At 42.1% G+C, this 111,558-nt stretch overlaps 3 protein-coding genes across 7 annotated transcripts; 2 read left to right on the top strand and 1 right to left on the bottom strand.

The window, feature by feature from the left end:
• Positions 1-16,462: 16,462 nt before the first annotated feature.
• On the bottom strand, positions 16,463-16,807 carry LOC137852536 (microtubule nucleation factor SSNA1-like). The gene has a single exon (XM_068674351.1). It carries the CDS (start codon positions 16,805-16,807, stop codon positions 16,463-16,465), a length of 345 nt encoding a protein of 114 aa, XP_068530452.1.
• Positions 16,808-17,381: 574 nt separating this feature from the next.
• Positions 17,382-76,067, top strand: WAC (WW domain containing adaptor with coiled-coil). Of its 5 annotated transcripts, none has more exons than XM_068673637.1 (14): positions 17,382-18,196; positions 18,357-18,393; positions 19,840-20,035; positions 42,859-42,965; positions 43,564-43,679; positions 44,069-44,181; positions 45,623-45,931; positions 55,607-55,852; positions 57,725-57,847; positions 58,823-58,971; positions 63,086-63,204; positions 70,025-70,208; positions 72,974-73,101; positions 75,830-76,067. In XM_068673637.1, exons 1-14 carry the CDS (start codon positions 18,156-18,158, stop codon positions 75,897-75,899), a joined length of 1,938 nt encoding a protein of 645 aa, XP_068529738.1. In that variant the 5' UTR covers positions 17,382-18,155; the 3' UTR covers positions 75,900-76,067. The 5 variants fall into 5 exon arrangements, with proteins under 5 accessions (XP_068529738.1, XP_068529736.1, XP_068529737.1 ...); XM_068673635.1 differs by having other exon boundaries at positions 70,022-70,208; XM_068673636.1 differs by having other exon boundaries at positions 58,823-58,974.
• Positions 76,068-102,098: 26,031 nt separating this feature from the next.
• Positions 102,099-106,311, top strand: BAMBI (BMP and activin membrane bound inhibitor). The gene is made up of 3 exons (XM_068673633.1): positions 102,099-102,314; positions 104,818-105,105; positions 105,522-106,311. The coding sequence occupies exons 1-3, from the start codon at positions 102,239-102,241 to the stop codon at positions 105,935-105,937; spliced, it is 780 nt and encodes a 259-aa protein (XP_068529734.1). The 5' UTR covers positions 102,099-102,238; the 3' UTR covers positions 105,938-106,311.
• Positions 106,312-111,558: the final 5,247 nt, after the last annotated feature.

Here is a 111,558-nt window from a genome sequence, read left to right as displayed (position 1 = left end):
CAGATTACACAGGGCTCGCGCTCGCTGTTACAGATGTACGTTGTGTAAATTACATGCTGGAGGCAGCAGAAACATATTGCAAGTGACAAGATGAATTGTTTAATCTCCTTGCTTGATTGCAGATAAACTATAAATCAGATTTTATCTCTTCTTAGTGAAGGAGAAATGTTGGGGATGAGCGAGCTCCTAAAAATAACAGAATAGCTGAAATCGCTGCTTTCTTTAGAGCAAATGTAGCCCTTTGGGAAAGTGCAAGAAATCCCATCTGTGTTTCTGAAACTGAAGTAAATTTATTGCAGACATCTCTGTATTTACTGTAAATGGACATATTTTGTGTTGCAAAACAACATGTTGCAGGGAGGAGAGATTTCTTTCATTCAGCTGACTCCACGAGGTTTTCTACCTGGAAAAGCTCCGTTTAAAAGATGATTTTGCTTCACATCAGACACCAAACCCCAGTGCCTGTTTGTTTCAGTTCCCCCCACACACTGACAGGTGCTGACAGAGGGAGCTGAGGCAGGAGGCTGTGAAGGAGCTGTGGCTTTTATGAGACAAGGCAACTTTTCTGGTTATCAGACAAGCCGAGGGTTTTACAAATAGCTGCTGCATTGGTGACAGGTTTCTTCATGACTGCCATCTCTCTGGGCTTTCCTGACACACTTTTCACTGTACCTGCTAAGTGCTGTCACGTCTTTCAGTCCCTGTTAAATGAAAGGTGGGATTACAGAAAATAAGCTTTCTAATCAAAGTGTTTAATCGGAACTGAAAAAGAATCCAGAATGTAATTCTGAGGTGATAACAACGAATGTTTGGTTTAATATAGCGCACCCCATGGGAAGGCAGGGAGCTCAGTGCTTGGATTCAGCTGACAGCACCAAAGTATCTTTGATTTACACTGTGGCTGGAGGTGAGCCATGAAATATAGATGAACGTGCATCCAAATTTCCCCTGAAGTTCAGCGTGCCACATGTGTCCACTACAAAGATACGTTTGGAGCTAGATTTTAATCTGAATTTTTCCGAGGGGTGGAGAGATTTCAGCCAAAAGTTACCCTGTAAAAAGGAGAAAAGGAGGCAGCGCGCACAGGGCTGAGGCACTGCGACACTGTCGTTTTACATTAGACTGCAGAGATATAATACGTCTGGTTTTTCTTGTAATGCTTGGCCCTGTAATTGAATGACTGCGAGCTTATCCAGACATCAACTGCTCTTGTGGCAGCACAAATCCCCTTGCAGAGTTGTTATCTCCGATTGCTCCCAAATCCAGACAACAACTGGCTTATGAGAATGCCAAAAATGCAGAGGCATTCAGGCAATTGCTGCGAAAACAAAGCAGCGAGCCACGGATGGCGAAGAGGGGACGATGAAGCAGGGCACTGTCGCTGCTGTGAGGAGTTCAGCACAGAAAAATGTTCCTGGACTGGGTCTGCGATCAGTCCCCCGGCGCGTGGCCCAGCAGCTGGGATCAATACCGCTGCAGCCAGGGTTCCCAGCGAGCTGAAGCACAACAAAACGCGCTCACGGGGGCACTGCCTCTCGAGAGCACGCATTTCCCAGTTAAAATGAAGGTCAGTCATAAATTACATCTCTGATTCCCTCGGGATTTCTCCCTCTCGCTCTGTTTTGGCAGTTTAAGGCCTCTTTGATATTTGAGCAAGGCCTTTCCCTTAGCACATCTGATCTTGATTACGGTTTATGGCAATGGTAATTCTGTACCTCCCCAAGGCAGCAATTTTGAGAGGAGAGAGGGAAAGCAAGTACAGTATGATTGTTTAGGAGAGGGGCATGCTGTGGAGTATTTTAACCATTTCTCCGTTTTATGGCTGTGGCTCTTCCACGCCGATCAACAGCGTTAATACTGAGCCCTTCCTATGGCAGTGCCTCGCGGCCACCAGCAAAATCACTGTGTCTGGAGGCAGAAAAGTCCAGGCTGTGAATTTATGCATCTAAACACCAAGCTCTGAACAATGAAGCTGTGGCTTGGGTGTATTTTTTGATGCTTTGTTTCCTGGTGAATACAGAATGGGATGGGTGCAACCCAGCCCAGCTCTGCCTCTCCGTACGTGTGGAAGGCAGAGGGAGATGCTCCATCCGGGGACACGGCACTGGGAGCATTTGAGGGAACGTGGAGGTGGCAGAAACGTTGGTGCTGATTTGTTTTTGTGACACGTTAGGGCCATGGGTGGTACACGGTGTTTTGGCACACAGCTGCAATTGCAGTGAGGGTTTTTGAGAGATGGTCTGTAACATATGCTTAATTCCCTTACTGCTTTCACTTCTCTGCCTTGGTTACATCGTAAGCTCTCCGAGTTCGCTGAGGCTTTTCAGAGGGCTTGCAGTGGCTTTTACAATGTGGAGGGCTCTTGAATTTGAATAACTACTCTTGAAACTCTGGCACCACCGGCCTGCCCCCAAACAAAAAATATTCTTGCAGACTAGAAGTGCGATTCACAAAATGGTTCAATTGCCCTTCAGGCACTACAAATGCCATCCAGTTAGCAAAAGCATGCGATGGGTATGGTTTCTTTTGAATAGGTGACCATAAACATCTCCCTGGGAAGTGCAGGCAGCCGGGACTGCCAGGCTGGTCGCTGTTTGATTGGGGTGCCTGCAGAAACACAGCGCCAGAATTGCCAGTCGTCTTTTTTTTTTTTTTTTTGAGGGTTTTGGGTGGGAGTGGTGTTGTGTTGTTGTTTTTTGTTTGTTTGAAGTTTGCTTGTATAAAACTTTTTTTATAACATGCTGTAGTGAACCTGCTCAAGGAGGCTTTTACAAGCCAAAATTTCCATTCCGTTAATGCTAAGGAAGGGCCCAACAGCAGAGTTTTCCTCTTCCTTTAGTATTTAAATTAGATCCTCGGTATTACCTTGGGATGAACAACTTGCAAGGAATGCCACATGAAGGAAAAAAGGCTTTCTGCTGTACCTCTCTTGCATTATAACTGTGAGGAACGAAGCAGAGGTTTGAGAGCCCAGGCAGGCAGCAGGGAGCGGGAACCCAGGCTCAAGTGGGAAACGCTGGAGCCAAAGAGCCTCGCTGCGTCTTGCTCTCATAAATCAGCCCAATTATTCTAACGAGGAGAGCTGGGTCCCTCTGCTTCAAGCCCTGCTGGTTTACAGAGAGAGGGAAGTAAATAAAAGAGAACAATGGTGGCTTCTGCTGCAGGAGGGACAAAAGGATAGAGGACAATAGGACGATGCTCCTTGCCACTACTGCATCAGGAGGGAAACAGGGTGGCTTTGCACAAGCCCGAGGAGTTATTCCACATCGGAACCAAAGTGAGAATCTGGCCTCAGCAGCATCTCCTGAAGGAAAAAGCAAGTAAAATAGGGAGCAAAGGTACGTTGCTTTCAAGGCTCTAAAAAGTTGTCCCACGGGCAGAAAAAGATGGGGACACAAGACTTTGCAATGTCTGTTTAAAAAAAGGCACTTTAAATGCAGCCCTGACTGGAGCTGTAATGGCAGGACCAAGGTTTAGCTCTCTGTCTTTGGGTTCTTACAGTAAAAGATATATTTTTTGGTTCTGAGTTAAAACTCTTGCAAACTTGTCTCTTTGAAGATGTATTTTGGTTCCTTTTTGTGCTCTGCATTAATTTAAGTGTTCTTGCAATTGTGAAAATTAGAAACTTGTTTTTCTGTGATGGCAACTCAGGTTCTTATTTACTAAATGAATCTGGGAGCCGAAGCTCTAAGCAAACCACAAACTACCATGAGATTTATTAATAAAATATGAGAGTCAAAATTATGTACAGCCTTATTGTTTTCTATATTTTCATCTTGTTCCCTCTTATTGTCCCCTCTCTGCGATGACTGAAACAAATCATTCAGGTCTAGATCTCTGATTATGACACCCACAAAGCCTCCTTGCTATTGTTTTGGCCAAATTAAAAACATTTGTCAAGAGTAATTGTGGAATGGCATAAAAATTCATCTTTAGGATGAGGACTTAATCACTTCTATTGTGATAAATGATTCTTTATGTTAGGTAATAAGTTTATATACATATATATTTAATAAAGAAATGTTTAAAGATTGACAGTTTTGGTGATCTTTGTGACATTCTCCTCTCACGAAAATTTTTCCTGATCTCCCAGGATGTTCTCAGAAGCTTATTCTCTCTTTTCCCATGTCAGTTTTCCTAAAATGTCTTCATCCTGCCCTTTACTTGGCACGAGCATGGCACACTTACTTCTATCTTTAGCTGCAGTCTGATAAATTATTCCATTTCTCAGGCCCATCTTCAGTCTCCAGCTAGGTGCTGTGATCATATTTTCGGCCTTTCAGACTCCAAAGAAAGCTCTGTAACTATCAGAAAAACCTCCGCTTCAGTCGTCATCCCATTTATGTTCCCTATATTGATTTTGGTGAGCTAAACGTATTGTGATGTTCAGAGATGCCCTAGACCCTCCTTCAGCCCCAAAATGTGGGCTCCTCCAGTACTCCTGAGGTGAAACCTTGCTTCTTTTGTGATGGGAACACAACACGGGGGGGAATTTTTGGTAGGACTTTTGAGCATGACCAGCACACAGCATTCAAAACAACGCACATGAGGCCAAACACCAAGTATGAGACAGTCTTTAAGTCATTAAAAAGATCCAGAATGATTCATACCTGCCTTTTATTCCCAAGCCTTTCATATTTACTTGTTTTTGCCTTTTCAACCTTTCCTTTACTAGGAGGAGAAATGGAACTTCAAAGCGGGGAGGAGGAACAAAGAAAATGCCAGGATTTCAGGAGCTGGGCCTCTCAGACATGCACCGAGAATCCTGAATCATAAAGTGCAGAGATACAGCAGAGCACGAGACCCATGAACTTTCGGTAAGCCTTGCGGTGTAAAAAAAGCTTTGGTAAACTATTAAATTCTTAGTGTTATCTTCAAACTCATCACTGAATTTTAAAATTATCTTCGTTACCCTCTTTGCACCATAGTTGTTTCAGTACTGCTGCCATACAGGAAACAGCACCAGAATCAGAAGTTACAGATGGCGAAACTCAGCCTTTTGAAAATCAGTAGCACTGCACAGCTACTTTGCTCTGCTGGCTCTGAGTGCTTTTGTAAGTGAGCCTATTTTAACTACAGATTAAATCAGAGCTTCCTGATGTAGCAGAATCAAACGGCACAGACAGCGTCACATAGCTCAGGCAGCGCACATGGCCACTTCTATTTGCACTTCACACAGAGCAGAAGCAGAGCAGAGACCTCCAGCTCCTCGTGTCTGGCTGGGGGCTTCATGGGGCTCTGCTGCCTCCCCTCGTAGCAGCTCATCCCACTGTCCCTGCAGAGCTGCTGGCTGCCTGGTAGGAATAAAGGGTTTGGGAAATGGAGGCTGTGCTGTGCTGAGAGCTCCTGGCTCAGAACAAACACCATGCTTAAAGCAGCTTCTGGCAGGTGAATCCAGATAGAACTTGGAAAAATGGGAGAAACTGTGGTCTGTTGTGTTTTTTTTGTGTCCAAATGCAGCGATCCGTTCGTGGCTTGTGCAGCCCTGGCTGCCTCAGAGCTCCCTTCAGAACGATAAAGCTGGGGAGAAGATAACAAGCAGTCATCTGCTGCCGTACGTAGATCCAAATATTTTTTCTCTTAAAGCTTTCCTTTCAGATCTGGGGCCAAACCATGGGCATGGGCCGTGCTGATGCCAGGAGAAGCTTGGAGTGACCGGAGCTGGAGGAGGCAGGAACCAGAAGCGCTTAATGCAGGACGTAAGTCAGCTAAAACCAATGGTCTCTGAGACCTCTTTAAAATATTTCCCAGCAAATACCCAAATGTAGAAGTTGTTTAAAGCAAAAATGTTCATGCGAGGCAATAAGGGAAGATTTAATTTAAGTCCACAGAAGCCAAGTCACACCTCATTGTGTTTGCTTGCTGACGACTTCACTAACAGCTGAAACTATAAAATACGCACTGGTAAAATCTAAGTTAAAATGTTCAGCTTAATGATCAGAGCTGAGCTTCATTCCAACTACTGCAGCATAGTAACACATGGTTTATGAACAGTTATAAATTAATTTCATATCCATATAAGCACCAATAATTGTACTGTATTATCCAGCTCATCTAAAATAATAATAATAAAAAAAATTGATTTGAAAATAAACAGGCCCAAGACCAAAAATCCACATTTTGGACAGGCAATACTTGTCACCAAGAAGCTGCACACACAAAGGCAGCTATTGGAAGAATAATTGGCCCACAATTACATGCAAACGCAGCATTTTGTTGTTTCCCCTTCCCCTGCAATGGCTGCTGGCTTTTAGCATTTGCATGATGACTTTTTTTTTTTCTGAAGGAAAAAAATAGAGCTCCCATGGGGGAGCTCTACCCGCCTCCCATGTGGAATTGGCTTTTTGTGGAGCAGATTATCCCATTTATTATTATTCATACCTTTAAAGAGAAAGAAAATTCTTTCCCTGCTCAGCCCAATAATGATGTAGGAGGGAGGGAATTAAAAAAAAAAAAAGAATAAAAAGAAAGAAGCAAACCTCTCACTTGCTACTTCTGCCAGCAAGCCTGCTCAATTCACATCGAGGCCAGCAATTCTGTCCTTTTGTGCTTCTCCTCCTGTTTGTTGGAGGCCAGCACCAGACACTGCTCTGGCCTGTATTCTTTCACTGCATTATCAGAAGCCTGCCCTTCCCTTGTGAGAGCTGAGATGATGCATGCCAATAAAAGAAAAGCAAATTTTCTCTGGTCTGGAGGAGCCAGTTTGTCACTGAGACTTCACTATTAGTTAATAAAAGTGCAAACTATGTGCAAACGTACAGGATTTCAGTTAGCGTGACAATTCTTGAGCTACCATCCTCTTTCTGTCTGCTTTCCATCACCCCATACAGCAGGAAAAACAATTGTTCCTTAAAACATTAAAAGATTATATGCAAAAATGCTGGTACCCAGCGATTTCACAGCACGCAGACCGTTAATTGCCTCTCCTTCCACCCGGCAGTGAAGGCATCTGGAGCATTTATCTCTAGTGCAGCGTACTGGGGGATGTATTGGTTTGTAAAATAGAGCAGGGCTACAAAGAAAAGTGCTGAATGCACACGGTGTCATTTTGTAAGCAGCCTTACTGTGAGCGCACTCCACTCTAGCACAGCACACGTTTGTTATTCTGCAATATAGGTCACAGTCAGAGCTTATGGGTCATATTCAGTGCTGGAAGAACTACACAGCTTTCTCAATGAGATCACTGATCTGCAAGCTCTCCCATCATAATCCTTTTTCCTCTTTTTATTTTCAAATTATGGCCTTTTCTCAAACACAGTGCAATCATTTCTGGAGCAAATTCAAGTCACTCTGCATACGGCAGTACTACTGACTAAATTACAGCATCCCGTATTTATTTCTGTATTTGCTGATGACCTTAAATAAAGTCTGAATTTGCTGGCACAAGGACATTCTCTTTTACATACAGATAATAAACTTTTCTTTAGTCTCCACAGCACATCAGGAAGATGGAGTGTAATGCTCCATCCACCCATCACTTCAGCCCAAAAGTCAGCCTTGTTAGGATGTGTTTTTTCATAGGATGCAAATCCTTTCAGATCAGATGTCTGTTATTTCTCTACAGTACAAAGTTCTTACCCTGTCCAGCCCTAACTGATGTAACACTACCAAACTGAGTGAAATCTGTTTATCTTTGCAAACTTTTTTTTTTTAAACAAATGTGCCAGAACATCTCTGGACAGTATGAAGATAATGAAAGCATCTCCGGCCCACCACGTGGCAGAAGAACAGCGTGTTTCTTGTTGGCAGCTTGGGAAAACAACAAACATGGCCATGAAGGGGCTACGAAATAGGATAACTGCAGGCTACAAAGTGAGTTTGTACGTAGCAAGGGTGTGAGGGTTATTGGAAGCAGAAGATAAACAACCTAATGCATGTCTCTAATGACCTAAGTTGTCTTTTTTAATATTGAAGTATCAGATAAGTATGGAATGATCTCAGCAGAAACCTACTAAAAATTTTGCACATTTTAATATAGTTTAAAAAACATAAATATTTATTGCAATGTGTGAAATAAGAGAATACTGCTGTCAGATGTCCCCTATCTTACAATAAAGAGGTTTAGAACCGGCTTCTTTTCCTTGTCGGAGAGCCCTGTCCATCCACATCACTAGTTCTTTACTTGCCAGGCTACTCCAATTCTATTAACCCAAAGTAAGAGCCACAATAGAAAAAGCTTGGTGTACCTTTGTCTACACCTGCAGAAGTCTGTTGCTTTTACATCACAGATTTATAGAATGGTTTGGGTTGGAAAGGACCTGAAAGCCCACCCAGTCCCAACCCCCTGCCATGGGCAGGGACACCTCCCACCAGCCCAGGTTGCCCAAAGCCCCATCCAGCCTGGCCTTGAACGCCTCCAGGCATGGGGCATCCATAGCTTCTCTGAGCAAATGTATGGTCATGGACTGTTGTAAGGACTATATATGGGCTAGAATTCAGATCCTGAACCTCAATGCCTAGAAATCCCTTAAAGGATGTTGGTAAAAATGCCTGGTGGTCTCAAATAGACTAATATAAGGTAGTAAGTAGCCTGCTGAAAACAGGCAAACGGGAGGATCTGTGAAGACAAAGTATTGGAACAAGGTTAGACTTGTGAAAGTAATTTATCATCAACCACCAGCACGGTTCTGTTCCTGTGACCCATCTCCTACAGTCAGCTCCCAAACATCTTTGAGCAGGGGCTTGGAGAAAACAGGTCTGGAAAGTGGGAGCAGCTGTCCTGGAGTAGGGATAGTTTGCCACGCTGGGTGTATCCATGGAGAAATGGAAAGATACTTCTCCATATCATTGCAACACTGCATATGATGTGAAGTATGCATTTATTAAGTTATTTCCATCCCTCCCCGTAACACACAGGTTGAGAACATATAATCCCATTATTGCACACCAAACACCAAGCAAGATGTGGGACCCAGGAAAGTGGTAGAGTCAGAGCGTTCAGTTGAGGCTGAAAAAGTAAAGCCTCTGCTTCCAGATCTGTCCCCAGCTTTGGGCAACTTACCAGCAAGCGTCAGGGTCTATCAAACAGGATAAAGGTGTTAACAATGTTAACATATATACACAGACTCGTATGCATATCTGTATACACAATTGTGTATATTTATGTATATACACACAAATACTTGGCATTTGTGAACACTTTCTAAAACAAAAACAGAACAGCATGAACTCAAATCTTGTTTCGGTTAAATATACATATTTTCCTTCTGATTTCCTTCTGATGGTGGACTGCAGGGTGCCAAAAACATCACCATGTGAGGCCTCAGCAGAACGCTTCATTAAAAAACAAAAACAAAAAAGCAAAAGTACACTCCAAATTGAACAAGCAACGCTTGTTGCAAATCGTTTGAAGAACAAAGGGGATCAACAGAATTTGCAACACAACTGAAGAATGAGACAGCATTTGACCAGGAACTTGGAGTACTAACTGATGAACACCAACCACTTCCAGGCATGCAGGCTTCTGTGGAGCTTGGGCAGCCACCCGGATTTTCCCCTGTAGCCACGGGTTTTTTGAACTGGAACAACTTGAAGCAAGAACACTCAGGTCTTCAAAGAAAAGCCCCAGAAGGTAATAGGATTTTAAACAAACATCCTTCATGTGGAGCTGCGTGGGGAAGACAGAACTTCCCCAGTGTGAAGGAAAGAAGCAGATTACACTTTTTTAGCAAGTTCAATGAATCCTGTGTGCACTCATGAGCCTCCACATCCCTGGTCACTTTTTGGCAGGGTAAATTAACCCTTGCTGCAGGACTGCATCACATGTGCTGCACTAGACCTGAGCTTCTACCTTTAGAGCTAACGACTTTGACTTCGGATCACCAGGTATCCCTTGTGACTGACAGTACGGACTAGGCTTTCTTTTTTCCCAGCTTGCTTCATGAAACCTGCTTTAGACTTGTCTCATAACCCTTTACGATGAGCTGGACTAAGAAAGATGCTCCTCTCTTCCCTTAGGTGGCCGTTCTCTGCTGCACAGGCAGCTCCCCTTTTGTCCCATGCCCCGAAGGATGAAGTACCTATTCCCTTCAAGCTAGCACCAATTCTCCATGAGGGACCAACATTTAATGAACAGCACCTTGGGTTTGTCTGCTACAGCAAACAATCCTGCTTAATATTGCACAGGAAGCAGCACAGATCTCTGACAGGATTTCTGTTACTGAACAACTGCATAAACATACGAAGAATTACTGCTGCCCTTCTGTATTTTAAACATCTTAAAATACAGTTCAGATGTGAGCACTATATAAAAACACATCATCAGTGCCTAACAATCATGCTGATTTTCAAGCCAAGGGTTCTTACTGTACAAGAACAGAGGCTTTAAAAATGCAAAGCTTGCAGAACACAAAAAAGATTTTGTCTCTGGAACTGAGACTGATAATCATGCCTGATCAGTACAGGTGTCTATCAATGTTATATCAACTTGATAATAGAACAACAAAAAGAGAATGATAGAATAATAATTAAAATCTAACTCTGAATATGGATAGGTAGGTTTGAAAGCACTAGGAAATAAAATTGCCTTTTTTTTTTAAAAAAAAAACCTACATGTACGTTCAATTGAATCAACTATATGAAGTGGGAAAAAAATAATACAAGTTGCAGATCCATCATGGACTATGATGGAAATAATTTTTAAGCGTTCCTATATACCAGATACCTATGTTAGGAGAAAGAAATCGTCAAGCTCACTACAAAAGCATTCTCATTTTAAAAACAAACAAGCACGGTGCTCTGGAGCATGAGAACCTATGCATATGAAACTCAAATAAAATAACACCCGTGATGATTAAAATTTAAAGTGATCTATTTTTTACCATACTTTGAAAGAAATGTTTAAAATCAAGTGTTAAAAAATGCTGAGCCTCTTCCTTTGCTTTATAGCCACTAGGTAACACTTCCACCTTCTTGATTTAAGCTGGCCACTGCAGGAAGCTGTGTGCTTGTCTCTAGAAAGATACAAATGAAAAAAATCAACACTATCGTAAATACTTCGGAGACAAGTGCAAGTATTCTATAAAGCAGGAGTGGAGGTAAGCAGAGGGGAGAAATCATCCCATATAACTTCAGGTGCCTTGGAGTGAGATGTGTGCCAGGGACACCGAAGCTCCCATTCCAGTCAGAGGAACCACGACCGGTCCCACCTCCAGAGGGCGATTGATCCAACTTCTCTCCCAGGCCTCATGCTGAACGTGATGGATCTGTGCTACAGATGCCCATTTTGCTCAGGACGGAAGAATCCTATTCCAAGCACTTTACTTTCCCCTTTCTGATGTGCAGATCAGGCATACTGACAAATAGTGCTGGCTTTGAACGGCGTAGCAAGACAGAGGCTTGCGACAATCACGGTGCAAAGATTCGACACCATCATTCTCAGTCCTGCAGCTCAGAAAGACATCCAAGCCTGCACTAAAATTGGCTGTCTAATCTACTCTACCGGCAACTGTGGTGCATCTGTAGCCTCATCTTGCAGAAGTAGACAAAAGATGCAGATTTTATTGCTCTACAAGATCTTGTGAAACTATTTCCCAAACTACTACAAAACAAAACTGCTTCTTATTAGCCCTACCTCTTCTAAAAATCACATTTTCATAAAACCAAACTACAACACTTCACTCCTTTTCACACTAATTCCATAAGCTAAAGCCATGAAATAATATGTAACACTCCTGCAAGCCTGAACCTCTCCGTAATGTCATATCAATAGCTAACATGCACGTAAATTGTGTCACCTACACACATCTGTGTGTTTTTTTTTGTTGTTGTTTTTTGTTTTTTTAAAAGGCTGGATATTGAATGAGACTTGATCTGTAAAACAACCGAGAAATACAACAATCAAGGGAAACACAGGGACAACTGAAATGAAAGGCAGATTTATAAAGTATTAAGGGGCAAAGAGCAAAGTAACAACAACTCTCAGTTTTAAGAGGTGTAGAGCACTCATCTGAGAGGCAGATGCAGTGCCGTACCCCTACCCACACAATTACAGTGACTGACAAAGCAAGTAGAGCACAAACTGAACCTAAGGCTAATCTGTCCTTCTCCTGATAAGGAAAATGATATAAATATCTGTATTTAAACACATACATACATTAAAAAAAAGCTTAATAAACTCTCTGATTTTATGAAAGCTTCCACATCCATACATATCTTTAAAAAAGCAACCAAATCAATATTAAAGCATCTATTTACTCTCACTCACAACTAAGAAGATGGGAGGGAACCTTGTAAAAGGAATAAACTGTTTTACCTAATTCATACATAACCCAGCAGTCCAGGAACCTCTCAAGCTGAGCGATAACTTCAGCAACTGCTGCAAACTCCAAGTTAAGGATAACTTCAGCACCTGCCATGAGCTACATCTCCTAATTCAATTTTCTCCTAACAAGTAAAACCACCTAAGGAGTATTAGGTACCAGTCTTCTGTTCAGGACTCACCTAGATGGTGAATTAACCGTAGACATTCAATCCTTTTTCTCATTGTCTTTGAATGTTCTTGTTCCAGAATAAGGGTGTCTTGTTCCAATTTCACTTAATCCGTTTGGAATAAATCTCACTCACACCACAAGCTCTAGATGGACCTGAGATACTGAATTCTGGAATTGCATTTTAAGACTCAGTCGTCTGGTTAATTATAACTTGCTTCATCATTTGAACGAGCAATTCTTTGGGCATCTGAAATTCTGTCTAGTCTTGGGAAACAAATCTATTGCACTCACCAAGTTCAAAGTTTAAAAAAAAAAAAAAAAGCAACATACATTCCTCAAGATCAGTGTGACATCCATTCCAAGGGCATCAAATACACTGACAGACTCTGGGTTCTCTGTAAAACCCAGCAGTTCACTGATCGCTCTTCCTAAAAGAGCTGCCAGGATCAGAAATAAAGGAACGTGTCTGGTGTTGGGCTGGCAGTACACTTACCCAAGGAGCTGGAAGCTCGGACGGACGGACTCTCTCACATCTGGGGGATTTGAAGCGTCACCTTGCTCAAGTGGCTGCTGGTTGGATCCTGTGCTATTCTGGAGAGTTCACTCTGCAGCCTCCTGTTGGAAACAGCCACTGAGTGGCTGAACGTGCCAGTTTGGCCAGAAAGAAGTAAAGAGCCAGAAAGGAAGAAAAAGGCAGGTTGTCCTCCTTGTGGTCAACCTCAGTTGATTACCAAGTTTCCATGGAAGAGGAAATGCAGGCTGTAACTCAGTACGAGCACAGTTAAAGCTGAAACAGAAATTAAGAGGTCAGCCTCCATTTCTGTCAGACACCCTTAACCTTCTGGCTTTGCAAGCACTCCACATCCACCTTTGCTCTTTACTTACCACCCCAAAAATTAGCACTCATCCCTTTTCCTGGTAATGTGGTTAGCAAAAGCTGCGTGTGTGGAGGAACCTGAATAGGGAGCATCCCCACAGACCTACGGATTGAGTGACTGCTTGTACCTGGGGCTTCCGCCAGTGGTTTGTGTAACCACCTCCACACAGAGAATTCCTTTCTGCATACCACCCAAAAGCAGTTTCTCTGGTAACCACCAAACACCATCGTAAATAATAAACTCTGTTTACTTGTCAGAAGTCAATACTTGAATGGTTTGAAAAGCCTGTTGATCACTAGAGCTTTACGTGGTGAGTACACACTGCAGTGTGGTTATAAAAGCTGGGAGTCATCACCTCTCCTCCAGCTAAGTACTGTTATTGGGAAGCCAGGTGGAAGAGCCACTGCCTTCATTCGGGAAATGAGCCCAGAGCTCTGCCTGCATTTCACAGGAGCTCTGAATCAAGCACAGATATGAGTTTCATAAACCATGTCTCCTCACAAACCAAATAAGCTGCAAGACACCCTGAGCAGCACTTCAGACCCAGCACTACTGTTTGCTGACCTGAACTTTGTCATTAAAGCCCCTAGCTTGCAACAGTCAAGTAACTTATGGAATCTAATCCTGAAGGCCATGCAAAATCAACATACAAAAGTAAGTTAGGAACACATATGATGCTTCAGATTTATAACCGGTCTTACTTCAGGTAGTGTCTTTCACAAGCCAGCCCCACAGAGCTGCTGTGATCTCCAGATTATCATTTCTCTTCTAGAAGTGTCTTAATTCACATCTTCTGAACAAACTGAAGCTGTTTAAGAAAATTTGTCAAGATTTGTAAGTATACCAGACAATCGATAAAAATACAGACCTACACACCTGAAAAAGGTTTATGACTTCAATAAGAAGATACACTGCATTCCTTTGGGTTAGTACAGAACATAACGGCAGGAGCCATCCTTATGCACCATTCTGCAGGTTCACTTCACAATGACTGCCTCACTTGGGAGTTATTCTACGATGAACAAGCCCTGGAGATAGGCTATTATTGCTCTCCATTTGCGAATCTGAGTTTAAACAGAAAATTTACAGTTTGGGACTACAGAAAGAGATTTAACAACAGCTTAACTTCTTATCTGAAATTCAAGAGGCGCAATGGAAGTAAATATTAGCTAACAGTTATATTCCCCCTTGATTTTTGTAACTTTAAAAAAACACATCTCAAGTTGCAATTGCAGTTGAGCTACGCTTTGTGGTAATAAAGGTTGTGAGGTAGATATCTTTAAAGACTTCCAATGCTTCCCCCAAAGGTTTTAACATCCTGAATAAAGTAATAAGAGACATTAGTTATAGTATAGGATTACTTGGAAAGAAACCAGTAATTACTGAATTACTGTCTGAGATGGATAACACAAGAAATTAACATTACTGCTCTTTGTAAACTTTCCCCGGTAAAAGCTGTTTTTAAAGTAGACAATTTCAAGCTCCCTTTCAGTTAATGAAGTGAACCCATTTACACGTGCAACTTTAAAAAAACAAGTCCTTGCTATTTAGTTAGTGCTTTTCAGAGACATCCTATTGCAATGTAATTACTACCATGACCAGACCAAGGGGAAAGAGAATGCCAAGATACATCCAGTCAAATCACCTTCAGCTACTAAAAGAAAAACATTTTTGCTTTTATGCTTCAGTTCAGTATAAACAAGGGTGCCATGAATAGGGTGGTACTACAACAGTAACAGTACTCCTGAGGTTATCTCATTTTACCACCTCAGCGCTACTCAGGGGAAGCCAGTGGAAATGCTACGCAGTTGTTGATTAGCTCCCTCACGCTAATCCCTGCTGCAGAAGATGGAGCATAGCAATCAGAAGGATATAAAATTTGCTTATAATTATTGGTGAAGAGCCGTTACCGAAACCATTCACATCTGCATACCCTTTATACTCGCACCTGAGAGACACATGGTTATCAAGTAGGGAAATTGCAATTGCACTTGTTTCAATTCAGTGAATTGTTACAGAATGAAGATTTGACTTACAAAACAGGTTAAAGTTGACGCTATACGTGAACAAGCAGGACAAAATTCATGTGCTTACACAGAGAGACTTTGTGACTTCTAGATACAGGAAACAGGACTGAGATCTCTGCCAGTTTGGAGTCCTCATCCCAAGGCTCTGAACTACGTGCCTCATCCATAAGAATGGATAACAGCTGCCCATCTACCTCCAATCTCTTTTTTTCTTAAAAGTTCCATTTTTATTTATTTCTCTAAATTCCACGTTGTTCACTCTTCTTTACAATCTCTTTTTTAGTTAGCCCCAGTATACATGGTGTATATATAGCTGCTTGTAGTGCTGTGCCTTGCAAGCAGAGAGCACGTACTTGTACCTAAACCTTTCACCAGCGTGACTCCTTTCTATACAAGGTTTTCGAGTATAGCTTCAGAAAATGCACGAACCATGTGGATTCTTACAGTTTAACCTTCCATACCCTGCACTATGCATGTTTTCTTACCTTAACTGAATTCCAGGTAGGAGATGACTGTAAACACTGTCTGTCTTTGTGCATGCAACAGAAAGAAACCTCCGAACCCCTTAAAAGGAGGGAGCTAAGTAGCTGGTTCCTAAGTATTTGGCCCCTAAGTATTCAGAAAGTGAAAAGAAGTATTATCTGATTTACTTGCATCCATTAGTTTTACAATGGCTTTCTCCTAGCTGGGGAAGTAGGGAAAAGAAAAAAAGGGCAGGGGAAGGCAGGTGGGGGTAAGAGATCTGTCCAGATTTAAAGTAATATTCAGGCATTCAGCAGCAACCACCTGAAGCTCAAAAATAAGATGTTTTTTTCCTGTATTTCAGAACAGCCTTGAAACATCACCACATGAAAAACTGACAGCCTCAAATCTGCCTCAACTATGTATTTGCAATAACTTTGCAGTGATTTAAGTGACTATATAGATTTTGTTAATAACAAAACAGCAACTTTATTTCATCTATTTAATCTACATTTTTTCTAATGCATTTAAAAACCATGGGAATTGTATAGGAAGGCTGAAGGGAAAGTCCCTCTCTATTTGCACTGCTGAGGTAGAGTTCTGCGGCTAGCCATGTCTCACCTAGCAGAATTTTAGTACTTTGGAATCCAAACACTTGACAGTTTCACGTTACATTACTTTTCAGTTCTGGGGTATGCTTTAAGTCTCCCACCTCCTTCTTCAGGACATTAAGCAAAGTTCTAGAACTATCCAAAATCTTCATGTAAGCAGTTTCAGCTTCGTTAAGAATTTTGCTAAGATCATTCCGCAAAGCTATCTTCTGGTCCAGGTTTTCAGACACATGCTCCAATTGTTCATTCAGGGCTTGAATTTCATGCTGGAGCTTACTTTTTTCCTCTTCTGCTTGCTGGATTTGTTTGTTCAGCTCCTCTTTTTGCATACACAAGTCTTCAATGTATTTTACCAGCTCATTATTGTAACCTTGAAGAATAGCTCCCGGCTGAGTCATCCTCCACTCCTATGCCCGAGCTCTGCCACGGCTTCCTGAGGTCCCCTTCTTGGCAACAGCCTTCTGCACCCTAACAAAGGGAAACAAGGAGAAAATAGAAAGTTCTGTAACAGTTAGCGTGTATAATGTGATGATAACGCTGAGACAAGGTGAGGATACGCTGTTCAATGTTTATACACTGTTTTTGAGGAGGGCCATGCTGTGTCCCTTGATGGAATGGGGGCAAGACAGAAGGCAGAGAGGGCTGAGCAGGGGGGCTCAACAAGCACAACCAACAGCACCCACCAGGTTTTAAGCAAAATAAGGGGAATAAGGCATCTCCCCTCACCCCCAGAGCCCAAATTTACCACAACTCACCCAATCTGACCCCCCCCAGCCCCACCACCCCCCTCCCGAGCCTCCAGCGCCCCTCTCCCCATCCCCCTGAGGGGGGATGCTGAAGCAGCGCAGCCCCCCAGGGACATCTTACAACCACCTCCTCCCCGCCGGCCGCCTCCTGGCCGCGGCCGCGCCGCGCACAAAATGGCTCCTGCCTATACATCAAGTCCCCGGGCGGAAGGGGAGGCGAGCCGGGACCTTCCCTTTCCTACCTCGCAGCCGGAGCCGGTCCTTTACGGGCGCCCCATCGCTGCCCCCCGCCGCCTCTTGCGGTCCCCTCAGCGCCGGGCTCGCCCCCTCAGCGCCGCCAACGGCCGCGCCGAGCGGGGTGGCGGAAAGAGCCGAGCGCTTCCGAAGGGTGAGGGGGGGGGTGGAAAATAACCCGAGCCCTCGCTCCGGAAACGGCCGATGTTTTCCGAAGACAGGTAGCGCTCGGCAGAGGAGGGCGGGGGGAGGGAGCGGCGGAAAGAGACGATGTTTGCCGAAGGGCGGGGAGCGGGGGGCGTGGGGCTGGGCGAAGGCAGCCGATGTTTGCCGAAGGCAGAGTCGCCCGAGAGCAAAGGGGACAGCGGGGACGGCGCGCGGCGGAAAGAGCCGAAAAGAGCCGACGTTGCCCGAGCGCGGCGGCGCCCGCGTTTCCCGGATGTAGTTGGAGGAGCGGCGGCGGCGGCGGCGGGCGGCGCAGCGGGGGGAGGAGGCGGCCGCGGCGGCTCCCACAGCGGCGGCCTCGGCGCTCCGGGGGCGTCTGAGCGGGCACGGGGCCGAGCTGCCGGCGTCTGGAGGAGGAGGAGATGGGCCCGTGAGCGCTGCTCGCAGCCCAGCCGCCCCCCCCCGCCGTGCTCTGCCTGCCTGCCCCCGGTGAGGCGGAGCGCTGCCTCCCCCTCCTCCTCCTCCCCCCTCGGCGCCCGTGGCCCGGCCGCGGCCGTCGCCTGCTGGTGCCCTCACACTCACGCACACAGGCCGGGCATTGATGGTAATGTATGCGAGGAAACAGCAGAGACTCAGTGATGGGTAAATCCCTTCCTCCTCCTCCTCCTCCTCCTCAGGCCCCCGGCCCCTCCGCCATGTTGTGGGGCCCCCCCCACCCCCCCCCCCCCCTTTGCCCCGGGGCCGCCTCCTCCTAACGCCTCTCTCTTTTCTCTCTCTTTTCTCTCTCCATTTCTCTCTCCAGCTGTCACGACCGCAGGGGGGACTCGCAGCCCTACCAGGTACCTGCAGCGCCGGCCGCTAGGCCCGGGAGGAGGAGCAGGGGAGGGGAAGGAGGGGAAGGGGGGGGGGGGGGGGAGCTACTCCAGCCCAGGCTTCGGCCGCCGCCGCAGGCCGCGCCGCCCCCCGGCAGCCCTGAGGGGGCCCCGGAGCGCTGAGGGGGTGGTGAGGAGCCGGGGGGAGGCTGCCCGAGGAGGGGACGGGGCTGTGGAGCTGCTGCGAGGCCGCCGGGGCCGGGCCGAGGAGGAGAGGCCTAGTGCGGGCCGGGCCGGGCTCGGGCCTAGAGGCGGGGAGGGGCGGGAGAGCGGCTCGGGGTCGGCGGCGGAGGAGCGGAGCCCCCGGGGGGAGGTGAGTGGGGGCCTCCCAAAAACAAAAGGAGGCTTGTTCCACCCCCCCGCCCCCCCTTCTTTAGCCCTTTCTTCGCCCCAAAACTGCGGCTGTGGGTTGAAACCTGAGCAGGGCTCGATTGGAGACCCTGAGTAACTTGAAGGGGGGGGGGTGGAATGAGGGTTAATTTCGACGGTTGCCAGCTGCTGGGCTCCTTCGCCGAACATCAGAGCCTTGAGCTGCTGGCAATAACCTGGATTTCCGTCAGGCAGGTGCTGTATTCCTCAGTCTTGGCTATGGGGAAAAAAAAAAAATCGGTTCTCAGGGTGTGAATGTGGGGAATGCTGCGTGTGGTGATATTGCTCTCCTTAGGGCACATAATGGAAGTGTTTTATTACATTTCTGGGTATTTGTGCCACCATGAAGAGCAATCTGACAGTCCAGGGCAGCTGTCAGTGACAGTTCATGTAAATGTAAACACTTGCCCCTCAGAAGCTCAAGCTGCAAAATCAAGCACGTCAGAGAGAGGCAGAATATGTCATTTTTGGTAAACGTTTTAAAATTAATTTGTCAAGTTACATGTTCCCCAAATTGTCAAGTTACACGCTCCCCAAACTAGATTTTTATTACATCTGTTACCAGGTTGCTAGTACTGAAATCCACCTCACAAAAGTTTAAGGTGAAACTGAGCACCCTCGATTACAGTCTGGAGGACATATTCAAAGTTTACACTGATTCAATGCAACTTTCTGTTTATTCTCTTAATATCAGCAGAACTTGTGCTTTTCCCAGAAGTGTCAGAAGTACTGCAGCCTATGTACTGCTGAAAGCATGCAGTCCATCACTGGAAAGATAAAGAAATTAGGTCCATCCTAACGGCAGTTGTTAACTTTGGATCATGGTGGGAGCAAATGGTTTGAGTTCTAATTACAGAACTTGTTGCTTTAATGTAGGTAATTAAAATTAGAAAGGCTAATGTTGATTAATAAATGGGAAATGAAAAATTAATTACCTTTAAAAGTATTTTGGAAAGAGGTCTAAAACTTAGATCTGATGTTAATTTTTTTCTGTGACTTTCTGTCTAATGTCAATGCCTGCTCTCTTGCGATCTTCTGTTACAGGCTCTTAAGTACTCATCCAAGAGTCACCCCGGTGGTGGTGATCACCGTCATGACAAGATGCGAGACACCACAGATCCTTCACCACCAAATAAAATGTTGCGGCGCTCTGATAGCCCTGAAAACAAATACGGTGACAACACAGGGCACAGTAAAGCAAAAAGTGTGCATACTCACAGAGTTAGAGAGAGGGATGGTGGTGAGTTATCTTTAACCTTTATTTAAGCAATTACTAATCCTCATAAGTATCAAAATTGAGCAGTTACCACTCAGGTGAAGGGAACATTGCACTAAATGGTATACCTTGATGCTTGGAAAACTACAGAGAAACCAAAATGCACGTTTCGTTGGAAGCAGTCATTTTGGCAGTATAATATCTATTGATTTTCTTATTTTTACAGGTGTAGGAGTTTCTGTTTGGATCATAAAGCTTATATAAACTTTCCTTTTTTAAATTAGTATGTCTGACTTATTTTAGACATGCAGCAACATTCAATAACGTGAAATGGTATTCTAGATTACTTTTCACTAGTGTTGCTGTCTTAGAGACTATAACATTGCTGTTTTAACATAATTTTGTGTATTGTAACGCTCTACTATGGCGTTTATCCTCTGAAACACATAACTACATAAAAAGGAAGAAAAGCTTCATATTTAGATGCTGTGTAGAATTCTTAACAATCTTAGAATGATAATCAAAGATAGTACTTAGAATCCCTCTTGGCAGAAGCTTAGAGTCAGCTCACCTGTGTTTTTACAGGACACGATAGATAGTAATAACATGCCCAGATATTTCTTAACTGATACTATTTTCTATCCCTACCACCTAGAAACAGGAAAGAATAGGATTTTCCTTTTAATAAAAGATGTAACAGCTATAGTTTAGCAAATTGTGTTTACTGACTGAATTTGGAAGCCTGTTCCCAGTTTTGTAAGTATTCTAACTTGATATGAAGAACAAATATAAAGTATTCCAGTAGAGAACTTGGAACAAAGAAGCATTGATTCAAAGTTCCATATAAAGTTAACAATCTGTGATGTACGGATATATTTATGCTGCAGGATTGTTCCTTCTTGTAATAGTTTAAGTAAAATGTCTGGAAGTCCCGTTTAGAATATACTAGTTCACTACCACAAGGATATTTATGATACCCAAGTGTTCTTATAGTTCCTAATTTTTCTCCTTTTTTGGATTAATACAGAGGCTCTGTAGACCACTGATAATGTGATACGGTTCTGTAGAAGAATTACAAAAACATACATCTTGTGTTAGTATGCTGGTTTTCATTATATTTGATCATACTTGAAGGCGTAGGAATCTCACAATCAAATGCATGTGTAAAACTGGTAGGCTGCTGTTCTGTGCTACTTTCCAAGACACAAATCGGCCTTCTCTTTCCTGTTCACCTGTCTGAAGATATTCGTCCTACATACTCTTGTAATTCTGCTGAGTTTTGCTACAATCAGTAATTTTTTTGTTTCAGTGCAGCTACGTTTGGTGGAGTTACGCATATATGAAAACATCTGGAGGCTCTATATGGGGAGCACATTTGCTTATTTGAGTACTGAAACTGTTCTTAAGGATAGGAAAGATATTCTGAAGTTCTCACTGAGTCTGGCTGGATTGAGTAGCTGGTAAATGACCTGACGTGCAGGTGTTCACAGTAATGATGGAGGAAAATGAAATATTTGTAGTTCTGTAAGTGTAAGGAACACTTAGAAACTTACTGCCCCTTCTCCTTACTAAGGCTGCAAACACAATTAAAAAAAATCCTTTATTCTGATCTGAAAGTGCTTCTGTCTACATCGTATGTTAGTAGACTAGGAGAAGGAAGTAGTCTTAAACAGTTTGAGGGAAGTTAGTAATTTTGAAACATAAGCATCTGTAATGGAATGGCTAAGTGATTTGTGTGTGTGTGTGCTGTTAATAAGGTTAGTTTGGTGCCAGTTTAAGGGTTTCAGAACATAATCAAAACAACCAAAGTTGTGTTAAGCACTACGCGTTGTATATAGTAAAACAAAGTTGAGCAGGTATGAGCAGGAGGATGTTAACTTTGTCTTCCAGAGTAACTACATACAGGTTTGCACTTGTTGGATCTTTTTTTCTGTCCCACTATGACTTACTGAATCTTTCTGTCATTATGAATTGAAGGTAGGTGTTAGAATGTAGGTAAATGTGGACGTTTGCACGTTGCTAATATCCAAAAGACATCATCTAATAATTTACCATGCCCTCTGTCTGCTGAAGTGCACTGAGGTACTGTTTGTTGTAATATTAACACAGTTTTGCAGGTGCAGACATACAAGGGAGAAAAAGGAAAAGTCTGTCTTTGTTTAAATGAGCTGGTAAAAAAAAAATTGAAAAAAGCTAAAAATTTTCTTCAAAGTCCTAATATGACTTTTTTACTTCATGAGTGTAAAATAGGCTTGGTTGTGTTTTTTTTTGTAGTTGCCCTGCGTTATTTTAAAATGAGAGGTGCTTGATTTGTAACTACTACAAAGGTATTACTGCCTTCCTATCATTCAGCTGAACTTATCAAAACAAATGACATTGAAAAATCTCCAGTATTTATTTCCCCAAACTGCATTAAAGCCCCAAACAAACCATCTGTTTTTCTCTCATCCCTTAGAAAATAAAACAAAAATGTGGAGTGTTATTGCTGAACAGAAAGCTGAATTAACCGAACCTGCTCCCTTTCAAGTTAGTCTTTGAGAAGTCATTCCTGTATACCCTTACTAAGTTTTGCTGTCAAGTGATAAAAAAGATACACCAGGACAGCATGCTGATTGGTATTTCAGACTCATTTAGTCATGACTGGTTCACTTTTTTGTGGTAAATACAGAACTGGCTAAGTGTAATTTAAAGATTTGAGTGGACGCATATAAAATGTAAGAGCTATAATTAAATTGATTTCAAATGAATACCTCAGAAATGGTAGAACCTCCCACTGCAAACAGCTTTGGTACCTGTGTAAAGGTATTTGTCATCATCCCTTATTTCTGTAGTATTTGTAGCAGAATCTTTTGTGTTTGTAGAACTGTATCCATGGTGAGAAATTTAACTGCTTACAATTAAGGCTTTAAAACTTGGGTTGGGGTAGGCCCTCCATACTGATACAGTGCAAACAAAGCATTTTTCAGAGTTGCTTACAGCATGGTTTCTGTGGAAAGAGACTACGTACAGAGACAGGAGGTTCTCTGGAGAGGGACTTCGAAGTGTACCTTGTACTAATCCTAAAACTTGCAAGTTTTTGTCACATCCCTGCTTTCCAAAGAGAACTGGTAAGTCTAGCATGTAAAAGTGCTGGATTAACTTTGGTTTTGCCTTCAGGTCCCTGTGCATGGGGATATTGTCCCTGTGTGCAGGGGTTTGAAACATAATGAACAGCTCCCCCCTTCTCTGTATCTCTTATTTCTAGGTCAGCTGCTATAGGCAAGTGTGGAGTTTGAAGAGATTAGGAGTCCTGTGAGACCAACTCAAGTGTGAAGTTCCTTAACAGTAACAAATAGGGAATTACAGCTGGCATTGTTTACAGGGAATAGAAGTATGAAGGGCCTTGCAGAAGGGGAAGAGTGTTTCCATTAAAAAGAAAAGGGAAATACAAAGATTTTAGCATTCCCGTGCCCAAGGATGGTGGATGATCCTTGTAGGCCTTTTCAAAGCTATAAAGGAAGTGATAATATCAGTATAAAAGTACAGGAAAGAAAGCAAAGAGGTCAGATGTGTAGGGTAGCTTTGGGAATGCTGTGAGGGGGAAGGGTGTGTGTATGTGTGTGTGTATACACGTTATTTAGGAGTAAGAATTGCAAGATGTGGCCTTCACGTTGTTTTGTTTTGTTTTCCTTCTGAAGTTTCTTCCTACTGAAATATATGTGCCAGAAAGACCAACTAATGATAGAAAAGATACTTAGCAAAACTTCTTGAGGGGGAAAAAAAAAAAAAAGAGTTCAATTTAACTACATGTACACAGTTGTTTATTATAGTGAAGAAAACGCTGAGTATTTCACTACGTTTATATTTGAGACGTTGGAAATGTATGTTTACTTCATGTTATGATCATAATAAATTGTTTAACATCAATGGAGAACATTAGTATGCACAGCATGATTTTTTTTAGCTGGATTGTATGCTGTGTATGCTATTTTCATAAAATTTGATTGTAACTTGTGATACTGAAGTTCCAAAATATCACTGAACTTTAGTGAATATTTCTTTTGCATGCTTTTTTTAATTGTCAAGAGCACTCTCAGTAACAACTCCCTCTGCTCTGTGATACAGTTCTAACATTCAAAATGCTACTGCTAGCAGGGCCTGAATGGAATATTTTATGAGTCCCTAGTTTTATGGAATTGCTGCTGGGAGCTTCTGTCATGAATTGTTTTCGTGCTTTGTTTCCAGTGGTTCCTGAAGGAGTTCAGAATGCTCATTGCAAAAGGAACACGGAACAGCTGGAAGCAGGAAGCTAGCTTTTCTTTCCTGTGTAAGCAATGCTCACAGGAGAGGAGGACAAGAAGCTGGCATTTGAAAAATAAACTATAAATAATAAATAAATCAATAAATTAGCACGATCGTTGACCACCAGTCAGAAACGAACAGGGCATTAGGGCAGGTGCAAGAGTCAAGTGCTACCTGTGCAGCACTTGCTGCAGAGAGGAAATTACAGGACTGCTGGAAAGAGGGAAGTCTGAGAATAGTGAATCATAGTGAAGGGTTGAGTCACTGTTAGCTGCTGTTGAAGTTATTATTCATTACTATGAAAACAGTTCTCTCACAGTAACCGTGAGATAGCTGGGATGAGAGAAGTCTGTGATCCAAATGAGCATGGATCATCCCTGAAACATGCTTTGAAAGCTGCATCCCACCCCAACATAAAAGTGTTTTTTAAAATAAATAACAAAATAAAAAGAAACTCTGCTACTTACTGCTAGTAGTTTGGATGGCTCTGATGGAAGTGGGATTTTTTTCCCCGTTTTTATTATTATTGTTATTTATTATTATTATTATTATTATTATTATTATTATTATTATTATTTAAAAAATTTGTTTCCAGAACCTGTTAGTACTTCAGCTTTTCTCTGAATTATAGACAAATGCGCACACACAAAAGACAGAAAAAGTCGATTCCTGTGGCTTCCTAGTTTTGGATAAAAGCTTGCTTTTTTTCACTAATATTAGTACCTTCAATTGGTTGCAATTAATTTTAAGAGTTTGTTTCAAAACTTGGAAATTGTAGATAGAAGATAACTTCACTCCATATGTTTGGCAACATTTCTGATTTTTTTCTGTATTTTTGGCTGGATTTGCTGGATTTTGTTTTCTTTTTTTCTTCTTCTGTGAGAATCTCTAATAGAAAAATGGAAAGTGTGATAATGGAGTCACAGTGAGTGATATAACTTCTGTATGCACTTCCTTTAGTTTTGAAGTGCAAAATGTCAATGACAAATTGCTTTTAGTTTTTAATATGTATCATTGATACATAAGAAGTGTTCCTTTGTGTTGAGTTTACTTACGGTCCTGCTTTCTGAAGGTATGCTCCTAGCCTTAGCCTGTATATTCCACTTCTGCAAACTGTTGCCTGGGCTTTTTGAACTTGTACTTTTGGCTTGCTTTTCTGAAAATGAGAAGCAGCAACGAAAACTGGTAGATTCTGATGAGTTGCCTGCTGCCAGGCAGTAGTAAAGATAGCAATTTGTAAATTATGTTTGTTTTTTCTTTAATTTTTTTTTCTGGAATCACTCTGTACTGTGCAATGGCCCCTGCTTAAAGTTAGTTCCTGAACTGCTGGTTGTGACAGTGCTGTTTTCTGTGAGAGGAAATAATGTTTATTCACAATTTACGTTTGTTTTTCATGCTCTTTTAGTTAATCCATACAACTATCAGTAAGCCAAGTATCATTAAATTATGCAGAACTTGCAGGGAAAGGCCTGTCTGGTTTGGCTGAGAGAAGAGGTGCTTTCATTGCAGTGTCGTTTGCCCTCTGCAAGGTGTCTTCTAGTTCAACATGCTGTAATAACTTTCTGGTGGAAAACAGTAGTGTAATGGCACCAAACTTGCAGCATGAATTACATTTAAGCTTCATATAGGCACTTTCTAGGAATATCTTTACTCTGGGTGTACAGAGAAATCGTTCTTTACGTAAGTTCTTCAGTAAGGCAAAAAAAAAAAAAGTGTTCTGTCATTGAAAAACAGTTCTTGACAGTGATGCTTTTAGGCCCTTGCATTGCCAATACATGGTTGTAATGCAAAAATGAACTTCTGGACTTTAACATCTGAAGAGAGAAGCGTTTATACATGTTGAGCAAGATTGATCTCCTGTTAGTGTTTTCTCTTGAATTCTGAAGGGTCCCAGAACATTTTTGTATTTAACGGCAGGTGTTTCTGCTGTAACTTCAGCACTCGATGGTTCTGTTTCTGTTCTTCAAGGACTTTAAAAGATTTCTTATCTTTTCACAATAAAACTATCCTAGAAAACGTTCTTAAGTTCACTACCTCACTAGCAGTTCCTTTATCCCAATATTATAATAGACAGCGTTCATAAAAGAGCACTGTTTATCTACTACCAGGTTTATTCTCCTTATTTGTTTTGCACAGGTTTCATTTTTTTTCTTTTAGTGAAGTAGTGTTTTTTATCCCTTGGAAAGACTAGCCTAATGATGCAGGGGTTTTTGGAATAAACCTGTATTCCTTTGGTGCTACTAAAAATACTAACCAATAATAATTGTGGCTTAACAGATTTTTGCTGAACGTTGTATTTCTGTCTGCAGTTTTATGCACATGGAAGAATATTAGAATTTTACCACACGCCAGTTACCAATTGATTGAAATTTTTGTCCCAAGTGTTGCTTTGTGGAACAGTACTTCAAAATTCATTCAAAATTCATTCATCTGCAGTGACTGACAAATCTATGGTAATATATAAGGGACAAAATTTTGTCAATTCCTGAGGTGTGAGCTTGTAAAAACAAATAGTTGATCCTGTAAATTTTAACAGTGTTTTAAATTATTCCAAAGACATCTCTTGACCCTGACATTCACTTCAAATATTTTCCTGCTGCAGATAGTTTTTCTCAGGCCTTCAATGAAAACAAAAATAAAACCCTTGAATGTTGATTTTCAGTTCAGCTCTTCAGAAAATTTGGTTATCAGCAAAACAGCCTGGAGTTGTCCCGCATAGCTCGGAGAAATATGAGTGTCTCGTGAGAAATTCTGTTGAGGGAGGAGAATCTCCTGCAAATCAGAGTTTGGTGGATGAATACTGGCAGACTCCCATCATCTTGCCACAGGTTAATAGGTCTGAAAGAAGGAGATGCTTGTGTATCCATCCTTTTTCTCTTTGGACAGCACTTGATTCTTCTCAGTGCTTTCAAGCTTGTGAGGTTAAGATGCATGTTTTAAGACAAATTATACTTGGTTCTGACTAGAAACTGATGAAAAGGAGACTCTTGGAGCACTACTCAAAAATAACATCCAGTTGGACATTCTGACTTCCAAGTTATTGGAAAGGGAGATGCATTTTTGAGTGGATGACTGACAAGAGACCTCATTATTCACTTTCTCTTTATGAGAAATCTGCTAAACGTTTGTGGCCTTGACTTCTGACTCTGTGCATGCAGCAGCATTAACGGTGTGTTTGAAGGGAATGGAAAACAAGATACCTAAATGCCTTTCTTGATTAGACCCCATGCTACTTTGGAATAATTTGTTTCTTGCTGTGCCTGTTACAACGAGAAGTGTTGAAAGGGAGTAGTATGTCAAAGTTTGATGCTGTAATTTTTCTGTTTTGCTTTTAAGACACACCTAATTTTGTTTCTACAACAGTGATACGATAAAATAATTTCCTGCTTTTGTCATCGCTCAAAAAAGGCATGTAATGCAGTATTGATCCAAGTAGCAAAGGCTAGGTGCTCAAAAATGAACTAGATTCTTCTGTGAGGAAGAAATCTTAGGATTCTTCACAATTTGTCAATAATTTGTCACTGAATGACAAATAATAAAAACTGTTTTAATTGTACAGAGCTGGCAAAGCTACGTAAAAGTGCAAATGCTAACTTATCTGCAGGTAAAAAGTGGTCTGCTGTGTGAAATGTTACAGGAAGGAGTGGAAGTATTAAGAGAAGGAAGATGACTGCAGATAGCGATGACTTTTAAAACAGATGTGAAACTCCTGACGCAATTAAGAGCATAAATACTGAGTGCAGTGTTAGCCAGAAAGGCTTTATAATCAGAGGATATCAAGTAGGACCTGAGAGAGGTTACCTCTTAAAGCTAATGTGACAGCTATTGGAATACAGTCTCTGCTTTGATTTTCACAGTTTAGGAAGGATGCAAACACGGAGACTTTCAGAGAAGAGGCAAAAAAAAAAAGGCTGTAACTGATATTTGGGCCTTAGAAGGAGAGACGTGATAAACTCTTGGCTTAGTTGCAATGGAAGCATTAAGGGTTTAATTCAGTTAATAACTACAATGAAAAGAAATGTCATACTTTAATATTCATTCATATTAAAGAATTGTAATGAGTTCTTCAGCAAACAAAGGTGCAGCAAGATCCAGTTAGCTTAACTGAAGTATTCAGAAAATAGAAATTAAGCACAATTTTTGCTGTTGTCAGTAACAATTGGGGAAGCTTACTGTGACAACTTTTGCAGAGCTAGATGTTTTCAAACAGAATTACTTAAAGACAGTTCTCAGAGGCATCTTCAGTGCAGAAAGTTGAACTAGCTGTTCAGAGATCCACTGGCAGATAAAACAATAATGTGAATATTTGTTATTCAAATGATCTAGATTAGTGGCCTCTTCAAAATGGAACAGATTAAAAATTGTTAGTTAACTTTGTAAGTAATACTCCTGTGATAACTTTTTTTTCCCGAGTGGTTGAACTTAGCTCATGGCACACGAAGGTTATCATAGAATAGAATCACAGTCATACAGGTTGGAAAAGACCTCTTAAGATCATCAAGTCCAAGAGTTACAAACCTGTGAACATAGTTTCTATTGCATTGTAGGATTTTTGGTCATGGAGAGTATGTTCTTCTGAGTGCTGTTTTGAGGTCAAGTGAAACTATGACAGATCTATTGGCAGCATATATGCTTTGATTTGCTTGACTGGTTGTTATATTTGCCAGATTGGCTTTTAGTATGAGTTGGCCGTAACTACAGAGCTTCATCTATTTGGACAGTATCTGAGTATCATGAAATTGCTTTACTGTTTCAGGTTTGCAGAATTTGCATATGCCAAAACAAATGTAAAGTTCTTGAGTTTCTTGTTTTCTTTGCCAGGACTTGTTACAGAAAGGTTGACATGCTTGCCTGGGTGGCTTTTTACAGAATTATTTATAAGGCCCTTCTACTTCCCCTCCCCCCAGCATACATATGCATTATTTCAAAATTAAATTCACTGATTTGAAAGAGAGTAATTGATACGCTCTGTAGGTAAAGATTTCTGTTTGGATTAGAGAAGCGTTGTATTCATTAAACTTGTCAATTGTAGATCATGTTTTTGTGGAATAATGTGAATTTAGGGAATAATTTGACTTAAATAATCTTTCAAGTTGGTTTTAGGTTTATCAAACTGTTGTTTTTTTTTCCTGATGTTTCCAATTTCATTTTCTTGTTTGTTACAGTTAACTTTGGTTTAAGTATACTGAGAATTAAAATGTAGAATCTTTTTTTTTTTCTGAATTGTGATACATATGTTTTCACTCAATAGAAAGGATTAGTGTGTCTTGCAGAATTCCTTGAGGAGGCATGGTATAAGCTGAAAGAACTTGTAACTCATAAGAACTTATGAAATCTTTGCTTTAAATAAAATTTCCTTTTCTTATGTATAAGATGATGAAGTCAAGATACATGATCAATTATCCAAATGAAACTGCTGTCAGTTTTTCTCCTCTCCATGCCAGAGTCTGCTGACTTATCTATTTGGATACTTTCCTTGTAATTCATTGTGACTCTAAAGGAAGCAGGCAAAGTAGTTGGACATAGGAGGGTGACAGCTTGATAGTGACATCTGGCTCCTTGCTATCTATGTTTCTGATTCCCTTCCTCAACTTCAGCTTCGACTGAATGTGAGAAACGGATCTGGGTGTAGAGACTGAGATTGCTACAGGATGAGACGAGAAGCAGGATCAACTAGGTTACTTCTGTTTATATTAAGATCAAATCCGTTTTATTTAAGTATTAAATAAGGCAATATTGAATGGAAATTGCTCACACATCATTTTCTGCAGTAATTTCACTAACGTTTAAAATAATAAAAGTCTGTGGTTAAGATAGTAAAGCTTCTTATTGTAAAAAAAAAAAAAAAAAGAAATTTTAAAGAAATCTTCTGTAAAATTACATTTTCCTCTTTTTTGAAGCTATTTGTGATATTTCTTTAAAAACATGCAAAAAAAAGTGTGTTATACAGCAGTACAAAGTGACAGTATTTTGATCTGAGGCACATGTTTTTTGTGGCTCAGGAAGTTCTTGCAGTACAATCTGTGTAGGTGTTCTTGTGAGTCCAATTCATTTGATAAAGTGAAATTCGTTCTTAACGTTTTCCTAACTTCAGAGAGTTGAGAGAGCTACCTGAAGTGTAAATAAAAATAGCTCGTCTGTGCCTCCTCATGGGCAGTTGACTAAAACCCAAAATGCTGCCATGTTTAGGAGTGGAAGAACAGAGATTCATCTCTCTCCATGTGTGTAGAGTTGAGTTAATAGAAGTTCCTATGTGGTGCATCCTGAACAGGGAATGATGTGGAATCATTTTGATAAATAAGGAGGAAGGAGGTGTGTTTATCTGGGATGTGTTCGTTTGTGCGTTTAAATCCCCAGTATGAGCAATTTGCTTTTATTTTAAAACCAAAAAGTTTGGCCATTACTGGGGTAAAGTAACATCTTTAATTTTCTGTTTTATCATGAAGAGCTGTGCACGCAGAACTGGTGCTGTCATTACCCCGTGCAGTTGTTCTGTCAGAGAAGCTGCCTACCATAGAAAAGCTTGTGAGAAGGGAAGCTGTGAACATGCTGACTAATTTTGGCCTAAGCAAAAGGCAGTGAGATAATAAATACTTGGAAATTTTTGTTTAAAAAAAAAAAATCTTGAAGAAAAAATATAAACCATTTCTGGTCTGTTATTAGTGATGTGAGAGCTTTACATTTTTTCCTGTAACTGTACCGAAGGATTTGAGGTTTCAGTGATTCTGCTTTTGCCACTAGTTATCTTACATCGGCTTATTGCAGGATTCTGAGGATCAGCCTTTTTGTTGAAGGAAAAAAATCATCATTTGAAAAAGAACCATAGTAATAGGTGTGTTAGCATTATATTTTACTGGTTTCAAACTAAGTAAATATGTTAAATTGTCTTTTTTGGAGCTTTACCACAAAAAAAAAAAAAAAAAACTCAACCTAGTTAAACCTTCCAATAAAAAAAAATCTCCCCCACGCACCGCTTTTTCAAACCTGTTACATCTGTTACTAGAAGTAAGTTCCAGTATCCCTGGAAAGATGTTTTTTTTCTTCAAACTTGTTTTTGTGGAAGAGAATATTACTGTAGAAATCTGATCTGTTTCAGAAAATACAGGGCATGGCAGTCTTCTGAAACATTTTTAAGCAGCAGTATTTACAGCTCTGTCGCAGTTACACAGATCAGTTGCTTTCCCTTGGTTTCCTGTATTTCTTAAATATCCTGCTGTTTTATGTCCTCCAAAAGCGACAGTCTTCTTCAACACTTCTCTGGGTGCGTTTGTTACTGAGCTTGTCAGAGTAGCTGAGCTGTAAATTATTCATACCTATCGGTAACAAAAACATGGAAGGAAATCTATGATCTGCCCTACTGTTGTGTTTCAAACATACCTGTTCACTTGAGAATGTAGAGGCAAAAACGTCTTGTGTTTTGTTTGTTTTTTTAGTCAAGGCAAATAATTATTGCCCAAAGCCCCATCCAGCCTGGCCTTGAGCACCTCCAGGGATGGGGCATCCACAGCTTCTCTGGGCAGCCTGGGCCAGGGCCTCACCACCCTGTAGAGAATTTCCTCCTAACCTCTAATCTAAATCTCCCCTCTTTTAATTTAAAACCATTCCCCTTTGTCCTGTCACTGTCTGCCCACGTAAAAAGTTGCTCTCTATCTTTCCTAGTAGCCCTCTTTAAGTACTGAAAAGCCATGATGAGGTCTCCCTGGAGCCTTCTCTTCTCCAGCTCTCTGGCTGTGGCCAACCAGCCAATTCCTTATCCACTGAATATTCTACCTTTCAAATCCATTTCTTCTGAAGTTATTGAGTGCCTCAGCCCTCCCAGTGTCAGTTGTTAGCATTTCTCCCTTCTCATTTATTGGAGGAGGAATGCTCTCCTTGGCCTTCCTTTCCTGAGCAGTAGACCTCTAGAATCCTTTCTTGTTACTCTTTGCAGCCCTTGCCAGGTTCAGTTCCACCTCTGCTTTGGCTTTCCTGGTCCCGTCCCTACACATCTGGATGGCATCCCTGTACTCTTCCCAGGCCGCGTCCTTGCTTCCCTTACCTGTGCATTTCCTTCTTGCGCCTCAGTTTGATGTGTAGGTCCTTGCTTAGCTGTGCTGTTTTCCTGCCTTGCCTTCCTGATTTCTTACACAGGGGGATGAAGAGATGTTGTGCTGTAAGAAAAGTGTCCTTAAAGATTTGCAGGCTCTGATTCTGTCCCTAAGGACAGTTTCCTAGGGGATCCCATCCACTAATTCTTCAAGGAGCTGCAGGTTCATTCTTCTGAAGTTCAGGGTCCTGGCTTTGCTCTTTGCCATGGAACGCACGTTTATGCGTTGGTTCCTCTATACAAATTAGGTAATGCACTTAAACACAGGAGGAACAAATGAGGTAATTTCATGTAATTACATTCTTCTGGCTGATGGTGATTTCATGTCAGCTGTCACCCTTGACATCAGCGGGCATTCACGCACCTCCTGCTTAAGTGCTTTGCTTATTCAGACACCTGCAGCTGACAGGTTAACGCAGACTTAATTTTCAAATCTTCTCACTTCTTCTGAAAGAATACTATATTTACCTGATGTAATATGAGGAATAATATGATCATTTTCTAATTCAAGTGATGTCAAGTTCACCTTTCTTACTGGCAAAACGCTGTCTGTGCTAATGATTGCAATCTCTCTCCACTCATTTGTGAGTGTTTACTTAGCTAGGGAAATAAATGAGACACTTCAGCAACCAGGGAATCGTAAAATGTATTTCCAGTGTGTAAACTTCAGCTTTTGTGGAGAGTAAGGATTTCCTGGGATTTCTTCTAGTAAGGAAATTCCAGGAAAGATCAGTTGAATTTTTCTATGTATTTTTAAGAATTATTAATTTGGAGGAGGGAATAATTATCATCTGGTGTGCTTTCCATGTTGGAGAATTGTATTGCACAGCACCTTCGTTAAGCTGTGCTGAACTCCCAGCCTGACACTGGCTGGGAATCCATGATGTTAAAAGCCCAGTGCTTTTATTTGTATGTGTAATATCTACATGCATGTGTATACATAAGTGTATGCATAAAAATAATCTCTTTAGGTGTATCCTTGCTATAAATGAGTGGTTTTTTGTAACTGTACTGCGTGCATACGAAAAAGACCTAGTGTAGTATATATTCAACTAGATTTTATGTTGAATGGCACAAGGAGATCCATTTCTGTGTGCTTGCACTTCTTTGGAGGCAACTTTGTTCATGCATTTTTAGTCTCAAGAGAGTACTCTGACCGTTTAAATGGTCTGGTCATCTCTGAAATTAACATCTGAAGTTTGATGCAAAGAAGAATGTAAGTCTTGCAAGAGGCATGTGACCAGAATCTGTGTGTGCCTGTGGGGATGGATAATGCAGTTTTATGATAGGGTAAAATAAAAGAAGTCTATATTCTTGCTGATTTTTATAAAAGTTAGCTTTCTTTGCTTTCTTCTTTGAGGAGAATGTTAGCAACATGATAAACAGCAGAAATGAAGGTGAACAAATGCTTCTGTTGTTGTTTTTTTTTTTTTTTTAAGAAACCTTTTCATTAATGACTGTTGCTTAAACTTTAAAGAAAGTTCCCTTTAGGCAAATCGTGACATGGAATGTGCATTTTTTTAAAGAATTTAAGCATGAAAATGTCACCAGTAGTTCACTACACAATCTTTTTTTCTGAGTGAAGGTGTTTTATAGCTTTAACATGATAACAGTGTGCTCAGTATTGAGGCAAGGTTGTTAGTTCCACACAGTATTGATCAAACAGAATTTTTGCCTTTGTGTATTGAGGGTTTAAATACAAAAAAAATTGAGCACTAGCTTCCTTTAAATGTTTTTTTGTTGTTGTTGTTGTTTTTTTCCCTCTCCTTGCTGTTTTGATCTCTCTTGCTGGTGTGGAATGAATATCGTTGCCTGGCACAGGGAAGCCCGTGGTGGAGGTGCTGTTGGACTTCTATCACCAAACTTCATCTCTTTATGCTGTATTACAGCATTGTCGTGGCAGGGCTGTTCACTAGGGTTTTGTGGCAAGGCCTCAGAAGGGGGAAATTCAGCCTATTGCCCTTACGCTGTGCAGATCCAGTTGGAGTTGAGATAACATCATTTTAAGTTTGTGGTAAGAGTTCTGGCTATCAATTTGACGCTCTTGTTTTGCATGTCATAATTGAACCCCGAAATAATGAAAAAGCATTTGCTCAAGGACGAAAAAAGTCTCTTCCTCACTTTCTTGTTCTGTATCAGAGAGATGAGTGTTTTCTGAGCTATAGTCAGGAACTAAAGCATGGTTTTGCTTTACTCTCAACTACATCTAATTACTTCTTAGGGTAATGTTCCACTCTAATGCAGGGGGAATAACGTTAGCAAGTGGTGCAAGACTAAAAAGACGTAATAGTGGGAAGGTTGGTGCTTTGTGTTTTTTTTCTATTTTTTTAGAGGGTCAGGAATATGACCGTGAGTTGCTGAAGTTCACAGTACCTTTTCACACTTCCCATGTGTAAAATTGTTAAAGCTGTTTTTTCAAGCAGATTGATCTCAAGTAAGATCATAGAATGTCTCGAGTTGGAAGGGGACACGCAAGGATCACGGAGTCCAACTCCTATAGGAGTTAAGCAGCTTAGGTATGCCGGGACAGGCATTTTAGGCATGCTAAGCAGTGTTGAGGATGTTGCTAGCAATGTTCTCTATTAGCTGCCCTAATCCAAGGGGAGGAAATAGCAAATGGAAATACGAGGAATTGGGTGTCCGTTTACAGTTCTTAATTTCCTTTAAACTCAACGTGTACTTTTCAACTTGTCTAAATGGGTCTGCTTTAGAATCTATATAGTCTTTCTAAGGTGTTCTAGCTTTTCCTGGTAAGAAGTTGACTGTCTGCTGCCTTATTTTAGGAGAAACAGGAAATTCATTCGAATAATACTGCTTACTGATCCTCAGAAATGAAATAATACCAATGTAAATTTTTACAGGTGTTTTAGATATCTTCAATCTTTTTTGCCTGTTTTTATTTTGATAGTTGAGATATCAAGAAAGCTGCCAGTATGTTTTTTTTTTTTTAAAAAAAAAAAAAGAACAACAAACAACTGGTAGGGATTTGTGAGGGGAGAGAGACTTCTGTGGTAGCTTCACATACTATGTTAGAAGTGTTTTACGTTTACGTGCCTATGTAAGGAAGCACCACCTGTGGAAATACGGTATATTTATTTATATATATTTATATTTTTTTTAAGAAGGTAAACCTTTATGCAAAGCACTTGGAGTTTTTGAGTTGGTAGAAAGTCATTTTGTGTAGCTTGGTTGAAGTTTCTGTCGTCTAACCAACTCCTTATCTTGAGTTAACATATATATTAACTCAGTTAAAGAGAAAAATCTTTGAAATGTGTAACCTACCTGGGAGGAGACTTGGATCTGTTGTTTGCAGTAATCGGTGTAGTGATATGAAGGTGCGTCAAAAAATCACCTCTGGAAAATGGAAATGATACACATTTGTCTTTGCCAGCTGCTCTCTTGCCCTGCTTATTCATGCATCTTATTTCTGTTTCTTTGCTCTATACTATGAATTCCTGGATAGCCTCGTAATTGTTGTGAAAGGACTCATGGAAGGCAACCTGCACTTGTTTATCCTCTTGTTCTCTATGCCAAGGTAGACAGGGAGTTCCCTGATTTTTGGTAAAACACCTGAATAAAACTGTTCTGTATGTGAACCAAAGCGTAATTCAAGAGATAAAAATAGGAAGGGAACAACAACAAAAAAAGCAATAGTGAGATGGCTTGGCTGCCAACTTGTTTGTAGTTGTAGTAGTGCTCCAAATCTTACTCTTTTCAGGTGCTTGTTTGTATTTTTTCTGGAGTGCAGTGGAAACATGTTTTTCATCCCCTAGCCTTTTTACAAGGAATGCCTTGGGACATGAAATGTTTCAGCAGCTCACTAGATTCAGTCAACTTTGTTCATTGAACCTGATAGTTCTCAGCAGTGTGTGCAGGTTAAAAAATGATTTCTCACTGTTAACTGGGGATGGGCTGGGGGTTAAGGGAAGGAAGAAAACAGCCCCAAAAATCTTTAATTATTTTGCTGTAGCTATAGCAAGGAAGAAAACGGATTAGAAGGGGATGATATACAGCACCTGAGCTGTTAGGTCCATTCAGACCAAAGTGCAGCTCTAGGAAAACAGCCTGCCTGCTAGCTGTTGGAGTAGTAAATCCCTCGATACTGATATGTGAGAGCTCAGGGTGAATTTAATTTGAGCTGTTTTATTATTGCCTTTGCTTTTGTTTCTGATGGGCAGATAACTGCTGTTCTTTCTAGAGGGGTTTGTGCTGTTCGGCTCAAAATTAAACTGCAGTTTCTGAAATAATATTGGACGTACCTAATTAAAATAGAGATGTAAACAGAAGATAGCAAACTTGTGTTCTGTAATGTGTAAGAGAAAATTAGAAGCTAATATTTCATTTTAATGATCAGTAGTATCTTGGAGTTCCTTGGCTATTTTATTAGTTAAACAGTGCAAGCCCTTGGCTTTAACTGGTTTTTTATTGCTCCTGCCTTTTCCTTCTGGAGGTGTTCCTTAGCATTTTAGAAAGACAGACCTACTTTTATGTTGTTTTTCTGAAGTAAACATATGCATGTAGTATCCTTTTCATCCTTTATTAGTAACGTGTCCCCCTCCATGTTATGTATGACTGTTACACTAAGGTCTTGGACTGATTTCCACAGAAGCTTCTGCAAATGCTAACTTGGAGAAAAAGATGAAAACTTCTTTCCAAAGGGAGGATTGTCCTGAAAACCAGCTGTTAGAGAACAGCACAGGCTTCTCTGTTCCAGATAAGGGACAGGGCATGAGAGGAGGAAGGGCAGGAGAGGAAGTGAGGCTCTGTAAGTTATTTTGCTCACAGTGTAAAACATTTGCTTCTGGGGGCATAATGAGTATTTAATCGGGTAGTAGAGCGATCAGGCTAGTGTTTTCTTTCTTTGGCAGAGCACTCTGCATTCAACTTAGTATGTTATGAATTTCTGGAAAATGTTACTGCACAGTCGGTATATTCTCTGAGGCCATTGCTCTGCTAGAAAAATGCAATTTTTTATGATTTTAGTTGCCTATGGAAGACAGCCATATTTTATTTCAATACAGCAGGCCACATAAAAAAGTACTGAAGAAAATCATGTTTTGTCTTCTTATTTTTACATTTGGCAAATAAAAATGGCTGTGATAAGCTGTTCAGTTACTGCTGAGACTTGGGTATTGTGTTTCCATTAAGTTATTTTATTTCCTCCCCTATGTAGAACTGTAGAAAGTGTTCTGCACAAAGATTTTCATGGAATTAACGTTAGCTGAAATACACTTCAGACATCTTAATTTAAGCACGCCAAGGCTGTATCATTTTCACTCTTTAAACAAGTCTTAATTAGTTATCTCCATAAAGTGTCACTACCATAAACTATCGTGCTGTTAAACTTTCTGTTAACAAATAATGTCTGTGCTGTTGAGAAGGGTCAGATTCTAGCAGCGTCTCCAGTTGAACAAATTGGGTTGTATGTTAGCCAAGAGATGGAAAGGGGAGTCACAGAACACTATCTGTGGAGTATAAATAAGTTGAATAAACTTCCTTGCTTTTCTGCTGCCCAGTGCTTCTTTCCATATGCCTGGTTTCTGAGCACAGGAGACTGTCCTAAAACCCTTCATAAATCCCTTTTGACGCTGGAGGGAGTGAAGGGGAAGGACAGGCTTTGAGTTACAGCACTGATTATTGCCAGGGGGTGTTTTTTGTGCTCTCTGCCTGGCTGGTGGGCATTTGTAAACTTTGTATTATCTGCACTGAGACTTTTTATTACGGACAAAAGTGAGGATATTAACAAGGTATATATATCTTACAACAACAAAAAAGGGATCATAAGTGCTCTGTGTGTATGTTAGTATAAAATTAACTAACATACAGTACAGTACTGTTCAATGGTACATTGCTGCAATTACCATAAACTTACTCTTTGTGCTTGGCCAAAATCTTGGATGTCAGGGGAGGTGTGTGATTGTGTTTACTGCCTAATTTCTCAATGTTAGTTTTTTGGAAAGGATGTAAACTGGCATTTTCCTATCGTTTGCTGGTGTGGATCGTAGATTATCTTTTGAAGATAACTTCAGTGTGTCTCAGTGTTCTGATACTGCTGTTTCAGTTGGAGGTTTGTTGATACTGCATGATATGAGACAGAAGTCGTTTTAATTAGGCTGTGACACCTGGATGCCAGAGGAAAGGGTTGACTGCGTGGCGGTATGTTTGAGTCTTTTAATCAGGCAGTGAGCAAATTGGTTTAAGGTGGTTACAAATTGATGCTGTAGTTGCTAGTAGAGGTTTGTGAAAGTGTTTCAGCTTGTTAATGAAAGATGGGAGGGAAGGAAAGAAATGAGGTGCTTTATTACTCTCTGATGCTTACCTAACTCAGAATTTCAACTTTTCTTAAATGTGAGAACTACTGAAAAAGTTGACTATACTGCAGGATGAGGCATTTTCTTCACCCTATGTTATGTCTGGTTCCAAGTCCAGCATAGTGCTGAAGCCTCATTGCAGATCAAAATGTCATTGATTCAGCAGTTTGGATCAGGAGAGTACTTTAAAAAAAAAAAAAAAAAAAGAGAAAGTGAGACTTGGCATGGCAGAACCTCCAATGTGTAGCAGGCATAAAGTCACAGCCAGTGTGTTGAATTGGTTCCCAGAACCACGCTTTTTGTACTTCCTGCTGATTTTCATGCATGAGTGAGGAGGATGTTTTTTTTTTTGTTGTTGTTTGAAAGACTTGAAGATAATTATGATAATTTAACCTTAACCTGTCCTATGACCTGTTCATAACGAGCGATAGTGTTAGTGACGGCTTGCTGTCACCGTTGCACTGCTGCAGTTCTGTACAACCCTAGTGCTGTGCCATTTTTGGCAACCTGCAGTTAGAAATAACTCTCCCCAGACTTAATCCTTCCCAAAAAATGATTGAGCTGAGCAAAGTCACGGTGACGGTGCTGTGGACATATCCATAGGGAGTTCTGGAATTGCTACATCCTAACATAAGCTAATACATATTTTAAAAAACAGAAGGCTCTTTATCCCTCTCTTTTAAGAAAGTTAGAGCCTTGCTAGCTTTAACTAGGAGGTTCCAACTGTTGGGAAGAAATAATAGGAAATGCTATGAGGGAACATCTCCAGGGGCAGTGAGCGCTGCCTGCCTTACCAGGCCTGTTTCTGGGCCATGGGGTAATCTCAGCGATCCCGTCCTTGTGATCTGCTTCTCGTCAGCAGCTTGCTGTGCGTGCAGCTTGGAAATAAATGCAGAGCTGATTGCAACAGTCACAGCCGTGTAAAAGGACTTGGGGTTAGGCGTTGTGAAACCAGCATATGAGGGGAACTCCCCCTCTTGGTTAGAGGCAGACCTCCACAGGGGGGTCGCTCTTTGAGTACCTTTCTACCTTGGTGAGCTCCTGAAGATCCTGAGCAGCTTTCCCTGGGGACCTGAGCTGGCAGTGCTTGCAGAGCTGGGTTGTCAGAACTCAGAGAACTAAGATCAGAGTTTTAGCACGTGGTTAACTTGGCGATGTGTATTTTTGCTGTTTACATCTGATCTGTAAGCCGTTACCTCGTATGAAGTGCCTAAAGCCCTTGTTCTTCAGAGCCTCGGCTGCTTCTGAGATGGAAGCTTCCTCACAGCAAAGCACTGTGTCAGCAGCTCCCTCCCTGCTCGTTCCCTTGAGATTCTGGGCCTGATCCAAACGTAGAGCGGCATTAACCAGAAAACTAAACGGAGGTTTGTGGGGAAAAGCTGCACCTCTAATTGCACGCTGTAATTGCCCCAGACACCACCAGGTATGTAATTACAAGTGGCCTTTCGAAAAGCCCAAGGAGCTTGGCCTGGCAACCCGAGGCCGTCAGCATTGCAGAGAGGCCACGACGGGTTTTCGTGCAGCTGGGGCCAGCTCAGATCACTGATTTAGGGCAAGTCCAAGTGCGTGCAGCCTGGCGGTCCTGCAAGGAGCACTGCAGCTGGGCTGAGAGGCCTGGGGGGCTCCTTGGGCAGGAACTGCAGCAGAGCAGAGCAGGCGTTGCCATTATCAGGGCCAGCTGTAGGTGGGTGTGACTGCAGCGCTCTGATACTCGCTCAGAGGTGCTTTGTGACTCAGCCCTGGCTGGAAAAAAGCCCTCGAGGGAACAGTGAGAAGTGGGGGGATGCTGCTGAGCCCTTACACCAAGTGGGGGCTGAAGGGCTCTTCAGTGAGTTTGAGGGATTTGTTTACAGAAGGGATAGAATTGGCATTAAAGGATTGTATTGATTTTAATACATACGTTGTTGGCTCATACTCTTGTTTGGAAAACGCTTATTAGATTATTCAGTGTGGCTGTTTATTTAGACCACGATAGGACTTAAAACTCACCAAACACATATTGAGTATGCTGAATATAGCGTAATGGAACTGCAGCTACAGTAGAGGATCACAAATAAACTATATTCATGTTTTCTGAAGTATTAAAGGGACTGATACCTACAATTTGTTTAGACAAACCGTCTGATAAATTTCCATCTTTTTTTTTTTCCTTTGAAAATGGGGATGAATTTACCTCAGTAGAAATTAATGTGTCTGTGGTAAGCAACCTACAGAAATATGTGAAGATATTTAGTAACTGTATCTTAGTAGAGTCTGGAAAGGGTACAGTAAATAGATAAAGACTATTAACAGGATGATTAATACAAAAATAATAAGTATCTATCTCATTCTGTAATCAGTCTATGAAAAAGATCAAGCCTCTGTTGATATGGCTGATGGCAGAGCACAGCCTTGTAATTATAATGTTCTTACGTGCATTTAAGGGAATTAGTCTTTCTATAAATGCATATTAAAGTCTAAATTCTGGAATATTCTAACTTACAGTGAACGAGGTGACTTTATATGTTATGCAAGTTCAATTTTTTGTTATTCATACGTTTGCAATGCACATGAGTATGGCTCTGACAAGATAGACACCCCCCCCCATCCTAAGTGTCATTCCACCTGGCTCTGAGCACACCAGGTAGTGTTGGTGTAGCCCTAATTGTCTTGCTTTAGCTAGGAGACATTTCAGAAGACTTCCTTTTTCCTCTCCCTACCACCAGTCTTTAAAGTGAATGTCATATATTTGCTAGCCAAAATAGTGCTGGAAAAGGTTTGGAATTACTGATGCTTCGGGTTGCCAGTACTGTGTATGCACAACTCGATCTTTATCCTTTGTAGGGGACTAAACGTGTGAGTCATGGTGTACCTCTTTTGTGATTGTTTTTCTAACCTGCGTGTGGGGGCACAGGTTTGAAATAGTAATTCTGTCAATGCTTGCATAGTCAGAAATCAGAATTTGTATTATAATCTCTCCTGTGCTGTACGTGGTATACTCCTGGTCATCATCTGTGTGTGTGGCTTTCAGAAGACTTGTAACAACTTCTCGTAATGGCTTCGTTCATTCCTACCTATTACTCCAGTATTGGTGGGGCTGTTTATTGGTGTTTATTGGTGGATGTTTATTGTAGTTGCTCATAAGACTTAGTCTTTGCTATTTACAAAGCTCTTTGACTTCATATTTAGCTTGCTCTACAGTATGTGAAGCTGCTAATTCCTATTGAATTCCTATTGTAGTATTCCTGGGTATTTAAAAACTCGGTAGAGGAAAAGACAAAAAGAATATAAAAGGTTTTTCTTAGTTTGGTGTGATTTATGTGAACACTTAAAAATCAGGAAGAATAGAAAAACTGAACAGTTTGTACTTAGAATTTCACTACAGCCTCCTACTCCTTCAAAGAGCAGGATGTTTATAATAAGATCACAAAGGGTAAATGGATGAGATTGTTTAACTGGAAATTAGAACCGTTCAGGTTGAATTGGTGACTTGAGCGTAGGCACAAATGTGGTTGTAAAAAGTGCTTAAAACTGTCTCCCTTCTCATATCCCAGCTATTCCTTTGTGTTCGAGTGTTATCATGGCAGGGAAGAAAACTAGGTTATCTCAAGAAGCAGTTGTTAGAAGGCCAGAAGCATGTGGCCCTCTGGGAAAGGTTGTTTTTAGTATTCTAGATGTTGGCACCTGTACTGCAGGAAAATTAATCTATATGCATAAATAGAAATAGTTACAAGGAGTCTCAAAAGGGTTAAGTAAACAGCATTGCTCCAGTGAACTTAAAAACGGTCCTTCTGCATGTAACGCTGTGCTAATGATAAACCCATTTGAACTTTCTAGCTTAATGTTGAGGAGAAAATATTTCTTAATTTTGGAGTTGACACGTTAGCATTTTTTCAGCCTACTGAAAAATAAAAGGCAAATAAACAAGCTGCATGTTTTGTAGTGGAGTGAGATTTGAGAGTAAAAACAGTGCAAGGACAACCTATGTTATTGTAACAGGAAAAACAAAGTGAGCTTTACCCTTTATGCAACAGAAAAAATATGTGTATGTGTCTCCTGAAATACTTCTGCGTTTGACCTATGTCATGCTCCAGGCTGTGGATGATGTGCCCCCTTCCCACCTCCTTAGAGTGCAGATGCTTAATTTCTTTGCAAACAAACGTGGTAAATGTCTTTCTTTTTTCTTTTAGGGACCAGTTACTCTCCACAAGAAAATTCACATAACCACAGTGCTCTTCATAGTTCAAATTCACATTCTTCTAATCCCAGCAATAATCCGAGCAAAACTTCTGATGCAGTGAGTATTTTTGATTGGTATTTGTCCTTGCATCAATCACCCCATTCAAACAGACTTTTCAATAGCGTTTTGTCTAAAATGGGGGGAGGGGGTTGTACATTACTTGCTTTATTGAATTATCCAACATCAGGCTTTATTTTATAAACGCTCTGCGTGCACAAGCTCCGATTGTTATATGTTGTAAAACTATTCTAATTGATAATCATTAGAGGTTTGAGGTATATATCTTGAATTTAAAATATGACTTGATTAAATGAAGTAGATACAGAAATAAATATTTCTATGAACTTTGTGGGTAAAATTGTATTGTCTAGTCTAAGTTTAATTATTTATAAGACAAAGTACATGTTATTGTATCTCAATAAGCATAGTGTTATATTGGGGGGGGGCTGGTGAGAATAAAAGAGAAGAAACTACTATAGAATGCAACAGGAATATAGCGGTCATGTCTTTAAACTATCAAAAATGAAACAGGCATTTAGAGATGGTCTAAGTAGGAAACACTGATACGGGTACATGTGAGAACACCACATAGTTTTAAATGTGTATGTTAAAACTCTGGGGTAGCCTTTTGTCCAACACTGTTTGTATTTTAAAGGCTTATGATTCTGCGGATGATTGGTCTGAACACATCAGCTCTTCAGGCAAAAAGTACTATTACAACTGCCGAACAGAAGTTTCACAGTGGGAAAAACCAAAAGAATGGCTGGAAAGGTATTTGCGTGTGTCTACTCTCGATCTATAAAGAACATACAACTCCTGTGGTCATGTAGAGAGTGGTTGAGTTTATGTGGTAGATTACTGCTATAATAGATTGGGTCTGAGTCTAGTCTTTCTGCACTGTACATGGCCTCTTGCACCTGTTTTCTCCCTTGATGATCCCAGAGGCAGGGAAGGGGAAATGCACATTTTCTTTGCTATCTTAGCAAGCCAAAACAGGGCTTCAACAAGTGCTGGTGTCAGGAAGCAATAGATAGTTTGCCAACCCCATCTGCAGCAGTGACCTATTTGAATGATTTAATTCATCTTTATGTAACTTAACTGGTAGAAAGTATTACTAGGTGATGTACATTTTGACTTAACTTGTGCTTTCTTTTCTTCAGAGAGCAGAGGCAAAAAGAAGCAAGCAAAATGTCAGTTAACAGTTTCCCAAAAGATAGGGATTACAGAAGAGAGGTGATGCAGGCGACAGCTGCCAGTGGGTTTGCCAGTGGAAGTATGTGGTTGCTTTTTTGTTTTGTTTTGTTTTTACAGTAATATATTCTTGTCTTGCTTGCCTTACTGTTTTCTTTTCCGAACTTACAGAATAAGACTTTTCCTTAACTGTTTTTCTCTCCTCTTTATATAAAAAAGCCAAATCTGATGGTGCGGACAGCTCTCCCAAATGTTGTTCCTTAAAATAACCCTGAGCATTTATTAGTACAACAGTTGCTTAATGCTTTTCGTGGTACTCCTTTCTGCAGCTTTCACTGTGTAACTTAATCTCTCCATGGGTAGTTATAGAAGCTTGCATGGTTTATGGTATACTTGAAGTGTTGCAGTTATTGAGACTTGTCAATTCTGAGCATGAAATTAGAAATAAATAAGTCTGTCCTAAAACCTTGATTTAACACCTGAAAATAGTAAAAATAACTTGATGGATTATGATATTGGGGTTTTCAGAAGCCTGTACATGTTATTGAAAGGGTATTTGTACTGAGCCCATACAATTAGCAAAGCCTTTCTCAGACTGTGAATTTCTATTTGGAATTTTCTTTTTCCTCATACCTAGCTTTAATCTTTGCCAAGTTTTTCTAGGAAATGTGTGACCGTTTCCTAGAAACGTGTTAGATTTCTTCTGTATGCAGATTTAGTTTTGTTAACTTCATAGCATATGTCTCAAGATGGTTTAAAAGGAGAAACCAAAGTTTATTTTTCTAAAGTATCTTTTTTCTTTGTATTGCAAGGGACTTGACAAAGCAGAGGTGTGTAAAGGACTGTTTTTCTGTGTACGTTGAAACACATTGCAGTGCTAAAACGAAAAGCATAATTACATATGTCAGTAACAACTTGGTTTGTGACACATGAAAGTCTAGGAATTGAGGGGAAAAAAAAGTTCAGGACTTGCATTAGCATGTGACAGATGCAGATTAGTTGCCCACTTCGTGTGTGGTTGTCTTGAACTAATTAAACTAAGAAATAATTCTTTGTGGTAGTACTGAAGTAACTGGAAATGGAATTCTTTGAAGGCTATGATTTGAAACTATTAAATTATACTTGGTGCTCAGTATTTTTAATGAACAAAAGAAAAATGGTGCAAATTATCTTCTAACACTAAATATAAGATGGATATAATAGATTTTGATTTAGATTCTTTTAGGAGACTTCAAAAGGTAACTTTGACTGTAACGCTCGTTATAAGCAGCCTTTCATCAAAACACAGTGCTTAACCGGAACTCTAAATCAAGGACAGGTCAGAGAAAATGCAGTTTGTCAGTGAGTAAAATGAATTTTGCCTTTTTTGATGCTAATCTGCTTGATATTTTTTAAATCATAACAAGTTCAGTCAGTTCTAGTTATTGATGTGCAACTGTATTAATCGCAGTATAATCTTAGACGAGTTTCTAATCTATTTTTTTTCCTTTTTGCAACATTACTTGGGGAATCCTGAAAAAAAGTGGAAGACAAGCATTCCAGTGACGCCAGTAGTATGCTCCCACAGAATATTTTATCTCAAACAAGCAGGCACAATGACAGAGACTACAGACTGCCAAGAGCAGAGACTCACAGTAGTTCTACTCCAGTACAGCATCCCATCAAACCAGTGGTTCATCCAACTGCTACCCCAAGCACTGTTCCTCCTAGTCCATTTTCTCTACAATCTGATCACCAGCCAAAGAAATCCTTTGATGCTAATGGAGCATCTACTTTATCAAAACTGCCTACATCCACATCTTCCATCCCTTCACAGAAAACAGAGAGAAAAGGTACGTCTAATGCAATTCCTTGTAGTATTTAAAATGATGCAGTGCCTTTGCTTTGCTTTGTTGGTTCAAATATGTTGCTTCTGGAACTGAGATACTTCTGGTGTTGTCTGTTTGTAACCCAGTTAGTATTTTGATGTGTTTACTTAAACCACATTTGCTCTATCTTACACAATTTTAAATTGACACTGTAGTGTTTACTGGCTTATTCTGCAAATTATAATTTCAGATGATCTCTTAGTAATGCATTTTAGTTTTTTTCCTCCCTCATGTTCTTTTGGATCTTTGCCATTTTTTGAGTTCTTAACATAGATGTAACTACACTGTTTGAAAGTCATTTTGGACCATTACATTTTCTGAACTGCTGTTACGGTTTGGAAAGCTAGTGTCAAACTGCAAGTGCCATTTTTACAGAAAGCAACAAAGTTTTCTACATATCTTTAATAGCTGCTCTTCTGTTATGATCTGTGTTTCATGATATACTGGATCTTCAGGTCCAAGGCTGCTGAAGTTTGTATTTCTTTGTAATATACCTTAAACATTTAGAATAATCAAACAAAGATCATGACTCTCTGTGTGTTGTGAACTTTTAAAAATCTACAAATTAATTGGATTTACTTCCTTGCTAGGGAAGAAGTGCTAAAGAAGATCGTGGGACTGGAGAAGTGTATTATTAGTGATGTTTGGGTATAGTTGAGTTCCTAGGGAATAACATTGTCAGATGATGATGTTTTGGGGGAATTGGGAGAGGAAAAAAAATCGATAATCTGTTTTTAATATAAAGAGCTACCTAACTAGGATGACACTGGATTAATTTTTGAACAGCCTGTTGCCCTGTTGAAATTTGTGAGTCTGTCTAGGAAGAATGATAAGTCCTAAAAAGCACACCAAGACGACTCAGGTCTGATGTTGGTCTTAGGCTCTGCGTTTGCTTTCCTGCCTTCCTTTTTTTTTTTTTTTTTTTATTAAAAAATTGCAGATATAAGTACAGATATAAGTACTCCAGATAATCCAAACTCTATTGTTCATTGGCAAATACTGCAATGTAAGGAAATAACATGTGAAGAATTTTGCTGTTTTTCATTAGATCTTGTGCAGTGTTCACAGGACCTGAAACATAATTGATGATAAATGCAGAGGAACAGAGGAAAGCCCTTTCCTATGCAAAGGAGGCAAGGTGTCTGTGTGTGGTTCCTGTACAGAACACCATGAAGTTACCTGCTTCAGCTCAGCCTCTGTGCTTTGAGTGCAGTTTGCACTCCTTTAAACGTGACAGTGCAAAATGTCCATGTGATATGTTCTATTCTTAAGCATATCCTCTCTTTTTTTCGTTGCTATCTTTAAAATGTACTGAAAGAAAACACATTTTACTCTGTTTTATATTCTTGTTTGGTGTGTGATTGGACTTCAAATAGGGTATTCTTTACCTGTTTACCACATACCTTTATTACTTGCTTCCCGTTAAACTGAGCAAGTGCATTTTATTGCAGCTGAAGGAATTTCCCATTGTGACAACTGCTAGAAATGTTGGCAGATAGTTCTAGTACTTCTTACATGTGACATTTGTTTGAGAACCAAGCATATACAATTGGGTACATAGTGTAGGTGACCATATGGGGCAGTCTTAACACTGTAAATCATACCTGTCCATCTCTGTTCCCTTGGATGCTTCTGTCTTAATAAACACTTAATTCCTGTATTCCTACATAGTGATTTTTTTTAAGCTCATATGAGTGAAATGGATATATTCTGCTGTACTGGTGCTTAGTTGATGTAAATATTTCATGACACTTAATTATGAGCAAATACAGCACTTCCTGAGCTTCAGACAGGGTGGATTGCAGTTTTAAAGGTAGTAATTGAAGGGTTAGAATAGGTGAATGTTAGGCTTGACACACTTATTCATGAGTTTCGACATATTGCTTGAATTATCTCTCTTCATTCAGAAACAGAAAAATTCAGTGCAGATTAAAAAAAAAAAAAAGCATTTAAAAAGGGTGTTCTCAGTAGTCCTGCCTTTTTTTTTTTTTTTTTTTTTTGTGATTGTTAAGACTTTCGTTTGGTTTTTGGATAAGAAAATTGACCAATATAATATTTGTAGCACCGAGTGTGTTTGAATGAAGGGAGTAAGCAGTGTTGTAAGCAATGTTTTTGTCTAGCTTTCTTTTGTTACTCATTCTCCCAGATTTGGTTGTGAACCTGTAGTATGATCGGTATATCATTTTTCAAGTATTTGTTCATGGTTGTTGTACAATATGAAGAAAACCTTGTTCTGAGACAGTCAGTTCAAACAGTCTTTTAAAAGTATCTTTGTAGAATGGGAAAATGGTTTGAGAGGTTCATTTTTATGGTAGTCGAGCAAAAAAACAGCCTTTGATTTTTTTTATTTTTTTTTTTCTGGTCAATAGCTGTGCCATCCCTCTCTCTTTCTAAAAAGAGGTAAAGCTGTCTTTTAGCATTGCTTGTGAAAGTAGCTTGGTCCAAATGACTGAATAATATGTGAATTATCTTGCCTAAATGAATATTTTTATTCTTGTCAATGTGTTGCTGGTGGTGATATGCCACTATTTTAATAGTTCTGTTGTGTGTATTTTTTTTTTGATGCAGTAATAGCTATGAAGGAAAAAAAAAAAAAAAAACAAACACAAACAAGAACACTTTTTTCAGCTCAATCTCTTTTGCTGCAGGGGTATGTTGTAGTCCCACAAGGAGATTGAATAAAATCCCTGGCTGAACTATAGCTCAGCTCTTAGCAGTAGTCCTCTGCCCTCAATGGCTGGCAGTGGTGGAGAGTTCCTGGGGAACTATTTGACCTCTACCCTTTGATTTGAATGTTCCAGTCAGAATCTGCTGCTTCTGTTTGTGCTCACTGTGAGTGCTTTATGCAGGTAAAGTGTGGGGTTGCTTTTCCTACTTTTTGGCTGCTTTATCTGTAGGGCACACCACGTATTTTCCTATTTCTAATTCAGTTACTGTATGAAATATTTTACTGTCTGTATCTTAACAGCCTGTGTGTCTTTAGGATAATTCTCACACCTTTCCAAGTCCCGTCCTGTTTCTAGTCCAAGTCCACTTCTGTTTCTAGTGCAGCAATACTCTGAAAAATGTCTGGCAGAATTCAGCAGGATGGCCGCTGCGGTGTTGTGTGGGTGGTGATGTGGATGCTGACAGATCGAAGTGGTTGGTCAGTGACAGCTGAGCTCCTTCCTTATCCTTTCCTCACCCTCTTGCTTTTCATACTTGTAACACTTGCTAGTCTTCAACAGTGAGTTGGTAACGTTGCTCCTGCTGTTGTTGATTCTTCTTTGGCAGAGTTTTGCAGTTCTAAGTATATTACTCAATTCATGCAGTGGTTACAAAAAAATGACGTTGGTGAGGTTGTTAGAGGTTTGTTCTGCTGTTTCATACATGTTTGCTGAGCATAGCTTTTGCATTTATTTTGGCAATAGGGAAAATTATAAAAATTATCTTCTGAGACTGAAGTAATCCAACATGAATAGAATACATTTTTATTATTATTTTGGAGAATTAGAGTACATTTGAGAGAACCCAGTTGCTGTTATTTCCTTAGTTGCGTTTGTCCTGAAGTATTTACAAAATGCTTTGCTTCTAAATATTCATATATCTTGGTAGGGCTTAAGGTCCTTAATAGATGCAGTTGAGCTGTGCGAAAAAGCTAACTGCGACTCACTGCTCAGAACGTGGTACTTCAGCACAAATGAACGTGTTATGATTCTTAGCGATCAGCAGTGAATCAGAGCAGTTCAGTGAGCTGTTCTGGGTGGTAGCTGTTGAATTACAGAGCAGAAGGGAGGTTTAGGGGGCAGGAAGCCATTGGCTTTCTGAACATTTTGTAGTGCTGGTTTCCCCCCATGGAGAGCACAGTATGAGAGCACGTGTGTGACTTGTCAATGGCAGAGATACAACTCAAGCTCACAATATATGAATTCAGGGAACTGAGCGCGTTGTGTCTTTTAATGTCATTAAAAGAAGCAAAACAGGAAAACGTGAGTAGGTAGAGCTACTGGAATGCGGAAGGGGTCGTATTGATAATTTGGGAATTACCCAGTCATTTGTGAGTAATTTCCACATTATTATTATATACATATATATATATGTATATATATCTTTGTTGGAATAAATCACCTGTCCACATAAATTACAGAATAAGAGCAAGCCATCTACAGCAGTCTCCAGCCATGATGTGCAAGGAGCCCCTCAGCGTGCTGACTGTCAGGAGGAGGCCTGTGAAGGAGGCTGCTGTGTGCGCACACAAATTCCTCATCCCTCTTCACTTCTGTGACACACACACACACTCTCTCTCTCAGATTCCTCGTCCTCCCTCAGTTCTGTGTCACAAACACACACAAGAATTCCTTGTCCCGCCTCAGTTTTGTGGCCCACCCGCATCCCTGTGCAGCGCAGCATGGGGACATGAAGGGCAGGCCCGGTGCAGGCCCAGCTGGCACTGTGTGGTACTGACAGGGCTCTGCTGGAACAGGACGCATGGGGGGACTTAGTTTTTCACTTCCCTGCATTAAATCTAGTCAGAATAACTTTATTTCAGTGGCAACACACTAGGCTGAGAACTTCATTTCACCTGTAGATCCTGGTTTGCTTAGGAGCAAAGTGGTCTTGTCACGAGAGGCAGTGACTGGTGACAGCAAGATTCAGGAGCCTTTTAACTTACTGCCACAAACTTGGAGAATCTAAGCTTTTGTCTTCTATCTAGGCTGTAATCAAAGAACGTTGTGGCACAGCTGTCTAAAATAATCTGTGGTAAATTTTTCTTGAAAGGATTACTTGGCCCTTTTGTTAAAAAATCCATAGTACTTGGGAATGTTCAGTATTTCAGTTCTGCCTTGAAATGACATTTTGGGGGCAAGCAGGAGTCTCCAGTTCACTTCTTTCACTTGCCCCTTTGTGAAACCTGCAACCAAGATGCACCTTTGTGCATCTCAGATTTCTCGTAGTCCAGCAGAATGATTATAAATAGAAAGCCCTCCTCTAATCATTGTGGTCTTCAGAAATGCTTTGTTCTAATGTAAAACCGCTTACGAGCTCTTCATACTACTGTAAATTACTCTCCACGCCTGTTTTGTGTTTGCCATCTGGTTGCTTTCTTTTCCTACTTTTTTGGATGGCTTCAGTTCTTGCTTCTCCCCCATGATAACAGACACTGGTCCAGAAATGTGTTTTGGTCTTAAAATATATATAGCCTGCATCTAATTAGTTTGTTTATCTGTTTGGGTTTTTTGCTTGCTCATTTTGATTCGGAACAGTGATCTTAAGAGCTAAAACATAAATATCAGTTAATGAAGTTTCCAACAGGTCAACAGATCACAGTGGATTATGTTCTGCTCTTAGTTTTAATTGTGTTTTTTTTTTTTTTAAGAGTTTTATTTGGTAGTTTTATGATAGTAGCTGAAATTTTATGTGAGATCAGAGTCGTTTGTGTAGAAGTTGGTGTTGATGTGAAGGGACTTGAGAATTACCTTGTCCAATAGCAGGCAACTTTAACTCACCATCATCTTAGGCGTTTTTATGACCCTTTACAATAGGGTTTCTTTCCTTTAAGAATGCTTATTCTAAAACACACACACAATTTGCATTTTCTTTTTGTAAAATTTCATAGTTTCAGAATTAATCCATGATAGATGTATTAATGCTTAAAATCAGACTTACGAATGACTGCCATGTAATCAGAAGCCTTATTTTGCAATAATACTGTACGTGGCTTATGAACGTGAAGTTGTATTGACTCAGGAGTACAGAACAGCATGTCAGAGCTGTATAACTGAGAGATTTGTAGAGAAATGCAACTTTTCTCAGTATGCAATCTTCACTTAACATGTTCCACGATGGTTGTGACGTCAAATTCAGAATTAAACAGTCCTGTAACTCTTAATGCTTTATTTAAATTGATTAAATGTTTTAGGAACTATGAAATAATAATTTAAATGCTGCAAAGACAAACCAAAGTGTGTGGCAACTCATACAGTGAAACAGTCTGAACTTAAAGCAGATCAGAGAAGGGGCTATTAGGGAGGAGGAGAAGGGTGAGAAGTTTCTGCTTCTACTTGTAGGAAAAGCAGGAGAAATGCTGCAGTGAGTGGTAACGTGAGGATTTTTGTAGAACTGACGCTCCATCTTAAGGAGTTTTGACTGGTTATGTTAACTCAAGAGGTGGAAGTTGCAACTTCTGGTATCATAAATGAAACAAATTTTAAATCTTCGTTAAGTATACAAAAACAGTTACAAAATTATTTAGAAGTTTTTTCTTAATTGGCTGTCATTTGTATTTCCTTCTGTCTGTGAAATAGCGTGTCCAGTCTGCAAGCGATGGAGTGACGTAGTTTGGTTTAAAATAAGTAATGAAAAATGTGATTTTACAGATATAGTCTGTATTCTGTATTTTTAGCATATTTGCTTCCATCACAAAGGAGTTTCCCATTATTGAGAAGAAAATGGCCATTTCAGGCTACTTAAAAATGACAAATACTTCCACAAAATTACTTTTCAGACTTTTGATTTGACAGAAACCCTTTTGTACCCTTTATATCACTAAGTCCATGTAGATAGTCATGATCATAGGGATACATTCATCTGTTACATCTGGACTGTTATTTTCGTAATGTTAGCAGTCTCAAAGAATGGAAATGTTAGTCTTAGCTGTTAGCCTTAGCCATGAATCTTTTCACGTCATTTTCTCTAGGTGTTTAATGTGGGTGGAAATAAGCAAAACAAAACATACCTTTCATAGGTGTATTTTAACATGTACTTAAAATGTCTGTAATAGTGCAGTTACAGAATAGCGAGTAGTGTTTTTATATTGTCTAAAAGAATTAATTGGATTGTGTTGGTTGTTTTGGTACAATACACTTTGTATTTTTGTAGCAGAGAAGCTCACTCGAGCTTAAGTACTTCTAAAGACCTCTGGCATGCAGTGGTTTCGTAGGGCAGACTTTGAATCTGCCCTACAGCAGACATTGAGTCCTGCTGTACGAGAAACGAGAAACACCCGGCACTGATCTTGAGGTCTGCCTTCAGTGTGTTGCTCGCTCAAGTTTGCCTTTGATTCGGTTTCTTTTTTTGTGTACAAAGCTGCAGCATGGGTGAAAAATACTTTAAGCTGTTTGGTGTAGTGGAGTGATTTGAAGCTCAGGTGTTGCCTATGTGAATTCATAATACAGTAGTGAGTGCTTTCTTGACTTGGAGTAGATAATTTCTTCTTTTTACCACTGGTCATAGGAACATGATTGGACTGATGTAACACCACTAAAATAACGCGATCTAACTGTGAAGACGTGCCTAACTACATTAAATATGTCTTGAAACTAGTCCTAGTAGTTGCTTAGGTTTTGTGTTTTTTTTTTCCATTTATTTATTTCTGTTCTGTTCTTTTTTTTTTTAATTAGGGTGGCCCCCCCCTGCAAGGGTCTCAAAACTGTGGTAAAAAACTTACAAGTACTAGCATGCCCCCCTCTGCTTTATCTCCTTGCTTTTGTCTGCCAATATATCTTGTTTTCCTTATGTGCACTATGGCAGATACAGCTTTAGTTCAAACTTTACATGTTTTTTAGTGTGATAAGGTTCTTGTTTACTTGATGTAACTTGGCTTGCGGTAGTTTGGATACATTTACCTAGAACAACATAGTATTGTAAGATTTTGTATGTAATACTTCTATAACACAGACTTTTATCAGTGTCTTAACTGTATTAAGGGTGAGGGCTTATACGTAGTCAGTTGTCCTAGTCCTGTTAAGGAAAAAAATGTATAAAAAATTGGTAACATCATCATTTTCCTTTTCAGTTTGTAATGCTTCTTGTTCCTTTGTGTTACTGGAAGTTCTATGTTCTTGTGAACACTCCTGCCAAATAACCAGGTCCCTTTACAAATACAGTAAAAAAATAAAAAATAAATCTATTATCCCAAGGCTTTTTGTAACTAGATAGGGCCACCTCCTTTTTTAGAAGACTTCATGAACCATTTACCCAAATACCCAAAATAGGGTTCTTCAGCATTTTTTCTGCTTTACATTTCTCAGCTAATTGTCAGCAAAAGTTATTTTTCTGTTGTTGTTTTTATTTTTTTGCAGTATCTGTGACCTGTTATGAATTTCCTGCAGAAACCATGTCCCTTCTGTGTTTTGTTGCTCTTAGAGATTTATAATCTCAGTCAGTTTTTTTTTTTTTTTTTTTTTTTTAACATTCTCCCACTGTGTCAAACTCAAAAATTGCAGTTCAGGCTGTCAGACAACAGCAGCTTTTAGAAGTTGTGTGACATGTTATTCTTAAGTAGTAAAATAAAAAAGGCCTTTTGATTTTTCTTCTATAGTAAAAGTCAACCTCTTCTTACCTTTACTTTCTCTCCAAAGGAAAAAATAATAAAAAAGTGACAGAGTTTCTAAACCAGTTATTTTAGCTTTCATTTGGATGTTACTTGAAATGTGGAATATCCAGGTTGATGTTCTATGTCCAATTTGAGGTGGGTTTAAGATCAGGTCTTCAGTATAAAGTGCAAGCATCCTGGTTGAGATCTTGGATCCACATTCATCTTTTCATTCTTATCCAACCTGTTGGTGCTATAGGAGTGCTCATTTTGATGGAATTTATGGGTTAAGCTTCATGGTGTGTTTTAATGGGGGCAAGAGAAAGAGAAGCTAAAATCAGAATACAGAGATCCAGGCTTCTTAAAGAAAGGATACTTGAAGTGACTGTGTGCCCGTAGCGTGTGGAAATGTGTCAGTGCAGGAATTTCTCACAGTACTGGAATGGAGGAGAGACTTTCAAATTAACTGAAAGTTAGGTTTAAAGTGTATTAAAGAACTCTCATTAATTAGAACAAAATTGCCATATGATATCATCTAAGCATGATGTAATTTAAGAATTTAAGCGCTAAGCATGTATATAGGCAAAAAGTGTTGTTAGCTGCTAAAAAGAAATTAAGCAAATAAAGAATACAGGTCCTGATGCTTCAGGGGAAGCTGACAGCTTTGAAATTAATTACGAGCAGATATATTTTTAGGTGGCTTTTCCATTCTGCTGTGAGGATGCCACAGGATGTGAGGAGTTCTTGTTTTAAATTTTCAGAACAGCTTACCATCTTACGTTGTAATCCTGAGCAATGTAGGTGAATTGTATATGATGGACTTGGCCTTTATTTTGTAGCTTCTTGTAGTCTGGTCTCTCAATAAGGGAAGGATGGCTTCTGTTCTCCATCAAATTTGACATACTAGTCTGTTTGTAAAGTCCGTTAATTTTACAAAAAGTTTTTCTTCATTATATGTTTTCCAAAGAGAGATTGGAACGATGGGTAAAAACATACAAAATGAGTATATGCACTGCAGACAGAAATTCCTCAGATTTTTTCTTTTAAAGTTTGTCCTAATAGTTAGGAGTACATTGATGGTAGAAAAAAATCCCATTTGTCATATTGGCAGCTTTCAGTCAAATCCTTGAAGTAAAAGTATTTTTTGTGTGTGTTCCTAATAAATACTAGGTTCAGTTGCCTAAATTATACTAGTTATCAAATATCTTCAGTTTTTATGTGAATATGTAGCTTTTTTTCTTATAGTGAAGATTTTGATCTTCTGAATTGAATATGAATATTACAGTAGTGAGAAGTTGTGAGGCTGTATTGAGGAAATTGAAAATTACTTTTTGTATTCCATTCAGAGTCTACATCCGTGGACAAGTCTGTACCCCATTCTTGCACAACTCCTTCTACATCTTCTGCTTCTGGACTGAATCCAGCTTCTGCACCTGCTTCATCTGCTCCTACAGTTCCTGTCTCACCTGTCCCACAATCACCAATTCCTCCGTTACTTCAGGACCCAAATCTCCTTCGACAGTTGCTGCCTGCTCTGCAAGCCACATTGCAGCTTAATAATTCTAGCGTAGATATATCCAAAATCAATGAAGGTAAGAATTCTTTAAAGTTGATATAATCTTTTATTTATGCACATTACTGTAATAAAATTAAGTAAAAATTAAGCTAATAAATTCTCGTGTACGTGAGTGGTTTCATTGAGACTGGTGACTTAGTCACTGTATCAGCATTCTGTTGCCCAGAATTTCCTGAGGTTTTTTATTCGTTTGTTTCATGTGATACTCTTTGTTTTCCACAGTTTAAGCTCCTATTCTAATAATGATTTCAAATACCAGAACTTCTAGGGATTATTAAATTTTGTTGCCTGGCAACTTTTTTCTTTAACATAATGTGTTAGCTGCTCTGAATAAAGATAGCGTATTGATAATTTTCCAACCAGCTAAATTTTACGCATCTGTTCTCTGTGTCCCTCAGCTATTTTGTCACATAGACTTTATTGGAAGGTTTAGAACTAGCTGTAGTGCCTCTCAATACAGGAACAGGTAGAGTTGGTGTGTTCTGATTGTAATTTTACCTCATGATGTCTGTGTGTGTCAGGTTACCGGAGGAGATGTTGGGTAGTGGTTTTGTTGTTGGTTTTGTTGTTCAGACATGTTCTGCACTGATCATCAATTTAAATTGGAAGCAACACATTTACATGTAGTGCCCAGTGATAATGAACTTTTTGAAAGTGCACACCAGGAAAACCTAAATAGTAGAATTTTACTTAAAACTTAGGATTTTGTACATTACAATCGTTTCTGAGGAAAAACTCAGTTGGCTTCATTTTAATCAGCAAATCTTCATTGAGTGCTAGGAGGGAAGTAGGTTATTTTATTTTATTTTTTTTCCCCTGTACTGGGAGAAATTTTTCAAACTATTATACCAGGTTGGACTGAAAAAGTAGGAGTGTTGTAGTTTGTGTTGAAAAAAAAATAGGTATTGTCAACGCCAGTTGTGTTTTATTGGTAAGTTGCTAGCTTAAATTCCCTGACTTTTTAACGTGGACACATCTTAGCAGCAACCGTGTCTGTCTTGGAATAAAAGTGCTTAGTATTACCTTGATAGCATGAGGGCATGGCTGACAGATTAAAAAAAAAAAAAAAGAAAGGGCAGTGTGACTTCAGCCTGCACAGTAGGGCTGCCCTCACTGTGCACAGAGTGTAGGGTTACTTTGTGTTAGTGCTGGTGGGTCTTTTTCCTTTCAGACTTATTCACGGGTAGTGTATGTAAGTATCCTGCAAAGATGCTAGACCTTTTTTGAAAAGATATTTCAGTGGCTGGATCTCCTTGGCTCAGACTATGCAAGATGCTTTAACTATGTAGTGCAGCTTAAAACCATTTGGTTGAAAATTAATAATTTCTTATTAATGTGGGAGCAAATGGGACTGAAAGAACAATTTGTTTTTGTTAAAGAAAAACTAGAGCATTTTGATTTTACCATAATTGGTATTTTAAGGTATTGTTATTTTTTGAATTGGGAATGGTCTTTCCCCCATCCCCTCAAATCTCTTTGGGGTGCTAAGTGATACAGCTTTTATTTTTTTATTAGCAGTATTTAATAATTATGGTAACTTCAAAAAACCTGCTTATTCTGCTTACAGCAGTAACAAATAGAACAAATGTGTTCTTTGTTTGCAAGAATTATAATTGATCCATAACATCAAGTTGAAGAGTTAAACAGTTTCTTACAGACTTTTTAAAATGTGTGTCTTCAACATAAGCTGCTAAATAACATGGACTTGGTTAGACATGCAAAGCATTCATGTATTGAACTAATGTCATTGCAAAATAGATCAGGTAGTGCTGTGATTTACTGTGGACATGGGGAAAACAGTTGATAAAAACAGCTTCTATATGTTTAGGCAGTTTGAACGGTTTAAACTGATGTTTTGAATTCTCGCTGAAACGTTGTTTGTTCTTAGTTCTAACAGCAGCTGTGACACAAGCCTCTCTGCAGTCTATACTCCATAAAATTCTTACGGCTGGACCATCTGCTTTCAATATCACTTCCCTTATTTCTCAAGCCGCACAACTGTCTACGCAAGGTATTTAAAGTTACCTTCTCACTCGTGTAAAATGGTGAGGTTGTATTTTATAAAAGCTGATACAACTGAAACGTGCAGAAGCTGTTTCTTGTCATATCTTTGGCCACATGGTGTAGAGGATCTTGAACGCCTTCCTTTTCCAAAGATAGGATAAGAAATCTTTTATTGGGGATCAAGAAGCTGGCAAACAACTAAGTAAACGTGTTTTTCTGTCTCACCTTTTGGGTGAGACCTTTTTTCTTTGTTTGTTAACTTTATACGAGTAATGTGAAACTTGCAAGTTTGTTCTGAACCTTAATGAGACTTACTTAATGTTTAATAGAAAACGTAACTTCTGTGGTTGAACAACCCTCTTGTAAGGCTGTGTAGCTGTGACTCTTGAGGGAGACCTTCAGTTCTTAAAAGGAGTTCATTGTACCTGGTGTTTTTTGTACTCTTCCATAGATAATTTTCAGCTTCTAGGCATGGTACTGCTTCAGGTATCTGTAGCATATTGTGGTTTGTAACTTAAAGCTAGAAACTGAAATCAAAGTCATGAATATTGTCATGATATTGAGTAGATAAGCTGTATTACAATTACACTAACTTTTAAGTAATGATGGAAACATTACTTCGGTTGCTTTGTCTTAGGATGAGTGATTAGGTACAGCGTTCGTGTGTTTTATGTTACATTGAACTGAGCACTTGAAAATAAAAATCACAAGTGAAACTAATGTAATCTCTTCATGTGTAAAAAGCATTGAGCAAAGGCCTCTTCCATTCTGCTGAGTTTTAGAAATGAACGTTTTGGGGAAAATACAATTCTTTAGGGTTGTTGTTGAACATTAGATTGTTCCAGTTGTTCACGTCCCCACCCCCGTCCTTTCAAGTTGAATCTGTTTGTGTATTATCTAATATAAAATACTGTGAAATACAAGATCTATTTCAGTTTAAGATTGGATATGGTTTTATAAGAAACAATCTTCTCCTTTACAGCTCAGCCATCGAATCAGTCTCCAATGTCTTTAACATCTGATGCCTCATCACCAAGATCATATGTATCTCCAAGAATAAGCACGCCTCAGACTAACACCGTTCCACTTAAACCTTTGATGACTACACCACCAGTATCATCGCAGCAGAAGGTGGTAAGCTCCTCTTGATTTATGGCATATTGCAGTAAGAAACCATTAAGGGTAATAGTAAGTATTGCTGCTTTATATTTCCAGGTACTAGCTGTTACAAACAGGATGATAAAATAAGTATGTTATCTTTCCCAAATGGAACAGAAGCAATTGGAAGCAACTACTTGGCTGTGTTTTCTCAGTACAGCTCTAGCATGGTCTTACAGTACGCTTTTTTTGTTCTTGAAGTAAATATTGTGCTCACCTCAGATGCTGTCTTATGCAATAGTAGTGTCTGTAGATAGTAGTAAGAGATCAATATTGTAGCATATTTATATGAGAAGAAAAACTTGCTATGAAGGCAACAGTTCTTTGGCTTTTAGCCAAAAAAAAGCTTGTTAGAATAAAAGAGATTCTTACGGCATTTGACTTTTTCTTTGCTGTAGTCTCAGATTTGGTGCTAGGTGTTTACAAGGTCAATAACATCATGTTCCTTTCCCTTCCAACTCCCTCCACCCTCATTCATTCAGAATTTCTTAATCAGATCAGTGACAAGGAAATACTAATTGAAGCTAAAAATTAGCTTCTCTTCGCACAAGCGGATGGATATGCAGAAGAAAACAAAATTGTGACTTCGTTTTTTCTTTTCATGTTTCCCTCTAATGGGTCCCTGTTCAGAGGAGAAGTCTTTTGCAGAATCAGAGCTCAGAATTCCATATCCTACAAAGGCAGTATTGAGAAATAAATAATTTTGAAGCTAGGATAGATTTACTTATTTCATTTATAGAATTTCTCTGTCCAGCAGGTTGGGAGTGTAAATGTAATTAGGTACTGAAGATGAACTTTCCTTTTTCTCAAGAATTTTTCTTTCTGCTTTTTAAAACTTGAAAGTCATATTATAGATCAAAGGTGGGAAGAGACCTTGGGCTGTAGGACCTTCTCTTAAGGAGGATTTTCTTAGTAGAAGGCAGAGCTATTAATTTCTACCTCATGGTGGAATGTCACATTTTTAAATTCAAGATAGGTTGCTCCTACGCCTTTTAGGCAAATTTTTAAAATAATGAAACAAATCAATGTAATTTTGGCTGTGAATAATGGAAGAAAGTTAGAGAGGAGTTTGACACTTCTTTGGAGGTTTGTTTTTCACGCAGTGGGGACTTGTCATCCTGTCTCTTCATTGTATACAGAGATCTTTAAGATTGAGACCCTCAAATTCTAACTCAGTCTGTCAGTATGTTGCTCACTGTATGCAGTATTTCATCAGTGCAAGAAGCATGAACGTAGGCTTCGGGATTCTTTTTTTTTTTACCTCCTAAAATCTGTTTTCCTCCCCTCTTGACTCCTGTGCTTAGCTAAGATGCCTTTCAATTTTCTGCTAGGAGAAGAAACTCTTATAGTTTGATGGCCTTAACAGAATAATTTTATCTCCAGGAGGACAGATTACATTCATCATTTTATTCTAAACACCTAATTTTCTTACTCTTGAGTTCTTTCATGGATGTAAAGAAAACCAAATAATTTCCACAGGGTTGTTTTTGCGATTCACGGTGGTACAATGATTTGTGAAAGCTAGATGTGTGTACTGATCCTTCTGTTTGTTGTCTTTGTTTCTGTCCATGGAGAGCATCATTAATCTATGTGGTCACGTCCTATAGATATAGGTGATGAGTATTTAAATTATCAAATAGTAAGCTTGAAACTAAGAAAGGTGATATCTGGCATTTTCAAATGCTGGGATATGAAAAAATATGTATTTTTTTTTCCTCTTAAGCTGTTTACCTTCAGTTGTCTAAAGTTAATCTTTCTGGTCTCTACAGACTGTAGGCTAGAGATCTGGATCAACTTTATTCAAGTTCTGGTCATCAGCTACGCTGTAAGACTTTCGAAAGTTGTATTCTGTGGCATCTCCTATATCTACAGTACTCTGTGAAAGAAAACATGAAGAAATGACACCTCAGCAGGATTTTTTTTTTCTACTTTTATTTGCAAGGCATTTATCCCCGTCTTAGAGCATCTTTAGTACTCGTGCTTTGTACAGGTGTTTTCCTAGGACTATGCAGACCAAGTTGAACCCACTGCCTTTTAACCAGTACAAAGGCCAGCATTATACCTATAAAATAGGTGGCACAGTAGTTAAGTATGTGCTAAGAGAAAGTGAAGGCAAGCCAAATGTCATAAGGCCAGTGTGTCTTGGTAGACCAGCTGTATAAATGAATATGCCTTTGGGCCCACAAGCCTTCCCTCAGGTTTCCAGGGGAAGCAACAAACTTAAAGGCTAAATGCAGGTTTGAGGAGAGCTGAGCTCTCCTTTTTTTGGGGGGTGAGGTGGGTGAGTAGCAGGGCTATTGATCTTATCACTGAGGTCAATTATGCATCATCCAGATGTGCTGTGGGGCCAGGACACTGTTTCAGGACACAAGCTACCTGGCTTAGGGGGCTTCTCTGCAGCAGGCGCAGACAAAGGAACTGGCACCGTGCAAGCAGAGCGCAGTGCCAGATCTGCAGTTACTTCCAGGCTGGCTCTGGAAACAACACAGAGCTATTTTTAGGACAGGACTTGTTTCTTAGGGGCTGCACAGAGGTGCCTGTACTGCTTTTAAACTCGAGCTGCTATGGCTGCCTGGAGGTGTGCTGTGTGCCATGGGGCAGCTCCAGTGTGGGTGATGCCAGGATCTAATGTTCTGCTGTGTTGTATGGTAACAAACTTCGGAATTCCTGTAAAATAATCATGTAAAGCATACTTTAGAAAGACTAGTCAGACTTGGTGAGAATGTCGATTATGGAAATTTGGGAGGGAGAGTGGGATTTAGCCCTTATTCTTTCCTGTTCTAGTAGTCTTAACTTAGAATCTTCGAAACGCTTAGGAAATCTGGAATAGTTCAGAGGTTTTGTAGCTTCTTTAATGCTGCTTATTTTATCTCACAAATCTGCTTTTTGTTGTGTGTTTTTTTTTTTTCTTACAAATCCTTTTAAAATTTTATTTATTTATTTACTAGCCAAGATCTAGTCAGTATTCCACTTTGGATCTGCAAGGTGATGGTATTATATGTGATGGACCTTCCTTCTGAAACGATTCCTTCCATTAGAACAACCTCAGTAGTTGTCATGTCTGCTCACAGGGTGACTGAAATTCAGGCATTGGAGGCATTGATAGCAAAGTTTTTCATGTCGCACATTTCATAAAGATACTTTGGTAGTCTTCATAAGTCAATTTACTGATTACTGGTGTTTCATGCTCCTGAACTGTGTAGCAGAACTGTATAGTTCTGTTGATTTCAACTGAAATGATCACTGAATAATCTACAGTAATGTTGCTTTTTCTTTCTAGAACCAAGATATTTTCATGTACTAGTCAGATTTTTTTTTTTAAAGCTTTTAGCAATAATAGGTAGGCTTTCCTCTTAGATAAATAAACAGGTTTAATATTACATTAATATTTCCTGGGTATTTAAATAGAGTCAGAAAATAAGTTCATTTATTTCAGCAGAGATTGTCTGTGGCTTGTTTCACTGGCATCTGTTTCTGAAATAGAACAAATTTTGGAGGTTCTGATAAAGACTAGCTGCTAATTTACACCTGCTTGTTGTCAGCAAACAGCAGACAGGCATCCTGATTATTTATGCTTTTGTCTATATGGATCTCTAGAATCTGTTTGGCCTCCTTCCCTATTGCTTAAAATTGTTACTTTTTTTTTTTTTTTTCTGGGGGCAAGGTGATAAAATTTTTGGAGCTGCTGCCTCTGTTGCACTTGTTTAAAAAGGACAGGGTTGTGTGTATGGGGGAGAAAAGTCTTGAACTCCAGATGCTGTAACTTGAGTAACTTGAGCATACATTAGTGTGTTACTGCTTGTTTTTTTCATCCTGTTGTAGTTCAGGAATTTGGAGGGAAAAGGTTGGTAGCACTTTAAATAATAATCAGCTCTTCTGAGGCTTAAAATGGTCTTGATGCTCAGAAGAGATGATTTATAATCAACAACAACAACAAAACAAAAAAAAAAACTTGAAAAATACAAAATTTCATCAACGTAAGATGTACCAAAAAAAAAAAAAAAATCGGTCTTGTACCTTGTAATTTGTGTGTTTTCCTCCGCTCTTCAGTGCGGAGGAAACCTAATGAAGTTTTTGAACTTTTCAGGTTGCTACTCCAGGAGTTAAACAAGGACCAGCTTCGCAGTCAGCACCGCAGCAGCCGGTAATAGCTGACAAGCAGGCAGGCCATGAACCTGCCTCTCCTCGAAGTCTTCAGCGCTCAAGGTATGTTGAAATACTTCTCTGTACTGTCCTTTGCTGTTGTTCTGAATCCGGGCTACGTGCTATGTGTTGCAATTTGTGGATTCTTCTTGGCTGTGTATTGAACGTATGATTTAACTCTGCTGCTGCTGAGAGGATGCAGCTACGTATCTTCATTACAGATTTAATGTGGTGGATTCCTCCTTTTGAGGACCATTTCTAAGAGTTCAGTTCACAGAAGCAAAACTCAGTCCTTGTTTCCACCCTGTCTCTCTGGGTTCAATTCTATAAGTGATACCTTATATTCTGATTCTGAGTTCGGGATTTTTTGTTTTCTGTGCAGTTAAGGGATTCAGTGCTTTAACTGTGTGGTTGACTTATTGTTAGATGTTGGCGATGTCTTGCTGTAGTGTAACTTGATTTTTAAATTAGAGCTAATTAGAGCTTTTCTCTAACATACGATTTTGCTGCTTTCATGAAAAAAATAATTAAAATTTCCTTGGCCAGCCTTTTTTTGTGGCAACATTGCAGCCCATTCAGATGTTGCATTTTACCAACATTAGCCTTTGATTTACAGGATATGTTTAGAATCTGTGTCTTGTCTGAAATTTTTCTTTGGGGAGATGTTTTTTCCGTTGTGTATGTAGGATGTTGGGCACTTAATCGTTTTGGCTCCAGAGGCTGTAAGATACTGATGGTGGTGCAGTCAAGAACTAGAACTGTAGCAGGAGGGATACTTGTCTTCAAAAAGTGCATCGTTCCTGAAACCCTGCAAGCTGTGTTGCACTTAAAACTAGATTTTATGGTTGTTGAATAAGGTGTGCAATGTGATACTTAAAAATCAACCAACCAAAAAAAAAAAACCCACCTCTTTCCATGGCAACATCCTCGAAAGCAGCGGTGCTTTCCATATCATAATATAGTCAGGTCTTTTTGGCTGCCCTTCTGGGACTAATTAAGGAGGACTTTGATCGCGTGTTATCATTGCAGTAGCTTCAGTGTCTAGTAATTATGGATGGTGCTGTTTAGATCTTTCTAAATAGTAGTATTAAAAATAAATTTATATTTTTATAAGGAGCAGTTAGGGGTTGGGAGACCTTTTCGGCCTTTGGTCACCTTTTCCCCACGGGAAATCTTGTTGAAGAAGGCACACGTTTTCTGGGGCACGCTCACCATGGGTTGGAGCCTGCGTGAGGTGATACCAGTTAGCATTTGGTCTGCTGTCCCATTCCCTCACCCTTTTGGGATTTAGGACTTCCTGTGCTGGCATAACCACTACCCACATCCAGTTCCCTTCAGATATCTACTGGCCCTCTACAAACCAGTGCTCTGCTTGGCATCAGCATCATCCTGGAGAAGGGAAGCTGGGTTTGACTCAGAAGCTGAACAGCCGAATTAGAAGGGTCATGGGGGCAGCAGCCTCCTGTGTTCAAGGAGGAGTCACAGGAGACCGTGCACAAGTAGAGGAGAGTATGCAGTCTAGTATCAAAGATACAGTGGCAATAGCTTTACCTAAAAACCTAGGTATTGTTTAGTGTCATGTGTCTCTCAAATGTTGCATATATGTGATAGTGGTGTGTTGTGCATCACAGGCTTGTGTGTTTCTGCTGCTTGTTCACTGATTTTACTGATACTCACTGATTTCACTGGTGTCCTGTTCAAAAACAAAACAAAAAGGAATAAGGATCAGGTGATTTGGAAAAATCTGTATGATGGGTATTTTGTTATGTTCAATGCTGTGGAATTGAACAAAATGGACCAGCCACGATGCAGGTTTACTCATCTGCAGATTTCCTACATCTGAGCAGTACTTCTGAACTGATAAAGAATGCACTTTTCCTTCGTAAGAGAAAGCAGTCGCTTGGATTTTGGACTGCTCTTAGGTCTGGCTTCCTTTTGTCTTTTTATACAAACGAGCAACAGCTTCACAACCTGAGCTGTGAATGGGTGGTCCAGAAAGAGGCTGTAACATTAAGGATCTGTTTTTCTACATGGCTCCAGTTTCAACACAGATCCGTTGTGCGGAAGTTTTGAACGTTTCCTTGCTGTTAGTTAGGAAATTAATGCAACATAGGCATACAGTGAGCCTTTCTCTTAAGAGATGATTCCAAAGGCATGCCATGAATTATCACCATTTTAAAAACAAAAAACAAAAATAAATGAGTGTGCCTCTGTAATTAGTTTCATCAGGTTACTGTTCTCCCTTTATTTCTGTAAAGGGCCAGGAATGTTTTTCCCTTTCTTTAGAAAATGCAAAACTGCTGCCGGGAGGTCTTTCCCCCAGTTTTTTTTTACGTGTTGTAAGATTTTTGTATTTTGTAGTAGTGTATTTCACAACCATCCTGTTTTCATGTTCTTGTACAGATGCTTTTGCCTGTCTGGAAACATTTCATTACTTGTGGCACAGACAGTCTGTAATTCATTTAGCAGCTAAGGCGGGTATTTGGCATTAGTGAAGCATTAAAAACCAAACCAGTAGCTTCGTATCATTGCTGCATCAGTAGCTCCCCCTGCTGCTAACGTAGCAATGCTAGGATGTTTTATGACAGTGTGTTCTACTCATAATTAAGATAAAACTGTATTTTTGAGAAACCCACAGACTTAGTTATTTCCCTGGAATGTTTGATGTCTTGAGATTTCTGCCGGTTAGGTAGGAGTTAGGGAAGTCAGGATGATAAATGAGGGAAACAACTCACAGAGGGACTTTGATCCTATTGCAGCTAAGGTAGAAATAAGCACTGAAGGTCATGCCTCAGTTCTGCTTAGTAAATAAATACAGCCTTTCTCTAAACCAGCAGTATGCTGATGCTGTGTGAATACACAGAATGATTTCGATTGGAAAAGACTTCCAGTTGTGATCTAGTCCAAGTCTCAACTCAAAATAGGACCAAAGATCAAGTTGTTTTGGTGATTTTTGAATGTCTCTAAGGATAGGAGCTTTGCAGGCTCTCTGGGCATCTCCTTTGAACGTTTGACTACCCTCACAGTGATTTATTTTTTTTCCTTGTGTCTAATTAGAATTTCCTTTGTTTCAACTTGCACCTCTGCCTCTTGGCCTACAACAGTGCATCTCTGAGGAGAGTCTGGCCCCTCTCCCCATATGTAGTTGAAGACAGTAAGAAGATCCTCCATCCCCCTCCCCCCAGTCTTCTGTTTTCCAGACAGAACAAATCCAGTTCTTAGAGCTTCTCCTGGCGTGTGCTTCAGCCCTCTAAACTCTGTGGTCCTCTGCTGGATTCCTCTGGTATGGCAACTTCTTTCTTGCCCAGTTTTGGGCTGCACACTGCACCGTACTCCAGGTACTGTGGCTTTTACTAGGAGAGAGGAGGAATTGCTTTCTTCAGCTGTGCTCTTTCTGATACATCCCAGCTTGTGCTTGGCCTTCTTTGCCACAGGGATTCATTGCTGACCTGCATTTAATTTGTCTGCTGGAATCCTCAGGTCCTTTTCTGCAGAGTTTTACCCCCTTAGCAGCAGCTAGCCTGTGCTGTTCTGTGGGGTGGTTCCAGTGATGTTGCAAAGGGGAATTCCAGCCCAGCTGCAGGACTTTGCCTTTTCTTTATTTTTTTTTTTCTTTTTGAAATTGATTCCTGTCTGTCCATTCGTGTCCCTCTGGAGAACAACCCACCCTACAACATACTGACTGTTCCTCCCATCTGCAAACTCACCAGAGGAGCTCTCTGTGGCATCATCTGTGTCATTAATAAAGACCTAATACAGCATTGGCCCCAATATGGATCAGTGGAGGACAGCATTAGGCTCACTGGCGTGCAGTTGGACTTTGTCCTGCTGACTCAACCCTTTCGGGCTGACAATCCAGTCAGTTTCTGTTCACCTTGCACGTGAAACATGGACATCAGTGAGTGAGGAGTTAAGCTATAAGAAAACTAGAGGAGACCATGTCAGAGGCCTTGCTGAAGGCTGATAAACAGCATCCCTGCTTTCTCCTGTCCTCTAAGCCGATCATCTCATTGGGGAAGTAAATGAGGTTGGTCAGGCAGAATTTGCCCGTGACAGATCCATACTGACTCTATTTTGCTTTTTAGTTTTTTGTGTACTTGGAAATGGTTTCCAGGCAGGCTTGCTCCATAATCTTCAGAGACTGAGATTAGGTTTACAGGCCTCTAGTTCCCCAGTTCATCCTCCTCGGGTGCTTCCTGAAGATGGCTATAATGGAACATCTTCTTACTCCCGCATCATCAGGCAATCTTCCTGCTCACCTCCATGCTTTGACGTGATGCAGCACCTCAGTTATACCAGCCAGCCAAAAAAAAATACAAAAAAAAAAAAAAAAAGACGAAAAAGTCACTGACTATTTTGGCCTCATCCATGTCCTTTATCAGTAGGTTCCCTTGCCTTATAGAGGGGACAGCCCCACCTGTTCCTCAGCCTTTCTTTGCTGCTGATGTGCAGCACTTGGTACACTCACATTCTTGGATAGTTCCAGCTTCAGCTTCAAAATCTAAATTTCAATTTTTTCCTTACCAACTGAACATTTCTTATTTCTACCCTTAGCCATTTTTACTGGTAAGTGGTTTAAAGTGGTTAAACCAATTACTGAAGAGAACATGTAGCATGAAGTAATACTGTTCTTTCCCCTCGTTATGTTTTACATTCCTTTTTACAACTTTTACTGTCTGAAAGCAGGGGAGATTTTTAGGGGAGTGTGCCAGGCCTAATTTTTTAGGGGAGTGTGTCAGACTGTTTGTTTGGAAAGCTGGTGTACTGTGCGAGTGTGAGCCATTCGGGTAAATGGCTGGGCACTGGGCTGTGAAGATTGTGGCGTTGTGCTGGGGTGTTGTGGCAGTCCTCAAGGGGGTGGTTAGGAGGTGAATTGTGATAGCTCCTCTCAGACTTGTTTCTTTACGGTACTTGCAAATAAGCAGTAAGAAAATTTTAAGAAATAGACTGAAATTATGGGCGTGGTGAAAGTTACTACCAGTGCAAGAGGAGACTGATTGTGAGCAAGTGCATCTTGTGAGTAATGGCTAGGTACTTAATTAGTGCTACCATTTCTCAGCATATTTAGTGCCAAAGAAAATCATAATTGTGAGGTACCATCGCTCTTATGATACTATGAAAAGGGATATTCTTTTTCCTGCTCAAGATTGCTGCTTCCTTTGCCTTCCCTTGCAAGGATGGTGAGGACAGAGGCAGACTGAACTCATCCTGACCTATCAGTGCCCGGCATGCTTTAACCAGTGCTACTCCTGCCTCTTATTTCAGTGCAAGAGCAGAGCCTCCCTCTGGGTGTGGAGGGGCCGTGGAAACGATTGAGAGCACTGGGAAAGGATGTAAGAATATAAAAGTCTTGTTTTGGCAAGGGCCACGGGAGTAAAAAAGGGTATGTGGTGAAACTCCACCTGCAGCTCTGGCAGTTGTCAGATGCAGTTGGATCCAAATGGCGTGAGCATGGCATTTGTGCTGGTGTTGATGCCGAGGCTTCTAGGCACGTGGAAATTAAGTGATTTTCATTTTTTTGGGGGGAACTTCTGTAACTTGTTGGGCTGAATGTTAGGTGTTCAGCTTGTATACCACAGCTTTGTTGAGGGAAGTGGTACAAAGGAAACAATAAAAGACTTCTTTAACATGAGAGTTTACAAGCTATGTGTAAGGTGAAGGGTGGGTACTTGGAAATTGGGACTACAAGGATTAGCCAGTCATATGAGTTTACCAAAATTTAGTTGAGCAGTACCCACCTCTTTTAGACACTGCAGTAGGAGTAGGCTTTTAATGAGATAGGATTTGTAGAAATGAACTTGATATGATCCCTCCCGTACATGTGGAGCATCATGAGGTAGAGAGGAAAAGTGTCTTGTAAAGTGGAGTGAGAGGGCAACTATTTGAGGAATGTGATTTAAAAAAGCAATGCTTAAAGCAATAACTAGAATACTTTATAGGTAATGTAATATTGAACTGGATGGATGGCAAAAGACTGTTACCAAAAGATCAGCATGAGAGGCTTGTTTAGTAAAAATTTGCAGAGTTTTTTGACCAAGAAATACAGATGCAAAATAGAATTGGAACCGTTGCGTTCAGAAAATGTGGAAGTCAGTTTTGCTTGCATGCAGAGATTGAAAGAGGCCAGTGAAAGGCTTTGTTCAGGGTACAGTGGCTTTGAGTTGGCTTACAGTGTAAAGTTATTAACTGAACATGTCTTTTGGTCCCACTTTTTTTGCTTCTGTGAACAAATTCTCCAGTAACCCATTGCCATTTTTCTGGTTCATGTGCTAATGTGAATATATTCAAATAAAGCAGTCGAGTTGGTAGCTACAAATGTGCTGCTGCTGTGATGCTTCTGGTTTTCTTAACACCTGAAGCAAGGATGTAGTGTATCAGCAGTCCCCTAGGCATTGGTGTTTTGGCACTGGTAAATGGCTAAACTCCTCAGAGCCCATATGGGTGTATTTTTAGATCAGGAAATCAGGCTTTGTGCTTAATAACTATTGTGGTGCTTGCTGTTAATCTCTTGAATAGAGCTGCCTGGCTCTGATGCATGGTTACTGAAAATCTTAGGTTTGCAGCTATTTGCATATGTAACAAGAAGGTGAATATGCATGTATATATTCTCTGTGTAACACTAAAATATAGGCACAGCTTACATTTCTTGAACAGCTATCACAGTTTCAAAGGAAAAAAAAACCTCTGCCATGCTGTAGCACTCAGATGGTTCCCATGTTACCACGATGTTTGTGGAAAAGTGCCACAGGGCTGATCTACCAGCAATATTTATGGTTTAAATGCTTCATGTATTTTGTGGCTGGAAGCAGTGAATTGTGATTTTCTCTACATGTTTACATATGTTTTTAGATGCTTATTTTTCTTAAATTCTTTCCTCTAGTAGTCAAAGAAGCCCATCACCAGGTCCAAATCATACCTCTAGCACTAGTGCATCGAATTCAACATCTGCACCGCAGAATACATCTGTACGACCCACTTGTTCATTAACACCTACGCTAGCAGCACACTTCAATGAAAACCTTATAAAGCATGTTCAAGGCTGGCCTGCAGACCACGCGGAAAAGCAGGTGAGTACGCTTCTGCTCTGCTCCTTCTGAGGCTGCTAAACGGGTAGCTTTAAAACTCTTTGTTACCCAGGTTGCTTTTTCTAGAAATTGGAAGCATCTTTAAAAACCAGAAACATGCTTGTCCTCAGCCAGAAAGAGGGGGGAGGTTAGGCCAGACCTTGTAGGCTTTACATGCGATTACTGCTTAGCAGTTGGGTATTTTCTTGCTTAACGTACCAGTGCTTTTGAAATTCTCTCCGATGGAAGAATAGTCATCATAGCTATTTTCTCTTATTGCCAGAGTTCTGTTGAAATTTACAAAGAACATGAATTTCAACATAGTTTTTCAATAACAACAGTATCTTTGCTATGTGGAAGATGTCATTAATTAGGTGACATAGTTAAAACTATGTGAGACCAATCCACAGTTGGAGCCACTGAGTTATTAACTCTTCGCAGTGAAAAAAGAACTGTGCTTTGTTTGTTGCACCTGTTTTTTAAGGTGATGTAGGGGTCTCAGACTAAATTTGGACTTCATATTTTTGTTTGTTTTTTGTTTCCATATATGGAAATCCATAGAATTGTTATCGTTATTTTATAAGTGCACAAAACATACCCTTTTGGTGGTAATATGGGGAAACTGGATGCATGTCAGCTACTTGAAATGTGTTACTCAAAGAAACCATACTGATACTGAGTCCAGTTCAAGGCCTTTCTGTCACAGGCAAACCAGTCTGACACAGGCTGTCAGGTATTAACCTTACTTAGCCCAGCTGACTTTGGTCTTTTGGCTGCATGCTGGCTCAAGGCTACACAGGAAGTTTTTGGCAAGTAACTTGCAGGGTGACTCTTAGAAGTGCAGTCTAGGCTCATTCTCTTTGTGGATTCTTGGTTGTTGCCTTGTTTTTTTTTCCTCATTAAGTTTTAAATACAGTTTTAAGCTATTGAAAAGCTGCGCTGAGTCAAAGCACCATTGCTGGGGAAGGTGTGCTGTCATAAGGATGTGATACAGCACAGTCACTTCTCCCCGTGGCCTTGGCCCAGTGCTTGGAGAGTTCAGATTGGTAGCGTTATTTTCACTGCGTACTAAACACCTTTTAATAACAATCTTATATGCAAAAATGATTCTAAGACCTTCTGGGTGAAGTTGCTTTAAGATGGATGGCTGGACACCTTAAAAACTACTTAAAGAGTGGTTATTGCTGGTTTGCTCTAAAAGCTATGGAGCTGTGTATGCAGGACATGAGATGATGATGTCCCGCTGGAGCCTAGGTGTACTCCTGGATGTCAACACAATCCAGAAAAGAAAACTTAATGGAGGGAATTAGATCACAAAGTTCTTTGACCTGGATAAATTCCAGAAGTTGATGAAGACCTCTGCTAAATACAGTTCTGTTCAGGAAGGGAAAAATGAGGTGTACAAGTACTTCAGCAGATGTTGTGGATTAACCCTGGTAGGCAGTTAGGCAGCACACAGCTACTTGCTCACTGCCCCTGCTGAGCTAGGGGACAGAACTGGAAGAACACAAGTGCGAGAACTCCTGGACTGAGATGAAGGTAGCTTAATAAAGAAAAGGGAGGGGAAACAAACAAAACAAAACAAGGCAAGGCAATGCAAAAGCCATTGCTCACCACCAGCTTACTAACCAATGCCCAACCAGTCCTGAAGCAACAGCAACCCCTGGAATATTGCACCCACCCTCCCACTGCCCCCCCAGTTTTCTTGCTGAGCGTGATGTTATGTGATCTGGGATCTCTCTTTGGTACTGTTTGGGTCAGCTCTCGCAGCTGTGTCCTTCCCCAGCCTCATACACACCCCCAGCCTGCTTGCTGGGCAGGCAGCATGCGAAACAGAAGGCCTTGACAGCGTGTAAGCAGTGCTCAGCAGTAGTTACAGCACGGGTCTGTTATCAGTACTGCTTCAGGTACACAGCCAAAACACAGCATCATACAGGCTGCTGTGAAGAAAACTAACTCCATCCTAGCCGGACGCAGTGTGGCAGAGACCGACATTGCTAAACAGTAATACCACAGGGAAGGATCTATTTGAGAAATCAACTTTTTTTCATCGTGCTGCTAGCAAGAAGTCCTCTTTCTATATCTCTGTGATGCAGAGAACCTCTGAGTAATTGCACTACTGTTCTTGGTGCTGTTGAGTTAGCTGGAATCACATATCCAGTTCAGTGACAAGAGGTTAAGAAATCTTCAAACTGGGAAGATCGGTCGTGTCTTCTGAGCATACACATCTGCTCATCTCCGCGTGGCTAAGTGGAAACACCAAAGTAATGGAGTTTGTCTAGAAGAGAACACCTGCGGAGGGTTAAGTTTTGTTTTCTATATGAAGTAGGTGAAAAGAAGATGGCATTCAACTGTTTTTGTCACTGAAGCTTAATTTAGATGGGAAATTTAAGTTGACCATTGAAAAAGCGGCTGGAGGCTCTTAACTACTTGAACAAATTAATTAGCACATGACAGGGTTCTGAGTTTCCTAACTTATAAGATGATTCAATAAACATTTGTTAGGATCAAGGATATCTGAACCATTCCTGCATCAGTCTGAGTTAACATAATCTATTGACATCCAGTATAATTTCTGATTCTAAATGGGCTTTTTTAGAGAATTCACTGCTCTTCTGATTTAATTTACAGTGCGTTCAGAAGTCATAGCACTTCAGAAGTTACAGTGCTTTGCTGTTTCAAGACATTAATCCAGCAGTCCTTTGGCTACAGCCAGTTGTTTACAGTGCTTGAGTCAAAATCCTAACCTTTATATTTAATTGTTGCAGGCATCAAGATTACGTGAGGAAGCCCACAACATGGGAAGTGTTCATATGTCAGAAATTTGTACTGAATTAAAGAATTTAAGATCTTTAGTTCGAGTATGTGAAATTCAAGCAACTTTGCGTGAGCAAAGGTAAGTGGGTTTGTTTTCAAAAGCATAATTTTCAAGGTGGCATTAGAGTTCCCATTCGGGTATTGTTTTGCATGAGCTGTGTTTTCTGATGGCTTTGTAAGCAAGCTGATTGTTACCAGGGGTGAGAGTTGTCTTCCTTCTGTGCGTTCTGTTTCCCAGACTGATAACAGTTGATAGTGCCTAGTGAATAGAGGCAGATATGCAACATCTGTATATATTTTTGCTTATACAGGTGGAGAAGACATCTTTCCAGATACATTGGTGGGTTAAGATTCTCACAGTAGTTCAGAATAATTCTAAAATACCTGTCCATACTTGATGCATAGATTATATAGATACACATCTATGTGGTTTATACTGGTCTTAAACACTACAATTTTCATGAGCCTTTTATTGGGTCAAACAAGTCTGACGAGTTCTTGTTGATATCACAAGCTAAGGAAAAATAAATCTGTTATTTGGGTAGGAGGTATCTCAGAAGGTCTTGGGGTTCTCTAGTGAGAAAGAGGTGATTATGGCAAAGTAGACTTCTGCTTCTCAAGTCAGTAATGGAGAGTGTCTTTCTTATTAACAGCATGGTTGTGTATTGTTTCAGAGACTGTTGTGCAACATCGAAAAGTTTAGTCTTACTGCATGTTCTGACACATTTTTCATTGGTAGTCATGATCTTGAGTTAACTTTCATACTAAGTTTCCTTTCTGAATGATGTTATCCTGTATACTGTGACACTGAAGTTTGACTACAGTGATTCTTATTTCCTAGTTCATTCAGCCTTAGTAGTGTTGTATGCTTTTTAAACAGCTAGTTCTGTCCCAGAAGCTCTTGCTTTTTGGCAGTTGGTAAAACAATCCTCGTAATCAGAAGTAGGCTGTAAAAAGATTTGTACAATTTCCCTAATAAAAAAATATAAAATGTTAATTCTTTCATAGCTTCATAGTGTCATTATATAAATTATAGTTTCTGTAGGAACTGCTTGGTTCCTTACAGATGAAGTAAAACCTCTTAAGCTTTCATTTCTGTGTCTGGAGGCACATTTTATCTGACATAACATGTCAAATGCCATTGCTGAGCTCCCTAAATGGCACCTTGTTTCTTGTACACCATGTATCCTTAAGCCATGAATGGATATGGATGATCATGACTTTGAATCTCTGATAATCTTTCTTTTGCTTTTGCTGCCATCCCAAAGACAATGAATATGTGGCATAAGTAATAATTTGGGTGGGTGGATAGGGGGAAGCCTTCACAAAGTATGGGATGATCAAAGCCTATCAACCTGAATGATGATAACATTTCTGTATTTTTGTACTGAATAGAACTATTTAGGTTCGTTGTGAGAAGGAACTTGATCTTTGTTCAAAGCAAGTGTATTGTTTGAACCAGAAGTGACAGTTTGTGAAATGACACTCTTCACTCACTGGTGCATTTCATACGCCTGTACCTTTTGAGCTTAATGTGTTTTTCAGTGTGTCTGTCCTGATTGTTTATCTGCTTTTTAGTAGAAAATTGATTTTTACTGAACTGGGGATGTATTTGAAAAGGGTTCTACAAAAGTCTGCTAAAGTGGATGCACTTTCTTTATCTTATTAAAGCTGTTTCGGACTTGCAGAATATTTGTCATGTTTCAACTCTTTCTTAATTTTTTCTTCATTCATATGCTTGCATTACACTTCAGCGTTATGGAAAGTTGTTACAAAATATTTATTAAAAACTTCAGGAAACGCTATCTAAACCACATGTTTGTTAACTGAAATAATTGCTTAGGCCTGTGCAGTAGTAGAGGAAAAGTTCATAAGGGAAGTGCTAGCAACAAAATTGATTTCTAAGTAAGTGTAGTTGCAGCTTTTTTCTTGGATCTTGTAATAAAGGAATTTTCCATAACTAGAGGCAAACCTCAGAATATTTTTTTCCTCTACCAGTCATAGAGCCAAATACTAGAAAAAAAGGTTTTGCCTAGAAGAAAACTTCCTTGTTTAAAACTCCTTCACTAAATTACTCTGTATGTGGCTGAACCAAACTAAAATACATCGGGCCGTGTTATAGAGATAAGTGTTTTAGGGAAACAAGAGCATGTGTAACTCTCCTGCCTGCACTGTTACCTAAATCTAGTGCAATATAAAATCCTTCAGAACAATGGGAGGAAATCAGTTAAAAGACGTGAGGGCAATGGCTTGTGTCTCTAGTGGCACTGTCTCTCCAAGAACAGGCAAGTTCAGATAGAAAACAAGGCTATGGAGGAAAAAAAAACTGTAACCTCTGTACCACTGGAGGTACTGAGGCTAGGGTGGGGACAGAGGAGCATTGTATTTGCTGAAAACTTGAGTGCTTTGGGTTGTTGGACAGTTTGGAAAACTGCATCCCAGACATAATAACATTTTTCAGAATATTGAGCTCATGTACTCTTCTACTGCGTTCCACTTCTTCTTGAAGTTAAATTCAGCTGAATAGGAGGCTTAAATGTCACCGTGTTTTGGTCATAATGAAACTCAGCAGCTTAGTTTTCTGAATAACGGAATCTAATCCTGCAGGTTTCTGCACCTGCACACGGAGCCTGTAGGTGATTAAATAGATTGGGAATTCGTTTTAAAATACTTCCAAGTTTATTAATGGAGCTAAGAAGCTTGGAATCTTTCCAGGAAATTGTAAAGTATTTGTGTAGATACTTGCACTTAATGTCTCTGTACGATGAAAATGTTTACGCTAATTCTTTTTTTCTTTTCTCTTGCAGGATACTATTTTTGAGACAACAAATTAAAGAACTTGAAAAGCTAAAGAATCAGAATTCCTTCATGGTGTGAAAAGTTGTAAACAATTGCACATGGTTTTGAGTACAGGAACTATGAAACTGATGCCCAGTCTTAACACTTTTGAGCTGCATTTGAGTAGACTTTGGACCGTTGAGCTGGGCAGAAAAAAAGATGACATGGGGAAGGGGACAGGAGGGAGTCAAATTCAGGGGAAAGATACAAGAATGATTTGTAAAACCCTTGAAATGTAGATTTCTTGTAGATGTATTCTTCACGTTGTAAATATGTTTTGTAGAGTGAAGCCATGGGAAGCCATGTGTATCAGAGCTTAGACATCCAAAACTAATCAATGCTGAGGTGGCTAAATACCTAGCCTTTTACATGTAAACCTGTCTGCAAAAATTAGCTTTCTTTTTTTTCTTTTTTTTTTCTTTTTTTTTTTTTTTTTTAGTTAATTTATCGTTCAGAAATCTTGCATTTCCTAAAATTCAATGCAAGCGCCAGGCGATCTGTGTCTAAGGCTGCAACAATTGGGGTAATGTACAAAAATATCATGAAACAACTGTTTCCACACTTGCACCGAATCAAGAGCAGTGCTTCTCCATTTCTGTTTTACAGAGAAATGTTTTTCATTTTCTGTGTTCCATTTCCCCGTGAAATCCTAAATCTGATTTTATCAGTTTTTTAATGCTTCTAATTTTCTCTTTTTCTTAAGGCACTGTTGCTATGGCACTTTTTCTATAATCTTTTCATTCCTGTGTACAGTAGCTTAAAATTGCAGTGATTGAGCATAACCCACTTGTTTGTATAAATTATTGAAACGTATTTCCATTTGCACCCTGTAAGAATGGACTTATAGTACTGCTGGGCATGTGTGCTGAAAGTACATTACTTGCTCAAATATAAAGAAATAGCCCAATGAACATGTTAACATGGTTGTGGGAGGGGAAAGAGGAAAAAAAAAAAAAGCTAGTCAGATGTGAATTGTATCTGTTGTAATAAACATGTTAAAACAAAGAAACACTGGTTTTCATTTCCTTTGGTCAACACATTAAATTTTGGTCTGTTTGGGGACTCTTTATTAGAACTGTTCTTGTTGAACGTTTTTGTACTTAAATAATTCCTCAAGGGAGGTTTTGTTTAAAACTTGTAAACAGGAAATTGTGTATAAAATATTTAACGAAATATAAAATTCAACAAGAATGATTTAAGACACCTCCCCAACAGTTGTCATATGTTAACTCCTGGTTTACTTGTCTTGATATTATGACATTTCATTTCGAAGGATGTTTGTGTTGTAGCTAACTGTTTAAGTCTGGTGCTGACTGCTGTTCTTAACCATCACAAAACGCTGAATTTGTGTAATTGGAGCAACCCACCGTTTGAAAATGGTGGCAAAGCTCAGCTTTGTATATTGTTTCCTAAAGTATATTAAAAATAAAAAAGAAACTATTGCTACTACAAAATAACGTGACTTTTTCTTTGCTTAAAAACAACAAAAATAGCTATGGCACTGCCAGTTTTATTTGCAGAGGTTCGTATTTTACAGTAGTTTGTTGAGTGAGTTCACAGTTCATTTTTTTTTTAATCCGTGACCTTAATGATAAAGGTATTGACATGTGATGCTACATGCTGTGTTCCTAGAAAACCCTGTCTTTCAGCACCAGAAACGCTACTTGATTTTCTTTTGCCTTGTCTCTTCCTGAGTGGGCTCAGATCGATTTTATTTTATTTATTTTAAGTAGTTTTGATCAGTGGAAGTTGAATGCTCTGTCCTAAGACATTGCAAATGGAACAAATTGAGATAAGTAACAGCAAAAAAATCAGACATAGGACAGATTAATTTGTTGTTCACTTTAATTTAGTCTGTGTTCTTGTGTTTTCTATCATGCAGATGTTTGGTTTTGCTCAGAAACTGGGAATAGAAAAATCTTGAATGCATTATTTTTATCATACGTCATTCTGCCCTTTTAGACAGCCAAGGCAAAGTGACTCAAGGCTTCCTGAGACTCTTATATTTGCCCAACGTCCTATTGCTTGTGGTGCTTGTGGTCTTGGGGTTGCCCAGGACAGGGAACTGGCAGCGAAACAGATGGAAGTAGAGATGGGCTTTCAGCAGTGGGAGTCCTTAGTTCTGGTATTTTGCACATTGCTTATTAGCTAAGACAGATCGCTTCTCTCTTAATAGATAAGGGGGGCCTATTTTTCATGAGCTTACTTCGTTCCCTTGATTCATAGGTTATCCGCTATAACATCCTCTGTCGATGAACTTCACAGGCTAATTTTCTACTACTTGAAAATTCTTTTGAGTCCATGTTGTGCTTTTTTTTTTTTTTTTTTTAAATAACCCTCTATTTTGAGTGACTTTATTTGTATATGCTTAGCTGCTGCCTATGCGTCTTTTATCATTCACCATTTTACAGGAAAGCCTCTTCCAGCCTAAAAGGTTTGAGTCATTGTTTTCACAAGGAACGTATCCCAGATCATCCTTCTCAGCCCCTGTGCAGCATTAGTAGTGGTCACAGAGAATTTGGAAGGGACAAGGATTAATTTGCTAATTTAACTGCTTAAGAATGCATGCACGTACATCATGCAGAGACGAGCTTTTCAGGTGATGTCCTCTCTGAACTAATGCAGTAAGGACTGCTCTGTTAGCCTCAGATGCCAAACAGAAAGCTTGTTGGCTCCTGGCTCTGCTCGCCATGCAATAGCTTGTTTTCCCCCTTCCAAAACCTGGAGCTGTTGTGAGCTGAAGAGCGACAGCTTGCCAACCCCATCAGGCAATTTGGGGAAGAGCAGGCTCTGCTTTAAAATAGATGCCAACCAAATGGCAGGGACCGAGTTAATGTCCTTCAAAACAGCTTCACTAGCATACAAATGCAAGTTGGGCTTTTCTGTGTCATCTGGAGTGACACACAGGGCAGGGGGAAGCGATATTTAGCTTTTTCCTATCAAATCTTTCTGAAGCTGGACAACAAAGGAATAGGCGGGTGCACTGAGAACTGATGACCAGCTTATTATTTATTATCTATCCCGAAAATGATGCTGTCCTTTCCAGTGTGATTGACATTTTTAATTGGAAGGGGCTTTATTGGCTCACGTTACGCCTGCAAGTCAGATTGAGTGAATTTCCTCTGGGGCAAGGCTTGTTTTCTTCCTAGGCAGATGTTCAGAAAGCATTCACTGGAGTTGTGGGATGTGTTTCCTACGTTAATTACTTGATCTGGCTGGTCAAGGAATAGTGTTGAAGACCTGATAAAAGAACAGTTGCTTGAGTACATTGCTTTTGGTTTCCCTCTTAGGTATTCGCTAAGCAACTATTTAATATAATAAAGAGGAGGTGTTAAGAATTGCTTCACGAGTTTGTCCCAGCAGCGCTGCTTGCAGCTGTACAATCAGTGTTTCACCATCTGGTGGTGTGCTCAGGGAGCCCTGCTGGAAGGACGGGCTGCGCTGTAAAACCACGGGACTGGTCCCAGGAACTCCCATGCTGTTGCTTTGTAACACCACTATTTATTTGTGTTGTTTTTTTTTTTTTTATTTATTATTATATTTTTTTTTTCCTACTCTACAGGCCTTCTGATGTCTTTGAAGATCTTCTCATCTTCCTCACTGGCCTGGCTATTAAGATGACATAGCTGTTATCTTCCACTGTTTAGATGGATGTTCTTTTACAGCAACGTTAGTCTCCTTTAGGACTTGTTTTATTAACTATATTTCCTTTGGTAGGAGGGCCTTTTCTTTTGGTGGACACCGATGTTGTCTTCACCGTTGCAGTTCAAAACACGTTCAGAAGTAGTATGTTTTATTTGCTTGACCTTCAAATTGAGGCCAAAGAATTAAAGGCATTTTGCTTTTTGTTTGTTTGTTTTTGAGAAGGAAATGATGTTACACCTGCAGCCTCCAAAGACAGTTAAGAACATAGTGGGTATTTATGTCATGTCTACTAAGTCTGTGGATCAAAGATGACTGTATCTTACAGTCTCCCCTTTCTTTCCAGTCCCACCTTTCTGGTGATGCTCTGCTGAGTCCTTTGCTGCTGTGAGGTTGGCCACGGTGGTCAATGTTGTGTGTTCTGAATGAGAGCAGTGGTGTGCCCTGAGCGTCCCATCTCATCGTGCTTTGGGGATATTCACAAGTCATCTGTACGTAAGGGGCGTTCACTTCAACCCTAAATTAATGTGTGGTACTGAATATGTAGCAAAATCTCAAGTCCAGTATTGGATTAGGAGCTGGACATTTTTGTGAATGCTTCATCCCTGTTGCTGTTTCTGAAGCAAAAATCTGTCCTCACCAACACACACTCTCTTGTACAAGCATAAGATAATCAGGATAATTTTGGGCGTTATAAAAATAGTGCCTTGACTTTTGAAAGTTACCAAGGAATATCCTGAGCCAAGGTGCCATCTCGTTGATACTAGCACTGCCCTTCAGCTGATAACTACTTAGGAACGGGATGTCGTGTGACATATTTTTAAGAATTGGAGCTTTTGATCCAGGAGGAATTCGTTTCTTTGCCCAGTTCAACTTTTTTTGGCAGTTGTTTGCTTTTGCAGTTGAAATAGTTAAGCAAAAGCTTTCATTTCCAACCAAGATCCACATACAAGTCGACTTTGCAGAGAAAACTTTCAGCTTTGATGGTTTTGAATTCCTTCTACACGTCGCTCTTGTGAGCTATCTGGATCCCCTAAGACCTGGGGCATCAGGTACTATATGGCTCCTTAGATCTGCATGCAGCTTGACCAACCTTATCTTTCCAGATGGTTATTCAATACACACGATGCTATTTTGTCACCTGCTGTTAGTCACATGTGCCAGAGAGCACTTTCAGGGGGACACTGTTTACTTCTGTGTGCAGCACTGTGCTGAAATCTCAGGATTTGGTCTGAGTGGTCAGAATGGCCTGTGATGTTCATTTTCTCTTTTTACTGTGCATTGCAAGTTCAATTAATTATGGGCAATACTGTCACCACCATCTGTACAAGTAGCTAGAATGGTGTGAAGTCTCTTATGTTTAATTCTCTTCCCCTTTTCCTACAAAATGTTTAAGGTTGACGTGTAGCTGTCTGTCAGTGTGTTGCCTTTCAGACCTAACAGCTTCCTTCTGCCTGCCCTGGAAGATTTGTTGTCAAAATCTTACGTGTTTCTTTGTCCAAAAATCAATTATTAGATTTTTTTTTTCTTTTTTTTTCCTTTTTTTTTTTTTTTTTCAGTGTAATTGGGATGCTGTCAGAGTTTGCTTGGGGTTCCTGTTCTGCTAGATGCGTCCTCATTAGCAGCAGAGAGCTTGTGCACTGGGAAGAGCTATTTGGCAAAGGGGCCGAAGCCTGTGGCAGACGGTGCTGCAGAAGGTGACCGTGCTGTCAGCGATTCTGGATGGAGTGCTGGTGCCAAGGGGCTCTGACGTCCGCCACTTCCACACAGGTTCATGGAGCTGCTGCTGTGCATGCTCGGGGTAAAGGCTTTTCCTTTCTTCTGTGTTTCGAAAAGCTTAATTGAAAAGTTTAATTATTTTTCTTCCCGTCAGGATTTAATTCCTTAGGGAGTCTTCTTTTTTTAAAATGGGAAAGCTGTTAAACCACTGGCAGCGTGTCCCTGTCTTCACTTGCTGAACAAAACTGCCTTTCTGCTTGTAGTAGCATTGCCAGTAGAAACGTGGGTAGGTGAACATCTTGATACCGTTCTTTCTTCTAGAATAAAAATTCTCAAAGTTCACATTTACCTAGGGTGGTTTCCAGATTTCACTTAATTAAAAATAATAATTTTGTTGTATATTTTGGTGTCACATCCCTTGGCATCTCTTCACCAGAGCAATTAGAGATGGAGGGTATGTGTAGGTGAGTGTGGAGTCTGCACGTAACTGCGATAGGACAGAAGTGCTCCTCTTGTTTTTCTTCATGGGCAGTTTCATCCAAAAGGATTGTTGAGGGTGAGGTTGCACACAACAGGAGGGCTTACCTGACACCCTGTTCCCTGCAGTGAGAGCAGACCCTTCCTTATCACTTCCCTGCTCCCCGCCATGTGCTCCTCTTGTGTCCCTGTTGTCAGCTCTGAAGCTGGTCAGGGAGCAAACCCCAGCAGAAACCTGTGGTACGTGTGCCTGCTGATTTCACAGGCTGGAGAGGCTCACCAGGGGCTGAGCAAGGGCCTTTGCCCTTCCAATATTGAAGGAGAGGTCAGAATAACCCTTTGTGCGGCAGTGAACTCAAATGGTAAAGTCTAGCAGCTCTTAAAACTCAGAGGTACGTGTGGAAAGAGGGGAGCGTGAGGCGTGGAGATGGCTATATAGTTTTCTGAGGTTTGAATGCAGGTATGCATTCACCTGAAAATGTCACTGAAAATATCACATCCATGTGTGCAAGCAGAAAAAGTCCTGACCCAGCAGCCAAGCTGCTGCATTAACTGTACAATGAATTTTCAAGTAAGCACGAGTAAAGGTAGAATTATCAACCATGCTCTCAGTAACATATTTAAAACAAAGCACCCATCCCAGAGCAAACAGTGCATCTTGGCAGGTTTGGAATGTGAATGGAGGAGTGTCTCAAAGCAGATGTTAAATTGTTTCTCCCTGTTACACTGACACTGAGCTGCTGATCATGCCTTGATGGTTTCTTTAGATACCATCTCTCAACAGCAAGAAAAATCATCTCCACTATCCACATCTGCCACCTGAGGAGTATGGAGCATTTCCCAAGCACCTGAGCTGCTCTGGGAAGGTGTCTGCAAACCCTGTGAGCACACACGTGTACCACTGCTTGTCCAGGGGTGGGCTGCCAGGCAGGGGGGCTCCCACAGCTCCCGTGCCAGCTCAGGCTGCTTCATCCTCTACTGCTCAGTTAGAGCATCCTTGACCAATGTAAGATTAAGTAGAGTTCGTGTGTTGGGTGTAGATTTCTGATTACACCTTCCTGATTTTTACCTGAAATGGCAGCAATTTTTCCAAGTCACTTAGGCTTCCAAGTCTAATTCGGAAAACAGAAGGCAACCATTTGGTAGCTGGTTCACAGGGCTTGCTGTGATGTGCTTTTGCAGATGCGCATGGCTGATCTTCATGGCATTGGTAAAGCATAGCTGTGATCTGACAAAATGAGTGGATAATAGGATGATAAACATCATCTCTGAATAGTACTTAATAAAGGACTTCACTTGCGCATGCTATAGATAAATTACTCAATATTTTGTAGTCTGAAAACAGTTTTCCATTATCAAGCACTGATGCAAATATCTGTTGTTATTTTTAGGTAAGCTACTCACAAGAATAACGTGGGCTTACATTCAATGTGCTAAGCCGTGGGTGCTAGATTTTGGATGATCTGCTTTGAAAGCATCAGGATGTAGAGACACTTAAACCTTAAAACTTCAAGACTGTATAGTTAAACAAATCTAGATGGGGAACACCTAAAAGACACCTTCCATGAACATTTTATCAAATTCCCATTTACAGTATTCTGCATTTTTAATGGCACTTTACTCTTTCATGTTGTTGAACTTGAGTGGGATTTTGATTATTAGAAGAGTTCTCACAAGGGAAATGTAATTATATGCATTTTTCATCAACGGCTTCCCTAGCTGACAAGTAGAAATGTTAATATAATATCATATCTTCAGCCTCTTCATAATAGGGGTTATGGGATTTTCTCTTTGGAGCAGGAGGGATTCGTTCACTAACACAGATTTATTCAAGAGAGAGTTTCTATCAGGGAATCTAATGTAGTTGTAAATTATTTTTGTTATGCCTCAATCATTTGCATGCAGTAAGCAAAGCATGCATACACGAGAAAAGCCTTTATACCATGTATCCTAAAATCTTTGAATTTGGAAAACAAACAAACAAACAAACAAACATGAGAATCTATAACTTTCCTGAGGGGAGGAAGAAGTCTAAAGATGAAATCAGACTTGTTTGGTTTTTTTGCACGCTCAAATTCTGCACAGGCTTGACATTTTCAGTGAAGGTGGATTAAATTTCAAGACAACACCATCTTTTCTGTGCGCTTTTCCATTTTGTGGAATTTCCTGGAGTGAGTGACAGGACACTCCTGAATAATGGGAAGAAAAATTAACTGAATCCACCTTGCAGTATTAATCTAAAACTCAGATTATGAGTGCATTTGAATCAGTGCAGAAGTACTCTGCAGTGGCATTACAGTCTTCACTGAACTGGAAACCACCTCCACCTCTGCTTAGGAACTGTGTGCCTTTTCAGATGGGCAGTAGCCCGCACCAGTAGTGTTTTAGTGATGTTTCAGACATGCAATTTCTCTTTTTCCAGGTAGGCTTTTATCACCCATTGTAGTGGGTGATACCTATCTTTGTGCTTAAGTTTTTGACTCTTGTTGTCTCATGACTAATGTTGTTTCTCTGCCAACAAAGTCCTACTGCCCTTTACCTCCTTTGGTCAGTGTCTTGTAAAAACCAAGCTCCTTCTGCTTTTGATGCAATTCCCTTATTCTACCCTATGGTGAAGTCTCTTTGAATACTCAGTGGACAGCATGGATGTTGCTCTTTGAGAAAAATTTGTCTAGCTAATGACTGACAGCTCTTAAACCATGACCTCTCATGGGAAGAAAGCAGTTCTCTGTAGTCTGCATCTGAAACATTTTGGGCAGCCCCAGAAGTACTCGTTAAATAGAAACAAGCCTTGATCACTGGGCTTGCATGTACTAGAAATCACCACCAAACTTCTCTCACCCATCATCCAAGCCCTGGCAGGGGGCCCATGCCCTGTCCTTCTTGTCCTGGTGGCTCCTATCACCCTGTCCAGTGCCTGCAGCCCCCCTTTCCCTTCACCCCCTGCTGGAGGACAGGCCGTGGCAGGAAGGATCGGGATGTGCGAGGTCAGGGCCTGGGCCTGCTGCTCTCCTTACCCACTGGCGGAGCTTGTTGGGGCCAAGTTTCCTCTCTCCAAGCATTTTCCTCCAAAGCAGCAGCAGCAGAAGGCCTTGTTCTACCTCAGAGCTGACAGCGTCACCCTGTGCCTTTGTTCTGAGGCCACCTGAACTTCTGGAGCTCTTCACCAGAAGTAAACCCCGCCACCTTCCTCCAGTGCTCATAACTCATGAACATAACTCCTCCAGTTTCTCATAACCAAAGCCCAAGGGGGTCCAGGCTTTTTCCTGATTAAAGCTGAAGACTTAAGGCTGGGTGAAAGACTGGACACACTCTGTTTTGCTTTGATGCTACTTATGCTTCTGACTGTTGTCATCTGAGCTACCACAGTACACAAGGATCTTCTGGGGAATGTAGATTTTTGAAGGGTGCTTCTTCAAAAATGATAAAAAAATAATAAAAAATCATCAGTACTTCATGTGTGTGAGTGTTGTGGGGATGTCTAGGCCTTAGAATTGCCTCCATGTGTGTGGGCTGCAGCACCTGGCAGGAAGGTGCCCGCTGCTGCCTCACGTTTCCTCCTCACGGTGCTCATCTCAGTCTGTCCCTCAAGACCCTGGCCTCAATGCTGTAAAATATCGCCAAGCAGAAGCCTGCCAGGAGGGAACGGGGCTTTGAATCCTTCTGAATCATCTTGGAAAAGGTGCTGAGCCTTGAGGCCTGCACTTGAACTGGTTTTGCAGGTTTGTGCGCTGCTCCTTTTTCCCTTTGATTTCCTCCTTTCTCAGTTGAAATGAACAGAATCTTAATATGAAATATAATAGAAATATAATAACATGGCTTTTACTAAAAACAATTAAAGGAACCAGCCATGTAGGCTTTGTTCTTGCTGCCATTAATGGCCAGGAGCAGACCCCACAATTTTACCATGACTGGCGACTTCAGCAGGGCGGCTCTGGTGATGTTGCCTCACCCTCAGTCTGGATGCTTTTTCTTTCACGAATTTGACATGTTTGGGGACACATTAGGGAAATTACTGGGGAAAGCATTGTTTTCATTCCAGTTGTTTTTGCTCGAAGTGCTGACACATGCTGTCTCTCCAAATCTTGGTGATTAAGCGAGGAGGCTTTTGACCCTGGAGATGACAAATAAATTCGCTTGGTGTGCCAAACCAGCAATGGAGTGTCTTGTGACGAGAGGGTGCTGATGAATTTTTTCAGCTCCCCCTGCTCCTGTCCTCTCTCTCCCCATGTTTGTCCTGTTCCTAGCTTTGCTCCATGGCGGAGCTGCTTTTTTCCCTTGGTCTGTGTCTTTTGCGTCAGCTTACCGGCAGCTGCAAGAGCACAGCGCTCGGGTTTGCACACCCAGCCCCACACCCAGTGGGTTTACAGAGAGACTTTAAGACATCTACCTGGAGAGAGGGTTTGAACTCAGTGCTCTTTCCCCTCTGGGTTGTCAAAAGCCTCCAGCAGCCATCCCAGATGCTCCTTTGTCTGGCTGTGCTCTGGTGGGAGCAAGGCAGAGAAACCCCACAAGGTGTAGTGCTTGCCCTTCCAAAACCCCAGCGGGTGAGGTAAAAGGACGGGACTCGGTCAACGGGAAGAAATGCAGCTTGCCTTCCAGCTGACCTTCGGGCTTTTACAAGCTTAGAGAGAGAGAGTTACAGAATTGTTAACAGCTATTTTATTACACTTACAGATCGTGTGAGCCGCATTTTATTGGAACGCGGGCTTGGCAGTTTCTGCATCTGGCTGTGAGTGAAGCTGGAGGCTGCGGCTCTGCGGGCGTTAACCCCCTGGTGCCAGGGCTTCCCGCTGGGCTAAGCGAAGCCAAACGCTCGGCACAGCTGCAACCTGTTTCCTTAGAGAGGTGCCATGCTGGAGGATGGTCGCTTCTGGCTAAGAGAGAACACGCTGTGGGGTTGGAGGGATATGGGTGCAGAGCAATTCTTTCAGATCAGAGCACCATATACTGATGCCATTGTTTAGTTTTGGGAGAGGTGATGCTGCTCAGGACCTTGCAGGGTCCAGCTCCAAAGCTGTTTTTCCCAAACATTTTCCAAACAAGAGCTCTACTCAGAGCAGCACCACCTTAGAAAGAAAACTTCTCTTTTACTTTTCTTCTGTAGGCATCATTTTGCAATCTATTTTTTTTTTTTTAATTGATGCTTGCAGTGATAATTCACACGCTAATGCCTTAAACAGCAGTAAAATGCCCTTGCCAGAGGCATTCTGTGGAGTAAGCACCTGAAATCTCTGTGGCACAGCAAGGAGGTGCTCAGCTCCTGCCAGGGTGAGGCCCTGGGTCCTGCTCCTACCTGCTGGAGGCACTCCTGTAGTGTGAAGGTACTGAGAAATGGGACATGCGGCTGTGTGGCTCCAGAAAAATGTTCTCACAAGGTGTTACAGTTCAAGCAGGAGAGGAAGACAGTGGGGACTCCTCATTTTTTTAAGAAAAATTAATATATGCTTTTGAAAATTCATATTTTTTTATGTTTGTTTTGCTTTGCTTTAATAACCACACATAGACTTTGCCACATAGCTCTGTTTTCTTGGGTGTTTTTCTTCCTGTTTGGTGCTGCTTGTTGCTCCCTGGCATCAGCTCTACTCTGTATTTCTGTCTAAACATCCCGAGCTTCTCATCACGCTTCATAAGGTCGTTTTATTTCAGGCCTTGGCAATTTGGGAGGCAGAAAATTTGGACGAGAGGATGGGAATGCTGAGAGTGCCTGTTCCCTTCGCTCTGCTCTCTGGCCTGGTTTTGCATCCATCTGTCTTCACAAAGGAAGAGGCCCTGGCAGCTCCCAGAAGAGGTGGGATGTTGTAGGCTGTTTTGCTAGTCCCCATGTATATTGGAAGAAAACCAAAATCCATTGACCAGCCCAGCTTGGCAGCACAATGGGAATGTTGCAATGAGATGATTAAGAAGTTTGATTGATTGATTTTAATACAAGGACCAAGACTTGGCTCCTGTGTGTTTGACTTCCCAAATCTGCTTGGACACAAGCTGGTCTCTGTCAAAATATTTCCTGTGTACCACGCACACCCATGTCTAGCATTAAGAAAACATTTTTGTGGGAGAGCCATGAGTGGGATGTGTCTGTTACCTGTTCATTCATGGGTCAAATGTGGTCATGCAAGAGCAGCTGGAAAGGTCACAAGGGTCTTCGGTGGCTTTGGGCTATGCCAACAGCTGGTCAATGCTCAGGGTGAGTAAAACCTCACCCAAATTTGTGAGCAATTATGGAAACGGACCTCACAATTTTAGTTGTTTCTGGGATATGGGGAGTTTCAGACAGTAGGAAATGGCCTTCGCTCTGCAGAGCCCAGTATGGTATAAAACAAGTCGCACTGACAGCGACAGATGCACTGCAAAAGGAAGGAAGAAGCTGCTGTCATAAGCAGGTATCTTAGCTTGATGATTCCATTTGAGCCTGTCCCTGCAGCAGCATAACGTATGAGATGAATTAACTTTTCTAAAATTCCCTCTCTCATTTGCTTGTCTAAGGGAACAGCAGAAGCATGCACTGAGTCATGAATTTTGGCGTGGATTTTCTAATCTAAGCATGCTTACCCCTCCTACCCATTTAACTTTACCGAAGTTACCCCTTGGTGACATCTCTGCATGCTCCCTTTGCTTTTCTGTCCCCTTCACCCCAGCAGTCCCCCTCAGCCCACAGACAGAGCTCAGCCCCTCCCAGGTCCCAGCTCCCACAGCAGAGGTGACCGCCCAGCACCGCCGGGGACCATGGAGGAGGGCAGATGCCCATTACTTTGGGACTAGATGATCATAGAAGTCTTTTCCAACCTAAATGATTCTGTGATTACAAAGTATTTTCAGTGGTATGTTCAAGCCAAAGATAATAATAATACTGATTCTGGTGATGTGGAAAAAGTCATGGAGACTTGACAGAGCCTTCTTACTTAAACATGTACGATCATTTATTTCAATGTTGAGGTGACATTGAGATAAAAAAAAAAAAGGAATAAATGACTCCATTTTTTTGTTTGTTTGTTTGTTTCAATAATTTTAAAACATCAGCTTCACATTCCCAACACTGATTGGGAATGACCCCTTTTGGTAAGCTTGACACCCAGCCACCTCTCTACCATTGGACGGGTTTTAAGGTATAGCCTTAATCTTAACCCAGTCTTCCTGGAACGGGAGAAATTTGGTGGCTTCAAGTAGATCAAAACATGAACTGTGAAGAACTGACTGAAAAGAAAAAGGGGAGCATAGCTACTATTTCTTTTGTGATGTCTGACACAGGAAGAACCAACCTCGTTGTCTCTTCAGGGATACTGAAGATAGACAATGTGTGTTCAACTGAATAGCTGAAATAGAGTAACTTGTTGACCCAGACAAAGCCTTTTACCAGCTTCTTTTTGAATGTTAGGGTTTTTATTGTCTAATATACATACTAGCAAACTGATAGTGTGCTTGCCAAGAATCTATCTATAGAATTGGTGTAGTTAGTCCAATTTCTGTTGTGAGACAAGCTGCTCTGGCAGCTAGAAGCTCTACACTTGCTCAGAAACAGACGGAGGGTTGCTCCTCCTCTTCACCTGCTTTGCGACTCTTTCTCATTTAGTCTTTCCAGACTCTGAGAAAACTGGTCTGACTGACCTGAGTTTTTAAGGAATCCTAGCACAGCCACACAATCCTTCCAGCCAGAGCCATCTGCTGCTGTTTCTCCAAATGTCAGTTTAATTAGAGGTACCATCTCTGCCCTCTTTCCGCAATTTAATATGAGAACAGGGTGCGGGGAGAGGGTGTGTGAACCCTCAGCACCAGCAACTGTGAGTGAATAGGGGGCAACGAAGGGGAGTTTCATAGGGATAAAACCTGGGGGGCTGGCTGGATCACAGTCTTCAAGGCAGAAATGATGAAACAATGCTGCAAAAGGTGAGACCTTCCTTGACCTGCAGCCATGAGGCCAGGTCCACGTTGTCACCACAAACACACATTCTGCTGAGGGTAGGGAGAACATCATCCAAAGTGAAGAAAAGTGATGGGGAAGTTTCTTTATAAGCAGCATGCAAGAGCTGTGTGAGAAAAGGTCAGATGTAGACAGGTCCATCTTCTAAAGACCCTGACAGGGTGAATGTGAAAGCCTCCAAAAGCAAAAGCCAGGACACTGAAGTTTTGCAGCAACATCACTAATGAGAGAGGAAATGGCTGCACTGTAAAGAGAGAGCAGTTGCTGGTTTGGTTATGGTGCCTGTTGCTTAATAGGGAAGACTAAACAGATCATTGCATGAGCACAAAGACCAAATATCATTGCTGTAGGTGATCCATGCACTTTAACTTCTGCATGATTCATGGCTATTACACTGAAGAAACTGAAATGGATGGGGCTTGGAGTCCTACTGCTGCTTTCACAGGAGTTACTGGCTCTGCCAATGATGACAAGAGGGAGGACTGCTGTGACTGCATGTGTTCCTGCAGACTGCCAAGCCAGGAAAATGGGTGGACCAGATTGCCTTTCAGCAGCCAGCAGCAGCATCCAAAGCTCAGAGCACAATGGTCATGGAGGGCTATAATCATCTCCACGCCTGCTGGGAAAGGATGAGCTGGATGCAGAGTGGCAAGAAACTCCAGCTTTTGTTGCCATGAGTTTCATGCATATCTTTGCATATTTATAACTGTATGAATCAGATGGGAAATTATTTTTTCACCTTCTTTATATATGTATAAAGTAATTAAAAAAGAAATTTGAGGTTTGAGTCTAACCAGGAGAGCGAAATAGGTTGACTGCAAAGATAAAATGTAATGTTTGCACTGCTCAGGAACAAAAAGTGAAAGAGCAAACTAAAGACAAAAGGCTGGTGTAAAATCAGGATTAGTAGGTAATTTTAGGGTGGAAAACTAAAGGTAAAAAAAAATATTAAGCAGAACCAGTAATTCCTTTACTTAAAAAAGAAAAATGCTAAGAGTACCAATGAAAGTGGTTTCGGCATGGATGAACAACAGAAAAAGCAGTAAGGCGGGATACTGAATAATGCATGATCTCTTCTTTCATAAGGTAGGAGTGCTCAGGAAGTGAAAAGTAGTCACCGGTCAGTGCTGGGGTTTCCATCAAACACAGCTGATGCCTTGTGCCACTGCTCTTCCCAGACTGCCTCTCCAGCCAGCGGAGTCTCCTCCTACGAAGACGTTTGGACTGCCTGAATTAGACAGCTGCTCTGAAACGTCCTCTGGAGGAGCCTCTGTCTTTGCAACGGGGAGATGAGCTTCTTCATCTGGGAGACCTTGTCAGGCTATGTCTCATTGTATTGATGTCACAGAACAGCAGCAGGCTCAGGTGTATAAAACAACTTCTGGGTTGCAAGACACACAAAATCAGGCAAGGAGGTTGGACATACTGACCCTTTAAGGTCTTCCCTAGCCCTATTTCACCATTTTTTTTATTATTTTTTTTGTATCAACCATTACTTTATTGCTTTTGTTTTTCCTTGTTTCTGAAGTGATAATGGATGTCAGGATATTTTATTGCTGCCTGCAGCTCTTTTCTTGTCGTTTCCAGATGATTATAAATGAACTTCCAACATCTGTACAATTTGATAGCTTCAATTTTGGATGCTGAACAAGTCTAACACATTATTTTATGTACTGGAGCAGGAATCCAACGTGGGGCAGGGCAGCACTTCGTATAATTGAATGTTTTCTGAAGTTGGCTTGGGAAATAGAGTTCATTCCTTTCCTCTTGTGCTTAAGGGGTCAAATAAGATGGTATTTGATGACTTCCACAGGGATGTGTTTAATATTTCCTAACACTTTTCTGGTAAGGGCACTGTTCAAGAGCAAGTCAGGAGAAGAGAAGGTCTTGTGTATAGAGGTCTGCCGGGCTCCTGTAGTTTCTGTAGTCCAACACTGCTTGCAATGTGCTGCTTTCTGCTGGAGGAAAACAATCTGGTGGAGTCAGCGTGACTTTTCTAGCAGCGATAATTTCATGAGTGTTACTGCTGGGCGTGCAAATTCACTCAACCATTCTGGCTGCAGGTGCTGCACGGCTTCTACCGAGGACTCGCTCAGCTTCCCACGTCCAGACCTGGTTTGGAGCTGCCACTCTTTGGTAATGCATAGGATCGCTTCTGTGGCCAGCGGGAGCTTAGCACCACTGAATTCCCTTGGTGAACACCAGTCTTAATTGTTAGGGTTGGAAGAAATGAGAAAGCTTGTGGAGGGGTTTCTGTGCTTTCTGTATCAGCTGTAGGATTGTTGTTGGTAATGGTCCAGTGAAGTTTAATACAAGAGCCATGAGGACTGGTGACAGAACTACGTGTTTTGCAATTTATGGAGAATCAATTGCCATTTATTTCACTTGCTTCAGAGCTGGCATATTTCTCTTCAGGATTGTCACCCACACCACAGCTGAGAAGGCGCAGGTCTTTTAAAGAAATACCATGCAAATTGATCATTTTGGCTGTTTTTTGCACTGAGCTTTGGGGGATCTTCTGGAAGAAACATGCTTTATAAGCAGAGGATATCTCCTGACACGTTATTTGCTAGTCCCCTTTGGTTGTTGGTGGGAAGTCACTGCATACCACGATGTTTTTAAGGAATCTATGCTGAGGGAGTCTGAGGCAGCTGTGCAATTTTAAGGATTAAGGTAGGAGCCTGGCACTGTATCCATCTCCAGATTTCTGACAACCCCTTCTTTCAACACAAATGAAGTAAATCCCTGACACAAATGTAGTGTGGAGGGCTGCTCCAGATGTGCCAGCAGAGAGGGGAAGGAACATACTTTCTGAGAGAGCCACGTCATTTGTGCTTTCTTAATTATGTCAGTGAAATCAGAAAGGAAAAACCTCGGTCATCCATGGTGAGATAGATAATCCCCATCCAAGTGTTGCTGCAGGATGGTCAGGAACGGAGCACACCATGGGGAGACTTATTTTTGGGGCAGAGTGAAAACTCCTGAGCTTGGTACGGTAGAAACAATGATCCATTTCTGGAGCTACCAGGTTTGGGGAATGAAAGCACAAGGATGTGGAGGGTCCCTTTCTGCAGAGAGGGGTCCCGACATGCACAGGGGTTGTGCCCCTGCAGAGCGGCTGCCTCCTGCTCCTCAGACTTTAGGTGCATCTTGGCCTCTCTCTCCATGATCCTTGCAGCCACCCCTTGCTCCCAGCTCCTCCCAGCATCTCTGCAGTCCCAGCTGGACTCACCAGGAGAGGATAGCGAGGACAATTTTTCATGTGTGGATGTTTGGTGATGCCAGTGTCTGTCAGTCAGCATCTCCTTGGCCATTATTACCGCATCTCTTTTTCCTGGCACATCACACCGTGTCCACCAGCACAGTGCCGGGGCCAGCTTCACTCACCACGGGGCTTGCATTCAGATCCGCTCACTGCTTTCCACTCTGGTGGCCTGTTGCTTGGGCTTCCTCCCACTGCCTTCTCAGGCTCCTCTCCATTTTGGGCTGTTCTCACTCTGCTTCACCTCAGTCAGCAGCTTGGTACATCTTCCCTTTGCTCCTTCCTTGCCTCAGGTGTAAATGCAGGGGGAAATAGTGTGAGGGAGAGGAGAGGCACAGGTGAGCTTGTGAACTGCCCTCTGTCCTTGGTGGCTGCTTGGTCGTGTATGGCACAAAGTCTTCATGAACTCCAGGCTGGAGCTGATGAGAGAGGGAAAAGGCCATCTCAGTTGTGCAACAAAGGCACTCAGATGAGATCAGTGTGACCGTTCATGGGAAATACTCCACCACGACATCCTTGGAAAGCTTTCCTGCCACCGGTGATGTTTCTGGTGCAGATACCTGCTTTCATTCTCAGTTCCTCACTGTTTGCCACCACTGCAATACTTCCATCCTTTTCCTCGATCCCTGTGCCCAGGGTTGGAGCACAGCCAAGCCTTGCCCTGAGCAGGAGCCTGGCGCTGAGTGGAGAAGGGCCAGGGAGGGAGGAGGAGAAGGAGGAGGATGATGAGGAGGCAGGCTCAGGATGTGCACATCCACATCTCCAGCAGGCTCAAGCGGTGCCTCCTGCTACTGGGAATAGAGGCACTTCAGTTGGCGTTTGCATCAAAAATGAGCTGATGTTGCCTTAATCCGAGGGCTTCAGGAAAGGCAAAGGGATCCAGCCAAACAACACGGTCCTGGCTGGCAGTGACAGGCTCGCAGCATGGCCTCGGGCAGCAGCAGAGCCCCGACCCCCTCCCCTCCGCACGCTTTGTTTATGGGAATGCAGTTCAGATGAATGTAAACGGTTTGTTTACAAATGCAAGGCTCTGGGGCTAACGATGGGAATACTAACTAAGGCAGATTGTTGTGTCTGATTTCTGTCACGATAATAGCCAGTCGCTAAATGTCCAGCAGCAGTTTTGTTTGTTTGGCTTCTAATGCCAGCCCTTCTGTTGCTTACATTGCTAGAAAAGGATGAGTTTAAAATCTGTGCCTGGGAGGGAAAAACACATTCTTTGGTATGTTACCAGTCCTCCTGCCAGGCTCCTCGAGCAGAGCTGAGCACCTGACTTCATGTCAGGCTCAGATTGACCATGCCTTTACAGAGACTTGGTGAATTTTGTTTTACCAGGGCTCTGACAGTGAAGATGAGAACCAGGCGACGACTGGACTGACTGAAAGAGGAGGCAGCCGCAGCTCTGCCCCTCTGTGCCTGCTCGTCTCTGCCAGAGGGGATGAAGGCACGGCAGGGCGGCGAGCCAGCCTGCCGTGTGTCTGCTGAGGGCCAGGCCCCAGCCCCACCACTGCTCGTGGGAGACGGGAGCTCCCAAACTGGCTCCCAGGCTGTGAGCAGGCTGCTCTCACGACCTGCCCTTTATAAGTGCACTGTGCGTGTAAACAAAAAGGAGAAATAATAAGTGAAGGCAAACTGGCCCCTCCCGGACGCATGGCAGCAGCGCAGCGCTGGAGGCAGGCCGGAGTGGCAGCAGGCCTGCGGGGAGGCCCTCGGCTTAACGTCCTCTGCAATATCGACCGGGGCTATTCTCCTGCTCCGTGGCTTTGCTTTTAGTCCTGTGTAACTCTGATGTGGCTTGCACACTTCTCTTCAGCGGTTATGAAAATGCCAGGGCCCAGCTTTTTCCCATTGCAGGACACCCAGCTCTCTGAACTCGCCTCTCCTGCCCCCTCGCTGCCTCTCAGCCCCGGTTTGGGAGGAATTTGAGTTTCTGTTCCACTTGGTGTCTCTTTCCGCCAAGGCTCTGCAGCCCTCTGCTGACCCGTTCCTCTGCCTGAGCTGCCTCTGGTCTCACATTGCTCCTGTAGGCATCTTGAGATGCCTCTGGCAAGAGCTCTGCATCCTTCCCGTCCCCATGGGATTATCCTCGCTATCAGAGGGTGGTGGGGACTGTGCCAAACCTTCTCCTCAGGTGCTCAGTGCCAGGCTGTGGGTGACAGGGATGGGTGATCCCTCCTGCAGCCCCTGCCACAAGGGTGAGTGTCCCTTGTTGAGGCAGGCAGAAAGCCGAGGACAAGACCACCTCCACCCTCCCTGGTTAAGCCCACCAGAGATGGTGAGTTTGGGCCTTCAGACGCTGCCCTGCCTGGCAGCTGGGGCATTCAATGCCACCAGCATGTGCATCTGCCAGAGCTCACTGCAGGACATTTGTCCTCTTAATCCCTGTCTTTACAATTTTCTAACTCCCAGTTGCCAGAAATACCCTCTGTCCCTGGTGTAGCTACTGTCCCTGCCCCGGTGTCAGAGCAGGGCAGCCTCTGTGCTCACCCGGAGCACACCACCACTGGTGCTCCACTGGCTGCTGGCCCACAGCCTCCTCCAACATGCAGCTCCTGGGGTCCCCTTACTCACAAAGCTCGTCCCTTCTGCTTGTTGAAGCGAGCAATGAGGTCTTATTCTTACTGCATGTCTGCATTTAGATGCTTTTGCAAGCAGCTGCTTTCTCAGGCAGAATTATTAAGGTCTTCACAGGATATTTATTTGTACATTTCTAGCTTTGCCTTTGGCCTTTTTTACAGCGATTGCACATGCCTGTCAGAGCTGGAGTTTGGTGTAAACTGGTAAAGCACTGCCTCCTCCAGCAGCTGGGACTCTGATCTATTATGATATGTAGAGGCTTTCCCGACTGCCATTGACTGCCTTGTCTCTGGTGTTTGGCTCTGAAATATGTGGCTCAGAAAATAAGAGGTTGAGCAATAAATATTGACTAACAGCGAGTAACATATCACCGGAGAGAGTCTTTATCTGGATCAAAAGCTTTTAGAGCTGCGGTTGTGGAGGGGCTGCTGACGATTTTTACTTGCAAGACCAGATAAGGCCCTTGCACAGCCCCTCACCCCTGCAGAGCATCCCTGGTTTTGGCTACTGGGTGTAAGTCCTCCAAGGGACTGACTCTGCTCAGACTTCGTTAGCTCTCTCTCTTTTATGTGTAAATATGAGCCTGAGAGGCCTCCTTTAAAAGGCAGTTGCCAATTTTTTTTTTTTTTTTTGTGAGAGGCTGTGGTTTGACCATCCTCCATGACTATTTCTCCAGATGTCCTGTCTCCAAACTGTACCTTTCTGTAAGCTATGTTACTTACACTGTACTTTCTGTCCAGTTATAATGATGCTCAATTTTCTTTTTTTTTTTTTTTTTGGACATGTCATGTCTCCAGAGCTAACTCTCCTTAGTGCATGCTATCCTGTGCCAGGACATAACTAATAGTTTCTCCCGCTCGAGATCTAAAGAGAATTCCTAATATTTGCCCTGCCTTATCACTAGACACCCGATAACTCAGGTCTGCTGGGTGGTGCTTGGCATTTTTGGGCACAGTTTATGGATCCTGACAGGTAACACCTTTACGCGGATGTTTCCCGAGGTGCTGGCTGAACCCTGGCCATTTTCTCCTGCCTGCAGCTCTCGGGCCGGTGCAGGAGCTGCTGCCAGCCGGGGCTGGTCCTGCATCCCAAGCATCCCAAGCATCCCAGCAGCAGCAGCAGCGCCGTTTCCCCTCTCCCGGCCCGATTTCGTGCCTGCCGGGACCCGCTCGGCCAGCAGGGGGCAAGAGGCACCCGCTGTGGGGACGGGGACGGGTTCAGGGCCAGGAACGGGGCCGGGGCGCTGCCTCCTGCCCGGAGCCACCGTTTCAGCCCCGGCAGCGTTAGGAGTCCAAAGGAGGGTTCAAAACCCCTGTGCCGGAGCCTTTCAGGGCCTCCTTTCTACTTGAGCTGGGAGAGCATCCCTGCGCTCCGGGAGAAGATGCACTTTCTCCCCCCCCCCCCCCCCCAATCTGTAAGAGCCCCTAATGGAAATTTCCCTAATGGAAAAGGGGAAAGAAGAGGCTGTGCCCCCCCAGCTCGGCCCAAGCTCCGATTTTCTCCAAAGCTCGGGAGCTGTCAGCACGGGAGGGACCCCCCCAGGAGCAGGCAGGATGGGGCTGGGCTGCGGCACAGGGCAGGGCTGCGTGCGGGCTGTCGGCACCGAGCAGCTGGGCTCGGGCTGTCTCCTCCCTGCGTGTCTCGGTTTGTATTGAATGATGCTAAGCAGGGCTGGAGCTGGCGCCTCGGCCTCATTACCTTCAATTACAATAATTGTTGCCTCTCTCCAGTGTTTTGCATTTCTCCCTGGGGGGAATCTCGCTGCTGCTTCTTTTCCAGCCTTGCTCCAGCTTCCCCCCTATCGATTGAATCGCTCTTGGCCCCCCGCTCCTAGCAGCGCTGCCTCCAGGAGGATAAATGCAAATCGTCCTATTGATTGGGAGGAGCAGGAGGAGTGCAGCTCGTTTGGGGAGGAGGGGGAAGGATTGGTTTTAAATGAAAAAAAAAAAAAACTAAACCGATGAGCATCTCAGCAAACGCTGATACTCATATTCTGGGACCCCAAACAGCGTCTCCTTCTCATGCCATCTATCTGGGGGATGCAGATGGGCACGGAGAGGTGGATGCTGTGAAGCACACACCGGCCTTGCTTTGTGTCTGTTCTACCTGGCCAGGTATCACCGAGCATCTCTGGAAAGCAGCTCCCCTCCTGCAGTCCGCAGGTCACCGAGTTTCACCGGGGACATGCTAATTGCTGCTGAAAGTGAGCAGGCCTCCATCCGCCCCTTTGAACTGCCCCAGTTATGGGGGATAAAGCTGCCTGGGAGTTTTCCACCTGCGGGAACCTGCTCGGCAGCCTGTCTGTCACCGGGGAGCGGCTGGGGAAGGAGCCAAGCTTTGGGCTCTGCGTAGTCTCAGCTCCTGACACGGCTACTTGATTCACTAAACCCATGGCCAGCCCCAGAAGTGGGAAGCCAAAGCCAAGGAGTCATATTATGTTCCCTGCCCCCTGGGCTTTACGTTGAGCATAGCTACGCTAGCTTAAGCCTTAATTATTTTTTAAAGGCAATAATCAGCATAAGTAAAGGCAATTCAGTAGAATTAGCTTGTGTATATCATGTCCCAAATGCTAGCGAAATAACTGGGAAAAGAAAGGTGTTGGTTGGCTACTGCTGAGTGGTTAACAAAAAACACCACTTTGATTCATGTTGCTCCAAAAATGCTTGAAAGCGTCCCAGTGCTTTTTTTCCTTTGTATCATTTGCAAACAAGAAATTCTCTGTCGTAATTTCAAGGTGAAAAAAAAAAAGAAGAAGAAGAAGAAGAAGAAGAATGGGATGGGTATGGTATGTGAACATTGCTTTTGACACCAGTTTGAAAGGGGTGAAATGCAGTAGTGATTTTTCCATGCTGCTGAAAACACTGCTTTACGTGGGCAGCGTTAGCAAAAGTCAGCATGCATGTGCAAATATCCCGGGGTGCAAGTGCTGAGCTCCACGAGGAGCACGAGTTTCCCCAGGACAGGGCTGCTGTGATAATGCCCTGACTGGAGATGAACACAGGATAGGTTTCCAAACTGCACTTGTTATCCATTTCTTTGTTCCTTTTTTTTTTTTTTTTTTTTTTTTTTTCTTTTAGGGGGGAGTGGGTAGCTGGAAGTGTTCAAACAAGCAGATACTATTATGTTAATGCAGGTTTTGTTTGATAGAGGCAGGCTGAGTGGTTACATCCAAACATTTGGGGAAACGGTGGCAAGTTGCCAGCATGCCAGGCAAGTTTATAGAAGAGCGAGGAATTTGTGATTACGTTCAAAGCTGCCAGATGAAGGAATTGCTTCTCACTCACTGCAAGCCATGTTTCTAGGGGTGGCTGCTTCAACCAGGAGCACCTGCAAGCTGAGGTTTCAACCCATTTCAGTCAGTTTTGCAGGTGTGTTGCTGCTGCCGATAACTGCATGGTATGTAGCATCAGCTGCGACAGGAGTTGATGTTGATTAATGTAAAAAAAAAAAAGAGAGGAAATGTATGAGAGAAGCGATACAAGGGGTGGAGGTTAATTTTTCTGGAGTCGGTTTCCCAGAGCCAGAGAGGAGTTTTGCTTTTATTCAAATGTGCTCAGAAAGTGCTGCCAGCTCAGCCTCTGTCTTGGCTTGTCTTTGTTTTCCTCCTAGATCTAGGAAAGACCTAATCCCTCATGCCAGTCATGCTCTGGTGCCTGTAGTGGGTCTGTCAAGCACGTGGAGCTTTGGGGTTTTGGAGTTTGGGGTTTCAGTGGGGGGGGGGTTCACCAGCTGCCTGCCCGCTGGGAGAGGTCTGGGTTTGGAGCAGTTCAGGGCTCACTCAAACTGGTCTTCAAGAAGGACTTGTCAGAGCCCTCTCAGCAGTCCTCCTAGCAGAAGGCTGGCAACTGATGGCCTATGAAATGAAGTAAGAGAACCAAAACAGTGTTCAAGTCATGTCTTTGGATGGAGCTCTTCTGTTTGGTTGGGAGTTTCATCTTCTTAGAATCAGTGACAAAGTCTTGAGCTGACACAGATGGAAATGTGCTCCTCTGAGACGCTTCCCGAGGCAGTGCCTTTCTCTGAGGTGTCCAGAGGCCGGTTTTGCAACCAGGTCCTTTGTTTGTGACAGTTTCAAAAGGCTTCACTGTACCTGGGGGAGGGTGGAAGAGCACAGCCCCGTGCCCCTTGGGCCACACAGTGCCTACAAGTGGAGTCCCGGGTCTGCTGTCCCATGGCTGCCGGAGACGTATCCTGCAGCCTCGGGCTCCTGATGCTTTCCTTGCTGGTTCCCTGTCTTTATTATCCCGCATTCCTTCTGGTTGCAGAACATGCTGTTGTTATTGCTTTGTGCTGGGGCTGTCTCCTGTCCTTTCCTTACAGGCCAATCTGGCCCTGTTTGCTCCTGCCTCTGAAATAAAAGCAAATTAGTGCCGCAAAAGCTGAATTATTTTGTTTGCCTTGTGGTCTGCCAGAGGACCCCACGCGATCCTCGCGCAGCTCCTATGCAGAGCCACGGCGGTTCCTATGAGTGAGGGGATGTGGGAAGGCAGTCAGACCCCCTGAAACCTCAGCTTGATCAACAGATTCCCCCAAAGGGCATTTAAATTTGTGGCTTTGTCAGGCACAAAGCTGGGGAGCAATCCCTATGGAACCCTCTTCGCTGTGGTGCTTTGAGTCAGCCTGTTACATACAGAATTTACCCATTTTTTACTGTAAATTGTAGATCACAATTCAGGCTTGACAGCTGTCAATGAAATTTGCTGCTGAAAACTGATTTCAAGCACATTGCCTTCTAGTTAGTCTGCCCGCGTTCCCTTGGACAGGATGTTTATAATATTCAGGGAGTCTCTCATGTTACTTAGTGCAGTAATGTGGCTCCACGAATAAAAGCCATTTCCAGTCTGTTGGTATCACATGTAACAAATGAGATCTGCTAAATGCACTTGTCACTAGTGGTAGGAGTAGAAGGAACGATGACTGCAGACTTGCACATGTTGCTGTAATGATTATAAATTATAATGAATGATATTTTCGTATGTTTGCAAATGAGTGTCTGATAGCCAGTGCCAGAGTGGGAGATATGGCTTGGCTGATCTCGCTGTTTTTGTAATTTCTAAACAGAAACAAGAATTAGAAAATTACTTTGTGGTGGAGTGCAAATATGTATAACATAAGTGTAAAGACTGCGGTGCAGCACACGTGTGTCTATCTTATACATATGCAAATGGCAAGACTCGCAGTAAAACCATTATAATGTGTGATGGCATCAGCACTAATTAGCCTGAGATCCAGTCTGCTCCTCTCTGCCAAAGTAAACTGGAGTTATCTCAATCTCAGACTCATATTTCCTCCTTTCTCTTTCAGGGGAGGAATGTCTCTGTCACAAGGTATTATATCCCGGATAGAAAACATCTTGAAAGACTCACAAAACATTTCAAATTAAGATTATAAAGCAATTTTTGCTATTAATTTATTATCTACACGCCATCCCACTGCTTTAATACTAGCTGCGGACCCAAATATTTAAAGCATTTTGCCCATAAATGGGAAACAGTTGGTGTGCAAATACTGTAGAAATCAAGGCTTATAAAACATAATGAGAAGAGAAAGTAGAAAACTGAATTAGCAAAGAAATGTTAACTATGGGGCATATTGTTTTCAGGATTAGTATCTGAAGGAAAGCTGTCCAGGCTCGATGAGACCTTGAGGAGCTCCTTCTGGCTGTGGCAGTGTCCGGTGATGGAGCATTGCCTCCTGCTCCCATTCCCAACAGCAGTGTCCCAAAAGGGAGTGCTGGAAGGAAAAAATAGGGTGTGCTTTGAGGGGGTATCTGCCCGTGGCTGTCCTGTGGGCCTGTGGTCATGGCGTGGAGGTGACAGAAGTGGGGTGGCCCCTGGAGCATCCCAGGCTGTGGGAGTCGGGCACAAGTGTGGGTGTTGTTGTATTTTTTTATTCATAACCATGGAAAATAAGGTTATAATGAAAATTCTGGCATCCATGGTGTCGCAACACTTCTGCATCCTCGCAGAGTGTCGGAGCAGAGAGGCAGGGGCAGGGTGAGCGGCAATCACCTGCTGCAGGCCCCATGGCAGCGCCATCAGCGTGGGGCAGCGAGCGCAGGCGGGGGCTTCACCCTGCTGCCATTTCACCCAGCCTCTCATCACCAGGAAACCCTTCAGCCTCGTCATTTATTCATCGAGCACATCTCCACCAGCCCTGCCAAGGGAGCTGTGGGGCGGCTTGGGGGGGAAGCTTGGGGCTCCTTGCTGCTTTTTGGAGCGGGACCACCATGAGTAACCCGCCTGTGGCACCTCAGCGGGGACCTGGGGCTGAGGGCTGGGGGCTGGGGGCTGACTGGGGGCTGACTGAGGGTGACTGGGGGCTGACGGGGGGCGACTGGGGCTAACTGGGGGCTGACTGAGGGTGACGGGGGACTGACTGAGGGTAACTGGGGACTGACTGGGGACTGACTGAGGACGACTGGGGGTGACTGGGGACTGACTGGGTGTGACTGGGCACTGACTGAGGGCCCGGCTCTGAGGGCTCCATGCCCGTCCTCCGCCGCCCGGGGGCGCCTCGGGGCGGGCTCCCTCAGCCGGGGCGGCCCCGCGGCGCTCCCCGCCCGCCTCACAGCGGCGCCTCCACCGGGGCGGTGCTGGGGGCGGCCCGGCCCGGCCCGGCGCCGCCGCTATTTACGGGGCCGGGAGGCGCCGCCGTGTCAGTGAGCAGCAGCCGCCGCCGCCGCCGGTGCTGCCGCCGCCGCCGCCGTGCTCGCAGCCGGGGAAACGGGGCCGCCCCTCGGGCGAGCGAGCGGAGCGGCTCCTCGGCGGAGGGGAGGGGTAAATGGATCGCCATTCCAGCTACATCTTCGTCTGGCTGCAACTGGAGCTGTGCGCCATGGCCGTGCTGCTCACCAGAGGTGAGGGGGGAAGAGACGGAGCCTCGGGAAGGGCTCGCTCCTGCCCCCGGGTCCCCCTCACCCCGCCGGGGGGGAGCCGGGAGGGCTCGGGGAGGCTGTAATTAAGGCGAAATTGCAGCGTGCCGGGGGGGAGCCGCCTGGCCCCATCAAAGCAGGGAGCGCCTGAGTGATGGGAAGTCGCAGATACCGAAACTATGCGGCTGATAATGATATAATGAGGGGACCGCCGGCTGCTGGCCGCCGCCGACTTCAAAAGGCTCCCGGGAGCAGGCTGCAGGCTCTCCTGTAGCCATCTTGCCTAAAAGCAGACATTTTTTTTTTCTTTAATAGCTGCGTACAGTAACAAGAAAGAGGAGGGAACAGAAGGGCATTGTTCGCGGCTTCAAAAATCCCAAATACCCTGCCCGGCCTTTGGCGGAGCGCAGGAAGGGGCTCTGTGGATTGACAGCAGCACGGGCGTACAGAGTCCGGTCTGTTCGGCCAAAAAAACGTGGCTTTAATTAAAAAGCGGCTGCCATAACCCGGTGACGAGCCTGTCAGGTCCTGTTTATAGGACTGTCTCGGGTCGATAAAGCGAAGGGTTTCGGGCAGGGCTGTTTGAGCGTGGAAGCGCATTGTTTGCCTGCCCTCCCGTGCTGTGCCCCGGCTGTCAGCTCCGGCGGGGTTCCTCGCCTGCCTCGTATTTTTAACTCAAAGTGAGGAAAATGACCCCAAAAATCACTTTTTTGGAGAGGGCGGGGGGTGTGTGGAGCCGTGCACGAAATGCTCCGGGAAGGGCTGCTGCCAACCGCAAACACAAAGAGGCTTTTCCATAGCGCGCGGGATGGGGAATGTGTGTGAATTGGAGAAAAATTAGGTTACTTGCTCTGCAGAAGCCCGAGGGAATTAGCGCAGACTGGAGACAGTGAGCCACTCCATCATTTGGCTTCCATTAAGCGCAGTTATTAAAGAGCAGCGGGAACTTCAAGGCCTGCAGCCTGCGGTGGCGTTTGGGGGAGGTATTAGGGTGGCCCAGGAGGGCACCCCAAACCTGGCTGGGGGCTTCACGTCCTGCAGGACGCCTCCTGAAGGGCATCACAAAAAGGGGTGGCACGGGGAAGCCTGTCGATTGATTTCTTCACTCCCCCCCTAAAAAAAATCAGTGTGGAAGACGCTCTGTCTTGTAGAAGAAAGCTCTGACAATCCAGCAGACTTTTAAAGCCTTGGTGCCATTCTGATAGCAATACACGAAATGCACCAGCACATCAGTAGTTTGAGTCCCATGTTTGTAAGGATAGCCCCAAAAATCCACCTTCCTCCCAGACCTTGGGTTGACGGCACACTCAAGTAGGTTTGAGTCGCGACTTGCCTAGAAAGAGTAAGTTTTCTCTACAGCGCAGGACGTGTATAATTCGTACCAGAGCGGTTTGGAGAGCACAAAATGAAGAGTTTTATGAAGGGAACTTTTTATCGCTTCCTTCAGAAATTTTTGAGGTTTCCTGAGAGATTTTTCATAGAGCCGGTAGAGGATTTTCAGTCTAAGTGTTTCCCTTTTTGACCGCATGTTGGATTTCATGCGAAATTGCGGGGGGGCTGAGGAGGGTGTCTGACTTTTTGCCTTGTAATTTCACTCCATTTAGGAACTTCACAATCAGGGTTGAAAGACACAGACTCTGAACTAATTAATTGTAAGCTGCACCATCTCTTTTTAATACTGATTTTTAAAAAGTGCAATTTTGCACGAATGATTACTTAAAAAAAAGAATTTCTCTCTTTCTGGAGAAGTTACAAATAGTTGCTCAGTTTCACACAGTAAAAACCTTCCTGACTGAGAGATTTTTAGATGGTAATGGTTTCTAGCTAATAGCTTTATAAGGTGTTAGTTAAACCTTTTAAATTTTGGCACAGTACTGAGAGGTAATAAACAATTCAGCAGTTCCGACTTTTTTTTTTTTTCACACAAATACTTAAACCTAAAGTTTTTGTTGTGTGTTTATGCCCGATGAGAAGAAGCATTCCCTTTATAAAAAGAGAATGCTGTTCCTGTAGTAACAGTTTAAAACATAGATTTGGCTTTCTTGGGGGACTCTAGGTGTTTTTTCTTTTAAAACTGGGATTTTATTTTAAATGTAGCTTAATGCAACTGCTGACAGTGAGTGGAAGTAGCTATAAAGTGGTCTTGTTAGTTATTTACCTTGGAAAAAATGCCACTTTGACCTTCCCGACCCCCCTCCCCTGGCCCCTGGTTCAGTGAAATGTACTTGCTTTAATTCAAAGGACTATAGCAGTAGTAATTAAAACAAGTGCCCCAAGGCTTTTGCTGGGATTAAGGTTACAAGGAGGTAGGCACTGTACAGTGGTGGAAAGGAAACAACCCCCTGCTCCTCTGGATTTACAGTCTAGGGGAGTACCCCCAGACTGGCACTGAGTCTGGCTGCGTACTGCTTGTGGCTGATAGTGCCTAGCGAGGTGTTCCTAAAGGACCAAGTTCTTACCTTTATCTTGCACAATTTTTATTTTTTAGGTGAAATCAGATGCTACTGTGATGCTGCACACTGTGTTGCAACTGGCTATATGTGCAAATCTGAGCTTAGCGCCTGCTTTTCCAGACTGCTTGATCCTCAGAATACACATTCCCCACTTACTCACGGCTGCTTGGACTCTATTGCAAGCACAGCTGATATCTGCCAAGCTAAACAGGCACAAAACCACTCTGGCACCACCATGTCCACATTGGAATGCTGCCATGAAGATATGTGCAATTACAGAGGACTACATGATGTTTTGTCTCCTCCCAAGGGTGAGACTTCAGGTAGGGCAAAGAAGCTACTGTGAAATCTCTCTTGTGGCCTTCTGGCTGGTGCTGGTCAAGACCTTGAAGGTCTGCTATTGATTTTGTTGTTAATGTAAGTAGAGCCAGCAGAGGGAGAAGCGGGTGGCTGGGTGCAGGGGAGCATCTCGGCTGAGTAGCTTTTATGCCTGCATTAATATTAGAGGGCTGTCTTGCCTGTCTGCGTCATTCCTTCTTAAATCAGCTCTCAGGGTAAGAAATTCCATGCCATAAACACCCTTGGAAACGTCTTTCAATTTATAGGAGTATTTTCAGTACATGCTTAAGCGTGTAGCTGTGAATGTATCCACTTGTCAATGGGGACTTTCAGGGAGGGAGTTGTTGCATAAACAAACTGCTGATACTGAAATAAATCTCATGTCTTTCTCCCTTTGCAGGACAAGGGAGCAGATATCAACATGACAGCAAGAATCTCATCACCAAGGTGCAGGAACTGACCTCTTCAAAAGAATTGTGGTTCAGGGCAGCTGTGATTGCTGTTCCTATAGCTGGTGGGCTGATCTTGGTGCTCCTTATCATGCTGGCCTTGCGGATGCTCAGGAGTGAAAATAAGAGACTGCAAGACCAGCGGCAGCAAATGCTCTCCCGTTTGCACTATAGTTTCCATGGACATCATTCGAAAAAAGGGCAGGTGGCAAAATTGGACTTGGAATGCATGGTGCCTGTAACCGGTCATGAGAACTGCTGCATGACCTGTGATAAAATGAGACATTCAGACCTCAGCAATGATAAGATTCTTTCACTAGTCCACTGGGGAATGTACAGCGGACATGGGAAGCTGGAATTTGTATGACCAATTATTTTTTAATCTGAGCTAAACTTACTCTCTGAACTCTTGAAGGCCTTTGGGTTCTGCTGGACAGGAGCACTTTATCTTGAAACAAAAACTCACAGATCATCTGAGAAACAAAGGACCTCTGCAAACAGAATCTTGGATATTTCTTCTGAAGGATTCCAAAAGTTGTCGTATTTGCACAGAGTAAAATACACTCAAATGTATTGTTTGCTTTAATGTTATGAAAGCAAAAATTAGAAGTTGTAAACACTGTCACCAGGGTTATCTGAACTGTAGGGAGCTGAGAACTGAGTTATAATAAACTGTATGCAAGCTCCTATGTTTCCTGACTTATTGTAAAGATTTTTTAAATATATATATTTTGTCTGAAACTTGCTTGTGACTTCTTGTTTTGGGAAGCAGTTGGGATGGTGGGAGTGTGTGTGGAATAAGTTGGGGTGCAATGTGTGGTAATGCTGTGCACATTCAGATTCTGAAAGTCATTTTCTTACTTGCTGAGGGAAATTGGATAATTATTACTAAACAAGAGTGGCAGCTCTTATTCAATAGTATTCAACTTGTGTCCTCAATTCTTGGCTATTGCACTTTCCTCATAATCAAGTGAATTCTGCAGCTACACGATTGCTTTTTCTTCCTCTCTACATACAAAGCATTAGAAAATGTCTCCTAATTCTTCATAGCTAATTTTCTTTGTTTCACAATTCTTGTTTTCTGTAACATTTTTTGTGCCTTCTACTCTTGCTTTGTATTTGGGGGTGAGGAGGAGGTGGGAAGGAACTCAAAAAACCTGAGGCCCACTCTGTAATTTTTTTCTCCTACTAATAATCCCTCTGGGCACTGTGGAAAACAACATCTGCCTGCTCTTATAGTGTAACTCGCTGTCACATGCTGCTAAACTCCTGTGTGGGACTGAAAAATCAACAGTGTGCTCGCTTTAATTGCTGGCTCTTTATGCTCTTCTTGCATAGGTATTTCTTCTTCCCAGCCTGCGTTTGTGTGGTTCATTTTTTTTTTCTTCCTCCTTCAACAAGTTGGATTCACTTGATTATTTCATTTATTCAGGGCACAGTTGGTACAATCAGACAAAACTTCTGGACCTAAAAGTGTTTTTGTTTGATTAAAGCCAAAGTAGACTTGCTTAAAAGGAGTTACTGCATCATGGTGAAAGAAAAGTAAATGCTGCTGGAGACAGATTTGGGAAGCCTGGTTTTTATCTATGTTTAAATCACTTTAGGAATGCTTCTGCCACCTTCTGCTCTGGCTGTACAGTCAGGCCCATGTTGTTATCACCAATGAGAAGGAGGTGGCACAAACAAGTTTACAAAAACTTTGCAGCAATGCTTGGATCTTGCGCTCTGATTACTATGATAAACTGCTTTGGGATGTGCGGCCTGAAATGAAAAAGGATGTAAGCCAGGATGAAATGAAATGAAAAAGGATGTAAGCCCCTGTGTGTCACAAGTCTGTGTTCCTGAAAGTACACTTAAAGTATGCGGTAGCCTTGTTGCATGTAAGTTGGTCACTTGGCTGTGCAAACAGCGGTATTGATATTGCAAATTTGCCCGTAGTTAAACACTTCTATCAGCCAAGCACAACGAGAGCCTTGGGCCTGCCAAGGTCCCACCGTGCCCATGTTTACAATATTACAGTATAACTTGGGAGAGCTCATTTCATCTCTGTATGTCAAGTTACTGACTTATTTCCTCGAAGAGCCTGAGAAATGGCTTTTAAGGCCGTGCATTATGTTCTTTTTTTTTTTTTACCTTTTTCAGCTGCTAAAATCTGAAGTCATGTGGCTGCATCTGCTGTAGGAGGCTGGCCTGTGGTCGTCTGTCTGACCTTTCAAAGTGCTGCTTTCCTGTAAGAGCTCTTTCTTTGCACTGATACCAGGTTCTGGGGCAGCCGTCTGCTCTGCCGCATATTTTTGGGAATGACTGGCTTGGAGCTGCAAGAGATGAACCTGAAACAGTGCAGCTGCAGCAGCAGTTTCAATGGCTAGGTGAGTTATCAGACCTGATGGCTCCATCCTTCGAGTACTTTCTCCCGGAGCCCGGAGGAGCAGGTTGTGCGGTCCTTTAAGCATCCTCTGACCTTCAGCACTCATTTGCTGCTGATTTGAATACAGAAGGGCCTAGTTCTGCTTGCCATTGAAAGGCTAATAAGACCGGGAGCCTCTAATTGGCCCCTCGCTGTGGAGATGTTTTAAAGAAGAGCAGAGATTGTTTGCCTTCCCCTGCAGCCTCAGAGGCTCAGGACAGCGCTGGGGCAGCAGCTGCCTGCTCCCCTCTACATAGTTGACGTGGGGTGGCTGATGCGGCCTGGAAGCTTTTAGGCCCGGAGTCCTCTAAAGAAGCAATCTGGATTTTCAATTTATTTTAGAGCCCGTATATGCAGGAAGCTGCATTATGAGCGTCTGGCAGCAGCTACGTGGGTTATGGGACGAGCCCCAAATCTTCGTGCTCAGCTCACTGCAGCATCCCCGGGTGTCGGAGCAGGCAGGGGCTGTCGGCATCGCTTCTCCTTCTCTTTGCAGACCTCACCGATGCACGTTTTTCTTAAAAAACAAACAAACCAACCCCGCTGTATTCCTGTCATAAGCAGAGCTTTCTGTGATATTCTGCAGGCTTCCCAAAAGCAGCATCGGCCACCGGCTGCGTGCAGGGGATAAACAACATCAACAGCCGCAGAGGCTGCAGGCCAGAGGGGTGAGACAAAAACTGATGGCTATCCTTTAAAATGCATTTGACTTCATTTGACTTGGGAGCCTGGGTTTGTCGTGGTGCTGCCCTCTCAGATTTCCCCTTCAGACAGTCACAAACACGCCTTGCTGTGAAACTGCTGCAAGCCCCGGAGCAGAGGCAAGACAGCCCTCCCTATTTCTAACTGCAAGGTCTCTCGGATAGGAATAAATGAAATCAAACATTCCAGATGCAATTTAGCTTTCCCTGTCCTTTTCTATTTCCATGACTTTTTTTTTTTTTTTCTTTTTTCCTCAAAACAGTAATGATTGTGGCTTTTCTTATGCCTCTGCTTCTCCTGGCCTTGGGAGCCATTGGGCTGGTATGTCTCCTCTTAACTCCTGCTGAACTGCTCCTATTAAAATCCCCTTACTCCACAGGGGGCTTGACCTTTTTCTGAAATACCAAATGTGTCTGCTTTGGAAATCACAAACTTCTCCTCCTCTAAAGAGCTTGTAAATCTGGTTCCAATATTGGGTGATTACAGGCTGTGCGGAGAGCTTGAAAGTAAGCAGCCGCTGCTGGTAGCGGTGCTGGGGCTGGGCTGTCCTCGGGGTTACCCCCGTGTATGCTCTGAGCACAGCCACTGACGCCAACAGATCCCCCCCAGATTAGTGGTGGGGTGACCAACCAGCCTCTGGTCCCAGGACAACTTACCTTTGCTTATTGGGACCTTGGGATCATTTTTTTGTTGTTGTTGGTGTACAACCCCTAGCTCTGTAATAAATCCGGTGGTCTTAGTACAAGTGGGTGCTGCCCTGGAGGGCTTGTAGTGCCTGGGGAAGGAGCAGGGTTTTCCTTAGGAGCGATGGATACAGCTTCACCTTCCTCTGCAGCTGTCATAATTGCTAGAAGAAGGGAAAATGCATGGCCAGGCTGCCTGGCGTTGTGCAGGATGCGATGTGCCTGTTAGCCCCTGAGCAGCGGGGGTCCGCAGCCAGTAAATGAAGCAAATTTTGGCCGTCCTATTGAAGGAGGGCTGTGGAGGGGGAAATAAGAAGATTACCTCCTGAGGGAAAAAAAAAAAACAAAAACAAAGATCCATGATCAAAAAAAAAAAAAACCCTCTATAATAAGGCACAAGATGAGTGAATAAAAAAGGCCTCTGAAGCAGGCAAAGTTGTCTTTATGTCTTTTTTTTTTTTTTTTTTTTTTTTAGCTGTTTTCCCACGTGAAGATCAATAGAAGCGTGTTTGTTTTGTTCCAGTGGCTGGTCACTTTGCAGGGAAAATGCTTGTTCTTGTTTTGGTTCTTGGAGCTGCTCAGGGAAATGGTATTTGGATCTGTCACTGGTTTATTTCTGGAGGAAGGCTTGTAGAGGGGTGCTGTAAAATTATGGTTATCTTTTGGGAGGAGCCCAGTGTCTCCAGCATTATGAATTCTGGCTCCTTCTAAATAAACAAACATCCTTGTTTTCTTTGTTTCACCTCTAACCCTTGTCTGCAGCCTTTATAATCCCAGTGGGTGAATCCTGAACTAAAACAAACTGCAAGGGAAGGAAGCCAGGAGGGAGCCACAGTGCCTGCAAATTAACAAAGCTTTGTGCTCTCCAGCCAAGCTTGACAAAAGGATTCAATCCTGTGCTGACCTTCAAGGGGAAAAACAAAACAAAAACCACCTTGACTTGAACTTCCAAGGCTGTAAGAGTTTAATGCTCAGTTTGATGTCTCCTAAAGGGAGCAGGGAGCCAGAAACGCCAAACACCTGTCTTGGAAACCCAAATCTAGCAAGTTCTCGGGAAGTCTGAGCCCAAATTCAAATGGCTTTGTAAAATTTAGGCTTCACTCAGCACTATTTCCATGTCATTCATTATTTTTAAAAGAACATTAAATTTATTTGTTTATTTATTTATTTTCTAGAGTGGCTCTCTAGGCATGTTTATACCGTCCAGCTATCAGTGATTTCTGCTGAAGTAGCAGAGTTTAGATGCAACTTTTCACTGCCCATTTCTGCCTGGATCAGGTCCTGTCTCACAGCCCAGCCCCTGCCTTCCCCCCTGACAGCAGGAAAGAAGCAAACAGGGCAGTACTGACCCGGTAAGCAGAGATACTGGCATGAATTCAGGGTGAGAGTTTCATTTTTAAGAAGCTTTTCTTAAAACAGGAATGCTAAAGGATTTTTCCCTCTAGTTTCACACTTTTTAATATAGTACATCGGTGGTCGTGCAGTTGAGAAAAACTAGCGGTGTGTTATTTCCCTCACCTTGGCTGTTGGCTGCTTTAAAAAACAGTGACTTGAGACAGCTTTTAAAAACGGGGCCTCTGCTTTAATTGCTTTTTCTCAGATGAAGCAGCCTTCCAGGACAGTTTCAGTGAAGCAGGAGGAGGACGAGCTGCTGCCTTCCTTTCAGTTACACTTCCATTTTTAAAACGAGGGCAACCAAAAAAGGTAAAATTGTCACAATCATGAGTTTCTAGCGTCTCTGTGCGACCGAGGCCCCGGGCCCTGGGGGACCATTAGCAGGGCAGTGCCGGCAGACGCGGCGCGTGAGGCTGGTCCCCGCTGTTAGCTTTTGGGATCGTTTCGCAGGAGCAGCCTGCAGATTGCAGAGGCAAATCCCCTTCCTGTCACTTGGAAGGAAAATATTTGTGCAGTAGATCTCCCACTGGCACTCGGTTGTGACACCGGGGAGGGGGGAACAAGACAGGCCAGGCAGCTCAGCGCTGCTGCCCGGCGCTGGGATGTTTGTTTGTGTGCAAATCAGGGCTGGTGTCAAACAGGTTGCTTTGAAATGCTCAATTTGTTTAGTTCTGGCTGTGAAGTAGCTATTTCATCAGTGGAAGAAGATTTATTAACCAATTTTTTATGGCTATCAACAATGGCTTAGCTCCAGCAGGGTCCCTAGCATTTTTATGGAGTGCCGTGGGTTACAGAGGCAGA

Source organism: Anas acuta, chromosome 2 (assembly GCF_963932015.1).
Source record: "Anas acuta chromosome 2, bAnaAcu1.1, whole genome shotgun sequence".
NCBI classification, from domain to species: Eukaryota; Metazoa; Chordata; class Aves; order Anseriformes; family Anatidae; genus Anas; species Anas acuta.
The sequence above is the reverse complement of the archived record's forward strand: the minus strand, read 5'-3'. Positions and strand labels throughout refer to the sequence as shown.

Coding starts and splice junctions, on each gene's coding strand:
- LOC137852536 (XM_068674351.1), bottom strand. CDS start 16,807: ATGACTCAGCCGGGAGCTATTCTTCAAGGTTACAATAATGAGCTGGTA.
- WAC (XM_068673634.1), top strand. CDS start 18,156: ATGGTAATGTATGCGAGGAAACAGCAGAGACTCAGTGATGG. Junction 18,197..18,356: donor CAGCAGAGACTCAGTGATGG/GTAAATCCCTTC, acceptor TTCTCTCTCCAG/CTGTCACGACCGCAGGGGGG. Junction 20,036..42,858: donor AGTTAGAGAGAGGGATGGTG/GTGAGTTATCTT, acceptor TTTTTCTTTTAG/GGACCAGTTACTCTCCACAA.
- BAMBI (XM_068673633.1), top strand. CDS start 102,239: ATGGATCGCCATTCCAGCTACATCTTCGTCTGGCTGCAACTGGAGCTG. Junction 102,315..104,817: donor GGCCGTGCTGCTCACCAGAG/GTGAGGGGGGAA, acceptor TTTATTTTTTAG/GTGAAATCAGATGCTACTGT. Junction 105,106..105,521: donor TCCCAAGGGTGAGACTTCAG/GTAGGGCAAAGA, acceptor CTCCCTTTGCAG/GACAAGGGAGCAGATATCAA.